General features: G+C 43.7%; 5 protein-coding genes and 3 non-coding genes across 16 annotated transcripts; all 8 read right to left on the reverse strand.

The window, feature by feature from the left end:
* Window positions 1-45,007: 45,007 nt before the first annotated feature.
* Window positions 45,008-48,339, reverse strand: LOC121574397 (homeobox protein Nkx-6.1-like). 2 transcript variants are annotated; one of them, XM_041887022.2, is made up of 3 exons: window positions 47,306-48,339; window positions 46,764-46,936; window positions 45,008-46,056 (listed from the first exon to the last, which is right to left on the reverse strand). In XM_041887022.2, exons 1-3 carry the CDS (start codon window positions 47,850-47,852, stop codon window positions 45,811-45,813), a joined length of 966 nt encoding a protein of 321 aa, XP_041742956.1. In that variant the 5' UTR covers window positions 47,853-48,339; the 3' UTR covers window positions 45,008-45,810. The 2 variants fall into 2 exon arrangements, with proteins under 2 accessions (XP_041742956.1, XP_041742955.1); XM_041887021.2 differs by having other exon boundaries at window positions 46,764-46,957.
* Window positions 48,340-55,023: 6,684 nt separating this feature from the next.
* On the reverse strand, window positions 55,024-58,126 carry LOC121573866 (60S ribosomal protein L17). The gene is made up of 7 exons (XM_041886226.1): window positions 58,074-58,126; window positions 57,557-57,606; window positions 57,091-57,131; window positions 56,659-56,793; window positions 56,126-56,224; window positions 55,488-55,679; window positions 55,024-55,103 (listed from the first exon to the last, which is right to left on the reverse strand). The coding sequence occupies exons 2-7, from the start codon at window positions 57,594-57,596 to the stop codon at window positions 55,056-55,058; spliced, it is 555 nt and encodes a 184-aa protein (XP_041742160.1). The 5' UTR covers window positions 57,597-57,606; window positions 58,074-58,126; the 3' UTR covers window positions 55,024-55,055.
* Window positions 55,201-55,270, reverse strand: LOC121574567. Its single transcript, XR_006002233.1, has one exon. It is a non-coding gene; the product is annotated as a small nucleolar RNA SNORD58 (small nucleolar RNA).
* On the reverse strand, window positions 56,332-56,401 carry LOC121574566. The gene has a single exon (XR_006002232.1). It is a non-coding gene; the product is annotated as a small nucleolar RNA SNORD58 (small nucleolar RNA).
* LOC121574568 lies at window positions 57,363-57,432 on the reverse strand. Its single transcript, XR_006002234.1, has one exon. It is a non-coding gene; the product is annotated as a small nucleolar RNA SNORD58 (small nucleolar RNA).
* A 5,812-nt stretch (window positions 58,127-63,938) lies between the features above and the next one.
* On the reverse strand, window positions 63,939-93,659 carry LOC121573865 (malignant fibrous histiocytoma-amplified sequence 1 homolog). 2 transcript variants are annotated; one of them, XM_041886224.2, is made up of 3 exons: window positions 90,061-93,659; window positions 65,624-65,963; window positions 63,939-64,545 (listed from the first exon to the last, which is right to left on the reverse strand). In XM_041886224.2, exons 1-2 carry the CDS (start codon window positions 92,951-92,953, stop codon window positions 65,833-65,835), a joined length of 3,024 nt encoding a protein of 1,007 aa, XP_041742158.2. In that variant the 5' UTR covers window positions 92,954-93,659; the 3' UTR covers window positions 63,939-64,545; window positions 65,624-65,832. The 2 variants fall into 2 exon arrangements, with proteins under 2 accessions (XP_041742158.2, XP_041742159.2); XM_041886225.2 differs by having other exon boundaries at window positions 63,939-64,567.
* Window positions 93,660-94,550: 891 nt separating this feature from the next.
* LOC121573864 (3'-5' exoribonuclease 1-like) lies at window positions 94,551-98,015 on the reverse strand. Of its 3 annotated transcripts, none has more exons than XM_041886220.2 (7): window positions 97,585-98,010; window positions 97,270-97,448; window positions 96,636-96,858; window positions 96,388-96,471; window positions 96,157-96,266; window positions 95,927-96,041; window positions 94,551-95,528 (listed from the first exon to the last, which is right to left on the reverse strand). In XM_041886220.2, the coding sequence occupies exons 1-7, from the start codon at window positions 97,660-97,662 to the stop codon at window positions 95,286-95,288; spliced, it is 1,032 nt and encodes a 343-aa protein (XP_041742154.1). In that variant the 5' UTR covers window positions 97,663-98,010; the 3' UTR covers window positions 94,551-95,285. The 3 variants fall into 3 exon arrangements, with proteins under 3 accessions (XP_041742154.1, XP_041742155.1, XP_041742156.1); XM_041886221.2 differs by lacking the exon at window positions 94,551-95,528 and adding an exon at window positions 95,535-95,792 and having other exon boundaries at window positions 97,585-98,015; XM_041886222.2 differs by lacking the exon at window positions 94,551-95,528 and adding an exon at window positions 95,535-95,632 and having other exon boundaries at window positions 97,585-98,012.
* An 8,755-nt stretch (window positions 98,016-106,770) lies between these two features.
* On the reverse strand, window positions 106,771-112,236 carry LOC121573863 (protein phosphatase 1 regulatory subunit 3B). Of its 5 annotated transcripts, none has more exons than XM_041886219.2 (3): window positions 111,914-112,236; window positions 111,087-111,167; window positions 106,771-107,756 (listed from the first exon to the last, which is right to left on the reverse strand). In XM_041886219.2, exon 3 carries the CDS (start codon window positions 107,714-107,716, stop codon window positions 106,865-106,867), a length of 852 nt encoding a protein of 283 aa, XP_041742153.1. In that variant the 5' UTR covers window positions 107,717-107,756; window positions 111,087-111,167; window positions 111,914-112,236; the 3' UTR covers window positions 106,771-106,864. The 5 variants fall into 5 exon arrangements, with proteins under 5 accessions (XP_041742153.1, XP_041742151.1, XP_041742150.1 ...); XM_041886217.2 differs by having other exon boundaries at window positions 106,771-107,765; XM_041886216.2 differs by lacking the exon at window positions 111,914-112,236 and adding an exon at window positions 111,463-111,692 and having other exon boundaries at window positions 106,771-107,765.
* Between the last annotated feature and the right edge of the window lie 31,943 nt (window positions 112,237-144,179).

Raw genomic sequence — 144,179 nt, forward strand, 5'->3', positions numbered from 1 at the left:
AAGTCAACTTTCTTTGTTTTCTGGGTGTTTTTCATTTTGCTGCAGCTGTGGTCACTGTAAAGTTTATTGAGTTCTAACTTGACAGTTGTGGACACACTTTGAGACGGCACAGGGCTTTTTCTCTTGAAACTAAGCAAAGAGTCATTGTAACACTCAGTGAGTGGAGGTGGTGTGGCCATATTTAAACAGCTGTGGGTCAACACAGACTCCACTCTGAGGAATATGCACTGTCATCTCCAGTATGTAACCATTGCCTGAAACACCAACCCGCTTTTCTTGACTTTGAAAAAGCAAGTAAACCCTCATTTCACTCTCTTTTGTCTGAGGATTATATTTGGTCCATGTTTTAAATGGCCCTGGGTTGAATGATTCGGTGTTCACCATTATAACCTTTTAGAGTTACAACTGGAGAATGTAATGTTGCCCTGCCGCCGTTCAGGAAAGACTAGCTCTTGTCTGTGACTGCTGGCCATTCCACAGAATTGATTAGCCTGAAGCTGTATTATTGATAAATGGCAGGGGCATTTAAGACATTCATATAAAATGAAACACTGTAAAATGAAAGTAATCAAGCATATTTGATTGTCAGTGGTAGATAATGTGATATACTGATGTACTAGGATGTCATAAGGTGCTGATGCTTGCACACTAATGCAGAAATGCTTGTTGTGCACAGCCAATAAGCTACCATCAGGGTTAAGATACAAATGGGTTGTTAAGATACAGATGGTTGACAGCATATGCTTTAGGATAGGGTTTCAGCATGGGAATCTAGTTCATCATCAGGCTCAGTTGAAGTCATGTATTCTGCCTTTCCAGGCCACATCACAAACAGGTCACCACGAGCCTGTCCTCCCCAATGAAGGTGCCACCAACCTCCTGTGGTGTGTGTGTGTGTGTGTGTGTGTGTGTGTGTGTGTGCGTGTGCGTGTTAGACAGAGAAAGTCTATGCGGCACAAAATTCTTGAGTCGAGCCAATGGGCAGATCAATACTTCTTTAGCACAACCACACAAAACGAAAGCACTTTTAAGGACTGAGACGACTGCTCTGCCACTGCAATCTGCATCGAAGGCAAGATTGACTGTTCCTATGTGGGTAATCAATGAGGGTAGGAGTTGGGATGTAATGATTAACTCTATATTGGGGTTCCTTAGGCTGCCCTGAGGATGACTGGGACACTAATAATGCTATAGGAAGACACACAATCCATAAACAAGAGGCTCTCTTTAAGAGATTAGAAGATACTATTGATATGTTTCCTCATTATATGTGCCTCATGTATGGGCATAGGTGGTCCACTCTTTATGTACTTGTTACAAGATTATGAATTCACACCACACAGTGGTGCCGATGCATGCTATATCAAATCAAATCAACGTGTATTGGTCACGTACACTGATTTGCAGGTGTTATGGCAGGTGCAGCGAAATGCTTGTTACTAGTTCCATCAGTAAAATGTCTAGCAAATACAAATACACCAATAATGAAAACAAATCTAAACAAGAAATCAAGAAATAACAATCCAAGTAGATATATTAGAGTTTCAAGTTTTAATGTCACGTGAAAAGGAGGGAAACCTGTTTCAGACTTCCAGAGATTTGAGACTGGGACAGAGGTTCACCTTCCAGCAGGACAATGACCCTAAGCATACTGCTAAAGCAACACACGAGTGGCTTAAGGGGAAACATTTAAATGTCTTGGAATGGCCTAGTCAAAGCCCAGACCTCAATCCAATTGAGAATATGTGGTATGACTTAAAGATTGCTGTACACCAGCGGAACCCATACAACTTGAAGGAGCTGGAGCAGTTTTGCCTTGAAGAATGGGCAAAAATCCCAGTGGCTAGATGTGCCAAGCTTATAATAATAATAATAATAATAATATGCCATTTAGCAGACGCTTTTATCCAAAGCGACTTACAGTCATGCGTGCATACATTTTTGTGTATGGGTGGTCCCGGGGATCAAACCCACTACCTTGGCGTTACAAGCGCCGTGCTCTACCAGCTGAGCTACAGAGGACCACTTATAGAGACATACCCCAAAAGACTTGCAGCTGTAATTGCTGCAAAAGGTGGCTCTTCAAAGTATTGACTTTGGGGGGGTGAATAGTTCTGCACACTCAAGTTTTCTGTTTTTTAGTCTTATTTCTTGTTTGTTTCACCCCAAAAAATATTTTGCATCTTCAAAGTGGTAGGCATGTTGTGTAAATCAGATGATACAAACCCCCCAAAAATCAATTTTAATTCCAGGTTGTAAGGCAACAAAATAGGAAAAATGCCAAGGGGGGTGAATACTTTCGCAAGCCACTGTACATGGGGTATTAGTCTCAAGGTGCAGGGCTGAGTACTGGGCAGGTAGCCGGCTAGTGATGGCCGTTCAACAGTCTGATGGCCTGGTGATAGCCTGGTGATAGAAGCTGTTTCTCAGTCTCTCGTAGTATATACTACGCTATATGGCAGTATCATCATGTTAATGATAGTCCAGTTCCTAACAATGCAAATATGCAGATATTAGGCAATAGTGTCTCTGAATCGGCTAATCTGACAATCAACAGGTATTTATGGCTTTGTTTGTTCTGAGTCTCTCGTCAGATCATCTGCAGCATTAATTTGCTGCTGGCCTTCTGTTGACAAAAGCAAACTGATGACAGTCAAAGAGACACAGCATGCAGCCATGTCAGGGAGAAACCCCAGTGTTGACCCTGGCCAGATGTGATTTACGGCTTGGCTGGCTACCAGTAGTGGTAGCCATGATGGATTATTGTAATGACCAACTCAACGACCTCTTTTTCATGTTTAAATGGCAATACATTTGACCAGGAAGAGGGCAATTTAACAACGTGAGGTTGAAGAAGGAAACTATCCTGTTTGAGGTACAAATCAAACATGTCATTAACGATGCACTGGTTGGAGTTTTGCTGACATGTAGCCAAGGGAAGGATTGTTCAAGCAGACTCAGTTTAACTTTTCAGGTAGAGGGTTGTGGTAAATGGTTTAGCTGGGACGATAAATCGAAAGTTGTCGATACCTACTGGACCAACCATTTCTTTGACTGATATAAAAACGATAAGTAGCCTTTACTAGAGGAATGTGAAGTTTGAAATGAAATACATCTGCTAATATGGGCTATTGGTAATGGGACAATTGAAAGTCACAACATTCAAAGTGGTAGTAGTAGTTTTAAGGGTAATATAAAAAAGTTACTGGTGCACACTAATGTTATAAACTTATCGTTCCATTAATCATTATCGTGATAATTCAGTCAATTTATCGTGAGCTCTAGTAAATGCTAAGATATACCTCTGACATTTGAACTGAATAAAGAGATTCCTTCAGTGCCTGTTGAACCTTTAACATTCTAATGACTATGGCTATGTTTATCCATGTGTGTCTGGATTTGTGTATCTGTCTGTTGTAATATATTTAGACAGCATCTCAAACAACACACCAACTACACTGACACATTTCTCTGAGAAAATTCCACTAGAGTCTATGGCCAGTTGCCCCTCTAGTTAGTGAGATGTTGAGCCTTGTAAGACTCTGATAAGGCTATCATAATGGTGAGAAGCAATGCAGTTGGTGTCAGTGGAGAGACTGGTAGTCAATATATCCAGCGTTCTACGCCACAGGTCTCCGTCTGCCTTATCTAGCCTCTCTCTCTCACACAAGTGATTCAGTGTCCAAATCTAATCCTGCCAGCCAGAGCAATCATCATCATCACATTTATCATGAGAAACGTTGTCAATGATGTCTGGTTCCCATGCATTCAGAACTGAAATGAGTGAAACAACTTTAGATGCCCATAATCCATCAGCTCCCAGGTCGAAGTACTCCAACACATTGCTAATCATATTCTTAAGATAGAACTATTCGTTCATTAGCTAATTTCCTTATCTTTCAAACCTATTGTGATGATCTAATATGATTATGATAGAATATGTTCACCTTGGCTCCTCAACCCCATTACTGAGAATAACAACCAGGCAACGGATGCAAGAGTAGCTTTGAAGAGTAGGAAGACAGTATGACAAGGAAAGGTAGCTAGCGAGACTGGTTCATCTTTTTGGAGATAGCCAGAGCTCCCGGGCTGAGGCAAACAGTCTATAACAGCATGTAAATGAAGTAGCCTGTGCCAACAAGCCACTACTTTCTCTCTATCATGAATAAATATTAGTGGTTCTCACTCTCCCTCCAGATTGTGGGTGCTTTTTCTCCTCACAACGCCATTTTGGTGTCACATTCCATGTTGCTTCCTGTTGCTACACTGAGCGTCTTTATTAAAACAGTGGAAAAATGGGAACGGTAGGGCTGTCCTGTTATCAAACAGCAAGTTGGATGGTAAACACAAAGTCATTAACCTCCGACCTCGCTCGATCACAAGCCGGGGGATGTTGATCTCCTCATCCCACTGTTTGGAAAGGAGATTCCCAGGAGCTTTGGGAGGTGTCAGGAAAAGATGGGCTCGAAATGGGCTTGCTTTACAGCGATACTGACAGTTGTTAACCTGTATAAATCTCTGTTCATGTTTGTAATGTGCTCCAGAGAGAGTCCTTTCAGAGAAAATACAATGTATCACCTATATCCACAGGGAAAAGAGCAGGAAATGGAAAGAAAATTAAGGGGGAAACAAGAATATATTTGGTTAATCATGATGACAGTTTCCCAATTACTATTGAGATCAAATGGAGAGAGAAGTCATGGGAGTCATGGTAATGTATCGCTCACATATGGTAAGACAGGAGAGTGAGGCGGGCGACAACCTAATGAAACTCAGAGCACTGTGTGGGGCCATGGCTAAACAGGCTAGCGCCGTTTGAGGAGTTGATTTGAGCTGATGACAGAGTGTCTCTGGTGACAGACTGCTGTCTACTTGGCAGTGATCTTTAAATGGTTTCTCTGTCAGGGGGAATGGAGGGGATAAACTGCACTCTCCAATCCCCTGACCCATTTAGGGAGCAGATGAAAAGGCGGACGGAAAGGCAATGCATGTTTCTCCTCTTTTATTCAGAGCCAGCCAGCTGATAAACAAAACAGCTAATATCCAGTGCATTTTTGACAGCCACTTTTCACCTGCCACTCCACATAAAGAGACAAGCAGCTCCAAAACTCTCACATGGCTTTTTTCTCTATCACTGTTACTCACATGCTAGCCTTCCAAACTCTCTTTCTCGCTCTCTTTCTCTCTCTCTCTAAAATGCTCTCTGCATCTCCCTCTCTCTCTGCAACTCTCGCTCTCACCTTCTCTCTCTCTCTTTGATGGCACAGTGACAAAAGATTAATCCAACTCAGCTGCTGAAAATAATAATTGCATTATGGGAACAGTAATCATTATTAAGAACATTATTAAATATGTCTGCGTCTATTGACTCGGGCCTGTGTGATTAATATATTTGTTTAGTCAATAGTTTAACGGAAATTATGTCATTAATTAAGGATGGTGGTGTCAGAGGACTGCTGGGAGAGAATGAAAGAACAAGGCCCTCCTCTGGTTCACATGACAGATGTGAGACGACCGATCAGCAGTTTGGGGAATTCCTCAGTCCCAGAATTAATCTCTCTCTATCTCTTGTTCTTTAACGCCCTTTTATTCTCTCTTTCTCTCACACACATACTCTCTCTCTCATTCTCTCTCTCTCGTTTTCTCTCTCTCGTTTTCTCTCTCTCTCGTTCTCTCCCTAGCTTGTTCACTCTCTCTCTATCTTTCTCTCTCTCTCTGAGTAATGTACAATGTCCCTGGTCCCTGGTTCCTGGTTCCTGGCTCTTGTTCCTCATTCATCCTATGTGATTAAAAGGTCTTGTTAATCTGATAGAAGCATGCTGCTCTGCTCTTGTTAAAACAATGGAATAAGTCAAATCTTTGAGCTGGTGAAATAGTGCAGCTCAAGTAATAATAATAATAATAATAATATGCCATTTAGCAGACGCTTTTATCCAAAGCGACTTACAGTCATGCGTGCATAAATTTTTTTGTGTATGGGTGGTCCCGGGGATCGAACCCAATTGGTGAAATAGAGCTGTTGTGGTGCTCTTAACAAGAGAGAACAGAAAATAATCCAAACTAAAACTGTATTGTCAACTACAGATGTAAGATCTTAATTTGATAACTATTTTGTTGCTGAGAATATATATGGTTATAATAACAGTATTGCACTTCTCATGTGGCCTACTTTTGGCCAGCTAATAGCCTAAACACCAATCAAGCAACATTTTGGACTAAACGTTCAAATCCTGTTGCTGCAGGATTATTTTGCTGTGACAATACAGGTCTAATTAAGATTGATCCTGCATCTGTACCTGCTTCATGTTTCATTGTTAAATTGGTAGATTGGAGTCACACTTTATTTGGATAGTCTGGATAGTCCCATATAGATGATCTACAGATGGTCATACTATCAACAAACTAGCTGTTGATAATCAACTGCTTGCTAAGGTTACGGTTAGGGTTAGGGTTAGTTTTAGAATGAGGGTTAGGGTTATGGTTATGGTTAGGGTTAGGGCTAGGGTTAGGGTAAGGGTTAAGTTTAGGGTTAGGATAAGGGTTAAGATTAGGGGTAGGGTTAGGGTTAGTAGATAGTTAGTTGAAATGTTACTGATACTCTGTAGATAGTCTGTAGAGCATCTACAAGATGGACTATCCAAATAAAGAGTTACCTATTGGTCTTAATCTAATCGATCTCAAACAGGTGTTATCCTACATTATTTACACTCTCTCACCTCATATCTTACCACATCTCCTCTCTCTCTCGCTCTCTCTAACTCCCCTCTCTCTTTCTCTCTATCGCTCTCGCTCTCTCTCTCTAACTCTCCTCTCGCTCTTTCTCTCTCTAACTCCCCTCTCTCTTTCTCTCTCTCGCTCTCGCGCTCTCTCTCTAACTCTCCTCTCTCTTTCTCTCTCTCTCTCTAACTCTCCTCTTTCTCTTTCTCTCGATCTAACTCTCCTCTGTCTCTTTCGCTCTCTCTCTAACTCTCCTCTCTCTCTTTCTCTCTCTCTAACTCTCCTCTTTCTCTTTCTCTCGATCTAACTCTCCTCTGTCTCTTTCTCTCTCTCTCTCTCCTCTCTATCTTTCTCTCTCTCTCTCTCATCTCTATCTTTCTCTCTCTAACTCTCCTCTTTCTCTTTCTCTCTATCTAACTCTCCTCTGTCTCTTTCTCTCTCTCTCTAACTCTCCTCTCTCTCTTTCTCTCTCTCTAACTCTCCTCTTTCTCTTTCTCTCTCTCTAACTCTCCTCTCTCTCTCTCTCTCTCTGAGGGATTGTGCGGTCAGTCTGTGGTCTCACTGGGAGGTCAGGGGTCGCCCACAGTCCCTTGTCAAGCCTCCCCGAAGTAATTTCCATTTTAATGTCACACTTCTAATCTATCAAAGATGTGATGTACACGACACAAAGGGTTTAAGTGCTCTTCATAAATCACAGGGCCCCTGTGCTTTCACCTGGGTAATCGGCAGAATGACCCCCCATATCTCACTATCTGTTGTCCCTGGTGCAGTAACACGACTCGGCTAGGCCACAACTGACTGCCTCCGAGGCAGTGGAAGTGTGTGGGGATATCTCACTATCCAAACACCATTCAGTTACACCCCTGTGGTAGAGGATACTGTATAAGACACATTTTAGCCCTCTGGATTTACTGTCCCGAGGATTATTCATATGGCCCATAATGTGTTGTTGATGTCTTTCTTAATATAATTTATGCAATTTTTTAAAAGTAAATAATCATTAGCTATTTTCTAGAGCAAATAATCATTATCTCTTTAATGACTTTACATTGGGATTAAGACATCCCCTATCCTGGGGGATTCCATCCAGAGAGGTTGTTATGTGGGTTATATGGACCGCGGTCAGGCTGAGCTGCCGCGCACGCCACATAGTGCACTCCACACCTGCAGCCCATGTCTGGTGACCGGGTGACTGAATGTCTGGCGCTCGACGCACCATCATTTTCCCCCATCATAGCGTCGCGAGAGAGAGCAAGGGGGGGGGGGTAAAGAAATCTGCAGAGCAACCTTTGCGTGGAATGTTGATATTTCACAAACAAAATGATGTTTTCAACATTGTGAGATGGGTGGTGGTTCCAGTGGCTGCCCTTCCCTCGTGCCTGATGCAGGTTATTAATGCGCTCCAGTAACTGTTAATTTCACTTTGGAGAAGTGATTTATGGCTAGACGGAAAGGAGAGGCATAATCTAATTGAGAACAGAATGGATGTTTCTCACACAGTCACGCCTGCACCCTCCAGATGGGCCACCATGATTAATGCATAATGAGCAAATAATCCATTAAATTAATAAAAACTATTATTCAACCACTCGCCTCTCTTCATGGGAGAAAATAATAAATACAAATAGGAATGGAAGTGTTTTTGTCATTTTCTTCTGAATAATACATTCTCTCTTTTTTTTTGACACTTCAGAGAAGATCAGTAGGACAGTCAATGGAGAGGAGCGGCGTAATCAATCTGAGATTGGCTCGTCTGTCTGTACGCTTGGTTAATAAAACAAAAAGGAGGTGCTGGACCATTAATGTCTTCATCTAAATATTTGCATGTCTCTAACCACAAGACGGAGAGAGAACCATGTCAACATATGGAAATGGAAGCACTATCAGAAGCAGCCAAACAAGAACTCAAAGTCAAATTAAATTAGCAGGTGCTGAAATGCTTCATCATCCATGACTTTGGTGGACGTTTTTCTCCTTGGCAGTGTGAAACTGGCTGTCAAATAGACACAGCAATCACTGATTCTCAAGGAATCTGACAAGAAATCTTGTTTTATGAGGCTTTGAGATGGATAAAATGGGATGAAGGAAGCAAAGGAGTAGTGGATGTGGGTCAGACCACCTGACCCTCTCCTCTCCCCTCTATGTTGCTCTCTCTCCCTCTCCCTCTCCCTCTCCCTCTCCCTCTCCCTCTCCCTCTCCCTCTCCCTCTCCCTCTCCCTCACCCTCTCCCTCCTGTTTCACTTAGAAATATGAATGTTGTGTGAAAAGGGAACATGCTAAAAGGAGTGGACCCTTCATCGATTTACAAAACCATAACATTTTCATTTTAAAATAGCCGCCGCTTATCTGTCAAAATGATCCATAATACTAAATGCTGACACCTTTCTAGAGAATATCCTGTATAAATTTTATCATAAGGATCCATCTTTCTGCATTATAACACACCAAAGACATACAGATGTAGGATCTTAATGTGAGCCAGTAGGAAAATAATCCTGCAGCAACAGGAAATGTGAATAATTATGTGGATTATAATGAATAGATATTTTTGAAGGGGTTAATACATTTTTCGTTAAAGGCAAATCAAGTTTGAAATTTCATAGTGTAAATGACAAACTTTAGAATCCTTTTTTAAAACTCAAATACAGTACAAGTTTGCATTTCCTGCTGTGCAACAAAAGAGTGATTTGTTTACTATTTTTTATTTTATTTTATTTATTTATTTCGGGGTTTTTTAGGGGGTAGATCAGCTTTAATATTTCAGAGAGATTGTAACTTCCATCAATGTAATTGTCTGCAACACTTCCAATCCCCCATATGTTTTTTTCTCTCACAAATATATATATATATACATATATATATACATACATATATACATACACATACACATATACACATACATACACACACATATATATACATACATCATTCATCATTATTTTCCAACCCCACCACCCCTTCCCCAATTGGAGTAAACTAGTGAACAACAACGCTTAGGCCTCTACTTCCAGCCCATACATGCTATATACATTTTATGGACACAGTCAATTTTACAATAATTATATTTTGTTTGTTTTTACTCCTGAACTTCCACCGATCATTTTCATGATGTCCATCTGGTTTGCTTCTATATGCCAAAGTTTTCTAACTATGCTCTTTCTAACTATGCTCTTTCACAAAAGCTCTCAATCTATAACCTATATACTTATTATGGACACAGTATGCTTTACATAATTGTTGTTATTAGTCCCATCCTTCAGCTCCATTCAACACCTCCCATCAATCTCTTAACACCATCCGTATTGGATTTCTATTTGCCATATATTTTTCAACTGTACTGTGATGTTTTACAAAAGTTCTGAACCTTTCTATTTTCATTGTTTCTACAGATCGTAAATTGAAAATAAACATTTTTGCTAAAAGTATTATTATATTATTGATCGATTGACTATGACTTTTCAGATCACCCAGTAGTGCTATCTGCAGGGTTAGCTCAAGGTAAATATTGCAATCCTTTAGCCATTCCTGGACCTGTGTCCAAAAACAAGCTACAAATGGACAGTACCAAAACAAAGGATCTAATGATTCTGTCTCTTCGCAGCAAAATCTGCAGAGCTGGGAAGATTGTATCCCCCATATAAATAACATTATATTGGTAGCAAGAATTTTATATAATAGTTTAAATTGAAAAATTCTAAGTTTTGGAATCCGGCGTCGTTTTGCGTATCAATTCATTAACACGATGCCATGGAATCGGTACATCACAAATCTCTTCCCAACTATTTTGCAATCTATATGGGACGGCTGTCAATCCTTTGGTCCTTAAATGAAACTGGTGTACTTTTTTATTTATCACAATTTTCTTTAACCAATTATATTCTTTAATGCAGGGCCGACAAACAAGTTCCTTACTTTTTCCCCCTTCCACTTTCCTTTTCCATTTTTGCGGTAATGCTGCAATTATTTGGTTAACATTTTGGGTAGAGCAGACATTTCTATATGTTTTTGTTAGCTGCATGTGCAACATAACTCCACCAGTCCTACCGATAATATCATTTACGAAGATTATACCTTTTTTAAACATTTTTTCAAAAAAAAAAGGGGTTTTGTTTATTAGTATATTTGAGTTTAACCACAATATTTGTTGCATTATTTGTTCTGTCGTTTCTGGAGGATTAAATTGTTTTAGAAATAGTGATATTTGGGAGATTATTTCCTTTTCAAATAACTTAAAGTGAGAGGTTGTAATCTGAATAAAGGGAAAAAAGGCCATTCTTGAACATTGGGTGAGACAATCTTACTAATTTGCTAGAGAACCTGTTCGGATTTAAGTATAACTTTTGTATGACTGAAGCTTTTAGTGATAGGTCTAATGCTTTAATATTTAATAACTTCTGTTTACCATTATTTGATTTATGCCTCAGCATTGAAAGGGGACATTGGATCACTAGAGTTGTTGTATGGGGATAAACATGTCTCATTGGTAATGAAGTGTGGGTTGAATCTGGAGGGGCTGAGAAAGTCTCTTTGTGCTATTACATAACACTATTTATTTGCTTAGCAGGACTCTTACCCATTCTGACCTGCATAGCTTACATTTCATACATAACCCATTTATACAGCTGCAGCTGAGCACCTTAGGGGGGCCACAGAGCTGGATACAGATATAGGATTTTAATTTGATCACTCTTTAGTTGCTGAGAATTTTTCTACACCGCAGGAAATTCAAACTTGTAGTGTATTCAAGGTTTAAAAAGGCTTCTAAAGTTTGTAGTTTCCACTTTAAAATGTCAGACTTTATTTGCCCTAATGAAAAATTTATAAACTCCTACAAAAAACATCCATTCATTATAATCCACATAATAATTCAAATTTCCTGTTGCTGCAGGATTATCTTCCTTCTGTAGCAAACTGGCTCAAATTAAGATCCTACATCTGTACTCACTACCATTTGCTGACTGAGTGTGTGTACTGTACATATCTACAGTACATGGTTCAAACCCACACTTTACATCATGTTAGAAGTGACCCATATTCAGTACCAGTCAAACGTTTGGACACACCTACTCATTCAAGGGTTTTTCTTTATTTTTACAATTTTCTACATTGTAGAATAATAGTGAAGACATCAAAACTATGAAATAACACATATGAAATCATGTAGTAACCAAAAAAGTGTTAAACAAATCAACAAATATTTTATATTTGAGATTCTTCAAATAGCCAACCTTTTCCTTGATGACAGCTTTGCACACTCTTGGCATTCTCTCAACAAGCTTCACCTGGAATACTTTTCCAACAGTCTTGAAGGAGTTCCCACATATGCTGAGCACTTATTGGCTGCTTTTCCTTCACTCTCCGGTCCGACTCATCCCAAACAATCTCAATTGGGTTGAGGTCGGGGGATTGTTGAGGTCAGGTCATCTGATGCAGCACTCCATCACTCTCCTTCTTGGTAAAATAGCCCTTACACAGCCTGGAGGTGTGTTGGGTCATTGTCCTGTTGAAAAACAAATGATAGTCCCACTAAGCCCAAACCAGATGGGATGGTGTATCGCTGCAGAATGCTGTGGTAGCCATGCTGGTTAAGTGTGCGTTGAATTCTAAATAAATCACAGACAGTGTCCCCAGCAAAGCACCCCCACAGCATAACACCTCCTCCTCCATGCTTTACGGTGGGAAATACACATGCGGAGATCATCCGCTCACCCACATCGCATCTCACAAAGACACGGCGGTTGGAACCAAAAATCTCCAATTTGGACTCCAGACCAAAGGACAAATTTCCACCGGTCTAATGTCCATTGCTTGTGTTTCTTGGCCCAAGCAGGTCTCTTCTTCTTACTGGTGCCCTTTAGTAGTGGTTTCTTTGCTGCAATTCGACCATGAAGGCCTGATTCTGTTACGCAGAGTGGAACAGTGGAACCCAAGAGCAGACTCAGTAGGCCTCCTGTAGCTCAGTTGGTAGAGCATGGCGCTTGCAACGCCAGGGTTGTGGGTTCGATTTCCACGGGGGGCCAATATGAAAAAAAAATATGCACTCACTAACTGTAAGTCGCTCTGGATAAGAGCATCTGCTAAATGACTAAAATGTAATGAGGAGACTGGGATGAAGTAACCAAGGTATTTATTGAGACACAGGGGGGAGTTGGAGTGCAGGTCAGGGGAAACTGCTGGAAACCAGGTGCTGCGGCTGGAGCGAGGGGGGTTGAGACAGGGTGAGCAGGTCCTGAGGGGAATCCAAGGGAGTAGTAGAGTGGGGAATCTAGGACAGAGTAGCAGGATGATGAGGCGTGGGACTGGAGACAGGGACTCGAGTCAGAGCGGGCAGAACTGTAGCGGAAAGGAAAACAGGCACAACAGGATAACAGGATCTGAATAGTAACAAACGGCTAGAACCGTAGACTGACTGAGCAGAGATTAAGATCTGGAAGTGGCAGGACTGAGTATTTGTAGAAGTCTTGATTATGGAACATGTTGCAGCTGGTGGGGATCTGCTCTGACTCCAGCACACCTGTCTCCGCCCACACAATCACAGAGAGAGAGAGAGTACTGGGGGAGTGGCGGCAGGTCAAGAAGACACAGGATGAGCAGTAGAGGGCATTGCAGGAGCAGATGTGACAGTACCCCCCCTCTATGGGTGCCACCTGCCCGACCAGGATTATCTGGGTGTGAGGTATAGAAATCCCGCAAGAGGGAGGGGTCCAGAATGTGACGGCGGGGCACCCAGCAGCGCTCCTCAGGCCCGTATCCCTCCCAGTCCACCAGGTACTGCCAGCCACGACCCTGACGGCGCACGTCCAGAAGCCGCTGGACGGTATTGGCAGGATGGTCGTTGAGGGGGTGGAGGAACTGCTGCAGGATGAGACAGGGGACTGGAGCAGACAGGTTTAATCAGGGATACGTGGAAGGTAGGATGGATCCTGAGAGAGGCTGGGAGTTTCAGGCGCACCGCAGAGCGTTTAGTGACACGGTCAATTTCAAAGGGACCAATGAATCGGGGGGAAAGTTTCTTCAATGGCAGGTCCTTCGATGAGGGCCATACCTTTTGACCCGGGGTGTAGACTGGAGCTGAGGCCCGGCGACGGTTGGCTTGGGACTGGGTCCTGTCGGAGGCACGAAGAAGGTCAACCCGGGCCTTCCTCCAGGTACCGTGACAATGGTGCAGATGGTCCTGGACAGAGGGAACCGCAACCTCAACCTCTTGGGCGGGGAACAAGGGGGGTTGGTAACCCAGAGCACACTCGAAAGGTGACATACCTGACGAGGCGTTGGTGAGGGTGTTGTGGGCATATTCAACCCAGCGTAGCTGAGCGCTCCAGGAGGAAGGGTTAGCAGAAGTCACGCAGCGTAGGGCAGTCTCCATCTCTTGGTTGGCCCGTTCGGTCTGGCCGTTGGTCTGGGGGTGATATCCAGAAGAAAGACTGACATTGATACCAAGAGCTGAACAGAAGGATCTCCATACCTGGGAGGTAAACTGGGGTCCTCTGTCGGAAACTATGTCAGTGGGGATGCCATGCAGACGAAAAACATGGGATACTAACAGGTCCGCAGTCTCCCTGGAGGACGGGAACTTGGAGAGTGAATGAAGTGAGCCATTTTGGAAAACCTGTCAATAATGGTGAGGATGACGGAGTTACCGTTAGATGGGGTAAGGCCAGTGACGAAGTCCAGAGCTATGTGTGACCAGGGGCAACTGGGTATGGGAAGAGGGCAGAGCAGACCGGAAGTGGGTTTAGTGGAGGTTTTGTTCCGGGCACAAACCGAACATGCTGAGACAAACTCCCGGACATCTCTCTCCATGGTGGGCCACCAAAAGCGCTGATGCAGGAAGGCGATGGTCCGGTTCATACCAGGGTTACAGGTGAGGTGGGTAGAATGGCCCACTGAAGAACATCAGAGCGAACACAATCTGGGACAAACAGAGCATTACTAGGACCGTTACCCGGGTCAGGCTGGTTCTGCTGAGCCTGGCGGATACGGGACTTGGCAACGATGCAGGTGGATGGCACAATGGCTTCTGGCTCGGTACCCGTGTTGTCGGTGGTGAACTGGCGAGAGAGGGCATCAGGCTTGGTATTCTTCGAACCGGGGCGATATGTGAGTGTGAAATTGAATCTACCAAAGAACAAGGCCCACCTGGCTTGCCAGGAGTTCAGATGTTTGGTGGTCTGCATGTAGGACAGGTTTTAATGGTCAGTCCACACGATGAAGGGGGTTACAGAGCCCTCCAGCCAGTGACGCCATTCCTCCAGAGCCAACTTAACTGCCAGGAGTTCCCGGTTTCCAATGTCAAAATTCCTCTCTGCAGGTGAGAGCTTACGGGAAAATGATGCACATGGCTGGACCTTCTGATCATAGGGGGAACGTTGAGACAGAACAGCACCTACCCCGGTGTCAGAGGCGTCCACCTCCACGATGAACTGGAGTTCTGGGTCGGGCTGAGTAAGGACCGGAGCGGAGGTGAAGCGACGCTTGAGTTCCAGGAATGCTGCCTCTGCCGCAGGAGTCCAGTGGAACGGAGTGGAGGTGGAGGTGAGAGTGGTGAGAGGTGCTGCCAGACAGCTGTAGTGGCGGATGAAACGTCTGTAAAAATTTGCAAACCCCAGGAAACACTGTAGCTGCTTCAGGTTGGAGGGCGCAGGCCACTCTGTTTGTGCCATGAACTTGGAGGGGTCCATACATAACTGTCCCTGTGCAATAATATAACCCAGGAAAGACACTGTGGCAGCATGGAACTCACATTTTTCAGCTTTAACAAAAAGCTTATTCTCCAACAGCCGTTGAAGAACTTGGCGAATGTGTTGCTGGTGAGCCTCAGGGTCCTTGGAAAAGATCAGGATGTCATCTAAATAGACAAAAACTAAGCGTCCAATCACATCCTTCAGCACGTCATTGACTAGGTTCTGGAAAACAGCAGGGGCGTTAGTAAGACCAAAAGGCATGACCAAATACTAAAAGTGACCAAGTGGTGTGTTGAACGCAGTCTTCCACTCGTCCCCCTCTCTTATGCGGACAAGGTGGTAGGCATTCCGGAGGTCGAGTTTGGTAAACACCGTGGCACCATGGAGGGGGGCAAAAGCAGAGCTGATGAGTGGCAAGGGGTACTTGTTCTTAACAGTGATATTATTCAGCCCACGGAAGTCTATACACGGCCTCAGTGACCCATCCTTCTTCTTCACAAAGAAAAACCCAGCATCCACCAGGGAGGAAGATGGCTTGATAAGTCCTGCAGCCAGAGAATCCTGGATGTACCTCTCCATAGCCTCTTGCTCAGGACGAGAGAGGTTAAACAACTGGCTACTGGGGAGAGGAGCTCCAGGCTGGAGGTCAATGGCGCAGTCATATGGCAGATGAAGCGGCAGCGACAGGGCGTGGTGCTTGCTGAACACAGGAGCTAGATCGTGATACTCGGGAGGAACTGATGACAGGTCCGGAGGTTCTGGAATGAACTGGGGAACAGACAAGGCAGGGGGAAGGGAAGAATGTAAACAATTAGAGTGACAAAATGAACTTCAAGTGGTTACCTTTCCGGCAGTCCAGTCAATCTGTGGGTTGTGTAGCTTTAACCATGGATGACCAAGAACCAGGGGAGAGTAAGGATAGTCGGTTATGTGGAAACTGATATTTTCCTGGTGAATTCCAGAGAGACGCAGGATGACCGGGACGGTTCTCTCACAGACACGGGTGAGGAGCTGTCCATTGAGAGCGTTGGTGTCACGATCGTCAACTGAAGACACGGACCAAGGCGCAGCGTGATAAGCGTACATACTTTAATTGTACTTACACGAACAAAAACAACAAACAAACGATACGTGAAGTCCTAGGTTATACACAACAAACCAAACGGAACAAGATCCCACAAAGACTAGTGCAAAACAGGCTGCCTAAATATGGTCCCCAATCAGAGACAACGAGCTACAGCTGCCTCTGATTGGGAACCACCCCGGCCAACATAGATCAAAACGATCTAGAACGAAAACATAGAAAAACGAAACATAGAAAAATCCACACCCTGGCTCAACATTTAAGAGTCCCCAGAGCCAGGGCGTGACAGTTGGCATCAAGGGGTGAATCGAGTGGGACAGTGTCCAGGCCCAACTGGGTAATGACACCTCGGTCCAGGAAGCTCTGGTTTGCGCCTGAATCGATGAGAGCAGACAGAGGAAAAGCCTGGCTCTGCCACACAAGGTTGCCTTCAAGCAGGGGTCTGGGGGAAGATGGGCAGGCGATTTGGCTCAACAGTATATCCCCCACTACTGCCGAGCCCCCCTCTTTTGCTGGACGCAGGGAACAAGTGGAGACAAAGTGACCAACCTGGCCACAGTATGGGCATCTCCTAGCACCGATTCGTCATTGCCTCTCCTCTGGAGAGAGACGGGCCCGGCAGAGTCTTATGGGTTCAGGATCTGGACGAGCCTGGGGATGGGATGCAGTCGGAGAAGGAGGACAAGGCACTGAAGCAGATGTTATGGGATATGCAACCCTACCTACCCTCTCCCTCCGACGCTCCCGGAGACGGTTGTCGATGCGGATAGCGAGAGAGATGAGTTCATCAAGTCCATCAGGCTCATCCCTGGACACCAACTTGTCCTTGAGGGTCTCAGTGAGCGGAGGAGAAGGACTTGGAACTGGTTGTGAGCTCTGGGCGAAGGGTCGGCCCTGTAGGTCAGACAGGCTCTGTGAAATCTCCTTGATGTGCTCCAGAAGGGTCTTCAGGGCTTGGTCAAGTTGCTCGAGCAGGGTGCCTTGGCCGACGAGGGTTTGGTGGAGAGTAGCTGAGTCTGCTGGGTTAATCTCTTAGGCCAGATCGTACTGTTACGCGGAGTGGAACAGGGGAACCCAAGAGCAGACTCAGACGAGGAGATTGGGATGAAGTAACCAAGGTATTTATTGAGACACAGGGGTGAGATGGAGTGCAGGTCAGGGGAAACTGCTGGAAACCAGGTGCAGAGGCTGCGGCTGTAGCGAGGGGGGTTGAGACAGGGTGAGCAGGTCCGGAGGGGAATCCAAGGGAGTAGTAGAGTGGGGAATCCAGGACAGAGTAGCAGGATGACGAGACGTGGGACTGGAGACAGGGACCAGAGTCAGAGTCAGAGCGGGCAGAACTGTAGCGGAGAGGAAAACAGTATCAGGCAAGGAAAACAGGCACAACAGGATAACAGGATCTGAATAGTAACAAACGGCTAGAACCGTAGACTGACTGAGCAGAGATTACGATCTGGCAGTGTGCAAGTGGCAGGACTGAGTATTTGTTGAGGTCTTGATTATGGAACAGGTTGCAGCTGTTGGGGATCTGCTCTGACTCCAGCACACCTGTCTCCGCCCACACAATCACACACACACACAGAGAGAGAGAGAGGGAGAGAGAGAGTACTGGGGAAGTGGCGGCAGGTCAAGGAGACACAGGATGAGCAGTAGAGGGCGTTGCAGGAGCAGATGTGACAGATTCACACAGTCTCCTCTGAACAGTTGATGTTGAGATGTGTCTGTTACTTGAACTCTGTGAAGCATTTATTTGGCCTGCAATTTCTGAGGCTGGTAACTCCAATGAACTTATCCTCTGCAGCAGAGGTAACTCTGGGTCTTCCTTTCCTGTGGTGGTCCTCATGAGAGCCAGTTTCATCATAGCACTTGATGGTTTTTGCGACATCACTTTAAGAAACTTTCAAAGTTCTTGACATTTTCCGTATTGACTTAAAGTAATGATGGACTGTCGTTTCTCTTTGCTTATTTGAGCTGTTCTTGCCATAGTATGGACTTTGATCCCCTGCTGATTTTGTACGTTTGCCCACTGACAAAGACATGATCAGTCTATAATTTTAATGGTAGGTTTATTTAAACAGTGAGAGACAGAATAACAACAACAAAATCCAGAAAAACGCATGTCAAAAATCTTATAAATTGATTTGCATTTTAATGAGGGAAATAAGTATTTGACCCCTCTGCAAAACATGACTTAGTACTTGGTGGCAAAACCCTTGTTGGCAATCACAGAGGTCAGACGTTTTTTGTAGTTGGCCACCAGGTTTGCACACATCTCAGGAGGGATTTTGTCCCACTCCTCTTTGCAGATCTTCTCCAAGTCATTAAGGTTTCGAGGCTGACGTTTGGCAACTCGAACCTTCAGCTCCTCTCCACAGATTTTCTATGGGATTAAGGTCTGGAGACTGGCTAGGCCACTCCAGAACCTTAATGTGCTTCTTCTTGAGCCACTCCTTTGTTGCCTTGGCCGTGTGTTTTGGGTAATTGTCATGCTGGAATACCCATCCACGACCCATTTTCAATGCCCTGGCTGAGGGAAGGAGGTTCGCACCCAAGATTTGACGGTGCATGGCCCCGTCCATCGTCCCTTTGATGCGGTGAAGTTGTCCTGTCCCCTTAGCAGAAAAACACCCCAAAGCATAATGTTTCCACCTCCATGTTTGACGGTGGGGATGGTGTTCTTGGGGTCATAGGCAGCATTCCTCCTCCTCCAAACATGGCGAGTTGAGTTGATGCCAAAGAGCTCGATTTTGGTCTCATCTGACCACAACACTTCCACCCAGTTCTCCTCTGAATCATTCAGACTTCAGACGGGCCTGTATATGTGCTTTCTTGAGCAGGGGGACCTTGCGGGCGCTGCAGGATTTCAGTCCTTCACGGTGTAGTGTGGTACCAATTGTTTTCTTGGTGACTATGGTCCCAGCTGCCTTGAGATCATTGACAAGATCCTCCCGTGTAGTTCTGGGCTGATTCCTCACCGTTCTCATGATCATTGCAACTTCACGAAGTGAGATCTTGCATGGAGCCCCAGGCCGAGGGAGATTGACAGTTCTTTTGTGTTTCTTCCAATTTGCGAATAATCGCACCAACTGTTGTCAGATTCTCACCGAGCTGTTTGGCGATGGTCTTGTAGCCCATTCCAGCCTTGTGTAGGTCTACAATCTTGTCCCTGACATCCTTGGAGAGCTCTTTGGTCTTGGCCATGGTGGAGAGTTTGGAATCTGATTGATTGATTGCTTCTGTGGACAGGTGTCTTTTATACAGGTAACAAAATGAGATTAGGAGCACTCCCTTTAAGAGTGTGCTCCTAATCTCAGCTCGTTACCTGTATAAAAGACACCTGGGAGCCAGAAATCTTTCGATTGAGAGGGGGTCAAATACTTATTTCCCTCATTAAAATGAAAATCAATTTATAACATTTTTGACATGCGTTTTTCTGGATTTTGTTGTTGTTATTCTATCTCTCACTGTTCAAGTAAACCTACCATTAAAATGATAGACTGATCATTTATTTGTCAGTGGGCAAACGTACAAAATCAGCAGGGGATCAAATACTTTTTTCCCTCACTGTAGGGCTATCTTCTGTATACCTTGTCACAACACAATTGATTGGCTCAAACGCATTAAGAAGGAAAGAAATTCCACAAATTAACTTTTAAGAAGGCACACCTGTTAATTGAAATGCATTCCAGGTGACTATCTCATGAAGCTGGTTGAGAGAATACCAAGAGTGTGCAAAGCTGTCATCAAGGCAAAGTGTGGCTATTTGAAGATTCTCAAATATAAAATATATTTTGATTTGTTTAACACTTGTTTGGTTACTACATGATTCCATATGTGTTATTTCATAGTTTTGATGTCTTCACTATTATTCTACAATGTAGAAAATAGTAAAAATAAAGAAAAACCCTTGAATGAGTAGGTGTGTCCAAACTTTTGACTGGTAGTGTACATAAAGTAGCTTTTAATTTTATTGTCTACATTTATGTTTAACAACAGAATGTGTCACATTAACTATTGAGTATCATGTAAATTGTTCAATAGTTTTTTCTTCTCAAAAGAGGATCAAACATAACTTAAAATAAGATTCACTTTTTTTATTACATAAAATCATTCAAATATTGGTACAAGAAATATACATATATTTAGATTTCCAGGAAATTAAGTACATGATCCCTGGCCTCCATGAAATCCTGAGGTTATTTTCAAGTCATCGGATTCAGGTGAAAAGATATCCCAAGGGGGAGGAAAGATTTCAATTTACTTAGCGAGCAGCTCTGTGCTTCCCTCTCAATAAATACCTGATGATTGGATTGGACACACTTAAAGTCATTGGCTGTACACGAGAGAAACTGTGAGGTCACCAGTTTTTATAGACCCATTATAATGCCTGAGAGTGAACCGGTGAAGAAATTTCTCAGAACGTGGGAAGTATTGCTTTGTGGGAACTGCGGATTGCTTCACCTTAACAGGTCATTGTTAGATTAATTATCACACTGTGGGTCCAATGTATTGAACCAGCCCAAACACCTCCTCTCTGGTCTGGGCAGCTCTGATTGACCAATAGATAGATTGATTGCTCCATCTATACAGGTCCTAACTAGGCGGATGTTCCTCTGTGTTCTACATGTCACTGATTGGAAGCTTTGTGTATTTCTGTGGTACAAAAACCAATGAAACGTCTTTAATTCTCACGAGTCAGCGTGTCACAGATGTGGACCGTTCCAGGAGATCCATGTTGTTTGCAACATGGTTTGGAGTTATGATCTGTCTATTACAGTTTTTTACGATTGCTTACACACTAAAATTAAACTTTTCCCACAATTAGCAAAACCTTACACTCAAGGAGCAAAACACAAGGCTAGATTTGCTGTCACGGTTTCGGCCGAGGCTGCCTCTCTTCCTTGCTCGGGCAGGCTTCGGCGTTCGTCGTCTCCGGAATACTAGCTGCCACCGTTGTATGTTTCTATGTTCGTTTGTTCTGGTCTGGTATTGTACACCTGTTATCGTTTAGTGTCATTAGTGTCCTATAAGTTCTCGTTGTGTTTGTCAGGTGTTGTGTGTGATTGTTTTCCTGTCTGTTGATGTTCGACTGTTTGGGACAGACGCTAGTTTACCGTCGCACTGTTGTTCGTGCGTAGTCGGGTTTTGTATTTTACGCACTGTTGCGTATTGTTTACCTCCGGGTTAGTTTACCCGTGTATTTTTGTGCTTTGCCAGTAAAGTCAAGTTTGACTGAGCTCCTGTGTCCTGCACTTGATTCCACCACACCGTCGCATCAGAACCCTTGACAGAATCACACACCATTTCGAATGGAATCAGCAGGAGCCGCAGCAGCACAGGAGACGTTGGAAGACAGGGTCTGGGAGCAGAATGACCAGATCCTGCGGATGGGGTCCGCCCTGCAGGAGGTGATCACCACCCTCCAACGCTGGGAGACCCGAGGGACACTCCCAACGCCATCTTCCCTGCCCTCACCATCGGCAAGTCAGCCCATTCCCGCTCCGGAACCCAGAGGAGTTCGACTCTCGCTCCCGAGGGCCTACGATGGGACCGCTGCCGGGTGTCAGGGCTTCCTTCTCCAGGTGGAGCTTTACCTGGCCACCGTGCACCCGGCGCCCTCGGGACTCGAGAGCGTGTCCGCCCTGATCTCCCGCCTTTCCGGCAAGGCGTTAGAATGGGCCAACGCCGAGTGGAGGAGAATAGACGCTACCACCATCACGTATGCTGAGTTCTCCCGCCGCTTCAGGGCGGTGTTTGGACCATCCCCGGAGGGGAAAGCGGCGGGGAGCGTCTGTTCTGCCTCCGGCAGGGGAAGAGGAGTGCCCAGGAGTTCGCTTTGGAATTCCGTACTCTAGCGGCGGATGCAGGGTGGAATGAGCGGGCCCTCATCGATCACTACCGCTGTAGTCTACGTGAGGACGTCCGTAGGGAGCTGGCCTGTCGGGACACCAGCCTCTCGTTCGACCAGTTAGTCGACATGTCCATCAGGCTGGATACCCTGCTAGCTACCCGCGGACGTCCCAAGGGGGGTCCGTCCATTTCACCCTCCAGCGCCTCCGAGCCGTGCCCCATGGAGCTCGGGGGTGCTGGCGCTAGAGAGAGGAGGGGTCGGAGTACGAGGGGGTCCATCTCCTGCACCAACTGTGGTCGGGGAGGACACACCGCGGCTAGGTGCTGGGGATGGCCTCCTAGGGGAGAAGACGACAGGCCCCGCACTGGGGAGTCCTTCCAGGTGAGTAGGCGTCCCACTCACCCAGAGCTCTCTGTTGCACACTTCTGTATACCTGTGCGTTTTCCACAGGTAGCACCTCATTCCCAGCATAAGGCGCTGGTAGATTCAGGCGCGGCTGGGAATTTTGTTGATAAGAAATTTTGTTTAGCCTTAGGGATTCCCCTTCTCCCTGTTGACGTCCCCTTCCCCGTTCATGCCCTAGATAGCCGTCCGTTGGGTGCGGGCTTGATCAGGGAGGTCACGGCGCCACTTAGGATGTGTGCGCAGGGGGGTCATCAGGAGATGATCCAGCTATTTCTGATCGACTCGCCTGCGTATCCGGTGGTGCTGGGCATGCCCTGGTTGAGTACCCATAACCCGTCTATTTCGTGGCAGGAGAGGGCTCTGATGGAGTGGTCTGCCCAGTGTGTGGGTCGATGTTTAGGCGTTTCCGTAGGGGCTACCTCGGTGGAGAGTCCAAACCAGGTGCCCGCATTGCACGTTCCCCCTGAGTATGGGGATTTGGCTATTGTGTTCAGTAAGTCGAGGGCGACGCAGTTGCCTCCCCATAGGCAGGGAGATTGTGCGATAGACCTCCAGGCAGGAGCTGCGCTCCCACGGAGCCATGTGTATCCTCTGTCTCAGGAGGAGAAGAGAGCTATGGAGACTTACATAGACGAATCTCTGAGACAAGGATACATACGGCCCTCCACTTCCCCTGCGTCCTCGAGTTTCTTTTTTGTGAAGAAAAAGGATGGTGGGTTACGCCCGTGCATTGATTACCGTGGTCTCAATCAGATCACGGTGAAGTACAGTTATCCACTCCCGCTGATTGCGACCATGACGGAGTCATTGCACGGGGCGCGTTTCTTCACTAAATTAGATCTCAGGAGCGCGTACAACTTGGTGCGCATTAGGGGGGCGATGAATGGAAGACAGCCTTTAGTACCACCTCGGGCCATTACGAGTATCTTGTCATGCCATACGGGTTGATGAACGCTCCTTCAGTTTTCCAATCATTCGTGGATGAGATCTTCAGGGACATGCAGGGGCAGGGGGTGGTCGTGTACATAGATGACATTCTCGTGTACTCGTCTACCCGAGTCGAGCATGTGGCCCTGGTGCGCCGAGTGTTGCGGAGGCTGTTGGAGCACGACCTGTATGTCAAGGCAGAGAAGTGTCTGTTTTCCCAGGAGTCGGTCTCCTTTTTGGGTTATCAGTTGTCTGCGTCAGGGGTGAAGATGGAGGTAGACCGGGTGTCAGCCGTGCGTAATTGGCAAACCCCAACCACTGTGAAGGAGGTGCAGCAGTTTTTGGGGTTTGCGAATTACTACCGGAGGTTTATCCGGGGTTTTGGACAGGTGGCAGCTCCCATAACGTCTCTTTTGAAGGGGGGTCCGGTGCGTCTGCAGTGGTCAGCCGAGGCGGACAGGGCGTTTGGGAGGCTGAAGGACCTGTTTACCTCGGCTCCGGTGCTGGCGCATCCGGATCCCTCTTTACCATTTCAGGTAGAGGTGGACGCGTCAGAGGCCGGTATAGGAGCCGTGCTTTCGCAACGGTCCGGCACGCCACCTAAACTCCGCCCCTGTGCTTTTTATTCGAAGAAGCTCAGTCCGGCGGAGCGAAATTATGACGTAGGGGACAGGGAGCTGTTAGCCGTGGTACAGGCCCTAAAGGTGTGGAGGCACTGGCTTGAGGGGGCTCAACACCCTTTCCTCATTTTGACGGACCACCGTAACCTGGAGTACATCCGGGCAGCGAGGAGACTGAACCCTCGCCAGGCGCGGTGGAATATGTTTTTGACCCGGTTCACATTTAAAATCGCGTACATCCCTGGGTCACATAAACGGTAAGGCAGACGCACTGTCTCGGCGGTATGACACGGAGGAGAGGTCCGTGGAGCCCACTCCCATACTGCCGGAGTCTTGTCTGGTGGCACCGGTAGTGTGGGAGGTCGATGCTGAACTCGAGCGGGCGTTACGCACCAACCCTAGTCCACCTCAATGCCCGGAGGGTCGGAGGTACGTTCCGCTCGAGGTTCGGGATCGATTGATCTATTGGGCTCACACGTCACCCTCCTCTGGACACCCTGGTATCGGCCGGACAGTGCACTGCCTTAGTACTAAGTACTGGTGGCCCACGTTGGCGAGGGATGTGAGGGTTTATGTTTCCTCCTGCTCGGTGTGCGCCCAGTGTAAGGCGCCTAGACATCTGCCTAGGGGTAAGTTACTACCCCTGCCCGTTCCACAACGACCATGGTCTCACCTCTCGGTGGATTTCATCACTGACCTTCCTCCTTCACAGGGGAATACCACTATACTGGTCGTTGTGGACCGGTTTTCTAAGGCCTGTCGTTTGCTCCCTATGCCGGGCCTTCCTACTGCCCTGCAGACCGCCGAAGCGCTATTCACCCATGTGTTCCGGCACTACGGGGTACCCACAGATATTGTGTCTGATCGAGGTCCCCAATTTACCTCCAGAGTCTGGAGAGCCTTTATGGAGCGGTTGGGGGTCTCGGTGAGCCTCACCTCGGGTTACCACCCGGAGAGTAATGGGCAGGTGGAACGTGTGAACCAGGATGTGGGTAGGTTTCTTAGAACATACTGCCAGGACCGGCCGGAGGAGTGGGCAAGGTACGTGCCCTGGGCCGAAATGGCCCAGAATTCCCTACGCCATTCCTCCACTAACCTAACCCCTTTCCAATGTGTGTTAGGTTACCAGCCGGTTCTGGCACCTTGGCAGCAGAGCCAGATCGAGGCTCCTGCGGTGGATGAGTGGGTGCGGCGCTCGGAGGAGACATGGAACGCTGCACACGTCCACCTGCAGCGGGCCCTCCGTCGTCAAAAGGCGAGCGCCGATCTCCACCGCAGTGAGGGACCGGTGTACGCACCTGGTGATCGAGTCTGGCTCTCTACCAGAAACCTGCCCCTCCGCCTGCCCTGTCGGAAACTGGGTCGGCGGTTTGTAGGGCCATTTAAAGTCCTGAGAAGATTGAACGAGGTGTGTTACAGATTACAACTACCTGTTGAGTATAAAAGTATTAACCCCTCGTTCCATGTGTCTCTTCTCAGGCCGGTGGTAGCTGGCCCACTCCAAGAAAATGAGATCAGGGAGACTCCTCCGCCCCCATTGGACATCGAGGGGGCACCGGCGTACTCCGTGCGGTCCATCTTGGATTCGAGACGTCGGATGGGGGTCTCCAATATCTAGTGGAGTGGGAGGGGTACGGCCCGGAGGAACGGTGCTGGGTGCCGAGGAGAGACATTTTGGACCCGTCTCTCCTGACGGAATTCCATCGTGGTCACCCGACGCACCCTGCTCCGCGTCCTCCTGGTCGTCCCCGAGGCCGGAGTCGGCGCATGTCTGGAGCCGCGCGTCAAGGGGGGGGTACTGTCACGGTTTCGGCCGAGGCTGCCTCTCTTCCTTGCTCGGGCAGGCTTCGGCGTTCGTCGTCTCCGGAATACTAGCTGCCACCGTTGTATGTTTCTATGTTCGTTTGTTCTGGTCTGGTATTGTACACCTGTTATCGTTTAGTGTCATTAGTGTCCTATAAGTTCTCGTTGTGTTTGTCAGGTGTTGTGTGTGATTGTTTTCCTGTCTGTTGATGTTCGACTGTTTGGGACAGACGCTAGTTTACCGTCGCACTGTTGTTCGTGCGTAGTCGGGTTTTGTATTTTACGCACTGTTGCGTATTGTTTACCTCCGGGTTAGTTTACCCGTGTATTTTTGTGCTTTGCCAGTAAAGTCAAGTTTGACTGAGCTCCTGTGTCCTGCACTTGATTCCACCACACCGTCGCATCAGAACCCTTGACATTTGCACAACTGTAAGCACATTGTCAGCTTCACACTATTTGCAAAACATTACACACAGTGATTTGCAAAACACTAAACACACTTGTATACATCAGACACAGAAGTATATCATGATGTCACTTCCTTGCAATTCCAAAGCACTGACTGTCAAATTACCACACCTATGAGCCAATCTGTTAAACACAGCCATCAGGTGCACAAACACATGATTGCTAAATTGTAGACACACCAATCAGGTTTAAGCACTATAAAAATGCAGCAGGTAGGTTCACCTGCCTTCAACCAAAATGGAAGGAGTCAGAAGAAGAGTGAGGGTGAGAGGAGGAATACACAGAGGAGGAGGAGGAGAAGGAGGTAGAGGAAGAGGAAGAGGCAGAGGCCGAGCCAGAGGTCGAGGAAGACCTGAAGCAGGAGGAGAGCGTGCACAAAGAAGAAGAGGACCAAACTTATCAAATGACATTCGTGCAACACCAGTGGACCATGTTGTGAACCACGGATTGACGCTGAGGGAGGCTGGACTGAGAGTTCAGCCAAATCTTAGCAGTTATACAGTGGCATCTGTCATAAGGACTTTTCAACAGGAAAACAGGTAAAAGAAGATCTGTCTACAGTTACAGTAATCAGCCGCTTATTGTATGCACCATATCAGCACTTGTGATACCCCTTCCTGTGACATTGTACAGTAAGTTACATGTATTATTCTCTACATAGGATTGAGGGTCGGGAACGACAAGGAGGAAGGGGGCCCATATTCACACAAGAACAAGAGAGAGAGATAATAAACATGGTTTTGGCCAATAATGCTATCAGGCTCAGAGAACTACAAGCCAACATTATCGGTGACCATGCCATTTTCAATAATGTCCATCAGGTCTCTCAGTCAACACTGGCACGCATCCTGAAAAGACATCAGGTTCAAATGAAACAACTTTATCGAGTGCCTTTTGAGCGGAATTCAGAGAGGGTCAAACGGCTGCGGCATGAGTATGTGGAGGTTTGTATTGTTCACTTTAGCACTGTGATGTTGCATACTGCACACATTACTTTTTTACATTGACTGTATACTAGACCTATCCTGAACTACACAATCTTGTCTTTCACTGTATTTCAGAGAGTTTTGCAGATGGATGCTGAGGAAATCCTGCATGAATTCATATATATTGATGAGGCAGGGTTCAACCTCACAAAAGCAAGAAGGAGAGGCAGAAATATCATTGGCCACAGGGCTATAATCAATGTCCCAGGGCAACGTGGGGGTAACATCACCCTTTGCGCTGCCATTTCACAGCATGGGGTTCTCCTCCGTCATGCCAAAATGGGCCCTTACAACACATCTCACATTCTCGCATTTTTGGACCGATTGCACCACATCGTCACAGCAGGTAATGAAATGCACCAGATGCAATACACTGTCATCTGGGACAATGTGTCATTCCACCGCTCTGCTTTGGTCCAGAACTGGTTTCAACACCATCCACAGTTGACAGTACTATACCTTCCACCATACTCTCCGTTTCTAAACCCTATCGAAGAGTTTTTCTCTGCATGGCAGTGGAAGGTTTACGATCTCCAGCCCCAGGCTCAGGTACCCCTCATTCAGGCCATGGAGGACGCCTGTGACCAAGTCGACGCCGCAGCTGTGCAAGGATGGATTCGACATTCAAGACGGTTCTTCCCGCGTTGTCTTGCTAATGAGGATATTGCTTGTGATGTTGATGAAATTCTCTGGCCAGATCCAGCTAGGCGAAGAGATAATGTATAGTATGTTTACTGTAGTATTTTCTGTACAATATTGTCCGTTTTTTTTTTATATTTGTTGTTGTTGTTATTTACTGTAATTGTAACCTGTACTGGATACAGTATTTTACGTTTGTCTGTTGTTTGCTGAGCTAACAGTGTTATGCACACTACTGTAGTAGCATGAAAACTGGGACATGTTTTGTTGTGATTCTCCATGTTGACATGTTGACTGATTTGGGTATATGGAGAGAAATAAATGATTGTGTAGTGTTTGTATAGTTGCACTTTCTCTGTGTACTTCATTTACAGTACTCTAATCACTGAGAATTAGACTTGCTAAAAGTGTTTTAGGTTAGCAACAGCAGTGTGTAACTGGTTCAAAAAGATTGAAGTCATATGAAATGTGTGTGTTTCGTATGGTAACAAAATATTGTTTTTATGAAGTCGTGTATAGTTTTGACAAAAGTGTTCAATTTTGCAAATGATCTGAAGTGTTGTGCTACTTTGGTGTAGGGTTGTGCTAATTGTGTGTAGTGTTTTGACAAACCGGGCCCTGTTTTCAAAATTGTGCTTAAACAATTGAAAAAAACTGTAATCAATAAGTCAACAGCACCACTCCAGTAACTCTGGAAAGCTCATTCTACATTTAATTAATTAGTACTAATTACTTTGTGTCCCACTATATTGACCTCCTGTATTTTAAAAGAAAATAGAGGTAACTTGCGGTTAAATCAAGTGTGTGTGTATGCGTATATGTGTGTGTGCATGTGTGTGTGCATGTGTGTGTGCGTGTGTGTGTGTGCGTGCATGTGCGTGCGTGTGTGTATGCGTACGTGTGTGTGCATGTGTGTGTGTGTGTGTGTGTGTGTGTGTGCATGCGTGCATGCGTGCGTATGTGTTTGCCTGAGTCTTGGGTCATCTGGAAGGAAAATGGATTGATCTATAAGTAGGTAATTCTATAATGGTTTGCTTTAAGAATGTCTGGCTGGCCTGCTTCTCCCCTATGGCATTATCATTATAATTGTTGTATCATATTATAAATTCCTCATATGTCCTTAAGTTGGTATGGTAATCAAATTACCAATTTAAAAAATACAGCCCCTGCCTCATATACTTGCATTGTACTCTGTATTCCATGTGACTTGTACTTTATTTCTTACTAAATTCAGTAATTAAGTAGAAAGCTATAAAGCAGACCTCCATTAAACATGAATAAATATAAAATGATCTGTCCATTCAATGACGAGACGGGCTGAAACTAAAATTTACAGAGACCAATGTGCTGTGTTGTCTCTTTTTTCAATCGCATTCTAGATTTTTGGTTATTTCATTAAGATCTAAAGTTTATGAGACACTGTAACATTAATATTGACCTTACCTTGGCAGTACACAATACAATACAAGTTGTGCCATACATAACCCTTCCAATGACTTTCCCAGACAGTATAGATCTGTAGTAGGAGTGGGGGGCAGTCAGCTGTTGAGTCTGTGTTCTACGGGCCTGTGGCTGGTGGTGGGCAGAGAGCAGTGATCAAACCCCTCTTTAACATCTTACACCGCTGTGAGACAAATTGCGACAAACTGATATTTTTCCACTTTATAGGATTACAAAGGGGTCCCTGACGGGCGTCTCCATAGGCCAGAGACAGCAGCAGCAGCAGGGAGGGAGACACAGGCCGTTAATGAACAAAGAGGCTCAGGGAATTAGCTGCCAACCGCTGTCAGGGTCCCCTGTCCCCTCCCTACCAGGCCAGGCCAGGCCATATGGAGACACCTCAGGACAACTGACAACCTGTGATCCCTGTCAACCTGACGTGGTAAAGTAATTCTGGTAATAGCCTTATGTTCGAAATATATATTCTTAAGATATTAACTGGAGTAGTACAATTATTTCAATGTTGCCATAAAGATTTAGAGGAAGTAGTTAAGCTAGCATTGACATTTTTCACTGGTTTTGGCCTTTTTGAATTAATGAATTCGATAAATGAACAAGCACCTGTAAATTCGAGTCTAGATATTGAGTATAAATATCAAAAAAATATATCCTTTGTACTGTACTGTAAGGTTAGTGAGTGAGTAGGTCAACAGAGCATGGGTGTAATCACAAAACAGAACGTTTTGCAACTGTTTGGAGTAATGATTACACCCCAGGATTGAAACAGTGGCCTACTTTCTGCCACAGCCTTGAGAGACCTGCAGGGCCGTGCATGCCGGAGAACAGACAGGAGCTGTGTCTGTTCACTTGTTGTGTCTGCTAAGAGAGGCAAGACCCTGCCAGCTTGATTTATCACCTCACACACAGGAACAGTGCCTTTTATGGACCAGATCCTGCCTGGGAAAGTTAGTACACATGATAGAAAGTTGTCAGGTCCACGTAGATAGGCTGGGGGATAAGCTCTACAGGACAAGGCTCAAATTGTGCCTTGTTTTCCTGGTCAATTCACTCCCGGCAGGCTATAATGACATTTTCCCATGCTTGCCAAGGCCCTGGCGTTTGTTTAGCGATGTCGCAACTGGGTGTTAATGCCTCTTTAGTTATGTCACCCCAAGCAGCTGAGGAGGTGCAGGCAGCAGAAAAGAGGCATCTGTGTCTCTGTCTTTGCTCTGTGTCTGCTCTGGCTCTGCTTACCACTGGGTTCCATACAGAAGCCAAAGTATCTCTGGCTGGCTGCAACTCTAACTTCAACTCTATTTCTCTCTCAAACAGAGAAGATCATTCTGTAATGAAATCATACAGCATCGTGGAGGCTTAGTTTCTAGTTACAGTGCAGGATAAGTGACCACATCTTGCTACAGATCATCTGTTATGGTTTTGTAATCAATGATTCCAGAGATAGTGTAAAGACTAGAAAATATAAATCAGTAGATCCTCATTCCTCTCACACACGATGAGGTAAAAGCTGCCGGCCCCATTAACCTAGATACCCCAGAGAGTATGCTAAAAACCACAGCCAAGTCTAGTACTTTGTTTCTCTCTCTGTATATACAGAGAAACTGTTGCTATTGGCCTTTATTAATGAAGTCATTTCGGCTTGCAGTTGATTTCCGAAAATGCTAAGCCGGAACAAGTTCAATGATCTCTTTACTGGCCTACCCGCCCACACATAGACACACAAACAAACACACACACACACACACACCATACACTAAATGTATATGCGTAAAAATGTCAATTGTTTCCTCTACAATGTAAGCTTCTGTAACTGCAAGAGAAACATGACTTTTCCAACTTTCTCTGATCACTCTCCTTACAGATACAACTAGGACCACACAGAAAAGGAAACGTATCGATATTATAATCTGATTGTTCTTTGTTGTCTGTTGAAGCTTTGGTTACGATCTCTCTCGTCCCTGACCTCGCCATCTCCACGGAGTCATGTGCAGCTTGGTCCGACCTGCACTCCGACTAGTTTGGTTTATTGACTGACCCCAGACACAAGGCTGCACCTCCGCTGGGTTAAATGGGTTTTCATTTTTTTTGGCAGGCCAATGACTGAGGTGTTTTGTTGAAGCTCTTTAGAGTTTAACAGTTTGGGGCATCAATGTGTGTTTTATTGGCTCTCGTAAAATAAAACAAAATTAAATCAAATCTAAAGAACAACAGTCAGGAGAATGGCCCATGACAACAAACATACAGAGAAGCCATGGGGCTTACAGTAGGTGATGATATACAACAGGAATACATAGCTGCTGTTGATATACAGTCAATTCTGACTGTATCTACAATCCATACCTTAAACAACATAGTAGTGGATGATGCTTGTGTAACAATTGAATATTCACTTGACACCATTACCATCTTACAAAACATTTACATGTTTTACACATTACTCCATTTATATAAATGCGCACTACAGGCAGGTAGCCTAGTGGTTAAGAGCATCGAGCCAGTAACCGAAAGGTTGCTGGTTCGAATCCCCAAGACGACTAGGTGAAAAATCTGCTGATGTGCCCTTGAGCAAGGCACTTAACCCTAATTGCTCCTGTAAGTCGCTCTGGATAAGAGCGTCTGCTAAATGACTACAATGTATACTGAAACAATTCAAGTGCCTAACAGAGGAGTGGCTTTACCTGGGTACCATGAACCCTCTGGCCACAAACCACTTTGTCCATTCATTGGTTTGAGAGAAAACTGCCACTGCGACCACAGTGAGGGGTCATAGAAGCTCAGTGTCAGATGAGGTCATCACAAGTCCTCACAGAAAGAGCCTTTACTACGTCAGGCCAGATCCAAGGTCCACAGCACCAGTGATCTCACCCTGACCTCTGAGTGAGAGGGCCACACACACAGAGAGAGTGAGAGAGAGTGGTTGGTTTCCCAGGCAACTGGCACAGCTGAGTGTCCTCTGAGATACCTCCTTGGTTCCTCAGCGGTCTTTCTCTGACAGGCAGCCTGACAATAAATAACTCTATGAAAAATGAGGAGGGAGGGAGAGCACAATAACCTGCTGAACTTGAGAACCTCTTATCATTGATTATGGAAATGTCTCTCCCGGTGACCTGGGGTATTATGAGTCTTAAGTATTGATTAAATGCAACAGAGAAAATACTTTGGAAGTTAAATTAGAGTTTTATTCGATTAGACTCTCCCCGTCACCGCACGAAATCACCACTGAAATAAGGATTTCATTTTTGTGTATATACTATGTTGTCTTGAAAATGTAATGACCTCCTCAGAAATGTTCATGTCGGGTGACCTTGGGGCGGGTTGTTTGACCTTTGCCCTTTGACACTGGGGAGTGTCTGGAGCAGTGGTCATGAGGGGAGTCGCAGGGAGGAGAGCCAGGAGGTCAGGACCATGTACTTAAGTTCCCCTCTCTCCTTGGTCCGGCCTGATTTGGCATGGACAGACATCCTATGATTTGGCATTCAGATCAATAGATTCTCCCAGATTGACTTCATAAGTAGGTCATAAGAAGCATTTTAGATATTAGCGCTTGACAAAGTGAGGCTGTCTGGAGTTCATGCTCCTGCCTCTCACTTAAGCTCTCACCAGAGCAATAAACTCTGGGAAAAAATTGGTGAATCATCCACATTTACAATAAGTCGCCAAAAAATATAACATTAGGAAAATCGTCTCCACCCCTGGTTCAATAACATCATGGCGGTGTGTAGAGGCAATGGTTTCAATTCCATTTTCACCCTGAAAATACCAGTACTTGTCGGTATGACTTATTCACAGTAAAAGGGACTCTTAAAGGGGCACTCAGCAGTTGCTACTTCCATTTTCGATTTATAAATTAATGATATGTAGTGTACCCATTGATTCTTGAGGAATATACAGATGTAAGATCTTCATTTGAGCACTATTTTGTTGCTGAGAATTGTCTTACACAGCAGGAAATGCAAACTTAGTGTATTTGAGTTTTAAAAAGGCTTCTAAAGTTTGTCACTTTCAGACTTAATCTGCCCTAATGAAAACTTGATCAACCCCTACAAAAAATGTCCATTCATTATAACCAACATAATAATTCACATTTCCTGTTGTGCAGGATTATTTTCCTACTGTAGCAAACTGGCTCAAATTAAGATCCTACATCTGTAATTTACACTGAGTATACAAAAACATTAAGCTATGATCCCTTATTGATGTCACTTGTTAAATCCACTTAAATTAGTGTAGATGAAGGGGAGGAGACAGGGTAGCCCTTTCCTGCAGTAAATGACCAAAAGCACCCTCTTTGGCATCATGGGTGGAATGCTATTAATATTTTTCATAATTTCATAATTAATAAAAAATAATAATAATTGTAAACGATCAAAATCCGGTGTTTCTATGTCAAACACTTTTATTTCAGTCTTCTGTGATGTATATAAAGTGTAATATTGGGATGCAAACTCAGAAGTCTCCTTTTTCCCCTCCATTTTGTAAGCCCATAACCTTGTGTGTGAGATGTATACTTCTGTTTCAAAGTAGATTTGTTTAAGACTACCAATAATCACTTTGTGTGACCCTGATTTAGCCCACTGTAGTAAAAGGTTAAAGACAGAGTTTTAAGCCTTGGGACAATTGGGACATGGATTGTGTATGTGTGCCATTCAGGTGGTGAATGGGAAAGACAAAATATTTACAGTAAGTGCCTTTGAATGGGGTATGGTAGTAGGTGCCAGGCTCACCGGTTTGTGTCAAGAACTGCAACGCTGCTGGGTTTTTCACACTCAACAGTTTCCTGTGTGTATCAAGAATGGTCCACCACCCAAAGGACATCCAGCCAACTTGACACAACTGTGGGAAGCATTGGAGTCAACATGGCCAGCATCCCTGTGGAACGTTTTCGACACCTTGTAGAGTCCATGCCCCGACTTATTAAGGCTGTTCTGAGGGCAAAAGGAGGGAGACAACTCAATTTTAGGAAGGTGTTGCTAATGTTTGGTATAATCAGTGTATAAATGCCTTATGATCTTAGTTCAACTGTTGTACCCCATCAGAACCCAAAATATAAGCTTGTTTTACTCCAATGTTTATAAACTAAGTAAATGTAAACAAACACTATATAGCCTCAAATTATGGTTAAAACCATAATTTTTAAATCATGGATGGTCAGTCCTTGCATCCATAGCTCTGTCTATGAATTTGAGAGTGGTTACATTTCTCCAGCCCCATCCCTCAACGTTTTACCGAAACAGGGGCTGGGAGTCACGTTGTTATTGGTTCTACTGCTGATTGCCGCTTTAAAGATGTTGGACCAATAATACTTTGGGGACAGAGAGAATTGTAGAAAATTTGTTTTTAAATCACTATTTTCAAAATGCAGTTATCCATGCAGAAGCGGCAACCTTGGGACTACATACAAATTACTAAAATGAGCCATCCTTTAAAACCAACCAAATGCATCTTGAATGGGAATCTCTTATTCCCCCAAAAACATCACTGCACACCGTAAAGCAGCATCAGATGTGAGAATAATATTTCTGCGGCTACAGGGGATGTTCACCGTTTCTTCATTTTTCTTCCGGGCCTAATATTTAATGCTGTTTCCCCCAAACACACCGACAGTCACAATGAAAACGCTGTCATTGGCCACGTGTCACAGTGACACCGCGGTCGCTATTGAGTGAGCCGTCTACATTAATGGAGTGACGGGCCTGAGCAGAGACACCCCCTGAAACACATTTAGGTAATATGGCGGGGCAGTTCCCTGTTTATCATGTGATGCATTCGCCGGGATGGGAAAGGAGGCTGACGACGGCGGTGCCACGGCCGGGAGGGAGGCACATTATTATAATTCACATGCTGCATTTGTCAAAACACAAGATCTGTATAGAAGCTAATGATCCGCATTAAATTAATGACTCCATAAAAAATACAAATCCACCACTCACACAGCTATGACAGGATCTTGTGACTTTGATCAACCGTTAAATGACAGATAATCAGATAATCCCGCCCACCAACACCCCCCAAGATAAATGTACTATTAAAGTCAAAATTCTGGATATTGAATGAGAAACTTGCTTATGTCTCTATAAGTCAGAGATCACATGCACTGGGAAGCTGTTCTGGGTTACATACAATGATCTTAGAATAACCAGTGGCGATTTTAACATGAAAATATTGGTGGGGCAAACTCAATCAACAAGGGTCATGATATGCATCAAAACAGGCAGCACATTTAATGCACTAATAACCAATCCCAGAAATTAGTTTTGAGCCACACACACAAACATTATAACATTTCGGTTATGATCAGTTTATGGCTATTTTCCATATCTTTAGCTCTTATTGCACAGAAGACCACGGTAGTCGAGCATACTTGTATAGAGTAAACTAGCTAGTAATCGGTCTATGTAGCTCTGTTGGTAGAGCATGGCGCTTGCAACGCCAGGGTTGTGGGTTCGTTTCCCACGGGGGACCAGTATGAAAATGTATGCACTCACTAACTGTAAGTCGCTCTGGATAAGAGCGTCTGCTAAATGACTAAAGTGTAAATGTACAATATTGCGACACTGCGTGAGTCTGCCTGCCTGTTACAAAGGGCCCGGTTAACAATATGCAACGTTTGTAACGCTATTTCCTCGCTTAAACTATTACACAGTTACAGTTCCATAAAACATATTTATAACTAACCCTTCTTCTATATGTGGTTCCATGGGTATTACACTTTGCCATCAAACAACAATAATACATGTAGCCTATAGGATATTATAGCTAGCCTGGAAATAACAGCTAGCCTGGATATTATAGCTAGCCTACCTCAAAACAGATGTTAGCCACTGCTCCATGAACCACTCAACTTGAATCTTCTTTTCCAGCTTGCTTTATGTTAATGGTTGGCCATGTTTTAAAGTGTAGGTGGCTAATGAGCACTGAGACGTTTTATCTCTACATTTCCTTCATACTGCTAAGTTTGAAAATGATTTGCTAGGAGATAGCTAAGCTAGTCGACATGTTTCATCTAGCTAAGCTACCTAGTTTGAAGACTTGGTAACAGTGCATGGTAAACAACTAGCTAGCTATGAAGTTGATACATCAGTCCAATCAAAGTTACCGGGCATAAGACATTGATTTATCTGTGGCCAATGACAATGAGCCTTCTTGGCGGGCACTTCTACTGTAAATCAATAGAACACTTAAGATGGGCTTTTGCTGGCTAGCTCTCCCAGCAGGTGCTGCGGTGACGTCGTGTCCCCATGAGTGACAGCACCCTGAGCCAATCACGCGCAACCAGAGAAGATCAACAATGCCTATGCTCTGCAATTTCTCTGTCTGCTCCTCCTCCAAAGAAAACACCAAGCAAGGCTGAAATAGCTGATTTCTTAAATAAAATGTAATCGTTTGCTAAACTGATATGATATATTGTTGTGACATGAGATAACAGAGTTGCATGCAAATCTCCTGGATATTGGTGTGGCTATGCCTTACCTGCCCCACGTGACGCATCGCCTCTAAGAATAACATATTAAATCACTGAAACTCTATCACCAATTGGAGCACAGTTACTGGGCTGGGTCATGCCATTTCATAGTTTAACTGAGCATCAATCATTATGTACATGAAACAAGAGCAGTCTTTTAACAGCATTGTGTGACCATTACAACAGAAAGCCAGAAGGTAAAAGTTCCCCCACCTGGGCTCCTCCAACAGATGTAACAACTTAGCTAATACTCCTATAACACCTCCGATTAATAACTCCAAACTGGGAACTCTACACATAAGCATTTCACTGATTCAACCTACACCAACCAGTGGACACTTTCACTCCCTTCCTTCCCTCTCTACACCTAGATACTATACACTCCATAAGCCCATCAGTACATGAAAGGTATCCAGCACCACACTGCTGCTTTAATTCCATTAATTAAGGGCATAACACATTCTGAATGCACTTTATCACCTTTTTGCTGCCTCCTTAATTAATTATCCCATTACACTTTGTGGTGGCAATAACTCCACCTTGGTGAGTGAGGGCTATGCATCCAACGTCAGGGATCCAGCCCCAAATGAATGTATAATCAGGCTTTGATTTCTATGGCAGACTCGGCTAAGGCCTCCTCAGACAGCCACGGCACAATCTATTAATTCACCGCCATTTTCCTAAGTGTTTGCACCCCACCATGACCCTGCCACTTTATCTGCTGTTTTTTATTTTCAGAGTGCATGCTGTCCATATGTTCCTCTAATAGTTGCTATAATTCTTGAGCAATAGGGGCTAGTGTTTTATTGGTCCTGAGTAAAAAACGAAGAGGGGAAGAATGCATTTTAATAAAACCCCTTAGCAATACACTAATGGGCGGGCACTGATGTATTTGCATAGAGATGAATTACACTGGGCTGGCTTGACGTGACTTTTAAAATATGATTGAGGAGGTTATTATTGCTGGACTATGATAAGTGTTAACAGGTTATTTTAGCCCGGCTAGTGCTAATAAAATTCAGAACAAAAGACTCGGGTGATGAGGGCAGGTTTTTTTCGCAGCCAGAGTCTACTGAAGGTGTTCATTTTGTCATTACTTAGCCCAGCTTTACCCCTGCCCTCATTCCCCTATTCCAAAGCAGGAGAAATGACACAAAGTCTTTAACCAAGCAGCGAGCTTCTTCGCAGAGCTCTTTGAACAAGGCCATAACCAACTTTAGCCTCCTCATCAATCACAACAGTTTATGTCCCTTTTTTTAACAAGAAAAAACATTGATAAGAACAGTGGGAAAAAACATAAGCTCAGGGACAGAACAGTCTGAGAATGAGTTATTACTAGTACACCTACACACTGTGTTGTAATCTGACTGAGTAAGGATTAGCTTTAAAGCTAGAATCCTTAGTTGCTTGCTACATCCATTTTTGGACTTATAAATTAATTATATATACCCATTGATTCTTGTACCCCTGCACATTGACTCGGTACCGTTAGTCTCCTTATTGTTATTTTATTGTTTTACTATTTTATTTTTTGCTAATCTGTCTTACTTTTTAACTCTGCATTGTTGGGAAAGGGCTCGTAAGTAAGCAGTAAAGTCTACAACTGTTGTATTTGGCGCATGTGGCAAATACAATTTTATTTGATTAGAAATGCCTTATTAGCTCAGTTCAACTGTCTTGCCCTATCAGAACCCAAAATATAAGCTTGTTTTGCTCTAATGTTTGTAAACAATGTAAATTTATATATATATATATATATATATATATATATATATATATATAGTCTCAAAACATGGTTAAAACTATCATTTTGATATCATGGATGGTCAGTCTTTGCCTCCATAGCTCTGTCTATGAATTTGAGAGTGTTTACATTTCTCCAGGCCCATCCCTCAGCTTTTTACCAAAACTGAGTCGGGGTGTCCGCTTTGTTATTGTTTCAATTAAGGATCCTAGCTTTAAGCACGGTTATCATGTTTACTTACAAATCTCTATTTGTGCAACTACATCTGTTCATAGGCCAGTATAAGAGCGGTGGCATTGACAGGAGAAGAGAGGTGAGACATCATAAGAGGAGATTATCTCAGAATAAATACTTGAGAAAACATCCCACCCAGGGTGTCTTCCTCAGACACAGAGTCAGGGGACAGTCAGGGGACATGGACACAACACTACAAAGGCCACAAAGGCTAAGGACTGTAGATGTTATCTGATCGATCAAATATACATACACACACACACCACACACACACCAGGTGAAGGCACCTGCCACCTGCATAAACCCTCATCTACCATGGGATTGAGTTAATCATCAACATAAGTTGCCATTTATTTGCTCAAGCAGACAGAGCAATTAACATTGACTTTATTTCCAGGCTCTATGGGCCACTGATTACTACGCTCACTGAGCAGTGTAACACTGCAAGAATGAATAAGCTACATTCTTATGGAACGAGGTGCAATCAGGGCTCTAGGCCACACAATGGTTTTATTCAAGCATAAATGTAAAGAAACGGGGGAGAGATGATAACATAAAGAGGAGAATGTGTCTCTAATGTGAACACTGTGAAAAGCCCCTGTTTTGGTCCTCTCTGACAGTCGGTTACTATGTGGCCGGATAGATTTGTATAATGGGGGCTCCCAAGACGCTCCTTATCACAAGCCTCCAAACGGGAGAGGAGAGATAAGGCTGAGTTGAGTGGGATCCACAGCCTCCTGTGACACATGTCCTTGTGTGCAATCTCTTGTAGAACATGGTCAAGATAGCCGGGTAAGGCTAACACATTAGTCGCACCACTAAACAGCATATTATTTAATGGGGATTCAACAGACAGGGATATGAAAACAGAGTTAAAACCATAAACTGTGTTGTATATTTTGGGTATTATGATGAATCCATTTTTTTTTTTTACCTCAATGACAGCTTCCCAGAACCATGCAGTTAGTCATCCTGCCATTACATCGCTCCAAGCTAAATGTTTTGAGGACAAAATCCCACAAATTCACTGTCTGGTATAACAATAATACTACTGTATTTAACAATGTACATTGAGGCAAGGGCTGAGGCATAGTGAGACTGTATAGGTGAGCCTGTACAAATGCCTTGTTTAGAAGCAGGGCATTTATTTCTCTACTAATGAACCTCTCCTCCAGGATGTGTTTGATGGGGGAAGCTGGAGACCCAGTAGCATCTGGCAGCTGTAGCAGGACAGCCGTGGTTGGCAGAGTGGTGTAGGTGAGTGTTGTCAGAGAGCAGGCTTGCAGGCAGGCTGGCAGAGCAGTAAGTCGGCAGATGCTGCTGCCAGTCCCTGGGGAAAATGACTTATGTTCACCACACCTGGAACCCACAGAACCAGTGTTCTCCATACATTGAACCCACTGAAGCAGTGTTCACCACACCTGGAATCCACAGAAGCAGTGTTCTCCAACCTGGAACCCACAGAATGAGTGTTCTCCACACCTGGAACCCACAGAACCAGTGTTCTCTGGTGCATCAACAACTCATATTTTCCCCCAGATAAATGTGCTAGAAATCACATCTTGTAAAAATCTCACAATAATAAAATCACCAATGTCAGAATATTGTGGAGAAACACTTATTCTTCCGCCAGTTTTATGGAGACATTAAGTTGAGGCCTCATCGTGCCAAAATAAAAATCATGTCCAGTGATAACCACTTTGGTTGCTGCTTTTCAGCGTAACTAAATGTTTGTAATCAAACATGCACTCTTTAGTCTGCATTTCATTTCTCATTAAAAATCCATTTGAGGAGGTGGACAGGACAAAGCCCATTTTGAGTGCTTTTTGTGCTGACTGATATTATAGCACAGGCAACAAAAAGTAATTGAAAAGCAGCAGCAGCTAAGAATGACAAGTAGCACACACTGCACTGACCCATGTGGCAGTGTGAGATGCCAGGTATATAGAGGAGCTATCTCCCCAATGCAATGACATGACATTGCCATACCACATCCCCCATCTAAAATACTTCCATTGAGTGTGGCCACTGCAGAAGGCCTTGCTACTCAATTTAATAATAATGGAGTAGCTAGTCATCTTAACCACTATTCACTCTGGTCACCAGCTTGCTGGTCTCATGAGCTCAATCTCAGGTTGCATGGTCCTCGTGCATCACACTTTGGGTTGGAGGTAGTTTCCCCTAATAGGATGCCTTTAAGGAACTCACAGTTTTGTGCTAGAAAAATTCATTTTCACTGCCAGTATGAACAGAATAAGTGAATAAGAGCACAGTGATGGGAGCAATGGGAGGAATTGAGTAAAAAGGATAAAAGTCCAACATTGGCTTTTGCAAACAAAAAAAGTTTTATATGGTCTGTATTTTACTCCAGTACATATAGAAAATGCATACCATTTATATAGGGATAGGCTACAAACATGAAGATCAGTAGTAGGACTATTGGCCAAATCTTTAAAAATTGCCAAATGTTAAGGCATCTCACTTGAACAGGGTTTCCTCTAAATAGCACAGTCACAAAAGTCAAAATTCGTTATATATACACTACCGTTCAAAAGTTTGGGGTCACTTAGAAATGTCCTTGTTTTCCATGAAAACATACATGAAATGAGTTTGAATAGGAAATACAGCAAAATGCATAGGAAATGTAGTCATTGACAAGGTTAGAAATAATGATTTTTAATTGAAATAATAATTGTGTCCTTCAAACTTCGCTTTCGTCAAAGAATCCTCCATTTGCAGCAATTACAGCCTTGCAGACCTTTGGCATTCTAGTTGTCAATTTGTTGAGGTAATCTGAAGAGATTTCACCCCATCCTTCCTGAAGCACCTCCCACAAGTTGGATTGGCTTGATGGGCACTTCTTACGTATCATATGGTCAAGCTGCTCCCACAACAGCTCAATAGGGTTGAGATCCGGTGACTGTGCTGGCCACTCCATTATAGACAGAATACCAGCTGACTGCTTCTTCCCTAAATAGTTCTTGCATAGTTTGGAGCTGTGCTTTGGGTCATTGTCCTGTTGTAGGAGGAAATTGGCTCCAATCAAGCACTGTCCACAGGTTATGGCATGGCATTGCAAAATGGAGTGATAGCCTTCCTTCTTCAAGATCCCTTTTACCCTGTACACATCTCCCACCTTACCACCACCAAAGCACCCCCAGACCATCACATTGCCTCCACCATGGTTGATAGATGGCATCAAGCACTCCTCCAGCATCTTTTCATTTGGTCTGCGTCTCACAAATGTTCTTCTTTGTGATCCGAACACTTCAAACTTCGATTCGTCTGTCCATAACACTTTCTTCCAATCTTCCTCTGTCCAGTGTCTGTGTTCTTTTGCCCATCTTAATCTTTTCTTTTTATTGGCCAGTCTGAGATATGGCTTTTTCTTTGCAACTCTGTCTAGAAGGTCAGCATCCCGCAGTCGCCTCTTCACTGTTGACGTTGAGACTGGTGTTTTGCGGGTACTATTTAATGAAGCTGCCAGTTGAGGACCTGTGAGGCATCTGTTTCTCAAACTAGACACGCTAATGTATTTGTCCTCTGGCTCAGTTGTGCACCGGGGCCTCCCACTCCTCTTTCTATTCTGGTTAGAGCCAGTTTGCGTTGTTCTGTGAAGGGAGTAGTACACAGCGTTGTACGAGATCTTCAGTTTCTTGGCAATTTCTCGCATGGAATAGCCTTCATTTCTCAGAACAAGAATAGACTGACGAGTTGCAGAAGAAAGTTATTTGTTTCTGGCCATTTTGAGCCTGTAATCGAACCCACAATTGCTGATGCTCCAGATACTCAACTAGTCTCAAGAAGGCCAGTTTTATTGATTCTTTAATCAGCACAACAGTTTTCAGCTGTGCTAACATAATTGCAAAAGGGTTTTCTAATGATCAATTAGCCTTTTAAAATGATAAACTTGGATTAGCAAACACAACATGCCATTGGAACACAGGACTGATGGTTGCTGATAATGGGCCTCTGTACGCCTATGTAGATATTACATTAAAAATCAGCCGTTTCCAGCTACAATAGCCACTTACAACATTAACAATGTCTACACTGTATTTCTGATCAATTTGATGTTATTGTAACTGACAAAAAAATTGCTTTTCTTTCGAAAACAAGGAAATTTCTAAGTGACCCCAAACTTTTGAATGGTAGTGTATATATAAATGTATATATATATATATAAAACCTGAAGAAGAGGCGCATGCGTGACACTGCAACATGAGGGTTGGAACTACTGCATTCCTGTTATGCCCTAGTGCTGTTTATAAATGGCATCAAATATACACAGGAGTTCAATTCTAAAATATGTTCTAAAATATGCCACAATCATATTTCTCGTTTGTCGGCTTTTGTTTTTCATCACTGCACACTACTTGTATCAATCAACATAGTGTTACAAATGTGGTGGCAGTGTAGTTTGGCTTACCAAGTTGTCACTCTGTCCACTTTCTCTTGAAGATGTAGCACAACTAACTGCAGGATTTCAATACATTAATTTTGATCTGCCATTTTGCTTCAAGTAGCCTATTAGGAATACCAAGAGATTACACAAATAGCAGCCTCTACTGACGCGCATAGGCCTACCTTTCAAGTCTACAAACCTTTTACTGCGTGACTGCCCTCAGTAGTGTTTCATCCATAAGATACAGGTCCTTCTGTCTGGTAGCAGATATTACATCGGAGCAACTAACAATTTATGCATTCGAAATCATATCTAACTAACTGAGAGATCGTTGTATTCTTTCAGTTTCCTGAACTGACATTTTTTCTCTCAAAATTGTCATTGTATATATGTAGGCCTGCTATTAGGCCTACTATATTACAAATGTACAATACAATTGAGATTACATTTAGAAATTAGCATTTGTCTCTAGACCTATCATAAAGACTACATTTTGATGACACTATTCACAGACTCTGCTCAATAAAGTCTTAAATCCAGCATTTACCAACAGTGAGTCTCCCATTCTTGGTGAATGCTGCATCTTCGATCCACATCTGATCAATTAAATATTTACTAGAACTGGGTGTAGATCGGTTGAGCGATTTCCAATTTTAAAAGAACATGGTGATGTAATCATGCGAATCTGTAGACGCACAGACACCGCAGAGTGAATTTTCTAGATTCCTTGCCAGATAAATTAATTATGAACTTTTCAAGCCATGTTTTATCGGTGACTGTTGAAACATATTCTGCCCATCGACTATATCTTCACCCCATCGCACAAGAAACAATTTCAGCCAGATACACAATTATAATTCATTAATATCGACGTCATGCGATGCTGTGAATGCAAGTCAATAGGCCACTAGTCAGACCCTCTGTGGGCAAGGCTTACTTATTCGATTCGAAATTCAAAAATCTATTTTGTGATTCAGTAATCTAGGGAAAGAGGGCAGAATATTTTTTATAAAAGCACTGGCGAGTGGATACTATTATTGTTTTATTATAAATAATAATCATTATAAATAATAATCATTATTATTATTATTATTATTATCATTGCTTGGTTACAGGCAACAATAGATGTTCCTATATCATCGCATGTCTTGGAAGGAATAGTGGCATAAGGTAATCATCATCAATAATAATCATAATTATCATCATCATCATAATCACAATTCATACATATGAAATGTTTACATAAACAAATAGAAAACCACTTTACGTCGCCCTGCTAAGAAAGATAACCCCTAAATTAAGATTAATAATAACCATAATATCTCCAAATATAATATATTTATATATTAATATTATACATTCAGATGTCTTTCGTTAATGTACACAAATAGAAATTGATAGGTAGATAAAATAAAACGAAATTCAATACTTGAGCCTCCCCCTATGCTTCTTCCTTTATGTGCTCCATTAGGTGATTCCTGCCATTTAATTGTTTTATGTATATCCAGAGTAAAGCAACGTTAATTTTACCTTTTATTAAATAAAAGTGCATTACATATAAACCCGCGATACACATTTTTGCAGGATTCAATCACTGTTACAAACTTTAAACATTATATAAATTAAGTAAAGTGTGAGGGGAAACCATTTTACCATTAGAGAAACACACAATATGCATTTATTTTACAGATGTACTTCAATTGCGTCACAACCAGTATTATTTACACTTAAAATATGTGGCTAATTTCATTTCAATTTATATACAAAAAAAAAAGATTATTATAGTCCACAGACCCAATAGGGTTGCCTGTTAAGCTTGTTCTGATATTTTTTTGGAGGCCATAATGATTGAAAATTGGGCCCTATAAACAGGTGGATCTTATTACTTCACTATGAAATGCAATGTATATGTCAAGTTTCAAAAACTAAACCAAACATGAAAATATAGGCTATGCTTTTTGCAATTGACAAAGCTGTAACGATGTCAGACGTCAGAACAACTAAGAGGAAGAGACTCAGCAGTGCTTTCTATACAAAAAAAGTTTTTTACACATAAATATTCACAGTAATAGCATTCCTGTTGAATACAACTCAAGTTTCTATTTACATGTAAGTAACATCTTAATGATCAAACTTCTATAAATTGCGTCCATGTTTTGGCCACTGTTCCAGACTTCACAATTGCGTCTATTCCTTTGATCTGACGCGTCCTCCGTCCTCTTGCAAACTTATTCATTTAAAATTTGGGATGAAAAAAGGGACATAACCTGCACCAGTTCCACGATGAAATGTTGCATCAAAAGTATTTTTTCACCGTGTCTGTCTACGAACTGTCATTTTCTGATGTATTAATAAGGAGTGAGAAGTTTGGTTTGTGTTTTTCCAGTAATTGTGTTATTTTCTCGTCGTCTGAGTTAGGGTCCAACGGCTTGTTATAATCATCATCATCGTCTTCATTCTCCGAGGCCCCGTTCAGCCTCTCGGTCTCCGAATCCTGCTTCTTCTTTGCCGAAGCCATCTCAGCCGCGTGGCGTTTTCTCCATTTTGTTCTTCGGTTTTGAAACCACACCTAAAAGGTTAATATTCGTTGATTACATGCAATCAACAAATAATATGATTACTCATTACTCTATTGCAAAGATATTGATTAACAACCAGACATTATTTATGTAGCCTTGGCCTACAAACACTGCTAATATGCCAAATGAAAAGGGCATACGCATAGGTAACGTGAAGTCAACACATAATAATAGGTTATATTTCATTCTAATCATACATTCAGAAAAATTGATTTTTCTAAAGAGAAAATATAGGTTTAATTTTCTTCCTTCCATGTTGTTGGCAAATATGCTGCTGTGCAAAACGTTGCTACCATTATTTCCACATTTACATTACATTAATTAACAAATTGTTTGGTTAAATTATAGTGTAATGTATTATTAATTTATTAGATATACATACTAATATTTTAGAAATATTTATAGTTGTGAATAGGACAACAATTTTTGGGGTAATGATCTTTAAATATGTATTATTAAATGCAATAGACAGTAATTTAGATTAGTTTGACCACTGTTATTCGACTCAAAGTGTAGGCTATATATATCAATTTATAAATAATGAAACGAAGGACAAAACATTAGTCTAAAATGCATGAGGCACTTTAATGGAAAACGTGAGAAAATGTCTAATTGAGTAGAAGAGGCTATGCTACTTATTAAACAAGATTATGCATCTTATTGGACTTTATAAAGATTATTTCAGAATATGTCTTACCTTCACTTGGCTCTCTGTCATTCCCAACGAGTAGGCCAGTCGTGCTCGCTCTGGTCCAGCCAGATATTTCGTTTGTTCGAAAGTCTTTTCTAGGGCAAATATTTGCTGTCCAGAGAAGGTGGGACGTGTATGCTTTCTTTTTCCGTCTTTGTCGAGCAGTATAGAATTTTGATCTGAAAATGTAAAACATAAAGCTTCTAATCCATTAAACGAAATGTAGCCTATTGTTATGTATTGATAGAATATGCCAATATTAGGCTATTAACATTTATTTGATGTTGGGATGGGCCTACTGTTAGGCTATTCTCAAATAATATCACAATCAACTTAATTTGAGCTGTTATAAAATAAGCCTTTGTTAGTCCATTACAATGCACATTGCAGCTAGACATTCAAGTCAGATCTGTTTCAGTTTATAGAATGAAATATCATAGGCTACTGTGGAATTATTAATAACCCCTTCAGCCTATAGGCCTACATCATGCATCAAAATACGTTAAATTGAAGTTCAGATAGCTCAAAAACGTGGACTAGTTACTTACGTGGTGAACATGCGAATCTGGCGTCTCTCCAATGTGGGCTTTGCATGACTCCTGGCCAGAATATCGGGGTCCTGCCTGGAAGGTCTGTCAAGGGCTTGGGGTAGCGAGCCACTGCCACAGCACTGGGGCTGAAGTAGAGTCCAGAGGGTTGCGGGGGGCTCAAGCTACTGAAGCGGGGCAGTCCGGACAAGATGCCGGCAGAAGAGGACGCAGCAACGGCAGCAGCAGCTCCTGGGGCAAGGACCGAAGGACGACTGAGGATGTCGTTTATTCCATGAGGTGTGCCTAGCGCACTGCATTGATGGAGCGATCCGAGAGATGACATTCCGGAGGATGTTTTGATCCCCGGTGAGGACATCGGGATGCCACCGGGGTTTGGAGAGGTGGCAATAGGTGAGGTAGAAGAGTCCGGACCCGTGGAAGATAAAGGGTAGGCTGGGTAGAGTGGGGTCTTCATCTCCGTCATGCTATGCAGAGCCGCTAAAGGTGCGGTGCTTAGGAGGAAAGCGCTCTGTCGGGACCCGTCCATCTGCCCCACGGCTAACATAACCGAGAATAGGTAAATGTGATGGTTTTGTCAAAAAATATCCTCAATGCTCACAGTCTCAAGTCGCCTAATAATGCAAAGTTTTGCTCATAGACAAACAGGCAAAACAATACACGTTTCCTTTGGGGTAGGCCAATATTAGCCCAACTCTTCAAAATGTGCACGCCTGAAAAATTGTCTGTCTAAAATGAAAATGTCCTCTTTTAAAACGAAACCATGGAAAAATGAAATCCCAGATTAATTTCGCCGAGATTCAAAAGCCATTATTACAGGGATTACTCCGCTTCTTCAACCTTGCAAATCTTGAGGATAAAGTCGTTCAAATAGGATGAATTTCCGAAGTTGCCTCGCTGACTTGGGCAGACTGCTTTAGAGAAGTTGATATTGTTGAATGTTTGAAATCTATTGATAAAAAGCCACCCTTCCTTTCCGATGCATAAGACGATCTTTGAGATAATAAAACATTATCATCACTTTCCGATGTCTTTTGCGCAAAAGTAAAAACTTTGAGAGTAAACAGAAAGTAGATGGTGTTTTTGTTGCGATTGGGTAATCCGACGATGACGTAGCCAGTGTGTCAAGTGAAAGAGCCAACAGGATTTAGGAGTGTGTCCTCATTGGCTCTCCATCATAGCTTTGATTTGCACATTAAAATAGTTGCAATGCGACCCGCTATTAAACACAAAAGGAACCGAATCAATCCAAAATCTATTTTTTTAGATAAAGGGACATCTGCATGTGCTCATCATGTGACATAGGCTACTAGATCCAAATATAGCTTATCTATCCATATCCATTCATATGAATTGTAGGCTAAAGAGGCTGTATAGCTAGCTGATTGAGATATGCATTTAGCCATGTATCTAAATATATGGCACAGCATTAAGCCATAGTTAGACCTAAATATGGCTAATACTCCATGATCTATTATCCGTTCAACAAGGCCAAATAGTAGGCCTGACGTTGTCGTTTATGTCCTCCTGGATGAAAATGTAGCGCGCACGTGTGTGATTTTGTAGCATAATTAGATCAATATTGAGAACACAAGACTTTCACTATTCGAATATACATACATATGAGTTCTTTTTGTCTCTGTATCACATCCTCAACAGAATTGTACATTTCTTTATTGGGATATTTTTTCAAAGGCAATATAATCATCAAATGCTTATTGGTAACGGTCTGGTATTGATTTTAATTCCAGCATAGCCTATGCCCAGACAGCCTATACCTATCAATTGAGTGACAAAATCGTTAAATAAATTGGCTATTGAAGACTTAAGTCTTTAACAACGGATGTCAATATTCTTCTGCATTGGAAAAAAAGTTATATGTATCATCACTGTTTCAGTAGGTCTAGGCTACATTGCACGCTATTCCTAAACTAGAACGACTCAAGGATTGCAAGACACCAGTGACACCCTGTGGTAGACTCTAATACTGCAGTTAATGTAACGCTGCATTTCACCAATATTTTCTAGCAATTACATTACATTTTCTCAAATCTAGACCTCTACTGATTATACATATTTGTTTCTTCTTAGGGATGGATCGAAATGTACAGAATGGTTACCTGGAGGAAAATGGGGGTGGGTCATGCTTTTTCAATTTCAGTCAAGGGGAGGGTTTAATATTTTTTTATCTAGTCCAGTGGAGAGTCATGTAATTTGTACTTGATGACATTTCAATATTTCTAATTTTTAGAATTAGTTGCTTATTAGGCTATATATAGCGATGTGATCTCAATCAAATCATCCATAGCCTATATAGGCTACAAAGTGCATGCTCGGAGAAGCACAGAGCAAAGTAATATTTGTAAAATAGCTGCTGGGATGGTGTAAATAAAACTAGGCTGCATTACACACTGCAATGGATATTCCAACCCTGAGCCCCAGACTGCTCTGTTCTTGCTGATCAAAAACGTTGCCTAACCAACGGCTGTGCTGTGTAGGCATACCGTGACAGTTCAGGAGTAAAGTAAAGGCTTCTTCCGAAAACGGTGCGCTGGCAGATAGCCCCTTCAAACTCAACTCTGAACATCGAAGCCAGTTCCACTGCGTTTTTCCATTGTTCCCCTCTAATCAGGGACAGATTTAGGTGGTTGCAATTAATTATCAGGTAGAACAGAAAACCTGCAGGTTCCGGACCTTAGAGTTAAATACCCCTGCTATAGCCTATGTTCAGTTCAGTTTGAGAAGGAGAGCGCGAAGATGGGAAGGAGGACCGGCGGTCAACTTTGATAGTTTGCTACTATAATTAATTTGATAAAAAATCATATGTGTCTTGCCCATGATGTATTTATCAGAGTTATTGACCTCACAGTAAGCCAGATTCGAGTAACTTACATTGTGGTTCTGAAACTTGAAGCAGCAGCCTCGGCACAATCAATCGGAGATTGACAGCTCATGGTGCTGAAATTAGGTACATTTGAATAGGCATAATTCATTTAAACAGTCTTCATTTTAATTAGACTTTACTAACAACAAGAGGGCTTTGTGTTGGAGCCTATTTCTTCCTATTTAAGAAATAAGAGGTAGGCCTACCTGTTTGAAAGACGAAGTTAAGACTATAGGCGGCTATATGCATAGATTTGTCAGTCAATTTCTCCACCCTCCGAGTCAGTTAAGGGCTATTAGGTTATATCCAACAATCGAATTGAGGGGGTATGAAAGGGTTTGTATGCCATAGCCCTACCTATTATTAAAGGAAATGGCAAAAATATATAAAGTGATCTATAACATGTCCGCAATGCTTTATGCTTGCTGTAAAATACCCGGGAAAGACGTGACTCATATATACAGTGCATTCGGAAAGTATTCAGATCCCTTCCCTTTTCCACATTTTGTTAAGTTACAGCCTTATTCTAAAATTAAATAAATTACATTTTTTCCCCTCATCAATCTACACACAATTCCCCATAAATGTAAAAAAAAATGTAATAATTACAAAGTGAAAACAGGTTTTTAGAAATTTTAGCAAATGTATTACAAATAAAAAAACAGAAATACCTTATTTACCTAAGTATTCAGACCCTTTGCTATGAGACTGGAAATTGAGCTCAGGTGCATCCTATTTGTATTGATCATCCTTCTACAACTTGATTGGAGTCTACCTGTAGTAAATTCAATTGATTGGACATGAATTGGAAAGGCACACACATCTATATAAGGTCCCACAGTTGACAGTGCATGTCAGAGCAAAAAGCAAGCCATGAGGTCGAAGGAATTGTCCGTAGGGCTCCAAGACAGGATTGTGTTGAGGTACAGATCTGGAGAAGGGTACCAAAAAATGTCTGCAGCATTGAAGGTCCCCAAGAACACAGTGGCCTCCATCATTCTTAAATGGAAGAAGTTTGGAACCAACCAAGACTCTTCCTAGAGCTGGCCGCCTGGCCAAGCTGAGCAATCGGGGGAGAAGGGCCTTGGTCAGGGAGATGACCAAGAACTCTGACAGAGCTCCTCTGTAGAGATGGTAGAACCTTCCAGAAGGACAACCATCTCTGCAGCACTCCACCAACAGGCCTTTATGGTAGTGGCCAGACAGAAGCCACTCCTCAGTAAAAGGCACATGACAGCCCTCTTGGAGTTTGCCAAAAGGCACCTAAAAGACTCTTAGACCATGAGAAACAAGATTCTCTGGTCTGATGAAACCAAGATTGAACTATTTGGCCTGAATGCCAAGCGTCACGTCTGGAGGAAACCTGGATGTTTTTCAGCGGCAGGAACTGGGAGACTAGTCAGGTTCGAGAGAAAGATGAACGGAGCAAAGTACAGAGAGATCCTTGATGAAAACCTGCTCCAGAGCGCTTAGGACCTCAAACTGGGGCAAAGGTTCACCTTCCAACAGGACAACGACCCTAAGCACACAGCCAATACAACACAGGAGTGGCTTCGGGACAAGTCTCTGAATGTCCTTGAGTGGCCCAGCCAGAGCCCGGACTTGAACCCGATCGAACATCTCTGAAGAGACCTGAAAATAGCTGTGCAGCGACACTCCCCATTCAACCTAAAAGATCTTGAGAGGATCCGCACAGAAGAATGGGAGAAACTCCCCAAATACAGGTGTGACGAGCTTGTAGGGTCATACCCAAGAAGACTCCAGGCTGTAATCGCTGCAAAAGGTGCTTCAACAAAGTACTGAGTAAAGGGTCTGAATACTTTCAGAAATGTCTAAAAAAACTTTATCATTATGGGGTTGTGTGTGTAGATTGATGAGGGAATAAAAACAATTTAATCCAGTTTAGAATAAGGCTGTAAAGTAACAATGAGGAAAAAGTCAAGGGGTCTGAATACTCTCCAAATGCACTGTATATTGTTTTGTTTCTTTGACATTCAGAGGCTGAGCTACAACCTTATATAGTTTAGGAGACCAAAAATGGATTTTGCTTGGGAATTAATCTAATTATGTCAAATCAAATCAAATTTTATTGGTCACATGCACCGAATACAACAGGTGCAGACATTACAGTGAAATGCTTACTTACAGGCCTTAACCAACAGTGCATTTATTTTTAACAAAAAAAGTAAAAAATTAAACAAAAAAAGTGTTGAGAAAAAAAGAGCAGAAGTAAAATAAAGTGACAGTAGGGAGGCTATATATACAGGGGGGTACCGTTGCAGAGTCAATGTGCGGGGGCACCGGCTAGTTGAGGTAATATGTACATGTGGGTAGAGTTAAAGTGACTATGCATAAATAATTAACAGAGTAGCAGCAGCGTAAAAAGGATGGGGTGGGGGGGCAGTACAAATAGTCCGGGTAGCCATGATTAGCTGTTCAGGAGTCTTATGGCTTGGGGGTAGAAGCTGTTGAGAAGTCTTTTGGACCTAGACTTGGCACTCCGGTACCGCTTGCCGTGCGGTAGCAGAGAGTACAGTCTATGACTAGGGTGGCTGGAGTCTTTGACCATTTTGAGGGCCTTCCTCTGACACCGCCTGGTATAGAGGTCCTGGATGGCAGGAAGCTTGGCCCCAGTGATGTACTGGGCCGTACGCACTACCCTCTGTAGTGCCTTGCGGTCGGAGGCCAAGCAGTTGCCATACCAGGCGGTGATGCAACCAGTCAGGATGCTCTCGATGGTGCAGCTGTAGAATTTCTTGACTATCAATTGATTAAGCAATTCACTTTCTGTACAATAGATGTTTAAAGTCAGACAGCTTTTGGGGAAACACTTGTGACCTTCTCTTGTGGGGTTAAGCAACGGAAGAAGAGTAGCCAGCAGTTTAAGCGTAATTTTTTTTTTGCGCCCATAGTCCTACTCTGTATGGGGTGGAAATGTATGCCTAACTTTTGAAAGTAGCCTACAATGCTCAGATTCCTAATGAAGTCTCAGATTTAATTATTTGCAAACAGGGACAGTTTCGTTGCAAACAAGACACACTGATTTGGTATTAGAGAAATATGATAAGATTAACAATATGATAATTATCCTGTAATTTGTGTGGTATAAAAAAATATTCTGCTAATATGTTAAATTACGTAGAATTGCATGACATTATTAAAAAAAGGCTCTTTTTTTATCGGACCTGCAAACACGATGATAGCTTCATGCAATGCTTTTACTATAAAGGAGTTCTTTCCACCCCTACTCTTGTCCACCGTGGTCTGCGAACCCACAACATTCAGGCCGGCAGCCCTGTGCGCTGTAAAAATTCCTGTGTTGCCATCAAATGTTTACAGGACGAAGAAAAGTTCCTGAAACTGCATATCTAAGGCTGGTGATCTGTCCCAACAAGTGAGGGTAAACTGTAGGCATGTTATTAGCTATCCACTTCATGTTTAATTATAATCTGGGATATAGGGGAGGATAAGCTGCTCCATTTGCACGTTGCGCAGCGTAACGGTTTGTACTGTATGACACGTTCCCCTAAAATATTCGTTATTGGACAGGGGTATATTCATTCCGCCGATTCTGTTGGAAAAAGCTTCTTAAGCGGAAGCGAACGGGGAGGGACTTACTTGAATTTGTCCAATAATTTGCAAAACGATACGTTTGGACTAATAATTAGGTCTACAGCCCATACTGAGGTACAGTTGCGCCGTTTGGTGGGTGTGGCTTGAATCAATGAATGACGTATTTAAAGGGCAGCGGTCATGAAGACGCTGACAGGCACCGTTCCCCAACCAACAACCCCTTCCCGTTTTTCAACTGGTCGTTCAGAACAGCATCGTTTCCGTTTAATTGAACGTCGCACAATGTTTTTTCGTACTGGAAGCAGACCAGAACTCCGTGCTCAGATTTCAGAGGCCAGTATGAAAATGTATACACTCAAATGTATGTAAGTCGCTCTGGATAAGAGCGTCTGCTAAAATGACCAATATATATATATTAAAAAAAAGTAGGCTACCCCTGCCCTCTGTTGGCGCCTTGACTAGGCAATTTGTAACTAGCATTCAACTACCCATTACAGATTAGTGGACATTTACATTTTAGTCATTATCCAGAGTGATTTACAGTTAGTGAGTGCATATATTTTCATACTGGCCCCCCGTGGGAATCGAATCCACAACCCTGGCGTTGCAAGCACCATGCTCTACCAACTGAGCTACACGGGGCCCTGCATTGAAAACTAATTTGAGACCAAATGCATTCATGTTACTCAGGTGACTTTATTCGAATAGGAGTACTAAAATGTTGCCATGATAATCCTGTAGAGGCCTACATCCTGTGTAGGGCTCAAATCTGGACATTGGCACCACCAAGTGGAGATATTTCCAAGTCCAATTAATTGTCTGTTCATGTGCATGGCCCTGGTCAAAAGCTTTGGGGGGGGTTCCTGAAATCCTCAGACAACATGGCACATATGCCTATTATGGACTCCATCCCTGCCATTTTTAGATATCCGTCTGCCCCTCCTATGAATAAGACAGCATTAGTCACTAGTGCCAAGTGCTTGATTTCACCATGTACATACATGCTGTGATTGTAATAGATTTTAAAAAATGGCTTAATCTCTCTTAAGGCTGCAATATTTTCAGGTCTGCGTGTGACATTTCAGTAAGTAAAAACCTGCAACTTTGAACAGCATTGCCACTAAGCTACATGACTGTCCATTTATTATGTGGGTTGGTTTGGAACCCTTTGCCTTGATATGGAATATTGGATTAAAACATTTTACATGAGCAGTAGGGAATTTCCAAATACAATTGAAGTAATGAACCGTGAGACTTTCAGTTTTGGTAAGAATGGTTCCATTTTATTTACATTTACTCCCGTGCCATGAGTTTCTGCTTCTTCAGCTTCTTCTGAGAAACCTGCAGGACAAAGAATGTCATCAGACCAACATATACCATACCAATTCTGATAATACCCACATAGGGACAGAATGACAGACATAAGTGCAAATGTGTGGTTGCTCAGCCTCATTCATGTTTATTTTCATGGGTAATCCAAAGGTGTCCTAAGAAAGTCATCATTGCAACCATTTCATACAGGAATGTATAAAAAAAACGTAAGGGTAAGGTCTGATTAGACTTCCCGATTTATGATGCCAGAAGGACAGTAAACCATTTTGATCCCATCTACAGAGCTCTTGTTCCTTCTAAATCACGCTGCTTTTACATGGGAAATATGTGGAAGAGTAAATATCAGAAAGACACTAAGCAGATTCTGTTTAAAAGGCTTTGGCACATGTGTACCTTTTTCTTAGTGGCGACCTCCTCCTCTGGTTTGGGAACAATCTGCTCCTTCTCTGTGAGGATCATCTCAATGTGGCATGGCGAGCTCATGTAGGGGTTGATGCGACCGTGGGCACGGTATGTGCGTCTGCGCATCTTGGGGGCCTTGTTCACTTGGATGTGCTCGATCACCAGGGAGTCTACATCCAGACCCTGTCAGAACAGAGAAAAGACCAAACTGGTCAGCAAGCATCATGACTCCGTTCCAAGATCATTTTCATGGTTAACGGTCATTGCAATCATGAATTGTGTGCGTTACACAGCTTGAACCCAAATAAAATAAATCCCAAACATGCAGTCTTTGCTACAAGCTTGATAGCATCATACTTTTCACCCATCTCTCCACTAGGGTTAGGAAATGCCAGGGACTTCACGATACGATATTATCACTATACTTAGGTGCCGATACGACATGTATATTGCGATTCTATATGTATTGAGATTGAATACTGATTTTATTGAGATTCCACGGTCCAAACACATTGCTCACCATATGGTCTGCTGCAGAGGGACAAGAGAAAGCCATAAAAAAAATTCACTACTCTCCACTACAGGCATGCCACAATAAAACACAGGCCTAGCAAATAAACCAACATTACCTTAAGCTCAGCGTTGCTCTCAGCGTTCTTCAGCATGTGGAGAAGGAACTCTGCACTCTTCTTGGGCCAGCGTCCCTGTGTCCAGTCAAACTGCTTGGCCTGCAGAGGAATGGTTGTCAGTTGTGCATACCAGACTGGGCCAGAAGAAATACCCCCATTTCTGGTCCACATTGGGACATATTAAGGTAGACAAGTGCAAATGTGTGGTTGCTCAGCCTCGTTCGTGTTTCTTTTCATGGGTAATCCAAAGGTGTCCTAAGAAAGTCATCACTGCAACCATTTCATTCAGGCACATTAAAAAAACATGACTAAGTGCAAGGTCTGATAATACCTTTTCACAATTTCTGATGGCAGAAATATTGTAAGCCATTTTGTACCAGTCTCCAAAGCACACTTTTTTTGTAACTTCAAATTCCACTACTTTTACATGGGAAATATAGGAAAGAGTTCAAATTCTCATGAAGATACCAAGCAGAGTCCCCTATAGGCATTTCAATAGATGCTAGGGCAACTATAACTGATGTGGAGCTCACCTGGGCACACCTGCCGACACCCCCATTGTAGCGGCGGAAGGGAACACACTGGTGTTTGACGGTAACATCCTTCAGGTACTTGGTGGCCTTCCGGATGTGCATGCCTTTGATGGCCTGAGCTGTCTCACGGGTGTTCTGATGGGAAACCAACAAACCCATCAATATATTGTAGTAGCTACATATATAAATAACATGTTATAACGTTTGGTCCAATAGCCATAGATGCAAAATTGCTCAGTTATTTGTTAGATATTGTCACATTTGATTCCAAAGGTCTCCAATGTTGTCATCATAGCAAAGCATCACACCTTTAAGTCTGTACCCATTTATATCTACAAATATTGACCAACTCCCACATTGATTGAACTACAGTAGACAACAGGACTGAAATCAACTTCTCATGTCACTCAGTTTGAAAAGACAACACCATACCTTGAAGTGGACCCGGAGATTAGAGCCCCTCGACTTGCATGCTGCAGGAAAAAGTACAGCAATAATCAGTGAGGTCACAAGACAAAAGTATGGTGATTAAACAATGGTAAGTCCCCGTAGCTCAGTTGGTAGAGCATGGCGCTTGCAACGCCAGGGTTGTGGGTTCGTTTCCCACGGGGGGGCAGTTTGAAAATGTATGCACTCACTAACTGTAAGTCGCTCTGGATAAGAACGTCTGCTAAATGACTAAAATGTAAGTAAATGTACATGCGGTTGCTCAGCCTCATTCATATTTATTTTCATGGGTAATCCAAAGGTGTCCTAAGAAAGTCATCATTACAACCATTGCATATAGGCACGTATAACTTAAAATATCCTGCTGCCAGAAGGATAGTACCTAGCATGCATTAGCGACCTAGCCAATGAAAGAAGCCAGGGAGACAATCACCCCCCGGTAGCTACTCACACTTAGTCGGGTTCTCAGGGTCGAGCGAATAGCGGACCATTTTCAGAGATCTGTAAAATATAAAGTGGTTTGTTAGTTTGTAACACACCGGTGCCCTAATCGGCGAACACGTCAGTGGGTTGTTTGAGAAAATAAGTCCGACATCTTGGAGGATGCGCTACGTGTTAGTTAGCTCACGTTAACCGAAGTTTATGGTTTAGTAACAACCCAATACGAGTAAATCACATAACTACTACATCAATACGACACTGCATTTCTATAAATATTAATTCGTAGGACATGTTTTTTGTTGTTAGCAATGCTAAAAATGGCTGGAAACCGGCGTGCTACATGGGGTCAAGAAAATCACCAATATGACAATATTTTCGTCAAAATATCCACCGATCCACGCATAACGGCCGACGTTTCTTAGTAGTAGTTGGAATACATGTAAGTTAAACATTTAAAGAGTCAGGATGCCATAGATATTGAAGAGATTACATTTATTTTCGGACCCATTTCTAGTCTGTTCACTTACTTTCTCAGGCCGCGGAAGGGAAGAGGTAGAGAAGAGCATTCTGGGAGTAGAAGTCGTGAATGTCGTCTCGCGAGATTTTATGAAATTTCAACGGTTCTTTTGTGTAAATTCTGACAAGCATATATTCCAATGGAAAGAACAATATTAATACTGATTGAACACACACATTTCTGTAACTACCTTCATATGTATCATATAAGATCATACATCCTTATGTGTTTGTACAGTTTTTTTTGGGACCACTCATCTCCACTACAAATGATAAGGTGTGCTGCAGGTCTTATCACTAGAGGGGCTAATCATTCACATGTTTGTCAGCTATAAGTCTCTCATTTCCAGGTGCTGTTATCTGGGCAAATACTCAACATGGGACCAGCTGTGACATCACTGATCTACAAAATAGCTCCTTGTTATCAGAGAACTAATGCAGATTGTCAGGTAGATCCATGATCATGTTTTTTTTCTGGACTGTATCGATTGCTTGTATGTGTTCTCCATATAGAAGAGGCATGTTATTGATATTTATACTTGGGATATGGCTTTTCAACAGGAAAAGTTCAAAAATCCCTGGAGGACTTCTTTAACCCAAATATCTGTATCAAGTAAAAAAAAATATATATACTGTATATATATATACATACTTTTTTTTATGTCACATGCATACAAGTACAGTGAAATGCCTTTCTTGCAAGCTCCAAACCCAGCTATCAATATCAATGAAGCACTAAAACTAACATACAGTAGAACAAAAACACACAAGAAATAGAAATAAGAACATGAAACAGTAAGAAGCTTTATACAGGGTCAGTTCCAATACCATATTTACAATGTGCAGGGATAGAAGTAGATACTGTATGTACAGTATAGTGGTAAGGTGACTCGGCATCAGAATATACAGTGCCTTCAGAAACTAGTCACACCCCTTGACCCAACATTTTGTTGTGTTACAGCCTGAATTTATAATTGATTACATTTTAGATTTGGTGTCACTGGCCTGCACACAATATCAAAGTGGAATTATGTTTTTAGACATTTTTACAAATGAAAAGCTGAAATGTCTTGAGTCAATTAGTATTCAACCCCTTTGTTATGGCAAGCCTAAATAAGTTCAGTAATAAAAATTTGCTTAACAAGTCACAATAAGTTGCATGGACACACTGTATGCAATAATAGTGGTTAACATGACTTTTGAATGACTACCTCATCTCTGTACCCCACATATACAATTACAGTGCCTTCGGAAAGTATTCAGACTCTTGACTTTTTCCACATTGTTACGTTACAGCCTTATTCTAAAATTGATTAAATTGACAAAGCAAAAAGAGGTTTTTCGAAATCGTTTACATTTACATAAGTATTCAGACCCTTTACTCAGTACTTTGTTGAAGCACCTTTGGCAGCGAGAACAGCATCGAGTCGTCTTGGGTATGACACTACAAGCTCTGCACACCTGTATTTGGGGAGTTGCTCCCATTCTTCTCTGCAGATCTTCTCAAGTTCTGTCAGGTTGGATGGGGAGCGTTGCTGCACAGCTATTTTCAGGTCTCTCCAGAGATGTTCGATCAGGTTCAAGTCGGGCTCTGGCTGGGCCACTCAAGGACATTCAGAGACTTGTCCCGAAGCCAAATCAAGGATCTCTATGTACTTTGCTCCATTCCCTGCCGCTGAAAAACATCCCCACAGCATGATGCTGCCACCACCATGCTCCACCATAGGGATGGTCCCAGGTTTCCTCCAGACGTGACGTTTGGCATTCAGGCCAAATAGTTCAATCTTGGTTTCATCAGACCAGAGAATCTTGTTTCTCATGGTCTGAGAGTCTTTAGGTGCCTTTTGGCAAACTCCAAGCGGGCTGTCATGTGCCATTTACTGAGGAGTGGCTTCCATCTGGCCACTCTACCATAAAGGCCTGATTGGTGGAGTGATACAGAGATGGTTGTCCTTCTGGAAGTTTCTCCCATCTCCACAGAGGAACTCTAGAGCTCTATCAGAGTGACCATCGGGTTCTTGGTAATCTCCGTGACCAAGGCCCTTCTCCCCCGATTGCTCAGATTGGCCGGGCGGCCAGCTCTAGGAAGAGTCTTGGTGGTTCCAAACTTCTTCCATTTAAGAATGATGGAGGCCACTGTGTTCTTGGGGACCTTCAATGCTGCAGAAATGTTTTGGTACCCTTCCCCAGATCTGTGCCTCGACACAATCCTGTCTCAGAGCTCTACGGACAATTCCTTCGACCTCATGGCTTGCTTTTTGCTCTGACATGCACTGTCAACTGTGGGACCTTATATAGATGTGTGTGCCTTTCCAAATCATGTCCAATCAATTGAATTTACCACAGGTGGACTCCAATCAAGTTGTAGAAGGACGATCAATGGAAATAGGATGCACCTGAGCTCAATTTCCAGTCTCATAGCAAAGGGTCTGAATACTTATATAAATAAGGTACATTTACATTTACATTTACGTCATTTAGCAGACGCTCTTATCCAGAGCGACTTACAAATTGGTGCATTCACCTTATAGCCAGTGGGATAACCACTTTACAATGTTTTTTTTTTTTTTATTTGTAAAAAAAAAATTGGGGGGGGGGTGGGTTGGGGTAAGGGAGGGGTAGAAGGATTACTTTATCCTATCCCAGGTATTCCTTAAAGAGGTGGGGTTTCAAATGTCTCCGGAAGGTGGTGAGTGACTCCGCTGTCCTGGCGTCGTGAGGTATTTCTGTTTAAATTTTTTAATACATTTGTTAAAATAAAATAAAAACTGTTTTCTCTTTTTCAGTATGGGGTATTGTGTGTAGATTGCTGGGGATTTGTATTTATTTCATCAATTTTAGAATAAGGCTGTAACGTAACAAAATGTGGAAAAAGTCAAGGGGTCTGAATACTTTCTGAAGGCACTGTATCTGTAAGGTCCCTCAGTCGGGCAGTGAATTTCAAACACAGATTCAACCACAAAGACCAGTTATTAATTATACTTTGGATGGTGTATCAATACACCCAGTCACTACAAAGATACATGCGTCCTTCTTAACTCAGTTGCCGGAGAGGAAGGAAACCACTCATGGATTTCACCATGAGGCCAATGGTGACTTTAAAACAGTTACAGAGTTTAATGGCTGTGATAGGAGAAAACTGAGGATGAATCAACAACACTGTAGTTACTCTGCAATACTAACCTAAATGACAGAGTGAAAAGAAGGAAGCCTGTACAGAGTAAAACATATGCCAAAACATGCATCCTGTTTACAATAAGGCACTAAAGTAAAACTGCAAAACATGTGGCAAAGAAATTAACTTTATGTCCTGAATACAAAGCATTATGTTAGGGGAAAATCCAACACAACACATCACTGAATACCACTCTTCATATTTTCAAGCATGGTGGTGGCTGCACCATGTTATGGGTATGCTTGTCATCGTCAAGGTCATTTTTTTTATATATAAAAAGAAACAGAATAGAGCTAAGCACAGGCAAAATCCTAGAGGAAAACCTGGATCAGTGTGCTTTCCAACAGACATTGGAAACAGAAAAACATTGCCTAGTCCGACGAATCCCGGTTCCTGTTGTGTCATGCTGATGGCAGTCAGGATTTGGCGTAAGCAGCATGAGTCCATGGCCCCATCCTGCCTGGTGTCAACAGTACAGGCTGGTGGCAGTGGTGCAATGGTGTGGGGAATGATACCAATTGAGCAACGTTTGAACGCCACACCTTGTAGAATCCCCCCCCCCCCGAAGAATTCAGGCTGTTCTGGAGGCATAGGGTCCGACACGGTACTAGATGGGTGTACCTAATAAACTTGCCACTGAGTGTATATCCTGATGCCTAATCACTTTACCACTGCCTACATGTACATATCTACCTCAATTACCACATATCCCTGCACATTGATATGGTGTTGGTACTCCTATATACTGTAGCTTCATTCTTGTGCGTTTTGTTTCTCATGTTTTTGTTTCTTTTCTTATTTAACTCTGCATCATTGGGAAATAGCTTGTAAGTAAGCATTTCACTAAGGTCTACACCTGTTGTATTCGGCGCGTGACAAATACAATTTGATTTGATTTAATGTGTAGTTGGCAGAACCAGGGTAAGAGCTTCCATTCAAAGACAGAAGGTAGAGAAACTGGCCTCTCGACTCTCATCAATAAGTAGTAGAATTGAAAAAGACACAACAATATGGTAATATTAAAACCAGTAGTTTGTTTATTTGTATTTGGTGCTTTTTATGTTGTGTTGGGAGATGGTTTGACCAGCTACATATAAAATTGTATGTACACTCTCACATTGGCCAAGTGAGCCATGTACAACGTTGCACTGTAAATAATGTTGAGAGAGGGTGGTGATACTTGTGTCGACATACAAAAATAAAGATATTACATACAAAAGGTGTATTAACTTTTTTCTTCCATATTTTAAACATATTGCAGACCTATTGCAGTATCTCCCCATAGCAGTGAAAAAACATCTTGAAATAAATTCCTCTTCCAACATGACCACAGATAGTCTTAAGAAGACTTCAAACTCAACACCTGCAGACATCTTCTTTTTCTGTTTCCTTTAGAGAACATGATTATCTTTTATTTACATACAATGATAATTTTTTGACAAGTCTAAAGAGAAACCGAGTACCTTTCTTACTGAAGTTGAAATGGCATATCACTTATACATCACACCATGGTTTGGTCAGGATATGTTAAAATTAAACATCTTTACAAATCCAGCTGAACTGGAATTTCCTTGGCATAAAGGCAGTCCACTGATCTTACATAATACACTCAACAAAAATATAAAATGCAACATGTAAAGTGTTGGTCCAATGTTTCATGAGCTGAAATAAAAGATGCCAGAAATTTTCCATATGCACAAAAAATGTATTTCTCTCAAATTTGGTGCACTAATTTGTTCACATCCCTGTTAGTGAGCATTTCTCCTTTGTCAAGATAATCCATCCACCTGACAGGTGTGGCATATCAATAAGCTGATTAAACAGCATGATAATTACACACGTGCATCTTGTGCTGGGGACAATAAAAGGCCACTCTAAAATGTGCAGTTTTGTCACAAAACACAATGCCACAGATGTCTCAAGTTGAGGGAGCGTGCAATTGGCATGCTGACTGCAGGAATGTCCACCAGAGCTGTTGCAAGAGAATAATGTTAATTTCTCTAAAATAAGCCACCTCCAACGTCATTTTAGAGAATTTGTCCAACCGGCCTTACAACCGCAGACAACGTATATGGCGTTGTGTGGACGAGCAGTTTGTTGATGTCAACGTTGTGAACAGAGTGCCCCATGGTGGCGGTGGGTTTATGGTATGGGCAGGCATAAGCTACAGACAATGAACACAATTGTATTTTATCGATGGCAATTTTAATGACGAGTGACGAGATCCTGAGGCCCATTGTTGTGCCATTCATCTGCTGCCATCAGCTCACGTTTCAGCATGATAATGCGCAGCTCCATGTCACAAGGATCTGTACACAATTCCTAGAAGTTGAAAATGTCCCAGTTCTTCCATGGCCTGCATACTCACCAGACATGTCACCCATTGAGCAGGTTTGGGATGCTCTGAATCGATGTGTACGACAGTGTTCCAGTTCCCGCCAATATCCAGCAACTTCGCACAGCCATTGAAGAGGAGTGGGACAACATTCCACAGGCCACAATCAACAGCCTGATCAACTCTATGCGAAGGAGATGTCATGCTGCATGAGGCAAATGGTGGTCACACCAGATACTGACTGGTTTTATGATCCACGCACTTACTTTTTTTGGGGGGTATCTGTGATGCATATCTGTATTCCCAGTCATTTGAAATCCATAGATTAGGGCCTAATGAATTTATTTCAATTGACTGATTTCCTTATATGAACTGTAACTCAGTAAAATCTTTGAAATTGGTGCATGTTGCGTTTATATTTTTGTTCAGTATATGTCTGTAATAATATGTAAGATCTGTCCATTTGCAAGCTAAAGCAAAGGATAAGGTCTGTACATGGGTAACGTGTGTTCAGGAGTGTGGTTAATGTATTTGGATATACAAGACATTATTTGGTTTACAAACAGCATGATAACGTAGGAGGTTCAGTCAGTTCTCTTTCCTACGTTCATCAATCACAGCCTTGACATGTGAACAGGATAAGCAGCATTACAGGAAGTTAGAATGGGTAGCAGTCCAGCCAAGAGGTTTCCAACATTTCATGACACCACTAAGTAGTAAAGAGAGAAACCAGTCCAAGTCTTTGCCCACTGATAGCATGGATAGGTTAATTTCCTGTGTTTGGTCTTAGACAGGTTGTAGGCAGAGGTTTGTCAGAGTTCTGGAGGGCATTATAGAGTAGGCCAGTTGGAAAATACACTGCTTGTTGATGGCTTGCATGGGTCTTAAAAACAACCCAGGTTTGCTTTCAGCCAAAGTCCTTTAATACCGTCTTTGTCACCATGGTGAGGCAGTGTAGGAACAGCTGGATAACCTAAAAAAGAAAAGATAAAAAACTAGGAGAATATTAGAAACTCTTACTTCTAATTAGATACTTTGTCATAGGTAGTACATCTTCACTAGCAGACACTGTCATTCAAAGCTGTAAGGTACAGTTGAAGTTGGAAGTTTACATACACCTTAGACAAATACATTTAAACTCAGTTTTTCACAATTCCTGACATTTAATCCTATAAAAAATTCCCTGTCTTAGGTCAGTTAGGATCACCACTTTATTTTAAGAATGTGAAATGTCAGAATAATAGTAGAACGAATGATTTATTTAAGCTTTTATTTATTTCATCACATTCCCAGTGGGTCAGAAGTTTACATACACTCAATTAGTATTTGGTAGCATTGCCTTTAAATTGTTTAACTTGGGTCAAACGTTTCGGGTAGCCTTCCACAAGCTTCCCACAATAAGTTGGGTGAATTTTGGCCCATTCCTCCTGACAGAGCTGGTGTAACTGAGTCAGGTTTGTAGGCCTCCTTGCTCGCACACACTTTTTCAGTTCTGCCCACACATTTTCTATAGGATTGAGGTTAGGGCTTTGTGATGGCCAAATACCTTGACTTTGTTGTCCTTAAGCCATTTTGCCACAACTTTGGAAGTATGCTTGGGGTCATTGTCCATTTGGAAGACCCATTTGCGACCAAGCTTTAACTTCCTGACTGATGTCTTGAGATGTTGCTTCAATATATCCACATAATTTTCCTTCCTCATGATGCCATCTATTTTGTGAAGCGCACCAGTCCCTCCTGCAGCAAAGCACCCCCACAGCATGATGCTGCCACCCCCGTTCTTTACGGTTGGGATGGTGTTCTTCGGCTTGCAAGCACCCCCCTTTTAACTCCAAATATAACGATGGTCATTATGGGCAAGACATTTGTGGAGTGGTTGAAAAACAAGTTTTAATGACTCCAACCTAAGTGTATGTAAACTTCTGACTTCAACTGTATATTCAATTACATTTACACAGTACATAGACACCTCTAAGCATCCAACCCTCTAGTTACCAACCTATGACCCTTTAGAGAGGGCCAAACCTGCATTAATATTTCAGGATACTTACAGTTATCTGCTCTGCTCCATCCAGCTGACAGTGCGTATCTCTGTGACCTTGCATGGCTATGTGTCCAGTCAGGCTGCTGCCTGGGTGGGTTGAGGAGATTCAGAGGGACAGCTGGGGTGTGGGGTTCAGACTCAGGTGTTGACTAGAGAGGAAGGCAGCGTGAGGGTACAGTCAGACAGGACAGGACACTAGAGGCCAGGCAGCAGGGCTCATTTGAGACAGGGGCTGACCATGGTGGGCGTAGGGGGGTAAACCAGTGCCACGTTGACCCGCTCCGAACCGTTCTTTGGGCAGATGATCTCAGTCAGCCCCTCGGGGCGCGGCTGGCTTAGCAGCTCACCTGAGAGAGCGAGAGCGAGGGCGGGGGGGTGGGGGGGGCAGAGAGGGGAGTGAGAGTTAGTTTATATATAATACTTCATTTTCCAATCGACTGAGAGATCATTTATCCAATGATATAAGGATATGGTGGATTTTGTACAGGACCCCAAGTCAATGTTTTGTTCTTTATTTGTCCCCTAGATGGCGATTTGACTGCATTACCACTGATTGCCAGAGCCGCTACAGAGCAAAATGAGCACAGTAACCTTATGCTCAATTCCCTAGAGACCGCTGGAGTGGAGGACTCCATCTTTAGGCTTAATAACTACAGATCGACTCATATTGAAAGGGTTTGTCCTCATCAGCAAAATCACAAGGCACTGGCAGGTTGTTGGGGAATGTGTGTGTAAGTGAGAGAAAGAGCTTATGTGTGTGTTAATCATACAATTTTCTGTACTCAAGACCGTTTCCTGACTACCAGCACAGAACAGGCAGACACCTCAGCAGTAGAGTTACTTCAGAAAGTATTCTCACACCTTTACTTTTTCCAAATGTTGTTGTGTTACAGCCTGAATTTATTATTTATTAAAATCAAGATTGTGTCACTGATCTACACACAATACCCCATGATGTCAAAGTGGAATTTTGTTTGTAAAACATTTTACAAATTAATAAAAAATTAAAAGCTGAAATGTCTTGAGTCAATAAGTATTCAACTCCTTTGTTATGGCAAGACTAAATAAGTTCAGGAATAAAACATTTGCTTTACAAATCACATAATAAGTTCCATGGACTCATTCTGTGTTAATGACTACCCCATCTCTGTACCCCACACATACAATTATCTGTAATGTCCCTCAATCGAGTAGTGGATTTCAAGCACAGATTCAACCACAAAGATCAGTAGATGTGTAAAGAAATTAAATAATAATAATAATAAGCAGACTCTGATCCCTTAAAGCATGGTGACATTATTAATTAGGCCTTGGCTGGTGTATCAATACACCCAGTCACTACAAAGATACCGGCGTCCTCCCTAACTCAGTTTCCGGAGAGGAAGGAAACTGCTCAGGGATTTCACCATGAGGCCAACGCTGATTTTAATAGAAAAATGAGAATGGACCAACAACATTGTAGTTACTCCACAATACTAACCTAAATGACTGAGTGAAAAAAAAGGAAGTTTGTACAGAATAATTTTTTTCCAGAACATGCATCCTGGTTTAATTTTTTATTTTTTATCCTGTTTGCAACAAGTAATACTGCAAAAAGTGTGGCAAAGTGTACCTTTTGTCCGGAATACAAATTATTATGTTTGGGGCAAACACAACACATCACTGAGTACCACTCTTCATATTTTTAAGCATAGATGTGACTGCATCATGTTATGGGTATGCTCATCATCGGCAAGGGAGATCCCCCCTGTCCTTGGAATACAGCTAAGCACAGAAGAAAACCTGGTTCAGTCTGCTTTCCAACAGACACTGGGAGACAAATTCACCTTTCAGCAGGATAACAACCTAAACAAGGCCAAATCTACACTGAAGTTGCTTACGAAGATGACATTGAATGTTCCTGAGTGGCCTAGTTACAGTTTTGAATTAAATCGGATTGAAAATCTATGGCAAAACTTGAAAATTGCTTTCTAGCAATGATCAACAACCAACTTGACAGAGCTTGAAGAATTTTATAAAGCCTAAATGGGCAACTATTGTACAATCCAGGTGTGCAAAGCTCTTAGAGACTTACCCAGAAAGACTCACAGCTATAATCGCTGCCAAAAGGTGTTTCTAACATGTATTGTCTCAGGGAGGTGAATCCTTATCTATCTAAATTTATTTTTTAAATAAAATGTTAGAATTTGTCATCCACTTTGACATTACATAGTATTTTGTGTAGATCGTTGACCAAAAGTTACAATTCAATCCATTTTAATCCCACTTTGTAACAACAAAATGTGGAAAAAGTAAAGGGGTGTGAACACTTTCAGAAGGAACTGCAAGTCACATGCTCTGGCCTTCCAATTATGGGAAAAACTAAAACACTAGTCTGTCTCACTAACAGGCTGTAGCCCTACAAACAGCGTGTTGTGTGAATGTCCAGAAAAACATGCCTAGCCTTCATTCCCTATCAAGGACCACTTCATATCTAACGAGCAACATGTCAAACAGGCTTCAGTTGTTGGTACCTAGATTTACTAATCTTCTTGATAACTAACAATTATTACACATATACCTTAAGTAGTTTTGTTTGAATTGAGGGATCTCAGGGATTGACATTCAAGTCTGAAAGGCACACTTGCCCATCGGGCAAACTAGGAGTATTTTTAGGTTGCCCGAAGATTATGATAACTTGCCCGAAAATATAAATGTGCTATTTACACACAGAAGTGCCATATATTGCCTGCTTTTCACCTACACAGGGGAGGAACCAGAAAGATCAGAACTGGAATTCTTCGTATTTTGGTTGTTATCAGTAAAGAAAATTAGAGCAGGCTCAACTTGCCATACTGCCATGAATGCCATAAAATTGTCCGTCTTTCACTTAAACAATGGGGAGGAACCAGAGAGATCAGTTTTAGACTACTGGAGTTCTTTGCAGTTTAGTTGTTTTCACTGTGTTTTTTTCCACTATGTTTTTTTGCAATCTCAGAGCAGGCTCAACTTGCGCGACTGCTCAGTTCACTTGGCCCAGGCAATAGGGCAACCCTGAAAGCCCTCTTCCCTCCATTTCAGAACAACAGCAGGACCAGAGCAGGTGCAGCATGACTGAACATCCCAATTCCTTCATCCTCTGCTGCATCCTTAGTGGAAGGAAACAAGTTCTAAAAGTAGTCCTGAGTGGCACAGCCAGGGTTCCTCCAAATGCTGTCAGCCAGTCCTCAACTAAAAGGGTATGGGATGTTGTGCGGGAGTTTGTTTGTGATGCTGGGTATTGGTCCGATTGAGGCAGGCAGAAACAATGGGTTGTTACATCATCCGTCACTCAATAACATTACGTTCATCCCGCCTGGCTGCCTCCACCTCTGACAGTAATGCAGTGCAGCACTTGACGACACCCATCAGATGGAGCACATACTAAAGCCACTCACTGTCTGTACAGACATTCTGACCACACACTGCTACTGTAACCAACTGGATCATGTACTCACATAGTGTTTTGAAGGCAATGAGACAACAGTAGTTAAATCCCTTCAGTAATACTATGTCAATACATCTATCATTATGCAAGGGTTTTATTATAACATCTCTGTTGCATGCTGGAAAGGTACACCCAATCAATATTTTATAGAAAGAGAGAGAGAAAGAGAGAAAGAGAGAGGGTACAAAACAGAGCACAGGGAGAGAGAGACAGAACATTGCATGCTACTTTTGCCGTGCAAGCTATACTCCCCTGTACCATGTTCAGAGCTCACATGTTTTTTATGGTTAAGCTATGGGAATGGATTAGGCCTCGATGTTAAACCCTTTTCCTTGGCTAAATACTGCTGCACCCCTCTTGTTTTGAGCAAATCCTAATTGGTACTAAAAACCTATTTGTTAGGCATCTGCCTAGAGAGCTCACTAATATTGTATTGACCCATCACCATGAGGATCTGGGCTTATCTGCTACAGACACAGATTGACCTGGATTCACTATCTGAAACCTCATATCCTCCTGACCTGCTGGATCAACAGAATGTAGCTCCAGTACTGTCTCCTCGGCTGTCTGTGTGACTATGTCTGAGTGTCACCATGCTGTAAAACTAGAACCCTCGTAGCAACCCTATCAGAAAGGTAATGTGGATAGTTAGTTACCAAGGATATGGCTAGTTACCATGGTTGATATTTGCTCTGGTCTTTGTACATCTAATTCATTTCAAGCGGTGTCCATTTCTTTTTCTGTCTTTTTCCATTTGTCCTGGTCCTGAAAGAACTGAGTTCACACTTATTTTATTCCCTACACTCAACAACATAGTTTACACTGAGTGCACCCCCTTTTGCCCTCAGAACAGCCTCAATTCGTCGGGGCATGGACTCTACACAGGGTCTTTCCACAGGGATGCTGGCCCATGTTGACTTCAATGCTTCCCACAGTTGTGTCAAGTTGGCTGGATGTCCTTTGGGTGGTGGACTATTCTTGATACACACAGGAAACAGTTGAGCGCGAAAAACCCAGCAGCGTTGCAGTTCTTGACACACTCAAACCGGTGCCTGTCATGGTATTTCTTGTCCTGGTAAATAGGTGTGATTCTTACAGTATTTTGCTTGTAGTGTTGCTGTACACTGCAATACAGTCAGAATGTATAACATTACAGTTTGCTATTCAGGACGTCCTGACATGATGTATTAGTGGTTCCTTCCTGAGAATGTTGCTGGCACCAGATCTCTCTGTGTGGAAACAGGGGGGAGGGAGTCTGTTACAGGAAGCAGCACAGATGCTGAATCACACAGGCAGTTATCTCTGCCTCTCCCTCCATCTGGGTCAGAGAGAGTCAGACTGAGAACACTAGTCTCACCTTCATCACTGCTGACTGGGTGTAAGCTAGTAACGCAGTATGCAGACGGGACAGGGGAATCAGTTGACCCTGACATCAGGTACTAGGAATGTGCAATTCATCTCAACTCCCAACTCCTCCTCCTCACTGAAACATCATCAGCAGGCAGGTAGGATAATGAGCCTGTACATTCCTGTCCTGCTGGGCTTGATCTGCCAGGCCCTCCATTTCTGCTTTTTCTCTATTTTATTCTCCAGAGAGCTCTACCGCTGCCGCCATAAAAGGAAAACTGATATTTCTCCAGAATTGCTATAAAAAGAGCCCTTTCCCTGTCTCCAAGAAAGTCCCAGTACGATGCTGAACATGTTTGGAAAAACACAGGAGTTTAGCCGAGAACGTCTACGTCTGATCCTTTCACAATGGACTCCAAAGGCCTCAGTCCCTTCCATTCCACTTCCCCTTCTTTTGTTTCCCGACTTTAGGCAGTATGGTCGGAGAGGGAGAGGGGCGAAGAGGGGTTGGGGGTCGGAGGTAGGAGAGTGCTCATTTCAAAGAACGCTATTGACAATGATCGATGACAATACACGCACAGAGAGGGATGGAGAGGAGGGACATGTGAACACACACAAAAAGGGCCTTGTTTCTGAGGGTGTCTGGCTGAATTACTTTCACTTTCATATGTCTTTCTCTGTACAGGTTGTTTCTGTAGGAAGATCAGATGTGTCACTTATGGTCAGCCCCCATCCCTGCAAAGGGAATGGCCCCCAGCATCCAATCAACAGACTGATTTTACAGGCCTTGTCCCACCTCCTCCATTCCTTCACAACATCATCATTTCCCCAAGTTTCAATCATCATCGCCTGCTTTACACACTAATTTCCTCTTACTCATCTCATCCATAGGTTACATCATTATCCAATAAAAAGGAGGGGTTCCCTCCCTCTTTTCACACTTCTTTTCACAGCCGCACTTCTCTCCACAATGGTAGCTGAGAACTCAAAATCACACTAGGGTTTGAAACAGACTCACATATTTAAAGGAGCTCTTGATAAGATCGATACAAAGTTATTCACAGGGAAATTACTTGTCAGCTGTTCATTGGCAGTTCCTTTGTCAGTAGCTGCCAATGCCATGACAAAGCTGGCAGTGTACCCAGGTCAGGCCTAAAGCAAACAGGGCTGCCAGCTAGCTGCCTTCTGCCCTGTCACTCCACACTCCATCTGAATGAGGGGAGAGATGAGAACTTTTTACAGCTAACTCAACAGCCATGGATGAAATAAACTACATAAAAAAGAAGTTCACACGGAGAACAAACACACTGAGCATGTCACAGCCATATTCATAATCACCTTTAGGCCTAAGCAGGGCAGAAGAGGAGGGATTGGACGAAGAACAAAATATTATAATACTGAAATCTGCTTAGGTCAGAGCAAAGGGATTTCAGGAACCAATTCCACAGTTTAATCCCCAACCCCATGGATAATGGTCCTCGTGATCACATCTACACATGTCCCAGGCAGCCCCACCCATCTACTGCAGCATTACATGTACATGCCATAAGAGTAAACTGATCAATTATTATGCTCTTAGGGCATGTCCACACAAAGGAGAACATAACCACATTACATACTACACACCCCTACCAACCTCTGCCTGCCTACACAGCCTGCAGCCCCCTCTCCCAACTGTCTGTCTGTCTGTCTGTCTGTGTGTGTGTGTGGTGGGGGGGGACATGTTTAACTATACTTGTGAGGACAAGAAGTCCCCACAAAAATAGTAAATAAACCAAACATTCGGCCAACTGGGGACATTTTGACGGTCCACACAAGGAAAAAGGCTATTTAAGAATTATAATTTTTAAAGTATCAACGCATAGCGACTCGAAGGATTCATTTTTTATTTTTTACTCTAGTCTGCGCTCAACTCTGTGGAGGAGTTGAGGTACTTGGCAAAGCACACAATAGCCACACAATGGGAAGGGCTGTGTGTGTGAGAGAACCCCTACTGCCCAATCATCATAAGCATGCACACTCACACATCTACACACACACCAGCTCCTGTGCATTAATAGTCACACAGGACTGACTGCAGTTTTCTGTTGAAACAGCCTGAATAAAACAGCCTGAATAATCTGACAGGGAATCGACATGCATACGGGATTCTCCACGTCCTGTGTATTTTTGAAAATATATGAACTACAGATATATAAGCCTGTGTTTAGAAAGGCTGCCCAATTCTGACTTTTTTCCACTAATTGGTCTTTTGACCAATCACATCGGATCTTTTCACATCAGAGCTTTTTCAGAGCTGATCTGATTGGTCAAAATACCAATAAGTGAGGGAAAAAATAACATGGGTGCGGCCCATCAGGAAGTCCAGGATCCAGTTGTACAGCATAGGGCCTAAAGATTTTCAGGGTGATTTATCAGGACAGACAAGACTAGCCTGTATCTCAACAACCTCAAATCAGTTCATAAGAGCCCCTTTCACTTCTTCAGGTGGAGTGTCCTCTGTCCTGCAGTTCAACAGGCCCACACATGTCCCTCATCAGCAGCCTACCATTTGACACGTTCACAGAGAAGTGAGGAAAAGCAGAGCTCAGGTTGCCTGTACATAGTCAGATCAGTTCAGGTTATTCCTGTAAAGTAGATAGTGTGACTCGTACAGTTAGATCAGGAACTCAGGATGTTTAAATACTAGAGTGTTGTTGAGACAGTGACCTTTGAGTTTCTAGTAAACAGATCAGACATCTTGGACAGTAGAGAAGACACAGCGCTCGGGTTGCCACCAGTCAGGGAAGCACCCATGCAGCAGTGCCTGGTGTGGGCAGTGAGTGAGCAGTGAGCGAGAGGGATGCATTGGGCAGAGGGCACAGGCAGATGCTCTGAGATCACAACCAGAGGCCAGCAGCTCGGTCAGAGGATTAGCACCACAGTGGGTTAAACATCAGTAAGGCCAAGCATGTCACATGAAGCACCCGGGCCACACTAGTCACGATCAACACACATGGCCAGAGAAAAGTGAACACACACTCTGCCCACGCTGTACTGGACTGTACTGGTGAGAAGGTCCAGGACCAGGCCCAGACAGAATGTCTTAATGAAAACCACAGCCCCCTAATTATTCTTTCTACTTTGCATAACACACATTTTGATCACCAGGGTCATTACCTTACACGTACTGTATAATGAGGGTTTTAGATCACTAAACGCCCTGTTCTGTTCCTAGCCTGTCTGTGACACAACGTCTGGTGTGGAGCGTACATGTTGGTCTGGGTAGCCTCAGCCAAGACCTACTCTGTCTCTGCTAACAATTCTGCAATCTGATTGGCTTTGGGTGTTGGGACTCGCTTTCCTTGGCCGGCAAACGTAACACCGAAGATTTCCAGTTTTAGTTGCTGTGTCAAATTGGACCGCCACCTCAAAGAGCTCATCATTCGTCTGATGAGGTAACTGACTATATTTGTTTATGAACAATGCACAGCGCCAGAAAGTGGGCGGGAGAATTACACATCAGAGTTTCCTTCTTAGGCTAGTCTAGATCAGTACTTACTAATTCTTTAGTCCAAAGAAAGGCAATATTGACCAAATCATAAACCTTACTCCTATCAGTGAAACTGAGTGTTGCAGACAGGCTCCTATCATAGCCAGGGTAGGCAATGAGCTGGGGTTGATATCAAATTAATAAAAAAAAGAACTACTTCACTCTTCTATCCATCTGATGGCTACAGAAGAACTACTAGAAGAACATTATATTTTCCCTTGTACATTGCATTTGTATGTGCTCAGAGACAGCTGCTGCTCATCTGCTCGGACAGTGGTGCGTGTACACATGCACATCTGCTGCAGGGCCAGATGTTAACATCTGCTGCATAATGAGATGATCACCCTGCTGCAGCACAGCAGGCAGAGCAGCCCCAATGCTCTCCTCTCACTGAAGCTGTCCAATCACATTAAATCAGCCCACTCACCCTGATGGGTCTGGCTGATAAGGATGACATAAGCCCCCAAATTACCATCATGTTCATTTTGGACTGAGACAATCCTGGGGCTTTTCTAAAGGAATGCTAATTAAGCAATAAGGTCCAAGGGGGTGTGGTATGTGGCCAATATACCACAGCTAAAGGCTGTTCTTATGCACGACACAAAGCGTGCCTGGATACAGCCCTATGACCAATATACCACAAACACCCAAGGTGCCTTATTGCTATTATAAACTGGTTACCAATGTAATTACAACAGTAAAAATACATGTTTTGTCAAACCTGTGGTATACTGTCTCATATACCACGGCTGTCAGCCAAATCAGCATTCAGGGCTCGAACCACCCAGTTTATAATATACAGTAATGCACTTTTGGATATCTGTTTAAACACTGGGTGCTGTATATCGGCTTGTAGCATGGTCAGAACCGCAAACAACAAAATGACTAAACATGGGTTTAACGTTGCCAACTGGTGACTGTATCGTGCAGGCAAATACACCATGTGACGTGACTATCAAATATGCCTCAGTCTGCCCCAGAGAAATGGGAGAACGAGCGAGAGAAAGAGAGAGAGATTCCCTCTCCTAAATTAATGCAATGATTGTCCACTCGAGCAGAAAAGCACATTTTCCCGGTGTTTAAAAATGTGTTGCATAAACTCTGTAAAAATAAAGTCGCACACTATATATAAGCTCCCAGTAAACCACCAGCGTTTCGGCATCAATGTGCCTTCTTCAGGGTAATATCATGAATGCTCACATTCAAATGTAGCCTATATCAAAATATTGCAAATGAACGCAGTCCAGTATCCTCTAAAACATCAGCTAGAGCATTGGATACACATTAATGACATGTTAATATGGCAAAACATGAAAGAAACCATATATACACTATATATACAAAAGTATGTGGACACCCCTTCAAATTAGTGGATTCGGCTATTTCAGCCACACCCGTTGCTGACAGGTGTATAAAATCGAGCACACAACCATGCAATCTCCGTAGACAAACATTGGCAGTAGATTGGCCTTACTGAAGAGCTCAGTGACTTTCAACGTAGCACCGTCATAAGATGCCACCTTTCCAACAAGTCAGTTCGTCAAATTTCTGCCCTGCTAGAGCTGCCCCGGTCAACTGTAAGTGCTGTTATTGTGATGTGGAAACGTCTAGGAGCAACAACGGCTGAGCCGCGAAGTGGTAGGCCACACAAGCTCACAGAACGGGACCGCCAAGTGCTGAAACACGTAGTGTGTAAAAATTGTCTGTCCTCGGTTGCAACACTCACTACCGATTTCCAAACTGACTCCGGAAGCAACGTCAGCACAAGAACTGTTCGTCGGAAGCTTCATGAAATGGGTTTCCATGGCCAAGCAGCTGCACACATGCCTAAGATTACCATGCGCAATGCCAAGCGTTGGCTGGAGTGGTGTAAAGCTTGCCACCATTGGACTCTGGAGCAGTGGAAACGCGTTCTCTAGAGTGATGAATCACGCTTCACCATCTGACATTCTGACAGATGAATCTGGGTTTGGCGGATGCCAGGAGAACGCCACCTGCCCCAATGCATAGTGCCAACTGTAAAGTTTGGTGGAGGAGGAATAATTGCCTGGGGCTGTTTTTCATGGTTCGGGCTAGGTCCCTTTGTTCCAGTGAAGGGAAATCTTAACAATACAGCATACAATGACATTCTAGACGATTCTGTGCTTCCAACAGTTTGGGAAAGGCCCTTTCCTGTTTCAGCATGACAATGCCCCCATGCACAAAGTGAGGTCCATACAGAAATGGTTTGTCGAGATCGGTGTAGAAGAACTTGACTGGCCTGCACAGAGCCCTGAGCTCAACCCCATCGAACACCTTTGGGATGAATTGGAACGCAGATTGCGAGCCAGGCCTAATCGCCCAACTTCACTAATGCTCGTGGCTGAATGGAAGCAAGTCCCCGCAGCAATGTTCCAACATCTAGTGGAAAGCCTTCCCAGAAGAGTGGAGGCTGTTATAGCAGCAAAGGGGGGACCAACTCCATATTAATGCCTATGATTTTGGAATGAGATGTTCGACAAGCAGGTGTCCACATACTTTTGGTCATGTACTGTATATCCACCAATTGTGAAAATAAACCCAAAGTAGAACCAACAACAGAGGAGCTCATAAAACAGAAGGGCTCCTAAAATAGCTGTCCATTCCTTGGGGGGTTACCACTCCAGGGGATCATTGTCCGAAGGGGGCTTGAACAGGCTGTGGATGGAATGCTGCTGAACAGCCCTGTGTATTAATTAGCAGCTAACAGTAGTAGCTAAGTTATTATGGTCATTAAAACAGACAGCCTGCTCATCTCTGCAATGCAGCCCATCCCCTACCACATAAACAACCCACATACTATAAATATATACAGTGGGGAAAAAAAGTATTTAGTCAGCCACCAATTGTGCAAGTTCTCCCACTTAAAAAGATGAGAGGCCTGTAATTTTCATCATAGGTACACGTCAACTATGACATACAAATTGAGAAAAAAAATCCAGAAAATCACATTGTAGGATTTTTTATGAATTTATTTGCAAATTATGGTGGAAAATAAGTATTTGGTCACCTACAAACAAGCAAGATTTCTGGCTCTCACAGACCTGTAACTTCTTCTTTAAGAGGCTCCTCTGTCCTCCACTCGTTACCTGTATTAATGGCACCTGTTTGAACTTGTTATCAGTATAAAAGACACCTGTCCACAACCTCAAACAGTCACACTCCAAACTCCACTATGGCCAAGACCAAAGAGCTGTCAAAGGACACCAGAAACAAAATTGTAGACCTGCACCAGTCTGGGAAGACTGAATCTGCAATAGGTAAGCAGCTTGGTTTGAAGAAATCAACTGTGGGAGCAATTATTAGGAAATGGAAGACATACAAGACCACTGATAATCTCCCTCGATCTGGGGCTCCACGCAAGATCTCACCCCGTGGGGTCAAAATGATCACAAGAATGGTGAGCAAAAATCCCAGAACCACACAGGGGGATCTAGTGAATGACCTGCAGAGAGCTGGGACCAAAGTAACAAAGCCTACCATCAGTAACACACTACGCCGCCAGGGACTCAAATCCTGCAGTGCCAGACGTGTCCCCCTGCTTAAGCCAGTACATGTCCAGGCCCGTCTGAAGTTTGCTAGAGTGCATTTGGATGATCCAGAAGAGGATTGGGAGAATGTCATATGGTCAGATGAAACCAAAATATAACTTTTTGGTAAAAACTCAACTCGTCGTGTTTGGAGGACAAAGAACGCTGAGTTGCATCCAAAGAACACCATACCTACTGTGAAGCATGGGGGTGGAAACATCATGCTTTGGGGGTGGAAACATCATGCTTTGGGGCTGTTTTTCTGCAAAGGGACCAGGACGACTGATCCGTGTAAAGGAAAGAATGAATGGGGCCATGTATCGTGAGATTTTGAGTGAAAACCTCCGTCCATCAGCAAGGGCATTGAAGATGAAACGTGGCTGGGTCTTTCAGCATGACAATGATCCCAAACACACCGCCCGGGCAACGAAGGAGTGGCTTCGTAAGAAGCATTTCAATGTCCTGGAGTGGCCTAGCGAGTCTCCAGATCTCAACCCCATAGAAAATCTTTGGAGGGAGTTGAAAGTCTGTGTTGCCCAGCGACAGCCCCAAAACATCACTGCTCTAGAGATCTGCATGAAGGAATGGGCCAAAATACCAGCAACAGTGTGTGAAAACCTTGTGAAGACTTACAGAAAACGTTTGACCTGTGTCATTGCCAACAAAGGGTATATAACAAAGTATTGAGAAACTTTTGTTATTGACCAAATACTTATTTTCCACCATACTTTGCAAATAAATTCATAAAAAATCCTACAATGTGATTTTCTGGATTTCTTTTTCTCATTTTGTCTGTCATAGTTGACGTGTACCTATGATGAAAATTACAGGCCTCTCTCATCTTTTTAAGTGGGAGAACTTGCACAATTGGTGGCTGACTAAATACTTTTTTCCCCACTGTACACTCACTGGTTGGGTTTAAAGTGGATTCATTTATCATTCCTCATGCAGAGCTGAGTAATAGACAGCAGGGCTGCGCTCAGTACAAAAAAACGTAGTGGAACGTTCAATTCAACGGAAACGGTGCTGTTCTGAACGACCAGTTGAAAAATGGGGAGGGGTTAGGGAACGCTGTCAGCACGGCCGCTACCCTTTAAATATGTCACTCATCGCTTCAAGCCACACCCACCAAACGCAGCAAACATACCTCAAAGTCTGTTCAAGAATGTTGAAGAACGTTTTGGGGAAATGCACCCCAGGCAAGGCAATCTGCCAGGAACTGATCTGAGTACAGCTTCCTTCTCCTTCTTCCTCCCTACAGCTGTACGTCCTCAACCTTATCCTTGACACCACATCCTCAAACTCGAGGATCTCAGCGGCTCTGCCTACCCAAGCCAAGATGGAGGAAAACACAATCTGATCTTGAAATCTTTAGTCTTCACTGTGACACTGCTTTACTTGACTTATTGGCCTGGCAGACCAGGAACAACACAAGTTATACAGCTGAATAATATTCAAAAGGAGCAATTCAGGTCAAGTGTGCATGCTCCATCTGGGACTGTCTGACCAACGGTCCATTTCCACTATTGCTATCAGCTCCAGACCTCTGACCACGTCAAAGGAGTGTGCTCTGAACGGAAGGAAAGCCTGAACGTGCAGAGCTATAAATGGGAGTGCCCCAATTTCATTTCCAGACACCATTTCCCTTTCAAGGTAGACAATGGCCTGCTAAATTTTAGGCTTTGTTCATTTCATATTCAGTCAACACATTCAGGATTTTGACTGATGCTAGTGGGCAAAGGGGGAAACCTATGTTGAAACGGATTTGATATAATTCAACCAGGCTTCCAGAACCCATAGATTATGAATACAGCAACACCACTATCTTTGCACAGGGTTGTGGATGAAAATAACTCTGCAAGGAATGCTGGATTCACTAGACAATCTATTGACAAGCAGCTAGAAACTGTGACAGTGCCTCTGTGGTAACAACGCGAGCGTTCAGTAGCTGCGGTGGCAGGACGAGCATTTAGCAGCGGTGTCGCTGTGGTTCAAGGCCAGTGTTTAGTACAGACGTGGTTTCAAACTCCAGCCAACCTCTTGGCTGTAAACTATAACAGTCCACTCCAGACCATTTTCAGCCCAGCAGATGAGTATTCCATAAGTGGGAGGAATACTCAGCAACCACAGCAACATAGCAAGTAAGTTAAGTTGTTATTTTGTATTCTTATTTTTTAAGCAATTAATCTTGACAGACTAAGTCAAGAAACACAAATCTAGACTTTTATAGCAAAACATTTCATGAGTCAAGATAGAAAGAAAGATAATATTACAATATACTGTATAATCCTTACAACAGTATTGAGTTTGATACAGTAGATAGAAAATTGCATCATATGTCTCCACCCACCCCATTGGTGTACTGCCCATGTGATGAGGTCAGGCTCCCAGGTGACCATTGACTTCATTGCCTCTATGGTCCTACAGACAGAATAGAAGCTGTGAACACATCCCACCCCCACTGTCTCCGTCACGTCTGAGAGATAATGCTGCAGACAGGCTTACTGCTCTCAACTACAGGCCAGGGCAACCAACCGGGAGCATAACAGGAATGACATCCTCTTTGAGAGATTACTAGGCTGCGTTGAGGACAGATTTCATACAGCAAAAAAAAAAACGAGTAGATAATATGAAAAACAACATTTAGAGCAGACCAAACCATCCAAAGCCCGCAGAGACCTACAGCAACTCCCAGAACTAATTTAGCTCACTGGTGTCTCATCTACCTAAGCCGTGTCATTCAGTGTTCGTGTGTGGTTGCACTCAGCCAGATATTTAGCTCCTAGCTATAGCATGAATGAGATAGATTTTACAGGTAGAAAAGAAAAACATTTCAGCATGAGCTGTACAGGAAGATATAATCTTAGTAGGTAGACCTATACAGCCTTATTTAACTCTATGTAAGGTCATCAGAGGGCCATACTTACTGCGAGATGTCCATAAGACCATTAACCATGTGATGGCTACAAAACAAAACAGCCTAATCTTCTTTCATGTCAACAGCTCATTCACGTCACACACAGACATACACAAACACGACAGAGAAAAAGACAACTAACTGTACTGAACAGACAAAGACAACTCAGAAGGTCACAGCAGCACATCAGTACGAGGGGCAATATGAGCTCTACCATTTTCACTTCCAGGCTTGTCCCGAGCCAGGAAACTCAAGACATCTGAACCTCTCCATTATAACAGAGCCTCCCCCAGGTTTTCTGGCGCTAATATGATGGCTACAGGTAACTGCCAAAATAATGGAAACACAAGTAAATGAGGGATACAAAGTATATTGAAAGCAGGTGCTTCCACACCGGTGTGGTTCCTGAGTTAATTAAGCAATTAACATCCCATCATGCTTAGGGTCATGTATAAAAATGCTGGGCAGGCCATTATTTTGGCAATTATTTTGGCTACAATGGCTATGCCCCCATAGGATGACAATGCCCCCATCCACAGGGCATGAGTGGTCCCTGAATAGTTTGATGAGTATGAAAACAATGTAAACCATATGCCATGGCCTTCTCAGTTACCAGATCTCAACCCAATTGAACGCATGGGAGATTCTGGAACGGCGCCTGAGACAGCGTTTTCCACCATCATCAACAAAAAAACAAATGAAGGAATTTCTCGTGGAAGAATGGTGTCGCATCTCTCCAATAGAGTTCCAGACACTTGTAGAATCTATGCCAAGGTGCATTGAAGCTGTTCTGGCCCGTGGTGGCCCAACGCCCTATTAAAGACACTATGTTGGTGATTCAGAGGGGTTGGGTTAAATGCGGAAGACACATTTCAGTTGAATGCATTCAGTTGTAGAACTGACTAGGTATCCCTTTACCTTTCCTTTATTTTGGCAACCTGTATCTCCCTGCCTCAACAGTTAGATATTACCACTAAACAGTAATGCAGGCCCTTCAGCACCATACCAAGTTAGTATTAAATCAATACACTTCACTTCATGTGTATTTGTAGTCTAGTCTGTGCCTCTCAGATCTCCAGTCAATTAAACTTTCCCGAAAACAGCTCAACTTTGGTTGTGAGATTCTGGCTCATTCTGCCAGAGTTCCTTGTGCTTGGCAGTTACTGTGAGGCAACAATCATCACCAGCCTTGAGTCTCAGTCTCCTTCTGACCCTGCAATCAGTCCTTGGCCAGAGTGTCTGAGCTGTGTCATTTCCCAGCACTTCCACCAGCAGAATGTTTTTATTGGCAAAACTCTCATAGTCATAACCGGCCGGGAAGTCCCAGCTCAAGGGCTGCAAGAGACTGACAGACAGGATTTAAACTTTTGCCTCATTAAGACTCTCTGTATTGCCAATTCATGTAATCAATTAAGCTACTGGTACTGACAGCTACATCTCAAGATTTCTAAAGGTGGTTTGCTCAATTTACAAACAATAAAACGTAGCCGATCCTGATATCTTCTCTGTGATTCCTGTGACAGGTATAAATGTTGTGGCTTGTCTTACTTTCTCTTCAGTTACCCTTTGAGGCCTTTGGTTATATTGGCAACACACACCCACAGTCTTCTCTGGCTCCTGGGGTAAAGCACACCAACTTATCTTAAGTTGGCCTAAACTTTTAAAGGATATTCCCTAGGGGATGTACGAAACCTGTAAGTCCAATTAAAATGTCTGCCATGTGGTGAGAAAACAATACACGACGATTGTATGACTGATCTATGCTCCTAGATGGAAGGAAGAGGATAGACTAAGACTGTAATAACTAAACTGAAAGTGTCGTTACTGGGCAGGCAGCATCAAGTCTTTCAGCCAATCGCATCTCTTTCATAATACAATAGAGTGCTGCAATTAAACAGGAAAAACGGTCTAACTATTATACCTCTAAAGGTGTGGGTGGAGGAGGCTGTGAGGGTACACTCTAAACAGCTTGAGGGTAAATGAGGTGATTCATCAAATAGCTTTTGTGTTTGTTTCTGTGTGTGTACGTGTGTGACTGTATCTATGTGACTATGCGTGTGTTTTCTGTGATTATCTAACCATCTCAACTTTGCCTTCTTGGCCAGTCACCTGCAGGACCCTTATCACTAGTGGCCTAATCCTATCAAACCTCCTAACTGGATTAGGGGGGCTTGCCCAGAGGTGGTGAGTCAAACTGGGATTGAGGATTCAACCAGAGAGGGAAAGTGCTCAAAGATTCACCTGGATTCCCTGGATCTCTGCCCCTCAACTGTAGGCTATACTTCAACCTGGTATCCAAAAAGTCAAAAAGGTATTTCTATGGACATAAATCTGATTTAAAAAGAGTAGATCTACCCAAAAGGCCAACCTCTTACATATCCTCCTTTGAAGTTGCACCTTTTTTTGAAAAGCAAAAGTGATATGTAAGAAAATACACCATGGTATGCAAATGAAATGCATCTATGTTGGTTAGAATCTTGGGATGTAATTGCACCATGTATGCTAAGTAGTTCACAGGTTGTCAAGCTGATAGGGGGGTGGGCCAGATATATTTATTGTACCATTACTGTACAGCTATTCTCAGAGTAAGCAGTAGGCCAGGCAGTGAGCAGGTTTTGGTACTGTACTGGAAAAGGGCAGACCGTGGGCGACCAGCCAGCGATCAGACTCTGGTTTCTCACACGTCTCCCACTCAGGGTCGACTGACGGCAGCTCGGATATCTGCACACACACACACTTTGATCTGCTCGGTTTTTCAGAAACATATACTGTACCTCCAGCAAAGCCACAGGGCATGTCCTCAGCAGGGTTTCCGTTATTTTGTTGTTGTTGAAAAGCCGATAAATAAAACTTCCACCAGCCAATTGTCCGGGAGAATAAAAAAATTCCCATTGCGAAATAATGCTTTTTTTGCCTATTCATTGATGGAAATACGTACATTTGACCGGTCTTGCTTATCGGTCTATGGGTTAATTTGCATAATTGAGTGGAATTAAATTGCTGCGTGTATATTCGTTATGCATCTTATTTATCACACATGCACGCATAAAGACACAGCGCCTTTGAGCGGAAAATCTGTCAGACAGCGTTTTTATAAGACCAATCATTGCGCAACAATTCTAAAAATGCAATCGTGTGTTAAACATAGTTTTGATGGCCACGATTAAAAAGAGCTACTATTTTCAGGCCTATTTCTCAACCGGTAGAATAACTTAAGCACGCTTCCCATTCAAATGCAAAGGCAGGCTTCATCAGTAACCTATTTCTCTCATGTACTTTGACACCAGTGTTTTCCTACTAATTGTATTATGAAACGAACTTTTGCGCGTAGCCTACGGCCTTGTGAGCATTGCTGCGCTTATAATGTGAAGAACTAATAGTTTATCAACATTTTAAGCTAAACGTTCTGATCTGTTGCATGAGACTCATTGCTTTTTAAGTTATTTTTATGTAGCCGAGGCCTACTGGTTGTATGAATTTAGGATCTATCGTCCCACAACTGTCCCAGAGTCAGTCTGGAATAGGCTATTTCTTTCTCGACAAGCTGGCCAATAGAATAGGTAAACTTTTCTACAATGGGGGAATAGTAGATTGACCTAGGCTAGTGATTTTGCTGTTCATTACTGGTCTTGTTGGCTGAGGAAAAGTAAATGTGGCCAGTTATGCTCACATCTTCAAAGTGCGCATCAGAATTCGGTAAGAAGGGCGCACTTTGTTGCATCCTCGACTTGCATGTTCTGTTAAAATGAATGACCATAATCTAAAATGTGATTTCTGTCATTCTGAGCACCGTGGGTGGACGCCCTAATCAGTTACGCACCCAGCACATGTGGGTCCGGTAAATTTCTCAAATGTCTGGTAAATTAAAATGCTGCTGGTCAAATGTCCAGCCGCCACATTTTCATAATGGACACCCTGGTCCTCAGGTTAACCCCATGTGGACTCTGTACTCGACACCAGCATCACATTAATGACCCTGAATGATGCAACAGGGTGATGACTTAACAAAACAGGTCTAGGGGACCCTATACACAAACTGGCCCAATGTTGGGTCTGAAGCTGAACCTTTTCGTATCAGTCTGTCTGTAGGCCTACATGATACCCAGTTCAAAACACAGCAAAAGTGTTGAGCTCAAGGTATGCAATGGGACCTAAATATCCACTGTTCCAATAACCTACAAACATAAATAGCACCAGTGACCAAATCTACATCTGGTCTTACACAGGAGTTGCTCACCTGAAAGAACTCACCAAATGACCTTTGAATACAAGTAGGACTGTTTTCCTCCATGAAAACCCCTAGGAGGAGGTCAATGACAATTCTACCAAAACTAGGGCTATTTGAAAAGTATATTTGTGTGGTCAGGAGTGAGTGGGCAGTTCTCGTTTAAGACAAACCTTTGTGACTAAACCCTGTGGAATGTGGAGGATCACATCCTTTCGGTTTACACCAAGTGTCATTAACTGTCAGATCAGCAGAAGGCAATGAACCAATCTGGATGTGTGTGGAAGTAATTAACAGCACATTACTAATTACATTTAAGTCATTTAGCAGACGCTCTTATCCAGAGCAACTTACAGTAGTGAGTGCATACATTTTCGTACTGGTCCCCTGTGAGAATCGAACCCACAATCCTGGCGTTGCAAGCACCATGCTCTACCAACGAAGCTACACGAGACCACTATTCACTCACGACCATCATTCTGTAATTTAACACATGCATTCACACAGTCACAAGCACAAACAGACTCTCTCTCGCTTACACAACAAACATATGTTGACACACACACACCATAAGGTTGGAGAGGTTGCTTCGTGTAGGTGGAAAAGTGGTCTGCATAGCTGAGACTTTTTACAGATTTTCCCAGCCGTACAGAGGCAGATCAGGTCATGAATAGAAATGGGAATGCATGCCTTTGTTTGATTCAGAGATTTTAGCAGGAAACAGATATGAGGAAAACATTATTGCGATGGAGGTCTTCTCTCTAGATCCCACAGAAGAATGAGTGTATTCAAGAGTCCACCATGTTTAGTCAAACAGAGAGAGAGGAGCCCTAACAGTGAATCAACAAGTAGCAGCAGCCAAAAATATGTCTATATTAGGACAGATGAAAAGCTGTGCAGCTAAATGGAGGACAAACACAGGTTGTGGAAAAGGTAGTACATTTTCATTATGGGGACAAAGCAGGGGCAAAGGGACAAACATCACATTCCAAAGGAACTGAAATCACCAGACAGCATGCAGGAGAGAAATCTATAGCAGCAACCATTGAGTTGCTCCAATAAACAGGGCACAGTCCATGGTGATAGACAGGTGCAGCTGAGAGCCAGTCACCTGCAAAAGTACTACTTGAGTCACTGTTTGCTTCTGCTTAACCTGGCCTTGACACACACACCATGGGAACGGTGGTGGGGGTGGGGCATTCCAAGTGCTTCAGGGAGCTGCCAAACAGACGAGCACATCCTGTCGCAACGCAAGGCCAGGATAAATCCCTCATTTGACTCGCTCTAGGATAACACTCAAAGGAGGATGTTACCACCATAGAATTAGGAATTAGAATACTACAATGGACAACTCTATGGTTACCACCTATACCAGGGCTTAGGACCTCAATGAAAACAAACTCCCTTGTAAAACCGAGGGAGGAGCCGTGAGGGAACGGTCTTCATTCAGGATACATTGATTACATTTACATTTACATCATTTAGCAGGCGCTCTTATCCAGAGCGACTTACAAATTGGTGCATTCAACTTATGATAGCCAGTGGGACAACCACCTTTCCCCCCTTTTTTTTTAATGGGGGGTGGGGGAAGAAGGTTTACTTTATACTATTCCAGGTATTCCTTAAACAGGTAGGGTTTCAAGTGTCTCCGGAAGGTGGTCAGTGACTCCGCTGTCCTGGCGTCGTGGGGGAGCTTGTTCCACCATTGGGGTGCCAGAGCAGCGAATAGCTTTGACTGGGCTGAGCAGGAACTGTGCTTCCGTAGAGGTAGGGGAGCTAGCAGGCCAGAGGTGGATGAACGTAGTGCCCTCGTTTGGGTGTAGGGTCTGATCAGAGCCTGAAGGTAAGGAGGTGCCGTTCCCCTCACAGCTCCGTAGGCAAGCACCATGGTCTTGTAGTAGATGCGAGCCTCAACTGGAAGCCAGTGGAGTGTGCGGAGGAGCGGGGTGACATGAGAATCCTATGCCAACATTCTAAATGAATGCCAACATTGTAAGGTTTGAAGACAATCTATACCCTTTTTCCAATCAATTAATGTCACATATTTGAAGCTCTGTCCACCCTTCCAGTTGTCCAAGTTCAGATATTGGCTAGTCTAAATTAAGAAGCTTACAGCTGGTGAGGGTCGGGAGTAGGCTACAGCGCACAGGGCTAACGTTCCATTCCTTGAATTCCAATCACTAACCTGCAACACATTACATCCCCCACTCCATCAACAAAACATTCACCTCCCTTCCTTCCTTCTCACACCCCATTCACTGGGGCAAAGTCTCCCAAGAATCCAGATTGACAGTTGACACAGTTCCTAAGTAAATTGCAATGATAAACTGAGAAGGCCCTGGTCTGGATGGAAGTGGACACAGAGAGGAAGTAGGGGAAGTTGCAGTTGTACTGTACAAGAATAAACAGTCATCTTTATGAGAGATCAGATGCCATTACATCGCTGCCTCACAAAAATGTGTTGCAGACAAAGAGGAGGAAATGCTTTGACCCTTCCAAATAAATGGCAGGGTTGTTTTTCTCTGGTCCAGAAACGAAAGAAACAGTTTTCTTTTCAGCTCAAGCCAAACCATCGGCGTATGACAGCACATCTAGCCTTGCTTCATTAGCCAAGCAGAAAGACTAGCTTGTTGTGAAGTAACTCACTCCTATCTAGCAGAAATTACAATGACGCATGCCATGAAATGTGCTACATTTACATGAGCACAAAGCCGTCACCATCTAGTTACTACGCAGTTAAAAATCAACTGTTTAGTACACCAAAACAGTTGACAATCACCTTGCTAAACTTAATGTCTACACTGAGTATATCAAATATTTGGAACACCTTCCTAATATTGAGTTGCCCCCGCTTTTTGACTCTACAAGGTGTCGAAAGCATTCCACAGGGATGCTGGCCCATGTTGACTCCAATGCTTCCCACAGTTGTGTCAAGTTAGCTGGATGTCCTTTGGGTGGTGGACCATTCTTGATACACACAGGAAACTGTTGAGCATGAAAAACAGCGTTGCAGTTCTTGTCACAAACCGGCACCTGGCACCTATGTTACCGGCTTTGGTTTTTCCATTTTATATTTGCAGGTTGTGGGGCGCACCGATTGGTGTCACCTCGTTAGTCAGTCATCTGGTTAGAGGGAAGGTGTTTCACCTGTGATGGCCCAGTGCTACAGTTGTCTTGAGAGACGGACGGTTAAAACATTTAGTTGGCACTCCCTATTTTCATTTCTAGACAAACCTTTATCTGATTTAATTTTGCTCCAACTTTTTGGTTTGCTTCCTGTCTATAAGTTTGGTGTGGGTTTTTCTTTTGTTTGCCTTTCCTTGGGCAAATTTAATGGGCGCTCATGGTGGGTGCCTTTTAGGTTCCAGTTGTTGTTGCTAGTCAACTTTCAGTGGACACCCCCATGAGTGTCTTTGAGAACCCCTCCTAAAACCCCACCTGTTTGGTTTTGGTTGTTGGTCAGTGACTCTTCGTTAGATCCCTCTTCTGTTTGAGCGACATTTTTGGTTTTCTTGCTGGGGAACGTAACATATACTACCATACCCCGTTCAAAGGCACTTAAATCTTTTGTCTTGCCCCTTCACCTTCTGACTGGCACACATACACAATCCGTGTCAAGGCTTAAAAATCCTTCTTTAACCAGTCTCCTCCCCTGATTGAAGTGGATTTAACAGGTGACATCAATAAGGGATCTTAGCTTTCATCTGGATTCACCTGGTCAGTATGTCATGGAACGAGCAGGGGTTCTTAATGTTTTGTATACTTTGTATATGTTGTGACTTGTGAAATGTGGCAAACTACAAGGGCATACAACACAGTGTGTTTGTATGTATTTTCCTCCCATGTCTCCTCTTCTAGTTACAGTATATGACATCTAGTCTATCTGCCAGAGAACTGCCTTACTTTGATCTACCGGCCAGTGTATGTGCCTAGTTAAGCTCCAGAGTATTAGTATAGCAGGCGCTGGTCTGTGTCCCGGCTCCCAAGCCAGCCAGACTGACGGTTGCTCCGGAAGCCCAGGCATGCCAGTGGAAGAGCTCTGAAAAAGCACTGCCTCGTGCCTAATGATTCTAACCAGCAACACCGCAGACGTGAACTAATCCACCAAGACCGCCAAAGTACTCCCTGGGTCAGAGAGAACGAGAGGGAGCGAGCGAGAGGGGAATGAGGGGAGCGGAGCATGAAAAGTATGTGGGGAGCTGACACAGGGAGAAATAAAACGAGGGCCAGGGAATGGGGTAGATACAGCTACCCATCCAGCTGGCAGAAACCCAGCTGTCATTCTCTTGCCTGCTCAATTCAGGGCCACACCTAAATTACAAGATCTCACAAGATACAAACACAAGATCTGCAGCATGAAAAGTCCCATTTAAAACACAATTTAAAATGGAAAGACATTTTAAAAAGAGATTATCTCAGAGTCTGGCAGACTTTCTGTCATAACATAGGGGCAGGTAAAGGAGTAGGTACTCTATTCACACACAAAAGAGTGCACACTGAGAAGGTAATACGATGACATCACAGCAAAATTATCTCATACTAGTAATGAGACAATGTACACTTGTTCCCTGTGAAAGCATAAATAGGGAAACATTTACATTTACGTCATTTAGCAGACACTCTTATCCAGAGCGACTTACAGTTAGTGAGTGCATACATTTTTCATACTGGCACCCCGTGGGAATCGAACCCACAACCCTGGCGTTACAAGCGCCATGCTCTACCAACTGAGCTATAGGAGGGAAACCTTTACTGATTTTGCCATATGTGCGTACACACACCTACGGATGTCAGGATGGCATTGTTTATATCATAACAAAGAGCTGACTATGGGCTCGCTCGTGCTGTATGATCTATTGTACTCTAGTCACATTCAAAGAAAATAAAGGCAGTTGCATTGCCATGGCAACCCTCAGTCTACACCACCATGTCAGAACTTGTCCATGATCTCAGCAGGAGGCCCAGAACAGACAGATACGAGGCCAATTTGTGTCTCTGAGGTGGGGCTTGGAACCAACAGAGCCCCCCCAATTCAGCTGAGCTAATGTCACCACCAGCCGCACCGTGGTCTTTGTGTAGCCTCCATCCCCACTGACTGACTTATCTTCAACCTAATGAGTCATCTTCTCACCCACAGCAATACACCCCTATTTCTATTGAATATAGAACAAGGGAAATGCATGAATGTACAGTATGGTTTTCACTTTCTCATTTAAAGCTCGAAAGATTGTTTTTAGACATTTATAATAGGACGGAACATGTTATTGTTGTTATTAGCGGTTAATTATTCAGTTTCAGCCATTAAAATCTATAAAATGTCCCCTCCATGAGATATTTCCATAATGCCTTGATGATTCTAAACCACTGGTAGAGGGGGTGGCGGGGAAAGAGAAGGGACAGCATATTTACCTGGGAAGGTGTGTGGGTTGGGTGACCCTCTCTTGAGGCACTTGGAACACAGAACATGAACAGTGTAGTAGAGTCCGGGCCACTCCTGCAGAAGGACATTCAGCTCCTCAACCAGTGGGATTATCGCTTGCCAAGCAGTCCAGATATTTGGCAGGGAGGCATGGCTGGCTATGGACAGTGACTCGGCCTGCAGCCTGCCTCGAGCCGGCCGGTAGCTGACCACCACAGGCACTTTACCACGATAGGCAAAGATCTGGTGCCTCCCGTCTGACCTCTGAACCACATGGCTGTTGATCTGCACACTGTAGCGTGCAAACAGTCCAGGAGGGAAGAGAAAGGGGAAGCTGTATTCAATCTGCAGCTGCTCTAAAGAGAAGAACTGACTAGCAGCCACTGAGCTGCTGTTCACCCAGGCCTCGGCATGGGGCTCCTCATTGCTGACATAGCTGGGGAACTTGTACCAGACGGTGGCCCCGTTCAGAGGCTTGCTGCGGGCCTTGTTGATGCAGTAGCACACCCCCATCTTCTCCAGCAGCTCCATGATGAGGTGGAGGTCCTGCTGGGTTTGGATGAGAGGTCTCAGGAGCAGCCGGATGACGTTGGAAGGCAGGAGGCCGTGGCTGAGGAAGCCCTCCACATGGTGCTGTAGATGGGTAGCCCTGAGGTTTTCTCCCTTCTCCCCATCTATAACCACACTGGCCCTCCTCTTGTCCCCCCTCTCACCGTCCGACAGTAGCCTCTCCAGCAACGTGGACTCATCCCTCTGGAAGAAGACGTTGAGGATGGCGATGAAGCGTGGCAGGTTGTGGAAGACGTACTCCTTTAGTGTCAGACTGTCCTCGAAGTAGAGTAGCTTCCCACTCTCGTGCAGGTACGACAGGGCACTCTGCAGGCGGTCCTCCGTGAGCCCAGCCTGGAGGCCCAAACGGGCCGAGTCCCACCACGAGAGCCACAGGTCCTGGGGCTTAAAGTGCAGCTCCTCCAGCATCTGCCAGGACTTGGGCAGCACGCGGTGGAGGTTGGGGAAGATGTCGCGGTGGTCAGCCACTGACATGAGCTTCTCCTTCAGCCTCTGGATATTTATCTGGCTCTCCATGCAGCTGACACACAGGACAGGGGACAGGATCTGTAGCCTGTGGTTTAGCATGTACTGCAGCTGGGCTTTCTTCCGTCTCAGGTTCTTGTCTGTGACGCCGTAGAAGAGGATGTGAGGGCTGGAGGTGCGGACGTTGTAGCCCTGCTCCAGGGCCTGGTCCACCTGCTGGGCAAGGCTCCGGAGGCAATGGGTGTCCCACTTCTCCTGCAGGGCAATCTGTCTGTGGATATCCAGGCTCTTCCCCTCCACCTCTATGTCTCCACACAGGTCTGTGTGCGTGCCCACCATGCAGACCACAGCATGGGGCACTTTGGCACTGAGGAGATGGAGGAAGTAACCCACGTGGGCGTAAAAGTTATTGGGTGAGTATGTTTTCAGATTCACAACGAGGATGTACAGAGCACCGGGTGAGAGAAAAAAAGGTTTGATGAGGTCATAGTTTGGCTTCCCTGACAGGTCATACACTAAAAATGTAAGACTGCGATCGGCGTCCGCTACCCAGTTAGTCACATCAACCCCTTTGTTTCCCTGAGCAGAGTTGGCATCCTGCTGCTCACTCACCACACTCTGCCTGAGCAGTGTTTTTCCAGCGTTTTTCATTCCCATCAGGACCAGTTTTAACCTGGGTTTCACAGCCAGCTGGGAATGTGCGAGTTCCTTTTGATAAGCACCGATGTAGGGGATCCCCTTCATACAGACCTCATAGGGAGGCTGAATGAGCGGGTTATCCTTCACTTTCCAAATGTTTACCTTGGAGAGTTTTCCAAAGTTATCTGGAAGTATGGCTATTTGGTTACCCTGTAAAACAAGCTCTTCCAATCTATCTAGCTCCACAATGGAGTCGGGCAGATAAGTAATCTTATTATTGTCTAACCAGAGGTTAGCCAGCCTACGCAGCTGGCCTATCTCCTCTGGGACAAAAGACAGTTTATTTCTGCTCAGGTAAAGCTCTTCTAGTCCTGTGATGTTTAGGATAACCTGGGGAAACTCCTCAAGCTCATTAGAGGATAGATTGACCATTTTAAGTCTCTGCAGGTTGCCAAAGGAATAAGGCAGAGCTGCGAGGTTGTTACTGTCTAGCATCAGGCTCTCTAGGTTGTGCAGGTGACAGAACGTGTCCGGTAACGTGGAGATGTGAATGCTGCTGAGCCACAGGATCTTGATGGACTGCAGCTTAATGATGTCCCCTGGTAGACACGCAAACTTATTCCCTGAGCAGTCGAGCTCCTCCAGGTCACTTAGGGCAAGAATCTCCAGGGGAAACTGGTTCAGCTTGTTGTGATCGGCATCCAGAGTACGGAGCCTCTTGAGCTGTGAGAAGGACCTGGGGAAATCACATATGTCATTGAAGCTTATGTCCAGCTCCTCTAAGTACTGCAGTGCCCCAATCTGTGACGGCAGGTACTGGATGTTGTTGTGACTGATGCAGAGTTTTTTCAGCCCCTTCAGCAGGCCTATATCCTCAGAGAAGTGGCCCAAGCAGTTGTGGCTCATGTCCAGTTCCACAAGCCGACCCAGTTCAAACACCACAAAAGGAACTGTGATAAATTTGTTCCTGCGGAGGATAAGGCTACGCAGGTTTGTAAGGCTTGCCCCCAATCCTTCTGGTAGCTCATACAGCGAGTTATTGCCCAGATTGAGTACCTCTATCTCGCTTATATTTTCAGGTAGAATGATCTTCTCCCTGTTTTTGGAGCAGAGGGTGAGCTGTCGCAGGTTGCTTCGCAGCTTCCTAGAGCGGAGAGCAGCATCTCTCCACAATTTAGCCGTTTTGAGATTGTTCTCCTTGTCCTCCATGGTTTTGCAGACCGACACCTCCTCCTTGTTTTCATTGGGAGGAATAATCAATTATCCTGGCAACATGTTGGTCTAGGTGCCCTTGTTTAATCGATTAGTGTTCTTATCATGAACAATCCAAACAGAGAAAACGACAGTAATTCCATTTCGAGCAAGAACAAGAAAACATCATGCTTTTCAATCGTATCAGGACGGCTGGACCTAGCCAGCAGTGTTTCACGCATCTTTATCTACGGCCGCGGACCGCACAAGGAACAGTGAAACCTACCGCTATTTCAAGTCAATTTTAAAACCCAGGCGGTTGGGCTGGCCCCGCCAGCACATTCTCCAGTATGTTGGCATCCAAGCGCGTCCCATTATCTAAAAAACAATGAATGAAATCAAACAGCGGGCAAAGTCTCTCCTCCTTGTGCCTCGCTCATCTCTCTGCCTGTGTTCTCTCGTAAACTACAGTCCTTGCTGCTCAAGGGGGAGTGAAACAGTAGCAACGCCTAGATTACACTGCGTCAGATTTTTAGCCACCTTGGTTTAGTTCTCGATTGACTGCCCATGATGACAAGCTATTATTATTGCTAGGCAATAACATTTATAAGATTAAATAAAGGAATATGATGTCTGTTTTATCTAGAGCGAGACAGAAGTGTTTTCTGTTTTGATTAGATAAATCGATTTTTACAGCTATTTTCGCCACCCATTGATGAGTTGAGAAAGTAAAATGTATTATTCTATATTACATTCATTTTTCAATAATTATTCTGGTCAGATGGGATATAAAATGATTTTATAAGAAATAAAGACCAAATAGCATATAGAATTTAGTTTCAGCAATGCTATTTCGATCAAGCACCAGATGTAATGTTATTGCGGAAGATAAAAAGATCCCCCTGCGAAAAGGTTATTTTCAGTAGCAGACATTGAAACTTAGATGGTGTAAACAAAACACGTACCACTTTCTCATGGTATTCTCTTGATGGGAAACAGTACGTGTTCTTTGTACGCGTTATCTGCTTTGTCTCCATCTAATGGCTATGATTTGAATGCACAGGGTTTGGCAAAACCATTACGTCACCATATCATATTGTATTGTGTGTTGAAATCATAGACTTATCGCTTATGGTAGTAATTTGATTGGTTTTGTACATAACAAAAATGAAAAATATTTTCTCTTGAACCTGACGCCATGAAGCACAGACGTGTTAGAAATGTTAGGAGTTGTACCATATGTACATTTAAATATTAAATGCAAATGGTATGCTAGTGTGTATTACAATTGTCCTTATTCATCGGTCAGCATCCAAGTTCAAATCGATTATAAACTGCAGCACAACAAAAACAGGACAGACAATACATGTCTAGGACTGTCCAAGCCCTTTCAACTCTACTGCCCCCAGAAAGTGAAGAAAGCAGGCTTAAAAATAAACGTCACCTACTACTAACTCCTATTAACCAGAACTGGCAATAGTTCAGCAGCATAATAATCGGTATTTACATAATTACTGGTATCAGGAAATTAATAGAAAAATAGAAGTACATTTTAGTTGTTTAAAAAAAAAAAAAAATGTACTTGGTATGGTTTGTAACAAGGCAGTATAATTACTGGGGTTTAGAAATATTTATTAGTATTAAAAAAAATGGTTTAAGACAATAGCTAAATAGTTCATACATTGTTTGCATGTGAACTTGTGCAAAATTGTATCCTGTAAATGTAAATCACAAAGTATATGCATTGCTTACACCAAACTTAAAGCTGACATATCCTCAATTGTCTTGAACTGGTTTTAAAGGCCTTGTGTGCTCTGTAAAAAATAAATAAAAGACTCAAGTCAGGCCTCTAACAGACAGTCAATTACATTTGGCTGCTTTACACAGGCAGCCCAAATCAGATATTTTGCCCAATTATTGGCAAAAGATCTGATCTGATTGGTCAAATGGTTAATTAGTGGCAAAAGATCCAAAGTGGGCTGCCTGTATAAACACAGCCTGAGGGTTAGCAGCAGGTTGTTTTTGTTTTCAGACAATATGAAAGACGAACCAAATTAAAAATCATTCGTTAAAGAAAATCCTTAGCAGACAATGTCTTAGTCCTACTGTAAAAATCTACAGAGGCTGTCAAAAGGCAGCAACAAAATTAGCATTGTGGTAAGTGGCACAACTAGTCCAATTAAACAACTGTATCCACACAGTCCCACAATTTGGGACAAAAAAAACGGACTCTTAGATTGAGTGGGAAAAGTGCTATGATTTTTAAGCCATGGGGGTAAAACAGACATGGGATGCCTGCTTGAAGGCCTCAATGCAGAAGTCTCAGAGCCAGGGGATGCGGAGCCGAGGGCTAGTCTCTGCTGCGGGGGGTATGTGGGGGTGGTGCTCCTTCCAAAGGGGCAGAGCTGGGCACAGTCCGCAGATGTCCTTCGTGCATGCGCTCGTTGACGCGCAGTTGGCAGCCGTCTTGCAGCATGCGCAGCGCAACCCGGGCGATGTTGCGCGAGTCATCCAGGCCAGAGTGAGGGCGGCCCTCGTATTGAAGTCCCAGCTTCTCCAGCATGCTGCTCAGCTTGGTCTGGGTACGAGGGACCTGTGGAAAAGGGAATATTAATGCTGCTCAGCTTGGTCTGGGTACGAGGGACCTGTGGAAAAGGGAAGATTAATGCTGCTCAGTTTGGTCTGGGTACGAGGGACCTGTGGAAAAGGGAAGATTAATGCTGCTCAGCTTGGTCTGGGTGCGAGGGACCTGTGGAAAAGGGAAGATTCTAATGCTGCTCAGCTTGGTCTGGGTGCGAGGGACCTGTGGAAAAGGGAAGATTCTAATGCTGCTCAGCTTGGTCTGGGTGCGAGGGACCTGTGGAAAAGGGAAGATTCTATTCTACTCTCTCGATTGCTTTCTACTCAACATACTGTATCTAACGAATGTCTTACATGCTTCTACATTAAGAGAGATATTTCAGCTAATTTCATATCATAAAAAAAACAAACCTTATAGAAGTTCCCGTATAATTTTTTGATGTTGATCCACTTCTTTGCAAACTGTGGATATCTGAGCCGATTTAAACGGCACTGGGTGTTCATGAACTTGCTCATGTCCCAAGATCTGTGGATATAACAAAAGCACATAGTTGTATACTAATGAGAACACTTAATATCTTGCTAGCGTTATCATTAGTATACCAAAGCAGTGTTAGTACCCTCTGCGCACACTGACGTACCCGTCTGTAAGAATGGTGTATTTGTATTTTGTGCCAAGCTCTTTCTCCCGAAGCCAAAGCACCACCCGCTTAAGGACATCAGGGAACGTGTCTGCTTCATCCACCATTTTCTGGGCCGAAAAAAAAGCAGTTAGAAACTCTTATATGAACGTTACATTGTGTGAAGTATTTTGAATCATACTATTCAAGTCCTTCAAGATAGTTCAGTCAACGTCTATGCCTGTGTCTCACCTGTGTTATCCCTGTCAACTTTATGCAGAACTCTGACAGCTGTGTGTTGACTTCTGGTCTGACATATTCCTGAAAGGTGTCCTCCTACAAGTAAATCCAGTGTCATTCATGATACCAAAAGATGTGTGTATTATTTGCATCAACAACTAATGTGAAATCAAAGGTCCATACATCTATGACCTGTATGATCGTACACACAAGCCTTAAAATGCATTGATTCTAACAATGTCCCCTCCTCGCCCACTCACAATCTCTAAGGTGTGCGTGTTGAGCAGGACCATTGGGAACTCAATGATTTCATGAGTGAAGTCAGCGGGGTTGTCCTGTTCACATGTTGCCTCAAAGTCCACCACGCAGATGTAGTCATAGTAGGTATCCGTGGCTTCACCCTCTGTCACAGACTGCATCAGCGACAGCTTCTGTTTCTTGTAGTAGTTCTTCAACCGCTTCTTCATTACATCCTTCACACCTCTACACACACACACACACACACACACACACACACAGACAGACAGACAGACAGACAGACAGGCACACAATTGGAATCATGGGACATATTCAGTGGAATGGATCTTCTTCAGTGGCATGTCAAGCAGCTCTGGGATTTCCTAACACAGAGATCCTGGGGTATATTCATGAAGCCGATTCTGTTGCAAAACTTTTCTTAAAACGGAAGCAAACGGAACGGGGAGGGACTTACCTGATTTTGTCCAATAGAAAGTCTCGATTTAGTTTGGACTAATGATTACACCCCTGATCTCCAATGGATTATGATTGTAGCCATCTCCTGCTGAAACACTACACTAGCTACAGGGTTGTAACGTGGTATGTGATTACATACAGCACAATTCCTTAGCTACTGAAACAAGTGTTCCTACATACCTTGTGTCAAGCTTCAACTCTGCCAGTTTGGCCCGAAGCTCATCCTTGTTCATGCGATTGATATGTCCATTTGCAAGAGCAATCTCTTTGTAAACAGGATCACTGAACTCGCCATGAGTAGGAGATGCTTGAGGGACGGGTTCACCGATGTTACTACAAACTCTGACTCTGCTGCAAGACTTTGACATATAGAAAGGAATATACAGTTAACGTTAGTCACATATCAGTAGGTAGCTTCCTAGCTAGTTTAAAATATCCCTGGCTTCCATTTCTACTCCAATCCAGCAAGCTAGCTAGTTAGCAGTAGCTACTAACCTTGTCATCTTCCTCGGGTTTAGAGGACAATTTCACATTGCCACCCTTGTCTTGAATATTCTCCTTATATTCCTCCATTCTTCAGAGATTGGTTGAATCAATCCTTTCTGTAAACTGGGTGGGGGAAAGGTTAGCTTGCTACTTGCTAGCTAACTGGTAGGATGTGTTGTTGGCAGACAATCCTCCTGTTCTTGACTGTTTCCGCGCTTTCTTCCCGCGTGTCAGTGCTCTACTACGCGCTTGAATGTTATATCCGAAGTGTGTCGCCGATCAACGTTACATGATATTAGAAAAACACTTTTATTCATGTTTTTCCAATTTTATTCCAACAAGACACCTTTTTACAGATATATTTGGATAGCTAACAAGCAAGCAACATTTTAATATTGTGTGAAAAATAAACAAACATTTCCGGTTGCAGTTCCGATGTGGTGATAATGATGATTTGTCGACGGCACAGATGGTTTGTGTACATAGCAGGTTAGGATAATTAACGTGGCAGGTTCGGAAAATGAGGTTAAGGTTAGGGAAAGGGTTAGGCTAATACTTGTTGTCAACAACTGTTGTCCCCGACGCGACCACTAGATGGCGCTGTAGGCCTACTCCATCTAGACACAAGGGTAGAACAACAGGTAGTGCTGAATCCAGACCTTAACCCCTTTCTCTCCAATATTCTCCTAATTCGGAGATATTTGGATGACTCATGGAATTCCATGTCTATCTAAACTATATGAATGAGCACCTCCATTTCACCATTAACTACAGTTGAAGTCGGAAGTTTACATACACCTAAACCAAATACATTTAAACTCGTTAAATACGTTTTTCACAATTCCTGACATTTAATCATAGTAAAAATCCCCTGTCTTATGTCAGTTAGGATCCCCACTTTATTTTAAGAATGTGAAATGTCAGAATAATAGTAGAGAGAATTATTTCTTTCAGCTTTTATTTCTTTCATCACATTCCCAGTGGGTCAGAAGTTTACATACACAATTAGTATTTGGTAGCATTGCCTTTAAATTGTTTAACTTGGGTCAAACGTTTCGGGTAGCCTTCCACAAGCTTCCCACAATAAGTTGGGTGAATTTTGGCCCATTCCTCCTGACATAGCTGGTGTAACTGAGTCAGGTTTGTAGGCCTCCTTGCTCGCACACGCTTTTTCAGTTCTGCCCACACATTTTCTATAGGATTGAGGTCAGGACTTTGTGATGGCCACTCCAATACCTTGACTTCGTTGTCCTTAAGCCATTTTGCCACAACTTTGGAAGTATGCTTGGGGTCATTGTCCATTTGGAAGACCCATTTGCGACCAAGCTTTAACTTCCTGACTGATGTCTTCAGATGTTGCTTCAATATATCCACATCATTTTCCATCCTCATGATGCCATCTATTTTGTGAAGTGTACCAGTCCTGTACCAGTCCTGCAGCAAAGCACCCCCACAGCATGATGCTGCCACCCCCGTGTTTCACGGTTGGGATGGTGTTCTTCGGCTTGCAAGCCACCCCCTTTTTCCTCCAAACATAACGATGGTCATTATGGCCAAACAGTTCTATTTTTGTTTCATCAGACCAGAGGACATTTCTCCAAAAAGTACAATCTTTGTCCCCATGTGCAGTTGCAAACCGTAGTCTGGCTTTTTTATGGCGGTTTTTGAGTAGTGGCTTCTTCCTTGCTGAGCAGCCTTTCAGGTTATGTCGATATAGGACTTCTTTTACTGTGGGTATAGATACTTTTGTACCTGTTTCCTCCAGCATCTTCACAAGGTCCTTTGCTGTTGTTCTGGGATTGATTTGCACTTTTCACACCAATGTATGTTCATCTCTAGGAGACAGAACGCGTCTCCTTCCTGAGCGGTACGACGGTTGCGTGATCCCATGGTGCTTATACTTGCGTACTATTGTTCGTACAGATGAACGTGGTACCTTCAGACATTTGGAAATTGCTCCCAAGGATGAACCAGACTTGTGGAGGTCTACAAGTTTTTTTCGGAGGTCTTGGCTGATTTCTTTTGATTTTCCCATGATGTCAAGCAAAGAGGCACTGAGTTTGAAGGTAGGCCTTGAAATACATCCACAGGTACACCTCCAATTGACTCAAATGATGTCAATTAGTCTATCAGAAGCTTCTAAAGCCATCATTTTCTGGAATTTTCCAAGCTGTTTAAAGGCACAGTCAACTTAGTGTATGTAAACTTCTGACCCACTGGAATTGTGATACAGTGAATTATAAGTGAAATAATCTGTCTGTAAACAATTGTTGGAAAAATGACTTGTGTCATGCACAAAGTAGATGTCCTAACCAACTTGCCAAAACTATAGTTTGTTAACAAGACATTTGTGGAGTGGTTGAAAAATGAGTTTTAATGACTCCAACCTAAGTGTATGTAAACTTCTGACTTCAACTGTATGTACATAGTCAATGGAAGGCTGAGATGGGACTGGAACACTAATCCGTTTTCTTGATGTGATGGTTATTAAGGACAAAACCTTATTCTCTACAGATCTCTATAGGAAACCTACGGACAGGAACCACCCTCCTTAGACATGACAGCTTTCATCCACGTCCACTTATTAAACGTCTCCCTGTAAATCAATTCAGCTGCATCAGAAGAATATGCAGCTCTGATGCTTCTTACCAGAAACAGACCAAGGACCTCACACAAAGGTTTAAGGAAAGGGGGTACAAAGACAATTGGGCAAAACATGCCAATGATCGTTTTGAAGGGCTAACACAGTTGGAAAGCCTTCAACCAAAAGTTAAGGAAAAAGCAGAACATGTCCCCTCATGCTTCACCCAATACTCACCATTGGGGAAAGCATTTAAGGACATTATCAGGAAGCACTGGTACATTATTGCTACTGACCCACAATTGAAACCGATCTTTAAATATCCCCTATGTACAGTATGGTCTTTAAAAGATCCCCAAATGTGAGAGCCATTGTGGTCAAATCTTATTATCCACCAGAGAAAAGGGAAACTTGCTTGGACAAGGTTCTGGAGGGTAATTACAAACGTGGCCAATGTGCTCAATGCAGTTTCACTACAAATGTGACTCATTTACCCACCCCGCACAGGACAAAGATTCAAGATCAAAGGCCTGATTACCTGCATGTCCACCAATGCTGTTTACATGTTGAAATGTCCCTGTGGTCTGTCTTACATAGGGAAAACTCGTAGAAGCCTTAAGACCCGGATCAGTGAGCACCGCAGCAATATACAGACAGGTGAGACAAAAAATCTGTTTGCTGTTCACTTTGTACAAGCTGGACATCCTATTAGTTCTCTGCGATACATTGGAATATAAATGGTCAAGATGTCACGCAGGGGAGGGGACATTGAGAGGAAACTTTTTCAAAGGGAATCTTTCAGGATCCACAGGCTCAACACGCTGTCTCCTCTTGGCCTTAACTAGGAGTTTGATTTAAAACCGCTTTTATAGTTTAAAAATGACCAAATTATTTTGTTTTTGTCCTAATTGAATATTGTGTGTATATATATTACTGTAAATATTGATCACATTCCTTGTGTATGATCATATATTTTGATACATTGAATGTTAATATTGTGAACCCGTGTTATATATTTTTACCTCCTGTTTCAGGAAGTGATGTCACTGAGTACTGCCCCTATATATAGGACCTTCGCCCCCACCTGGGATATGGATGCCTGATGAAGACCTAAGGGTCGAAACGTTGTTATAAATCAAATCACCTGGGAAAATGGGCAGCAGTGTGTGGCGTTTTTCCTTTCCATAAGTTTGCGGAAAGTACCTGGATGTGTCTCTGTTATTCAGCTTCTGTATAGAAAAGTAAACAAACCATCTGTGGCTACAAATCATCAGTATCATAACACCGGTTAAAGTTTACACCTAAAATATATTAGCGACAGCGACACCTGCTGACACGGAAGAGCATTACACCAGTAAATTGACTACTAAGCTCCTATTTTTAGCTATAAGAAAGTAACACAAGCAATCAATCTTAATTACAACTAGTGTGAAGCTACATTAATGGTCACAGCACAACTCATGCATAAATACCGGTGCTTACACTGTGTATGGAAAGTTGATATAACAGTGGTACGTGAATTATTCTAAAATGAAATTAATTGAATAACTTCACATAATTGTAAGTGAGGGTTTCACATACATACATTAATCTAAAGATTATGATTCTGGATTTCATAAATGAGAATTGGGCTAAACGTGAGGCTTAGTCCTTATGTTCAAGCAGCTGGCCGTAAGGGTTACTAGGTGTTCAAGCTGGGGTTGTGATGTCTATTTGTAAAATATAGTGTATCTTCAAATAAAAGGACACTCCATAACTGGGTCCCCCAGATTCAACGGGTTTGTGAGACACAAGAGCCTTGCATAACCATGCTCTTTTACACTGTAGTGTGTACACCAAATGTTTGCTTGTATAAATCTGAAACAGAAGAATTTGGAATTGGGAGGCGTGTTAATAAAGGGGCAATGAAATGTATATGTATGAGTTTCATGTCAGGTCATGCTGCCAAGGGAAATGCACACTCTCAATGTGGAATCTTGTCCTTTCTCAAAAATTGAAATGACCTAAATCACGTGACGTGCTCAACTGAGAACGTGCCTTCGAGAAACACACACAAAGGTAGGTAGTCATTACTGCCCAGAATCCACCCAGTCTAGTCTCACTTACAGTAGTTGAGCAACATAACTGAGGGTGTTTGTGATGAGTTGTGTCTGTGTTGTTGACTCAACGTCATGTCATGTCATGCCAAGGGAAATTCACACTAATTGTAGAGCCCTTTTTCTTAGTAAAGTTTGTCATCACTTAAATGCGCTGAATGGTCAATACGACATCTGCATTTGCCGTTCAGCATTTACGGTGATACGGCCTCTGCAGAAGTCAGGGCATTCATACTTCTTGCGCTTCGCGGAGCAGCGTAGAGCTGCTCAAGTTGTGAAGTTATCAAGTTGTGAAGGAGATGGTCGGTCTACATGGGATCAGACACAGCAGCCTTCCAGTGTCAGTAATGCTTACTTTTGCATGTAGCTATAATAATAGTAATGTTCATTTGGTTAAAAGTCATTCAGAAGTCATGGAAAATGTTTATAAACCCCTAACAGTGAATAATCAGGTCTCTATAGCATAATGTTATTTGTGAATTTCGGTGAACATAGTCTAATGGACCGACTTGGAAAAAGACAGCTCCTGCACTTCTTTCATTTGAGGGTTATCCTGTGAAGCAGGTTTGAGGGGTTAGCGAGGTAACTTTGGTCAACAGTTTTTGTCTTTGTATTTATTATGGATCCCCATTAGCTGCTGCCAAGGCAATTTTAGAAACATTACAATACATTCATAACAGATTTCACAACACACTAAGTGTGTGCCCTTGGGCCCCTACTCCACTACCACATATCTACAACACAAAATCCATGTGTACGTGTGTGTATAGTGCATATGTTATCATGTGTGTGTATGCATGTGTCTGTGCCTATGTTTGTGTTGCTTCACAGTCCCTGCTGTTCCATAAGGTGTATTGTTATCTGATGTGGAATAAAGTTCCATGTAGTCATGGCTCTATGTAGTACTGTGCACCTCCCATAGTCTGTCCTGTGAAGAGACCTCTCATGGCATGTCTTGTGGGGTATGCTTGGTTGTCTGAGCTGTGTGCTAGTCGTTTAAACAGACAGCTCAGTGCTTTCAACATGTCAATACCTCTCACATATACAAGTAGTGATGAAGTTAATCTCTCCTCCACTTTTAGCCAGGATAGATTGACATGCATATTATTAATGTTTGCTCTCTGTGTACATCCAAGGGCCAGCCGTGCTGCCCTGTTCTGAGCCAATTGCAATTTTCCTAAGTCCCTCTTTGTGGCACCTGACCATACGACTGAACAGTAGTCCAGGTGCGACAAAACTAGAGCCTGTAGGACCTGCCTTGTTGATAGTGCTGTTAAGAAGGTAGTGCAGCGCTTTAGTATGGACAGACTTCTCCCCATCTTAGCTACTGTTGTATTAAGTCTGAGTTCAACTCGGGATAACCGGTCATACGAAAGTGGCTTACATTTTAGACAGACAGGCCTTTACAACTGCTGTATTAGCGGACCAATTCAGCCTTCTGCAGCAGGGAGAAATGTCATGACATTCTTCTGGGAATTGCCAGGGACCTCACAATACGATATGACGATACTTAGGTGCCGATACGATATGTATTGCGATTCTCACGATTCTATACAGTGAGGGAAAAAAGTATTTGATCCCCTGCTGATTTTGTACATTTGCCCACTGACAAAGACAAGATCAGTCTATAATTTTAATGGTAGGTTTATTTGAACAGTGAGCGACAGAATAACAACAAAAAAATCCAAAAAAACGCACGTCAAAAATGCTATAAATTGATTTGCATTTTATTGAGAGAAATAAGTATTTGACCCCTCTGCAAAACATGACTTAGTACTTGGTGGCAAAACCCTTGTTGGCAATCGACTTCAACTGTATGTATATACATACACACACATACACATATATATATATATATATACACATACAAAAGTATGGACACACCTACTCATTCCATGTGTTTGACATTTAATTCGCTACGTTCCAGCCATTATTATGAGCCGTCCTCCCCTCAGCAGCGTCCACTGGTGGTATCACTAATTTCTGATCAACAGGACCCAGCAGGTCCAAGTGAACAAGACCCTGTCTGAGCCCAAGGTCATTAAGGTGCCCCCCAAGGCTGAGAGTTCACCCATCCTGTTCACACTTTCCTCTGCACAAAGCAGAGACACCATCGAGGCCTGTTGCCAGCTTGCGTAGACTCGTGGCCTATAAAGGGTTAAATTCTAACTTGGGGTCACAGCAATCAATAACAATGGTGATGAGCATGTTAACACACTTGGCAGAGAAGTAATGTCAGTCAAACTTTATGTAGTAGTCATTAAATTAATTTGCCATTGTCTTTTTGTCTGTTGTGTAAAGTGGTTTTCTGGTGGGAGTCATATTAGTGATGGATGTTATTGTTAACCCTTGAATACTGTTCATTCTAAGCTGGTTTGCAGCTCAATGCTACAGGAGTAATTATATTGAGCCAAACAAATTTGATTGTCAACATCTGATGCTAGTCAAATAGATTTATTGGTAAATTTAAAAAAACGGTAGGCTGTTTGCTGCCCAATTATACAAGAGTAATTATAATTATCCTTATTAACAAAACATTTGTCATTATCAGAACATAGCCGAGCAGACGTCATAAGGAGTTGTAGGCCTAATCATTCAGATTTATTGGCAATAAATTATAAACTGGTAGACTAATAACTGACGTCAAAATTACTTTTATTTTCATATTAAGGCTATAAGTGAGGTGTTTGTGTGTTTTGTTAACATTCAAAATGGTACAGTATGATTTGCTATCAAGATTAGAGTGGCTTTTAGATCTCCCAGTCTTGTTTCACACAGTCGGGAACTGACCAATAAAATCGTGTTAAGAAACGAAAAAAACACGCTCAATCAAAACCGTCTGACCAGTTACAGAGTGCTGATATAATGCCTATCGCTGTTGATCCACCCACTTATGTCGACATGCCCACTTCCAGACACTCCACATATGCAGTTACCCATACTTGTAGCCATGTGCGACATGCATGCGCAGTTACAAGCCTGCTAAAGTTAGCGGCAGGCGGACAAGCAATATCCACCGTCGTAGTACGGAAGAAGCCTGAGCTGGAATGTGAAGCTAACTGAAGCTGGTTAGCTTTAGAAAGCCCTGAGTATCATTTACCGAGTCGTAATCAAAAGGCTTGTTTTATAATCACCCACACTAATAATACCACCTCTGTACTGAAGAGGAGTTTCTGTACTTCAAAGAGGAGTTTAAACAAACAAAAATATTATTGATCTCAACATTTATTTCACATTTTCAGAATCAATGAAATACAGCATCTCTTAAAACATTATACTTCATTTCTCTGACCTACAAAATCCATCCTAATACTTGTTTTTTTTTAAACATATCCAATGACTTATTTACATTAAGCAGCATAGTGAACACAGTAAAACATTTCAATAGCCACTGAAAAAAATATGAGCAGACAGAAATGTACATTTCTAAAGGTGAATCCAAAATAAATTCCTGCCATTCCCACCCCTTTAAATATGGAAGGAATTAAACACACACACACACACCAGAATGAATTTAGTACAAACGTATGGTGCAAATCCTGAAGTGACTTAAAAGGCCCCATTTCAATTTTGAGGTCTATTATGTAACAGAACTCAACATAAAGAACTCAATAAATGTGATGTGAGAGGACATGGACTTCGTTCCCAAATATATTTGTTAAAAATCACTGGAAGTTTTACATCCATAATTAGAAACACTGTTCTTCCAATTATTCAAACATGTATACGTTATGTGCATCTCACAGATCATCATAACAGTGAAAATATGTAGTTTAACTAGATCAGGAATTCCATCTACACTGAGCAATTCCTTTCTTCTCTTTCATGAGATACAGTTGTTTTGCATAATCTCTTGTTTTGCTGCTTTTTTGTGTAAAAAAATATATTTAATTCATATTCAATAGGCTATATTTATATTATGTAGTGTTACCAGTTAGTGTAATTTTCCTGTTGAGTCAACAATGGCTCATCTCAACACATAGATCAGTTACAAAAGATAGATATTAATTACGTTTTTCTCTTGGTCCAGTAAACATCTACACTGAGTAATTCCTGTTTATTAAACCGGTCATGCGATCAGTAAATGTCACATCTGAGAATTCAAGTTAATCATCCACAGAGAGTATATAGCCACCATCCAAAAACCTTAATATCCTTATAACACCCACTTCCTTTTTCTTATTGCTTTTGTTCTGAGCATGGCAAGACTGGCCTCCTGTTGAGTGAATTTGAAAAGAAATGGAACATTCTCACACCTGCTCTGGAACAGCCCTTTGAAAAAAAAAAAAACTTTAAAAGGATACTTCGGGATTTTGGCAATGAGGCCCTTTATCTACTTCCCCAGAGCCATTTTTATATCTCTGTGTCCAGTATGAAGGAAGTTAGAGGCAGTTTTGCGAGCCAATGCTAACTAGCATTAGCACAGTGACAAAGTCTCTGGGTATCTGCTAGCACGCATAGACTTCCAGTCTTGCGCTAATGCTAGTTAGCAATTGTGCTAGCGCTAGTTAGCAACTTCCTTCAAACAGCACGCAAAGACAAACGGTATCCACGAGTTCATCCGACTCTCATTGCCAAAATCCCGAAGTGTCCTATTAAGGATTACTTTTTTTCAGTAGTAAGGTCGAATCTCCTCATATTCTGCATATCTTGGCCACTCTGGGAAGATCCCATGGGAGCACCTGGGACTACCATAATGATCGAAGTGAATTCCCAAATTAAAGGAGTGTATCTGCTGGTTACTGCTGAAGCTGCCCTGGCAATCCCTCTTCAGAGCAGACCGGATAATCCTGTAGTTCTGGCCCTGGTTGCTGTCCCAGTATGTCTGGCCGTTGACTTCATAGCAGATGGCAAACTCTACCTTCTCGTGTGGTATCAGTGCAGCTGGCAGGGAAACCTCGAAGGAGAAGGTGTCACGGTCTGAGCCTGTGTAGGTGTCCTTCACATACTGGCACTCCAAGTCGGTGTAGCTTTTCCAGGTGTCAAAGGTCAAACGCACCTTTAGAGACTTCTCGAAGGACAGGTTTTTGACCTTCACAGTTCCAGCCAGTGACCTCTTTTTCAACACGCAGTTTTCCAAGCAGACAAGCTCAGTCTCCAGACGCTGGCGGAAGAGCAGGTAGTCAGAGGAGGGCTGGGTGAAATCCAGCACCAGTCTGTCGTCCTCATCTGTTAACTTGAGCGCAGCGCTGAACAGCTCTGTGATGTTGAGTGGGATGTCAATGGCATCGTCGAACAGGGAATAGACCTTCACCTTGGTGAGGGCCAGGCCCTTGTGGTCGGCAAAGGACACTCGCCTTTTGGGTTTCCCATTCTCCTCATGAAGAGCACCCTCCTCTGATTCAATCTGCTTAGGAGGAGCAGAGGGTTTGAACCTCAGGCAAGGGTTCAGACAGGGTCGTAGTGGTTTCAGTGATTTTGGGGTCCTGTAGCAGAAGTCGTCGTTTGACAGGTAGAGCGGCATGGCAAATTCAATCAGCCTGGTGGACTTGTGAGGAAAAAGGCTGAATACACTAAGGGAAGAAGAAAAAAAAGATACCAGAAAGTTGTGGTGAAACACTGGTCATTTGACAAGATGCTTCAAATAATGTTTGCCAGAAAGAAAATTATCTAGTGAAATGCATACAGTATTCTTGCTGAATTTTCACACAAAACATTGTGCAACAGTAGGCTACATGTGTGGTCACAGAGGAAACATAGCATATTTGACTTTCATTAAAGGAAATGGCCTATTTCAGCTGATAGAGATGTTGCGAGTTATGTACAGCCAACACATGCATCTGGTTGTCTGTTGTATAAGATCACTGTTTAACTTCACAAAAGGTATTCTCTAACCTACTTGTTCAAGGTGTATCATGCAATAATTTGAAAAAGGGAAGGTGATCATGTATAGCCTTCTGAAATGCTGTTTTCGTATTTTTCTCAAATGCTAAATTAGTTTGATGTCTCCATAATATCTACATTTCATATATTTGACCCATTTTATTGGCTAGCCTTGTCTTGAGGTGTTGAGGCAGCAGCACTGTCATCTGTCCTCTGATATCTGACTAGGCAGCATACAGTGCATTCGGAAAGTATTCAGACCCCTTCACTTTTTCCACATTTTGGACTTGGAGTCCACCTATGGTAAATTCAAATAATTGGACATGATTTGTTAAGGCACACACCTGTCTATATAAAAAGGTCCCACAGTTGACAGTGCATGTCAAGAGCAAAAACCAAGCCATAAGGTCGAATGAATTGTCCGTAGAGCGCTGAGACAGGATTGTGTCGAGGCACAGATCTGGGGAAGGGTACCAAAACATTTCTGCAGCATTGAAGGTCCCCAAGAACACAGTGGCCTCCATCATTCTTAAATGGAAGAAGTTTGGAACCACCAAGACTCTTCCTAGAGCTGGCCGCCCGGCCAAACTAAGCAATTGGGGGAGAAGGGCCTTGGTCAGCGAGGTGACCAAGAACCCGACGGTCACTCAGACAGAGCTCCAGAGTTCCTCTGTGGGGATGGGAGAATCATCCAGAACAACAATCTCTGCAGCACTCCACCAATCAGGCTTTTATGGTAGAGTGCCCAGACGGAAGCCACTCCTCAGTAAAAGGCACATGACAGCCCGCTTGGAGTTTGCAAAAAGGCACCTAAAGGACTCTCAGATCATGAGAAACAAGATTCTCTAGATCATGAGAAACAAGATTCTCTGGTCTGAATGCCAAGCGTCATGTCTGGAGGAAACCAGGCACCGCTCATCACCTGGCCAATACTATCACTACAGTGAAGCATGGTGGTGGCAGCATCATGCTGTGGGGATGTTTTTCAGTGGCAGGGACACTAGTCAGGATCAAGGGAAAGATGAACCGAGCAAAGTAGAGAGAGATCCTTGATGAAAACCTGCTCCAGAGCGCTCAGGACCTCAGACTGGGGCGAAGATTCACCTTCCAACAGGACAACGACCCTAAGCACACATCCAAGACAACGCAGGAGTGGCTTCGGGACAAGTCTCTGAATGTCCTTGAGTGGCCTGCCAGAGCCCGGACTTGAACCAGATCTAACATCTCTGGAGAGACATGAAAATAGCTGTGCAGCGACGCTGGAGAGCTTGAGGGGATCTCCAGAGAAGAATGGGAGGAACTCCCCAAATACAGGTGTGCCAAGATTCTAGCGTCATACCCAAAAAGACTTGAGGCTGTAATTGCTGCCAAAGGTGCTTAATCAAAGTACTGAGTAAAGGGTCTGAATACTTATGTAAATGTGATATTTCAGTTTACCTTTTTATACATTTGTTAAATTTTCTAAAAACCTGTTTTGCTTTGTCATTATGGGGTATTGTGTGTAGATTGAAGAGGGGGGAAAAAACATTTAATCCATTTTAGAATAAGGCTGTAACGTAACAAAATGTGGAAAAAGTGAAGGGGTCTGAATACTTTCCAAATGCACTGTAGTTCCTGTCAACTTTGCAGAGGCCATATGGTTGTTTTTGTCAGACTACTTGGCGTTGTTTAGTATGCCTACTTTGTCTGTATAATTATTGCTGATCGGTCGTTATGTCGTGATCCAAGCCCGTGCTTGCTTGCTATTATTATTTATTCTCGCCTACCCACGTTTACCAAGCGACAGGTCATTAGAAAATAAAATGACAAATGTAGATAGTTTAAGTGTCGGGAAAGAATAGTTTTGCTCCTCTCCAAAGTGAAATAATCTATGTGGCAAGAGAATTAGCCTAACATTTCAATCTGTGTTTGGAATAAATGAAAGCAGTAGTAGCCAGCCATGCATTAGGCTACTTATTAGCCTATTTTGTTGATAATTGAATAGGACTTAGTAAGTAAATCATGTGCATGTTCATCTGTCGGGGTCGTTTACCTTCGAACAATGTGTGTGAATGAGTGAAGGAACATAACGATGCGCTCTGAGTGATAGCGCAATAATGCGCACTTGAGGTATAGGCTCTACCAGCGTTTACTGCGCACTTCTGGGTTTTCCAATCACAAGTAAATCCGATTACGAGTATCAAATGTGATAAAATGGATAGGAGTATGAGGAGATCGGCACACCCCTAGTGTTCACTTAGACTACGCAGAAGAACATTGTAGCAAATTCAGAGGGCAGACTGACATGGACTCAATCCCAGGTCTCTTTGCATGTCAGTGACAGAGCCAAGAGAGTTTCTTCATTTGGTTGTGCTCATAACGCACCATGGCCATTAGAAGAGTATGCCTATAGTCTTAAATTGCAGGGGGAAAGTTGGTGTGTGTATGCAGTGACAAACCTCGCCTCCAAAACGCCACAGTCCTTGACTCACAGCATTTTCATTTACATTTTAGTCATTTAGCAGACGCTCTTATCCAGAGCGACTTACAGTTAGTGAGTGTATACATTTTTCATACTGGCCCCACGTGGGAAACGAACCCACAACCCTGGCGTTGCAAGCGCCATGCTCTACCAACAGAGCTACAGGGGACTCGCCCTTACCCACTGTCCTGTCTGCTCTGGTGAGTGTGTTTGTGTGTGTGAGAGATTTCGTCTCCAAAGGACCACATTCATTTACTACTTTGGATAAGCTGGGTCTCTGTAATGCACTGTAATATTAGCGTCCACTTGAACCATTTTGGAAATCACCCAGTTTTCCTAACCGCACCAATATTTCAATTTTCATTTTTCAAACTACAAGGTAAATTATAACATTGGGAAAACTATATAAAAATCTCAATTTTTCATGGTAGAAGAATTAGAAATGTAAACATTTTAAATCAGTATCTACTTGTAGATGTAGCAATCGAAACATACTAATATTCTATTTGAACGATTATATTCTATAATTGGATTGATAAATTACACGCACCCTTGGACGTTACACTGTTGTTCAATGCGATGTTGTACGTGCCATACCCAAAATGAAAATGGCTGCTGTGGCTTCTGCTACCTAGCATGAGGACGAAAAGGGCAGTTTTATTAAAAACTAGTAGCTAGTATTTCAATCTTCTCGATTTGATAGCGTCAGTGTGTTCCGACCTGTGGGGTTCTTCAGATTTACCTACTGCTGAATACACACAGGTCTGACCTATTCTGGCTAGTCCATTCATAGAACGCAAGACTAGCGCGTTGTACAGGGCTGGCTGTATGCCCCCTTGGGTTCTCGAGAGCTATTAGGTTACAGTTTTAAAGGCCATTTTTACTTTCCAAATTTTACACTACTAAACTTTAACCACTTTACTTACATGAATTTCAGAACAGTAATGTTACAGATATGGCCATTATTCCAGGGGTGTATTCATTCCGCCGATTCGGTTGAAAAACGTTTATTAAACGAAAGTAAACGTAACGAAGCTGGGACGGGCCTATATGAATTTGTCCAATAGAAATTCGAGTTTTGCTCTGTTTGCTTCTTAAACGGTTTCCGTAATGAAAATACCGCTGGTTTCAGCTTCTTTGAATTTTTAACAAAAACCGTGAACCAATATATTAGTTATTTAGCAGACGCTCTTATTCAGAGCGACTTACAGTTAGTGAGTGCATACATTTTCATACTGGCCCCCCGTGGGAATCGAACCCACAACCCTGGCGTTGCAAACGCCATGTTCTACCAACTAGGCTAGGTTACTAACCACTGCAAACTGGCTTACAACCCCACAAAAGTGATACTTTTATTCAGTCAAGAAACAAGCTTACCTTGTGCAGTTTGTTTGAAATATTTGCAATGAATTCAGGTAGAATGAAGTGATAGGCTACGACTACCAGTCAGAAATCACCATTGCACTGTCCTCAGCGGTGAAAGCTCCTCTTTCTTGTCGTTTATATGTAGGCTACAATGTAGGCATAGCTATCACTTTTGCTGCAATGTTACTCTACAATTGCTACAAATCAATAACCTGTCGCAACTTCACAAACTGTATCCCGTTTCAGTCATGCCACCGGCTCGTTACTTTAAACCCCATACTGGGTTCACACCGTACATAAATAAATAAAATACATGCTGGTTTCACGTGAACATGTACCTGTAGCCAATCACAGTGGGCGGTGAAGGAACGCTCGGTGAATAATGGGGCGCGTTCGAGCCAGTGGGTTTTGTTGAACGACTGTGATACGGTCAGTTCTGGTGACTTTTTCAAGAGACATTCTACTCCAAAATGAATGAAAATAAAATTATGCTGACATCTAAATATAATTTCCCCCTCTAGAACTAAGCCCAATAACATATTGGTCCATATTATCAGATTATGCTGTTTTGCAATTAGCATTATCACCTGTAGCCCAACTGATGCAGCATAGTCAGTAGTGAAGGGGGGAAAAATCGATACAGTTACATATTACATTTACATGTACATTTTCGACATTTAGCAGACGCACTTCTCCAGAGCGACTTACATATCGCAATATTATTTTGGACGATATTATATCAATACTTTGACTCCGCAAGTATTGATTTGTAAAAATAGGTAGTGTTAGCTCACGCTAGTCGCTTGTGCCTTTGCCAGGAGTCCGGTATTTTTTTTTTTTTTAAATAGTCAGCCAACATGTTTTCAGCTCTTTTATTTCCATGAATGATCAAAACTCATTTTCACATGTCTCTCTGCAGCAGACATATAGTGAGCAATATGTTTGGAACATCAAAACGCAGTATCTAATCGCAATACATATAGAATCTGTCACGTATACGCAGGGAGTCAGGAAGCAGGTGCAGAAGGAGAGTTTAATGACAATTATGAAAGGCAAATGAACATAACAGGAAATGCGTACTGAACATGAACACAAACCAATACTGCCTGATGACTGAGGCTACTGAGGGCTAAATAATGGGAAGGTAATCAAGGTGATGATGAAGTCCAGGTGTGCATAATGATAGTTGCCAGAACCGGTGGTTAGTAGACCGACGACGTCGAGCGCTGGAGAGGGGGAGCGGGAGTAGGCGTGACAGAATCGAGAGAATCGCAATACATATTGTATCGGCACCTAAGTATGAGATAATATCGTATCGTGAGGTCCCTAGCAATTTCCAGCCCTAATAATCAGTGGCTATAAATAAAAATGCTGAAGCAGAGGTTTGCCCATCTGCATTTACCCCATTGGGCTAGTCATTACCTAGTCCTAGATCACAAACACTAAACTTTATTGTGTTGTTAGTTAGCAATATATGACTTGATTGTCACCATAAAACCTGTATTAAACACTTTAAACCTGTTAAACCTGATCTGTGTTACATTGGGTGTGTTTGAGCAGTAAGGCTAGGCGAAAAGTAGATGGAAAGTCAAGGAGTGAAGTTGGGGGAGGTGCATTTGCGACAGCCGAGAGTCGGACACTGTTGTGGTTTACCTACAGCAAGGCTCTGTGCAACATGGCAGTGTTACCATTGTTTATAAAAGTTTTTCTTTGTAATGTCCTAATAAACATGTCTCCAACCCCCATATCACACAATCACAATCTGTAAATATACACTGAGTGTATAAAACATTAAGAATACCTTCCTAATATTGAGTTGCACCCCCCCTTTTGCCCTCAGAACAGCCTCAATTTGTCGGGGCCTGGACTCTACAAGGTGTCGAAAGCATTCAACAGGGATGTTGGCCCATGTTGACGCCAATGCTTCCCACAGTTGTGTCAAGTTGGCTGGATGTCCTTTGGGTGGTGGACCATTCTTGATACACACGGGAAACTGTTGAGAGTGAAACACCCAGCAGCATTGCAGTTCTTGACACAAACCGGTGAGCCTGACACCTACTACCATATCCCTTTCAACCAATCATTAGGGTGTTTTTGTTTGATCCACGCAAACGTGACCAAAGAAGTGACTGAAACAGGAACCAACTTTGGCATTCATGTATACATACAGTGGATATGTACAAATTAAAGTGATATTTGAGGCTCTCTCTCACCAATGGCAAACGTGCGTAAAGATGGCAGAATTCAGATATGATGTCATTGTTTTAGCACTATCCACTGAGTTTTAAAAATACGGCGCACACTATGGTTCAATGTGCCAAGGAATCTACTTTTTCATTTTTTCAAATTGCTGGTGTCTTGAAGCTAAAACTTGGATCATGTGTACTCTGCTAATTACCATACAAAAAAAAGAGTAACAGAGAGCAATGTACAATACGGCAAACTTAGGAAAACAAGGAATTTGTGGTAAGTACATGGGGGCCGCCATCTTTATGCACCTCCACTACTGATAGTAAAATGTACACACATATATTTACAGTTTGTGAGTGTGTGATATGGATGTTGGAGACATGTTTATTTTGACAATACAAAGAAAAACTTTTATAAACAATGTAAAAACTGCCATGTTGCACTGAGCCTTGCTGTTGGAAAACCACATCAGTGTCCCACTTTCGTCTGTAACGGATGCAACTCCCTGACTTCACTCCTGCAGTCGGTTGCTTCAGCCTTACTACTCAAACAAGCCCATTGTCACCAAGCCCTTGCAGAGAAACTACATGATTAAAATCCCATCACTTCATTGGTGTGACATCATATAGGGGGAGGAGCAAGCTTCAAACAGGAAGCTCACCCCGCAAAGCACACGGTAAGATCAGTGACATGTTTTGATGTTAAGGTTATAAAACTGTCATAACTAATGCACTGTGCCAAATTGTGATGTAAATGTGCATATTATGTACTGGTACATCAAAATAAAAAATAAAAGTTGACAATATTATGTTTACATTTTCTAATTCAGTAATTTTTGTTGTTGTCCCGCTTTACCAACCATAGCTAGTTAAAGTAGAACAGTATTATAGGGTTTTCCGATGGAGGAAAGAGATCCAGTTTACATCAGGACCCCCTGTACTTAGGTTAGGCAGGGCTCTGGTTCTTGTAGTACTGTTATCCTGTTTAATTTACATATATTCCAATACAATGGCACCAAACAGAACAATAGTAGGGTGAATTCAGAAAAGTGGTACACTTTTTGCATTTCTGTCTTCTGTAACCTCTTTCAATATCTATCCTACATATAAATCCAACACATGATAATATAACAACAAAGCGTGAATTGAATTGTAATTGGGGTACAATTAGGACTATAATAATGGTGTCCGAGTTTATCTAACCTGCTGTCCCAGTTTACCAAAAGCAAACTGAAAACATGGTTTTGGCTCAGTGTACACAAATGGGTGTACCATGCCTCCTGTATGATATCAACATTTGTCCTTTTTGTGTGATTAGGATTTCAGAAATGTATCATGTGTTGGGCTAATATGTTGGATATATATCGAAAGAGGTTACAGAAGAGAGATATGTATAAAGTGTCCCACTTTTTTCTGAATTCAGCCTACAGATCCACTGTTTACATATGAATTAGGCCAAAGTTGGTTCCTTTTTCACTCCAGCTTTGATCACATTCGCATTGGTCAAACAAAAGCACCTTACTGATTGGTTGACAAATAGTGCCTCCCACTAGCCAGGCGATGGCTGCATGGTGCAGCCGGTGAGAAGCAACTGCAGCGACTTAATCAAAATCACATGTACGTTCATGCAGTCGACATGTAGACAGAAGTCTGACATTTTTATCTCCATAATGGAACAGACTTTGAAAGGCGTTGGTCACCGAAGTAGCAAAATTGAGCCGCTCGAACGCGCCCATTTAGCCCGGTGTCCCTTATGCTCTCAAAGTAAATGGCGAGCAATATTGCCAAGCAATGTTGCTGGCAACAGAGTGGGGTATGATACACCTGGACCAATGATGAGCATTGAGCACATGGACATGGATAATAGATTTCATCTGAACCATATATTAACTTAAAACTAAATTTTCCCATTTATTTACTCATCTCCTATAGCTTGTTGTTGCCTGTTGACTGCCACATCTGTACTGGAATTTATTAACTAACATACAAGCAAAAAATAGGTTTTGCCCCTGCCCTTGACATCCACTCAACCTACTGCCAGTCAAGTCAGTGTCAAAGCAGGCATAAGGATAACTAGATTTAGAAAACGTTTTACTTCTCAATTCTAAGCTATGAAGTGTAAATGGTTTTCATCAAGCTAACCAGCTAGTTAAACGTACAAAAAACAATCTAAAATGAAAAACGAAATGTAAAGTCTACATGGCTAGCTAGCTTGTCTACATGGCGAATTAGCCTGTTTGTCCCATTGACTTGGTATGTGTTGCGGTTAGCATGCTAACCTTGGACACAGTATGTATGTATTAACATATTATGATATATTACACAACGGGTGGGTCTAATCCTGAATGCTGATTGGTTAAAACCGCATTCCAGCCGGTGTCTATTCCACAAGTTACCACTGACTAAATCTATGATGTTAAATGCCTATTTACTCTGTTCCATATGACTGCACAATCCACTGTCTCATCAGCCCCAGCCAGGCAATTTATAAACTTGATCTCCACTATAAAAAGCATCTAGACATTATCTCACATTTCTTTTAGATTAACATTTAGTTTTCAACAGTGGAGATTTGGATAAACCTTGCTGTCTGTCTCTCCGACATTTGCAACATTGTTTCAATATTCATATTCGATCTACAGCTGTCCCATAGTAATGTTGACTGTGTAGGTGTCGGGATGAGACAGGCAGGCAGCTTTTCTCAGCCAGTCAAAAATAATATATACAAATAACTATTAATAGAAAACAGATAAAACAAAACGAAGTGCAGCTAGTTTGCTGTCTTTCCAGCTTCAGTTTTAAGTGATTGTGTTAGCTGTGTTGTTGGCTAGCTCCTATGAACAACAGTGTCCTGACGAGAGAGCACATTTTCTACGCCAGGCGAAATTTCGAATCGTTAGCTCGTTGTTATGGATGTATCCACATAAATGTCACTAGAAAACAGCTTAAACAAACGCAAATGCAGCTACTTTGCTGTTATTCTGGCTGCACTGTTTGACGTGACTGTAAGTTAGCCGTAGTTGGCTAGCTAACAAGCAAGGGATAAGAACGTTGCCAGCCAGTATGGCAATGGAACATTTAGAACAAATGACTTGGTCGCATCCATAGATACAGAACAATAAGATTGAATGACTGGGTCGTGTCTCTGGCAACCGAACCGATAGAATGAACGACCAGCCGGCTTGGGTAGCAACCCTAGATTTGTGTTGGGACTATATCTTGTGGAAGGATGAAATAGTATGGATAAATTCATCAAAACAATGAACGAATGTACATATTTTTAATGAAAATATGTAAATGTATATGTTGGTAACCCGTTGTCTGCAAACTGAAGCTGGCCCTTTAGAAAGCCCAAGTCAGTCTTACTTTTTCACACTATTAGAACCCTTTTAGTCTAAATTGTAAAAACTGCTTCCAGCACATAATTTTTCCCGCAACTGCATTAAGAAATGTTGTGCAATGACTGGGCATGCATATTTCCCTTGCTGCGCTCGCAATTTCAAATCGCCTGGAGAGATTAATGTTATTTTCTTGCATAGAATGCAACAAGCTGACCAATTTAAATCGGTAAACTATTCTACTAGGGCTAGTCTTATTTTGCTGTTGGCTGAGGAAAATGTAATGTGGACAACAATTATTTGTGTGATATTGTTGTAGGCAAAATTCGCATAGCCTTTGGTACTGGGGCTCTTGCCTGAATACTCAAATTGAATTCTTCTGCTGCTCTATATATGGGTTAGCTGACAACGTCACGAAAACAATGTGCACGCTTCAATGGGGCAGAAGTCCATGAGTTGTTGTGATTCTGGATAGCCGGCTAGCTACCAACAATGACAAGAAACTGCCATGTGGGGAATCATAAGTGACTCGTTTCAGCTAGTTTCATATTGTTCTTGTCTTGTTTTGAGGTGTTTTGACTGATTTCATGTCAATGGTAATATGGCTAAAATTCACTAGCTAGCTAACCAACAACTGTAGCAATGTATTTGAGGGACAAAGAGTGCTAATTGTGCAAATGTATTTATGTTTTCAAAAAAAATTGTAGACAAAATACAGTTTACATGTTGTCAACAATCTAAGCCAACCCTGTCTGTTTTGCCACATAGTTGTGCACGCATCGGTTTTGTTGCTAAATAACCAGTCTATGTTCGCTACTGTCACGATCGTTGAGAGACGTGTCAGACTAAGGTGCAGCGTGAAAAGCATACATGTTTATTAACTCAATAAACATACAAGAAACAACGTAACGTGAAGTCCTCAGGCTATACACATACAAGCCTAAACGGAACAAGATCCCACAACTAAGGTAGGCAACATGGCTACCTAAGTATGATCCCCAATCAGAGACAACGAGCAACAGCTGCCTCTGATTGGGAATCACACCCGGCCAAACATAGAAATACAACCTAGATCTACAACATAGAAATACACTAACATAGATCTCAACAGAAAACTCACACCCTGACCCAACCAACAAGAGTTCTCTCGATTAGGGCGTGACAGTACCCCCCTCCAAAGGTGCGTACTCCGGCTGCACCAACCTGACTCCTTAGGAGAGGGTCCGGGTGGGCATTCAGCCTCGGAGGCGGATCCGGCTCCGGGCGTGACGACCTCTCCCTCTCTGCCTCCCCGTTGCGCCCCTGGTCTGGTCTGGACCTCGGCGCGATGCTTCCCCTCTCCTTCCTCCCACGATGCACCAAGCCCTGTCTGGACCCTGGTGTGGGAGACCCCGAACCTGGAGAGGGGCTGACGTCTGGGCCTGGATCGGCAATCCTCCCGCGATGCACCAAGCCCTGTCTGGACCCTGGTGTGGGAGGCCCCGACCCTGCAGAGGGTCTGGATCTGGAGTGGAGCCGCTGACCGGAGCAGGACTGGGCACCGGTGGAGCGGACTGCTCTGGCTCCGGAGTGGATCCGCTGACCGGAGCTGGACTAGGCACCGGTGGAGCGGACTGCTCTGGCTCCGGAGTGGAACCGCTGACCGGAGCTGGACTGGGCACCGGTGGAGCGGACTGCTCTGGCTCCGGAGTGGAGCCACTGACCGGAGCTGGACTGGGCAACGGTGGAGCAGACTGCTCTGACTCCGGAGTGGAGCAGCTGACCGCACGGGCCGTGCCGGACTGGGAACACACACCACTGGCTTGGTGCGAGGAGCAGGCACGGGCCAGGCCAGACTGGGGACACGCACCACTGGTCTGGTGCGAGGAGCAGGAACGGGCCGGGCCGGACTGGAGACACGCACCACAGGTCTGGTGCGAGGAGCAGGAACGGGGTGTACCGGGCTGGCGACACGCACCACTGGTTTAGCGCGAGGAGCAGGTTCGGGCCGTACCGGACTGGGAACACGCACCACTGGCTTGGTGCAGGGAGCAGGTACGGGGCGTACCGGGCTAGCGACACGCACCACTGGTTTGGTGCGGGGAGCAGGTATGGGCCGTACCGGACTGGAGACACGCACCACTGGTTTGGTGCGTAGAGCAGGTACAGGCCGTACCAGGCTGGAGACATGCACCACTGGTTTGGTGCGAGGAGTAGGCACGGGCCGTGCCGGACTGGATACACACACCACTGGTTTGGTGCGAGGAGCAGGCACGAGCTAGGCCGGACTGGGGACACGCACCACTGGTTTGGTGCGGGGAGCAGGTACGGGCCATACCGGACTGGGAGCACGCACCACTATCTTTGTGCGAAGCGCAGGCATGGGCCGTGCCGGACTGGATACACGCACCACTGGTTTGGTGCGGGGAGCAGGTACGGGGCGTACCGGGCTGGCGACAGGCACCACTGGTTTGGTGCGAGGAGCAGGTACGGGCCGTACCGGGATGTGGAGGCGCACTGGAGGTCTGGAGCGTAGAGCTGGCACAACCCGTCCTGGCTGGATGCCCACTTTCGCACGGCACGTGCGGGTGCTGGCACAGGACACACTGGGCTGTGAACATGCACTGGCGACACAGTGCGTAGGACTGGCGTAGGATATACTGGACCGTGGAGGCACACTGGAGACCAGGAACGTTGAGCCGGCACAACCCGTCCTGGCTGGATGCCCACTTTCGCACGACACGTGCGGGGCGCTGGCACAGGACGCACTGGGCTGTGAATGCGCACTGGCGACACAGTGCGTATCTCCGCATACCTAGGTTCCTCAATGAACACACGCTCCTTTTGTTTCCTGACCAGCTCCTCTCTCCGTGCCTCCACTATTTCCTTCTCCCTTTGAGCCTCCTGTAGCACCTCCCTCTGAACGGATAACTCCTGCTCCCTCTGAGCTAACAGCCCCCGTAACGTGGTGGCCTCCTCTCTCAGACTGCTCCAGTCCTTCTCTCTCTCTCTCTCGCCAATCCTCCTCCAGTGAGGACTCCTCCGGGAGTCCCCACGAGTTAGGGAACAGAACCTCATCGTCATCCTCCGACTCCTCCATGTAAAACTGTTCCCATTCCTGTTCCCATGGTCGTAGGGACTCCAACTGGAACCCCACCGGATGCAGTGGTCGGGGCTCTTCTCTCTCGATCCCCGACCACCCCTCTAGCCGGTCTTCCTCAGCGGTTGGTCCCGTTGGCGTCGTCGTTGATCCTCTCTTGCCAGGGCCAGTACCTTCGCCCAGGGTCCTTTATCGGCTACACTCTCCTTCATCGCTTCCCGATAACGGACGGCCTCCTCCTCAGTAATCCTCCCCCAACCGAGGAGGACATCTAGTAAGGTTACCTCCTGTTGAGTCCCAGGCGTTTGCTCCTTCTGGGCACGCTGCTTGGTCCGTTGGTGGTGGGATCTTCTGTCAAGATCGTTGAGAGACGGGTCAGACCAAGGTGCAGCGTGAAAAGCGTACATGTTTATTAACTCAATAAACATACAACAAAACAAGAAACAACGTAACGTGAAGTCCTCAGGCTATACACATACAAGCCTAAACGGAACAAGATCCCACAACTAAGGTAGGCAACATGGCTACCTAAGTATGATCCCCAATCAGAGACAACGAGCGACAGCTGCCTCTGATTGGGAATCACACCCGGCCAAACATAGAAATACAACCTAGATCTACAACATAGAAATACACTAACATAGATCTCAACTGAAAACTCACACCCTGACCCAACCAACAAGAGTTCTCTCGATCAGGGCGTGACAGCTACATACTTCAGTCTGAGACTTGCCGCCTTCAAAACAACTGGAAACTCGGGAATCGAAATTCTCTGACTTCCGACATCAGTGCGTTCAAGACAAATGGGAACTCAGAAAAAAAACTAGCTCTGACTGGGAAAAATTGTTTAACAGTCATCCAACTCAGAATTCCAAGCTGGAAACTCGGCATCTTTCTAGAGCTCTGACCTGAAGATCACTGACGTCATGATTTGACCTCGTTTTGAGTTCCCAGTTGTCTTGAAAGCACCAACTGCCATCATTGGACTTCAGGAGGAACCAGGCTGGGCACCCCCCATCCTCATCAATGGGGCCACTGCGGAGACGAGGAACTGAAATGGTCAAACCACACAGACATCGTGGTGAAGAATGCACAACAGCGACTCTTTAACCTCAGGAGACTGAAAAATTGTGGCCTGTCCCTGAGGGCCCTCACGGTGTTCTACAGGAGCACCATCGAGAGCATACAGTCGTGCTGCATCACAGCCTGGTACGGCAACTCCACCGCCCCTGACTGCAAGGCACTACATTGGGTGCAAACTGCCTACCTTCTAGGACACCTACAACACCATGTTTCTACCTTCTAGGACACCTACAACACCATGTTTCGCAGGAAGGCCAAGAAGATCATCAGGGACCTCAGCCACCCAAGCCACGGCCCGTTCTCCCCCCTTCCATCACTCAGACGTGGGCAGTACAGGAGCATCATGGCTAAAACTAACAGACTGGCCAATAGTGTCTACCCCCAGACAATCAGGCTGCTGAATAGCCACCACTACCTGCTCCCCCTGTCCCCCTCCTGCCCCTCCCTCCCCCTCAACGAACAATTACACTGCCCACACCCCAATGGACATTTATATTGATCATTGTCACAGTTGTAAGCATGTACAGTGGGGAAAAAAAGTATTTAGTCAGCCACCAATTGTGCAAGTTCTCCCACTTAAAAAGATGAGAGAGGCCTGTCATTTTCATCATAGGTACACGTCAACTATGACAGACAAAATTAGAAAAAAAAATCCAGAAAATCACATTGTAGGATTTTTAATGAATGTATTTGCAAATTATGGTGGAAAATAAGTATTTGGTCACCTACAAACAAGCAAGATTTCTGGCTCTCACATACCTGTAACTTCTTCTTTAAGAGGATCCTCTGTCCTCCACTCGTTACCTGTATTAAATGGCACCTGTTTGAACTTGTTATCAGTATAAAAGACACCTGTCCACAACCTCAAACAGTCACACTCCAAACTCCACTATGGCCAAGACCAAAGAGCTGTCAAAGGACACCAGAAACAAAATTGTAGACCTGCACCAGGCTGGGAAGACTGAATCTGCAATAGGTAAGCAGCTTGGTTTGAAGAAATCAACTGTGGGAGCAATTATTAGGAAATGGAAGACATACAAGACCACTGATAATCTCCCTCGATCTGGGGCTCCACGCAAGATCTCACCCGTGGGGTCAAAATTATCACAAGAACGGTGAGCAAAAATCCCAGAACCACACGGGGGGACCTAGTGAATGACCTGCAGAGAGCTGGGACCAAAGTAACAAAGCCTTCCATCAGTAACACACTACGCCGCCAGGGACTCAAATCCTGCAGTGCCAGACGTGTCCCCCTGCTTAAGCCAGTACATGTCCAGGCCCGTCTGCAGTTTGCTAGAGTGCATTTGGATGATCCAGAAGAGGATTGGGAGAATGTCATATGGTCAGATGAAACCAAAATATAACTTTTTGGTAAAAACTCAACTCGTCGTGTTTGGAGGACAAAGAATGCTGAGTTGCATCCAAAGAACACCATACCTACTGTGAAGCATGGGGGTGGAAACATCATGCTTTGGGGCTGTTTTTCTGCAAAGGGACCAGGACGACTGATCTGTGTAAAGGAAAGAATGAATGGGGCCATGTATCGTGAGATTTTGAGTGAAAACCTCCTTCCATCAGCAAGGGCATTGAAGATAAAACGTGGCTGGGTCTTTCAGCATGACAATGATCCCAAACACACCGCCCGGGTAACGAAGGAGTGGCTTCGTAAGAAGCATTTCAAGGTCCTGGAGTGGCCTAGCCAGTCTCCAGATCTCAACCCCATAGAAAATCTTTGGTCTGTGAAAGTCTGTGTTGCCCAGCGACAGCCCCAAAACATCACTGCTCTAGAGGAGATCTGCATGGAGGAATGGGCCAAAATACCAGCAACAGTGTGTGAAAACCTTGTGAAGACTTACAGAAAACGTTTGACCTGTGTCATTGCCAACAAAGGGTATATAACAAAGTATTGAGAAACTTTTGTTATTGACCAAATACTTATTTTCCACCATAATTTGCAAATAAATTCATTAAAAATCCTACAATGTGATTCTCTGGATATTTTTTTCTCAATTTGTCTGTCATAGTTGACGTGTACCTATGATGAAAATTACAGGCCTCTCTCATCTTTTTAAGTGGGAGAACTTGCACAATTGGTGGCTGACTAAATACTTTTTCCCCCCACTGTATACACTATATTATTATTATTATAATTATATATATTTTTTCATTCACACCTGCACTGTTGGAGCTCGGAGCTTAAGTATTTCACTGTACACTGCAACTACATCTGTGACCTGTGCATGTGACTAAATACAAATCTAATCTAACCTTTGTTGTGATGTCAAAATGAGGGTTGTTGTAGCCTACAAAGCAAAGTGATCAGCGATTGGATAATATCTAACCAATCAGAGGATCAAAGCCAATGAATTTTCAAAATGCTGCTTTACCCATGTGTGTTCTGGCTCCTGCCCAACCCATCGGTTTCTGTGACCAATCAGGGCCTGGTTTCCCGATAGCGATGGAATTTAGGCTTATGAGTGTTTTAATAATGCATCTTTCCTACTGCCGAAGATGTAACATGCATTTCCCAAAACATCATGCAGAGAGAACGGTCGCTAAGTGCGTTGTTGGAGCATGTGTCCATACTGATAGGATCGAAAGAAAGTGAGCGCTGCTCTCGGATCAGCTTTCAACATTAAAACCTTACCATAACATTATAATTATTTCACAATACTGATTACGGATCAGGTCCTAGAGAGATATTACCACCTATGGCAGCAAATATTGAGGCAACTTATTCTAATGCTTATCCAATAAAAATGCACTAAATCATGGATTTGGCACATCATTGCGCACATGTTAGGCTACACATTATGAAATATATTGAGACAAATTACAGACAGTAGCCTACAAGTTGAAGATCAAAATAAAATACATTACATGTATTTCAATATGATTGAAATAGGCCTATAGTCTACTATTTATATTTTAATGCAGTCATCTCGGTCATTTGAATCATATTTTTATACGTTGCTTGTTTGTATCAATTGCAAAGACATTGGCAACTTTGTATTTGGTAGTCACAGAGACGGATAAACCATGTGATTCTATATTTAATGGAGCTCTTCTGTGTATAAAGTGACGAAGGAGGGCAAAAAGCATCGAGCAATGCACTTAGCTGTTCTATGTGTCGTCTGAGGCATGCGTTAGATTACAAGCTTTTTCAAGTGCAACGTTAATAACTATGGTTTTGGGAAACAGCTCGGAGATTTAAAAATGCTCCTACGAAGATTCTAATGATAAACTTAACCTTTTTAGAAACCGGGCCCTGAACAGTTAGAATGTGTTTGCGTTCTAGAAATTGTCAGGGAGGTACTCAGATCAAGACTCATTGCGGTGAAGAAACGAATATCCGTGGGCGTGTCGCAGGGTTTGGCCGAAGCAAGGAGTTTGAGTAGCCAGGCAACCGATTGAACCCCTGGATTGAGAAGATCACTTTTGTCAAGTTGGTTGACCATCGTTGGTCACCGCCTTTCAAAGTGTGTTGTATTATGGGGATAGAAATTGTCTGACTAGCGCCATCATGGCGACTGATTGAAATTTACAGAAATCATGTGATCAAAGGTCATGGAGTTTCGACTGCAGTCGACTCCAATTTTCTGCAGTTCCTCCTCACCAGCTGCAACTTGCAGCTATCGCCTGCATTGTGGGAGGCTCTATTGTCAACCAATCATGATGGTGTTTTTGTTTGACCCACACAAACGTGACCAAAGACGTGACTGAAACAGGAACCAACTTTATGTAGGATATACAGTGGATAGCCTATGTCCAAATGAATGTGATATTTGAGGCTCTCAGTAATTGATTGTAAAATTAACAAACAGGATTTCAATTTGTGAGTGTATGATATGGGGCAGGAAGCCATATTTATTTCAACATTATAAAGACAAACTTTTATAAACAATGGCAACACTATCATGTTGATCTGAGCCTTGCTGTTGGAAAACTATATGTAACATTTGTGTCCAACTTTCAGCAGTCGCAGATGCGCCTCCCCTGACTTCACTCCTCGACTTTCGTCTACAGTCGGTTGCTTTCGCCTTACCACTCAAACGCGCCCATCACCTTTAGGTCCTAGGAGGCTCGAGTTCCCTTGCTCATGCAGGGCGATGCAACAACCAGTGGGCAAATTCCTGTGGGTTCACGCTGAGTTCATTGCAGATAAAAGTGTCCCAGTTGTCCACAAAGTCAGCTGGAGTTACCGGGCTCGTTTGAGTGGTAAGGCTGAAGAAATCGACTGTAGCTGAAGCCAAGGAGTGTAGTCAGGGGAGGTGCATCTGCGACAGCCGAAAGTTGGATACTAATGTGGTTTTACAATGGCAGGACTCAGATCAACATGGCAGTGTTGTCATTGTTTATAAAGGTTGTCCTTAATTCTGTCGAAATAAGCATTAACATTTTAGTCAACTCTTGTCCAGAGTGACTTACAGGAGCAATTAGTGTGAAATGCCTTGCACAACAGATTTTTCACCTAGTCGGCTCAGGGATTCAAACCAGCAAACTTTCAGTTGATGGCCCAGCGCTTTAAAACGCTAGGCTACATGCCTCCAACCCCCATATCACACACTCACAAACTGAAGTCAAATGTGTGTACATTGTACATCAATTAGTGAGAGCGAGTCTAAAATATCACATTCATTTGTATATATCCACTGTATACATGAATGGCGGCAAAGTTGGTTCCTGTTTCAGTCATGTCTTTGTTCACGTTTGTGTAGGGCAAACAAATACACCCTAATTATTGGTTGACAATAGAACCACCCACAAGTTGGGTGAAGAGCAAATGCAGACTCTTAGTCGACTGCAGTCAAAACGTCATGACATTTGATCACATGATTTATGTAATGTTCATGCAGTCGATATGCAGGGGGGGTGCAACTCAATATTAGGAAGGTGTTCCTAATGTCTGGTATAATCAGTGTATATGAGCGCAGGAAAATAGATCATAGAAAAGAAAAAGACATGTTTATAACTGATCATTGATAATCGATCACATGGTGCAAGAATGAATGCAATTAATTGATTATTGAATGTTTTGATGGACAGAGCTTTGTAGAACCAAAACATACACAGACTCTGCTCAACAAACTCTAACTCCGTTTGGGGTGCTGCCTGGGTGCTGCACTTCGCGAACGGTATTGTCACCCTCAAGGCAATCAAGTAATGCATTCCGCCAAGATCACGTTCACAATCTTGTCTAGTTGTAGCCACAACTAGACCTTGTTTCAAATGTATGAAGAAATATTCTTGTTTATATGCTTAGCAATCAACAAATGTACATTGTTTAAAGCACACTTTTACGTGTCTCATTCACAAATGATAGCTCCAATAAGCCCTTTTATGGTGAACGACATGTGAACGAGAAGCTTGTAGAATCATGACTCTTTTGAGTTCTATATCGTGGAGCTCCGCCCCATAGGGGAGCTCTGCTCCTATTGGTTTACCCACTGCCCTAAGGCAGCATCAGCCTGAGACAAAATATGCACACACCTGCAGCCAATAGGAGTACAGGTGTCCCTATAAGAGGGGATGCCTCCCCTCAATCAGCCTCCCTTTATCTTCAGCGACTGGACTAGACTGAAGAAGCCAAGAAGAGACGAAGAGAAGAAGAGAAGACTCAGGACGAGAACGCCGTCGAAATTCCAGTCATCGACGTCGTCCTAAAAGGAGATTTTCCACCCCCAAAAGCTCTTTTCAGAGCTCAATGCAGATGCTCCTCCATGGCGGCCGGCGACTCCCACGACTTATGTTTCGTGTGTCTAGGGTCCCAGCATGCCAAAGAGGGCGTCTGCAGTCCCCCTAACTGCGCCTCCTGCGCCCTCCTTTCTACAAAGGAGAGGAAGCAGCGTTGGGCGTTTTTTAGGGAGGATATCCTCCTAGAGGACGTGCTGTCGATACTAGCCTCTGCTTCAGAGGCATCATCCGACGGCGCAGACTCAGGGGATGATGGGGACTATGAGGAGGAGGCTGACATTCCAATGGAACAGTCAGACCCCGTCCCTCATACATTCAAGCCCCCCTTTCCTTTGGTTAGAGAGAGGGCTTGTAGTTCCTATGGTGATGACGACACGGGCTCTGAGAAGTCAGAAGCCCTGTCCTTCACCACAGCGTCTCTGAGAACGGACTTTCCGGGTCTCATTGAGAGAGCTGCTAGACGGCTGGAAATACCGCTGCCCCCTATTCCCTCCGCACCGGAGGTTGACTTAATGGAGGGCGGCCCCTATTCCAGGCCAAGAAGAGCGGCAGAGCCTTTAGCTCCTGCCATGCCTTCATTGGCAAAATACGTCGAGGGCTCATGGGAGGCACCTTTAGCGGCACGTTCGCCGGCTAAAACGTACCTCCCATTCACTAGAGTGGAGGGAAGGTTCCAGGGCCAAGCTAAGGGAATCCCCAGGTTAGAGAGCGCCATGGCGGCGTATCTCGTACCGGGTTCGAGTCCCTGGCCCTCTTCCAAGAAAGCCACGTTGCCATCTCAGAAGGACCGTCTCACAGCACAGCTGTTAGAGAAGTCCTTCAATTTGGGAGCCCAAGCTGTAGCAGCAGCTAACAACATTGCCCTCTTGGCAGCCGCTCTGTCCCGTTTAACCACGGGTAAGACAGAGCTGGAGCCAGAGGAGGTGGAGGAGGCGTCTAGAATTTCTGGCGCCATCCTACACCTAACACAGGCATCGGCCGTCTGCTCGGGGAGGTCCATGGCCACCTCGGTGGTCGCGGAGTGACACCTCTGGTTGTCACTGACAACCATGAAGGAAGCAGACAGAACGTCCCTGTTGAACGCCCCCCTCTCTGACGACGGGCTCTTTGGAGTCGCCGTCAAAGAGGCGACTGAGAGGTTTTCCAAACTGGACGATGAAAAGAAGCAGCTGGCCAGACACCTGCCACTGGCAGGGAGGTTAGGCCCTGCACCGTCTGGTAAACCATCCACTTCCGCCCCCCAGAGTAGACAAGGATCTACAGCGAGGCGGCGTATCCGGCGCCAGTCGGCGGCCACAGGAGGCAGGAGAGCGGGCCCAGCCCCCCCAGCAGCCACGGTGGCCCCATTGCAGCCGGCGAGGGAGGTGGTGAGAGCGCCGACCTGGGCCCCTAAGGGAGGCCACAAGAGGAGGCGCACATGAAGGGATGCGGGGGAGCGAATGGAGGACACGCCATCCTTGAACGTGACCACTGTTCCCCCCCACCCTTCGGTTGAAGGGATGGGTGATGATGTAAATGCTTTTGTTGATGTGTTTAATAAAGAGTTGGCTCCACCTGACTTTGTCAAAAAAGAGCCCCTTTTCCATAATACGTCCGAGAGCGTTCAAATCTCACCCTCTCTCCCTTACCACTCTAAGCGCCGTTCAGCCCACCAAGGGTGCGTTGCTGAACAGGCATTCAGAGTAGGTTCACATAACACTTCAGGTATAAGAAGTGCTTCACATAGCAGACGGCAGTCTCTGTCAGACTCTGACATGATGACGCAGTCGCTATTTGGGGATGGCGCACTATCACAGACTAAGGTCTCTGTTAGTACGACCCAGACCCATGCTGCGTTCAAGGAGGGCCCGATTACCACGGTCACGAAGGTGCCCAGTGTATCGGCGCCCCACTTTCTGAACGCGCCAAGGCTCACCACACTGAGTGTAGTTCAGCCCACCAGAGGTGCAGAGCTGAACGCACACAGGAGGTGAAAGGAGGAAAAATACCTAGACGCCATCTTGGTTTATCTCAAAGAGACCTCACATTACAGACTCCAAGGAGTACTGTAGTGAGTGCCTCTCATAGCAGGCTGCAGTCTCAGTCAGGAGACATGATGACGCAGCCGCTATTTGGGGATGGTGCACTATCGCAGACTAAGGTCTCGGTTAGTGCGATTCAGACCCATGCTGCGTTCACGGAGGGCCCGATTACCACGGTCACGAAGGTGCCCAGTGTATCGGCGCCCCCACTTTCCTTTGAACGCGCTAATACTCACCACACTGAGCGTGACTCAACCCACCAGAGGTGCAGAGTTGAACACACACAGAAGGTGAAGGGTAAGACGGTATCAAGGCGCCGCCTTGTGTTACCTCATAGAGACCTCATATTACAGACTTCGAGGAGTATTGTAGTGAGTGGCTCTAATAGCGGATTGCAGTCACCTACGATGACGCAATCGCTTGCTGGGGATGGTGCCCTGTCGCAGGCTGTGGCCTCGGTCAGTGCAATTCAGACCCGCGCTGCGTTCACGGAGGGCAGGAATACGATGGTTACGGGTTTAACTGACGTTTCTTCCCCCCCTTTTGGTTCAGAACGCACTAATGTTTCCTCTCCCTTTCTTGGGAGGCCCGCCTTGGGCTGTTCCACCACCTCAGTGTTGGGGAACAGCGGCGGCAAGGGCCATAGAGGAATACAGGTCCTTCCTACTGAATGTACCACAGCTTTGCGCTCGGCCGCTTTCTCTGTATTGCTGGCAGTGGCAGCGAAGCTGCACCCTCTCACGCTGGCTACAACAGACGTTGCAGAAGGGTTATGCTCTCCAATTCCATCGGACTCCACCCCCATTCAGGGGAGTGGTGGAGACGGTGATGAAAACGCCCGAAAAAGTGGCCGCTCTGGTTTCAGAGATTACGGAACTTTTGGCAAAGGAGGCGGTCACAGTGGTTCCCCAGGAGCAAAGGAACAAGGGGCTATATTCGCCCTACTTCCTAGTGCCAAAAAAGACGGGGGGAATGAGGCCAATATTGGATTTACGCATTCTCAACGAGCGTAACCAAACGGCCCTTTCGAATGCTAACGACAAAACGTCTGCTGGAATGTGTCCAGAAAGGAGACTTTTGTACGAGCATAGACCTAAAGGACGCGTACTTTCATGTGCCGGTACAGCCGCGTCACAGGAGGTTTCTGCGATTCGCCTTTCAAGGGGTGGCGTACGAATACACGAGGATGCCATTCGGGTACGCCCTGGCACCTCGCACGTTTTCCAAGTGTGTGGAGGCGGCATTGGAACCGTTGCGTCGTCAGGGAATACGGCTACTAGCCTACCTAGACGACCTACTGGTTCTCGCCCCGTCAGCAGAGCTGGCGATCACTCACACAACACAGACAGTGATTCATCTCACACGTCTGGGGTTCACTGTGAATTGGAAAAAGAGCACGCCCTGGCCCAGTCATCAGATTGTCTACCTGGGGATACAGCTAGACACTGTAATGATGAGGGCTCGAATTTCGGACCCCCGAAGGGTAGCCTTGTTGCTAGCCCTGAGGAAGTGTCGTCAGAATCACACGGTGACGGCGCTGTCGATCATGTCACTCTTGGGTCTCATGTCGTCAGCCTACTCTGTGGTTCCGCTGGGACTCCTGCACATGCGCAGGATGCAGCGATGGTTCGCCCAACTGAGACTAGACCCGTTGCGTCAACGTCATCGGTTGGTGGTGGTTCCCCTCTCGCTCAGCGCAGATCTGAACTATTGGAGAAACCCGCGCGTTCTCACGCACGGAGTCCCGATAGGCAAAGTGTTCTCTTACATCCCAGTGTTCACAGATGCGTCTCTGACGGGATGGGGAGGGACATGTCAGACCCAAGCGATAGGAGGTGTGTGGCCTCCTTCGAGTCGCCACATCAACCTCTTGGAGTTGGAAACGGTTCGACTGGTTTTGACCCACTTCGCGTCTACCCTTCGGGGTCGCGATGTGCTGGTCTGGTCAGACAACCGGACCACAGTAGCCCACATAAATCGCCAGGGAGGAGTCAGGTCTCCTGCTCTCCATCGGGCGGCAGAGGAATTGTGGCTGTGGGCTCACGAGCACCTTCGCTCATTGAGAGCAGCACACATTCCGGGCTACTTGAATGTAGGAGCAGACCTCATGTCAAGAGGGGGTCCTCGAGACGACGAGTGGTGTCTGCATCCGGACATTGTTCTCCAAATTTGGGAACAGTTCGGGAGAGCCGAGGTGGATCTATTCGCGTCACGTGTGAACGCGCAATGTCCCCTATGGTTCTCTCTAAGGGAACAGGAAGAACCGCCACTAGGAAGAGAAGCCTTTGCGCATCACCCGTGGCCGAGAGTTCTTCTGTATGCATTCCCTCCGCTGTCCTGCATTCTCCCACTGTTAGCCAGGGTGAGATCAGGAGGGCTGTCAGTGATACTGGTAGCCCCCAATCGCCCAGGGGCTCCTTGGTTTGCGGAGATGAGTCAGATGTTGATTGCGCCACCTTGGCCAATTCCACATCGACGGGACGCGTTGTCTCAGGCGGGGGGCACGATAGGGCGGTTGCCCATAATCGGCCAACCACTGAAGGCCTGGCTGCTGAGAGGGACAGGCTAGAGCGCCGTGGGTTATCTGATGCGGTGATCAGGACCATACAGGGTTCACGTGCCAGTTCCACTTCTAAGATGTACGCCAGTAGATGGAACGTGTTTTCACAATGGTGTGTCACACAAGGTGTAGACCCCATGAGCTGTCAGGTTGAGAGTATTCTCTCTTCCCTACAGCTTATGTTTGACAAGCAGCGATCGCCCGCCACCATTAAGGTGTTTGCAGCGGCGATTTCAGCTTGTCATGAGGGGTTTGGCAGAGACAATGTCTTTAGCCACCCTCTAGTGAAACGTTTCCTATTAGGAACGTGGCGGCTTAGGCCAACACCTAGAGCCACGCTTCCTCAGTGGGATTTGGCTTTGGTACTCGAAGCGCTATGTAAGTCGCCGTTCGAGCCATTGAATCAAATACCCCTCAAGATGCTGTCTTTGAAGACAGCGCTGTTGCTCGCTTTGACTACGGCTAAGCGTGTTAGTGATTTGTGTGCTCTTTCGGCGAGACCCGACTGCCTGGCCATTAATGGCGATCTGAGCAGAGCGGTGTTACGTCCTAACCCGGCATTTGTGCCGAAGGTTATTAGGAGTTCATATAGATCACAGACCGTGGAGCTGTGGGCTTTTTCTCCTCCTCCTCATAGAGAGAGGAGTGAAGAAAGGCTCCATCGCCTGTGCCCAGTACGCGCCTTGGCGTGTTACGTTGAGCGCACAGCAGCGATTAGGTCATCGCCACAGCTGTTTGTGTGTCATGGTGCGGCTGCACTAGGTAGACCACTTTCGAAACAGCGTCTGTCTCATTGGCTCTGTGAGAGCATTGAGACATCTTATGAGGCAGCAGGGCGACAGTTGCCTCAGGGTATCAGAGCTCACTCCACTCGTGGAGTAGCAGCTTCTACTGCCCTTTTCAGAGGAACAGGGGTAGAGGATATATGTAGAGCGGCGTCATGGTCAACACCGTCTCCATTTATCCGTTTCTATCTCTTGGATATGTCTTCTAACTCTTTGGCTCAGTCTGTACTCAGCGTGGCTGAAGGGAGACTTTGAGCTAGGAGGAGAGGAATGCAGGACTGTGGAGACAGGGTCTCTATCAGGTCCGCTTCCGATAGAAGGACATATTTTTGGCATGACTCCTGACTGACAGGTTCAGTACAGTAGAGGTCATGTATTGATCTGCCCACCAGTGTTTCACTGGAGTGAGGCGGGATGATGAGGGATAATAGTAGTAACCGGGGTTACGATACTGTTAGACCGGTCATGACAATTGGACGGAATGTGATGTCATCTATCTGCTTGTTCAGATTAGTATGAATCATGTTCTGGGATCTGCCCACTAATCTCTGGGGTCCATTGATTGAGTAAGGCGGCCTACCGTGTACACAATGTAGAGTGACACTTTGTGTCATTCCATTAGTGGTCGGTAGTATTGTAACAGGATACTGAGGTACCATCTATCTGCTAGTTCAGATTAGTATGGCCTGTATTCTGGTGATCTGCCCACTAGTCATTGGTGTTCCCATTGGACTAGGTGGGGCGGGTCTTTAACCGATGACGTGGTATATTGTGACGCCTGTATGGGTACAGTGGTTACAGTACTGCGGGAATTGGTTGCAGCCATTGCTAGGCCTGACCTTTTCATTTTGATGGGAAGTGTTGGGCTCGGCAGGGAGTACATTTTGGAGCGCTACGCTCCGCCTTAAACCAATAGGAGCAGAGCTCCCCTATGGGGCGGAGCTCCACGATATAGAACGATTAGTTACCGGAGTGTAACTCCAGTTCTATGAGTGGAGCGGAGCCCCATAGGACTTAAGGCCCTGCCGACCCTCTCTAGTCTCGCTGAAGATAAATATCTCAGGAGGCTGATTGAGGGGAGGCATCCCCTCTTATAGGGACACCTGTACTCCTATTGGCTGCAGGTGTGTGTATAATTTTGTCTCAGGCTGATGCTGCCTTAGGGCAGTGGGTAAACCAATAGGAGCAGAGCTCCCCTATGGGGCTCCGCTCCACTCATAGAACTGGAGTTACACTCCGGTAACTAATCGTTTTCAGTTCATCGTTCGCCGATAGGGGGGTCCTGCGTGCTCTGGGCATTACTGACACAAATGAACAAAATAGGTTGAAAGATTTGTTCTTTTGACAGAACGAGTCGAAAAGACCTGAGTCAGTAAAAAGAGCCAAACTTCCCATCACTACTTTCAAATTTGTTGCATTATGAGGATAAAAAATTCAGACTTGACCCTACATGTCGACTGTATGAACTTTACAAAAACCATGTGGTCATAGGTCATGCAGTTTTTGGTGAAGTGGCCTTCAAGTTCTTGCAGTTGCCTCTCATCAACTGCACCATGCAGCCATCACCTGGCTAGATGCTATGAAAGTCCTCCATACTTCCTGGATCATGTTCCATACTGTTTTTCAATGGGATTCAAGATTATATAATCAAATTAATTAAAACGCGGTTATTTAAGATATATGTAAAATTATATTCGTATTCGTGGATTAATTTACTTCCACCCAATGCTTTTTATAAAGGTTTTTGATTACGAAAAAGAAAGCACGATCGAAAACGTTCATGAAAGGCATCAGGTACAAGTAAATTAATCCACGAATGCAAATACAATTTTACATATCTTAAATGACCACGTTTTCATGAATTTGATTATATAATCTTGAATCGCATTCAAAAACAGTATGGAATATGCTCCAGGAAGTAGGAGGGACTTTCATAGCGTAGTGGGAGGCACTATTTGTCAACAAATTATTAGGGAGTTTTTGGTTGACCCATGCGAACGAGACCAAAGACGTGACTGAAACAGGAACCAACTTTGCTACGATTCTAAAGCTACAGGGTATACAAATGAAAGTGATATTTGAGACCTCTCTCTCTAACCAATTAATTGTACACATTATGTTTCAGTTTGATAGTGTGTGATATGTGGGTAGAGAAAAGTTTTGAGAATGAAAAATGTTTATAAACAATAGCAGTTAATTTGACACTGCCATGTTGATCTGAGCCTTGCTGTTGGAAAACCACTGCAGTGTCTGACTTCGGCTGTTGCAGATGCACCTCCCCCGCCTTCACTCGTTGACTTTCACCTAGTGTGCTTGTTCTGATTAATTATGTTTCTGAAGAACAGAAGAAAATGCATGAATTGGGAATTCCGAAGTAACATGCTTTGAACTTTGGTGTAGGGCGCCTGTTAAAGGAATCATCTCTGGGGTCTATGGAAGAAGAGGTTGAATACCTCAAGAAGAGAATCCAATGTGTGGTTGGTGTCCGTCGCCTGACCCGCATGGTGAATGGAGAAAACGAAGAAAGTCTATCGGTTCTATTGTTTTTTGATAAAGAGCACTTCCTTACACATGTGATGCTAGGTTACTGGGAAGAATGGCGCCGGAAGAGATGGCTGCCGTTTTACGGGCTCCTAACCAATTGTGCTATTTTGTGTGTTTTTACACGTTGTTTGTAACTTATTTTGTACATAACGTTTCTGCCACCGTCTTTTATGACCGAAATGAGCTTCTGGATATCAGAACAGCGATTACTCACCTCGAACTGAACTAAGATTTTGTCTTTAACGAGTCAGATGCAAAGGATTTACTCCAGATACCTGACCAGGCCCAAATCCCCGTCATTCGCATGAAGAGATGACGCCAATACAGGGACGCAGGTCCGGGTGCCTTGTGAGAATTCGTCGGCGAGTGGGTAACCCGCCTCTACCATCCGTCCTATTGGCCAACGTGCAATCATTGGAGAATAAACTGGATGAGCTCCGTTCAAGACAATCCTACCAACGGGACATTAAAAACTGTAATATCTTATGTTTCACCGAATCGTGGCTGAACTACGACATGGATAATATACAGTTGGCTGGTTTTTCCGTGCATCGGCAAGACAGAAAAGCTGGCTCCGGTAAGACAAGGGGTGGCGGTCTGTGTCTATTTGTCAATAACAGCTGGTGCGCGAAATCAAATATTAAGGAAGTCTCAAGGTTTTGCTCGCCTGATGTAGAGTATCTCATGATAAACTGTAGACCACACTATTTACCAAGAAAGTTTTCATCTATATTTTTCGTAGCTGTCTTTTTACCACCACAAACCGATGCTGGCACTAAGACCACACTCAACGAGCTGTATAAAGCCATAAGCAAACAAGAAAATGCTCATCCAGAGGCGGCCGGGGACTTAAATGCAGTGAAACTTAAATCCGTTTTACCTAATTTCTACCAGCATGTTACATGTGCAACAAGAGGGAAAAAAACTCTAGACTACTTTTACTCCACACACAGAGACGCGTACAAAGCTCTCCCTCGCCCTCCATTTGGCAAATCTGACCATAATTATATCCTCCTGATTCCTGCTTACAAGCAAAAACTAAAGCAGGAAGTACAGTGACTCGCTCAATACGGAAGTGGTCAGATGACGCAGATGCTGAGCTACAGGACTGTTTTGCTAGCACAAACTGGAATATATTCCGGGATTCATCCGATGGCATTGAGGAGTATACCACATCAGTCATCGGCTTCATCAATAAGTGCATCGATGACGTTGTCCCCACAGAGGGACAAGCTAAAGGGTAGAGCTGCCGCTTTCAAGGAGCGGGACTCTAAACTGGACGTCTAAAAGAAATCCTGCTATGCCCTCAGACGAACCATCAAACAGGCAAATCGTAAATACAGGACTAAGATTGAATCCTACTACACAGGCTTCGACGCTCGTCGGATGTGGCAGGGCTTGCAAACTATTACGGACGACAAAGAGAAGCCCAGCCACGAGCTGCCCAGTGACACAAGCCTACCAGACTAGCTAAATGACTTCTATGCTCGCTTCGAGGCAAGCAACACTGAAGCATGCATGAGAGCACCAGCTGTTCAGGACGACTGTGTGATCACGCTCGCCGTAGCCGATGTGAGTAAGACCTTTAAACAGGTCAACATTCACAAGGCTGCAGGGCCAGACGGATTACCAGGACGTGTACTCCGAGCATGCGCGGACCAACGGGCAAGTGTCTTCACTGACATTTTCAACCTGTCCCTGGCCGAGTCTGTAATACTTACATTTCAAGCAGACCACCATAGTCCATGTGCCCAAGAACACTAAGGTAACCTGCCTAAATGACTACCGACCCGTAGCACTCACATCTGTAGCCATGAAGTGCTTTGAAAGGCTGGTCATGGCTCACATCAACACCATCATCCCAGAAACCCTAGACCCACTCCAATTCGCATACCGCCCCAACAGATCCACAGATGACGCAATCTCTATTGCACTCAACACTGCCCTTTCCCACCTGGACAAAAGGAACAGCTACGTGAGAATGCTGTTCATTGACTACAGCTCAGCGTTCAACACCATAGTGCCCTCAAAGCTCATCACTAAGCTAAGGACCCTGGGACTAAACACCTCCCTCTGCAACTGGATCCTGGAATTCCTGACGGGCCACCCCCAGGTGGTAAGGATAGGCAACAACACATCTGCCACGCTGATCCTCAACACGGGGGTCCCTCAGGGGTGTGTGCTTAGTCCCCTTCTGTACTCCCTGTTCACCTATGACTGTGTGGCCAAGCACGACTCCAACACCATCAATACATTTGCAGGCGACACAACGGTGGTAGGCCTGATCCCCGACAACGATGAGAGCCTATAGGGAGGAGGTCAGAGACCTGGAAGTGTGGTGCCAGGACAACAACCTCTCCGTCAACGTGATCAAGACAAAGGAGATGATCGTGGACTGCAGGAAAAGGAGGGCCAAGCACGCCCCCATTCTCATTGACGGGGCTGTAGTGGAGCAGGTTGAGAGCTTCAAGTTCCTTGGTGTCCACATCACCAACAAACTATCATGGTCCAAACACACCAAGACAGTTGTGAAGAGGGCACACAACGCCTATTCCCCCTCAGGAGACTGCAAATATTTGGCATGGGTCCTCAGATCCTCAAAAAGTTATACAGCTGCACCATTGAGAGCATCCTGACTGGTTGCATCACTGCCTGGTATGGCAACTGCTCGGCCTCCGACCACAAGGCGCTACAGAGGGTAGTGCGTATGGCCCAGTACATCACTGGGGCCAAGCTTCCTGCCATCCAGGACCTCTATACTAGGCGGTGTCAGAGAAAGGCCCTAAAAATGGCCAAAGACTCCCTAGTCATAGACTGTTCTCTCTGCTACTTCACGGCAAGTGGTACCAGAGCGCCAAGTCTAGGTCCAATAGGCTTGTTAACAGCTTCTACCCCCAAGCCATAAGACTGCATAACAGCTGATCAAATGGCTACCCGGACTATTTGCATTTTTACGCTGCTGCTACTCGCTGTTTATTATCTATTATACATGCATAGTCACTTTACCCCTACTTACATGTATATATTACCTCAATTACCTCAACTAACCTGTACCCCCGAACATTTACTCGGTACCGGTACCCCCTATATATAGCCTCGTTATTGTTATTTTATTGTTGCTCTTTAATTTTTTACTTTAGTTTATTTAGTAAATATTTTTCTTAACTCTTATTTTTCTTAAAACTGCATTGTTTGTTAAGGGCTTGTAAGTAAGCATTTCACGGTAAGGTCTACACCTGTTGTATTCGGCGCATGTGACAAATACACATTTATTTGATTTGATTTATGTAAGGCAGGGTTTCCCAAACTCGGTCCTGGGGGGTAAACGTTTTGGTTTTTGCCCTAGCACTACACAGCTGATTCAAATGATCAAAGGGTGATGATGAGTTGGTTATTTACCAGTCGGCACCATGCGAAAAGCTGGCTATTTGGTGGCGCAAGTATTTAGGTATTTATTGGGATCACCAACTTTACAAAATTCAAACTTGCAATGCTTTTCTTTCATTATTTGTTTTTTTATGTATGAATACGATGGCACACTGTTCATTGTTGGCATTTCCTGCCTAAGTTTGCCCACTTTGTCAATGAAGTAATCATTAAAATAATTGGCAACATCAAATGGTTTTGTGATGAATAAGCCATCTGATTCGATGAAAGATGGAGTTGAATTTCATTTAAAGTACTCCAAAGTTTTTTTCCATCATTCTTTATATCATTGATCTTGGCTTCATAATACAGTTTCTTATTCTTTTTGTTGAGTTTAGTCACATAATTTCTCAATTTACAGTAAGTCAACCAGTCAGATGTGCAGCCACTCCTTTTGCCCAATCTCTTTCAACCATACAGTTTTTCAATTCCTCATCAATCCATGGAGCCTTAACAGTTCTAACAGCCAGGTTCCTAACAGGTGCATGTTTATCAATAATTGGAAGAAGCCATTTCATAAATTCATCAAGTGCAGCGTCTGGATGCTCCTTATTAATCACATGAGACCAACAAATATTTTTGACATCATCCACATCTTTTGTATGATCTCTTATACACTATTTTAGGCCCAGCTGTTGGAACTTTGGCTTTCCTGGATATAGCCACTATATTGTGATCACTGCATCCAGTGGGTACGGATACAGCTTTAGAACAAAGTTCTACAGTATTAGTAAAAATGTGATCAATACATGTGGATGATCTTGTTCCTGTAGTGTTTGTAAACACCCTGGTAGGTTGATTAATAACCTGAACCAGATTACAGGCACTGGTTACAGTAAGAAAGTGGGGACACTTCAGGCTCAGGTTTAAGTTTCACACATCCCCCATGTGTTACATATGCAGTACAAGCATTTGTCCCCAAACCACTACAATGCAGAAAGGTTTTGCCCATGTTGCAAATGTTTGAAGATAGGTACATTGAAGATAGGCGTATAGAAGGTTGGTGTTGCAACTGGTGGGGATCATGAACCTGAATTCCTGGAGTATCCTTAATGGTGAAGGAGATGGAGGTGGCAAAAGTCAGGGCGGTACATCGGATCTCCTATGCCAGGGATTGGCAGCTCAAGTCCTCGAGGGCCTGATTGGTTGATTATTTTGCCTCAATAATCAACTAATCATGATCTTCAGTTTAGAATGCAATTAGTTATTTTTTCAGCTGTGTTTGCTAGGGATGGGCGGGAAAGTGTGACACCACTCAGGCCCCAGAGGACTGGAGTTGCCCATCCCTGTCCTATGCTGAGGCGATTCAAATAATTGCGAGAACAAGTGACGCTGTAGTAGAAGATATGGTAGTGGAAGCGCCACAGCCCATTGAGAATGTGTGTTGCCAGTCAAGAGAACCAGATCTGATGTGTCTTAAAAAGGTGGATTTTGTGGCGTTTATTGCCACAGTTATAAACTGTACGGCACAAGTGACAAAGAAATGAAGGAAACTGGACATAATTGTGGCTGCGGCACAAAGGTTTCTGGGCTTGCAAGAGTTCACAGCGAAATACCTACAAGGGGTACTGGCATCGGAGTAGGGATAGGATTTGGGTTGTTTTTTTTACAGAAGAAATTTGAGTTTTTGTTTTGTTTTTGGTAGTCTTTATACACATTTGTCCCCCTCAAAATGTCCCCGTTATTGGTATCTTTTTGTTTTCATCCCACACAGTAGGTGGCGGCAATACACTTTTTTTTTAATGTAGCCTGCCAATAAAGCTCAAAGAAGAAGAAGTTGTCCCAGGTGAGGGCAAGGGGCAAGGCTTCGGGTCTGGAAGCATGCTTTCGACTGCACTTAGTCTTGCTTCGGTACTGCAGTTTAACTGATGTAGGGCCTAGAAAGATTCTTCCCATAGACGGCCACATAAAGAAGTCAGATTTGAAAACTCCTAATAAGACACTTTGGTCATCCCCTTTATGCCTAAAACATCCATTGAATTATTCACATAATTGTTGCTGTGGCCGATTTGTTTTTTTTCAACACTCACAGATATTAACAATTTAGATTCAGCCAATGTCTGCCATGTTTTTGGATGTCGTGATGATGTCATTGCTGCTCGGGCTTATTCTCGCGCTGCTCTGAGTGCTAGTGCGCAGGCGGAGTAGTCCAGTAAAACCGGAACTAGCAAGATGGCAGCAACCATGAATCGGAGTTTGCAACCATAAGTAGATTATGTTGAACGCAACGGTCAGCCATCTTGGATGCTGTATCCAGTTTTTTTATAGCTCAGTGGGTGAGGCAGGCATGGGAGGGAAGGACAACTGCGACTGCGCAATGACCCGTCTGAGCAAGGGAACACAGTGTGTTTGGAGCACTGAAACAACACTTAAGTGACTGCTAACCTGTGAGATGCAGAGATTCCTTTTTCACTCCTTTTTTTGTTCTACAGATCTATCACTCATAAGTGATGATGAACCCATAATGATTTCACCAGTCCCAATAAGATAAGGATAACTGTTTGTTAAATGGAAGAAAGAAAAAATTGTTATCCTCAAATCACCTTGTTTAACCTTCAGCCTCTAAAAATAGACCTGACATCCGACCTTAAAACTTGCTCTATTTTCCACACATGTTTACGTCAAATGTGAACTGTAAGGTAACTGGACACACATGATAGCCATGTACTTGCCATGCCATTTTTAGAGAGGGTGGTCTGATCAGTGAGTTGGATGGGGACAACTTATATGTGTTCTGTTCTGCATGGTGACATAGAATGTACTTATTGACCAATAGGAGGTCAGTATGGCCTCATCATATGTAGGTAATGGTTCTCTGGGTTCATGTCGTGTGGGCTGCACATGGGAATATAACCATAGACTTTTACTGCGGTCAGCTGTAATCTGAAGAACCTTGTCAGTCATTCAATTAATGTCTTTCAAAATGAAATAACTACCTTTTTAATTTAGTATTTTCAGTGCCAATTTCAGACATAGCTGGTGGTTTTCCATTAGGACTCTGGCCTCAATAGTTCAATAGTTGTGTAATTCAGACCCATAATGTATGAAAGTGAAAAGTGTCTCTATTCTTAAATATATGCAGCTCTTTGTCCCCTAAACATGCCACCTCCGTCCTTACCTTACACTGGTCCAGTCAGGTAGGTTTTTAGCTGGCACTATTCGATGAGCCTGTAATTTATCAGCAGGCTGGTGAAGTTATGTTTTTTGCTCTGTTTATTCCGTTTTACAAACAATTCACACACAATTAGATAACACAATATTTGTGTTGAAACGTATCTATAGCAGAACAGCAACGATCAAATGCTTAAATACATTTACTTGCATATCTTAGACCACCTTTTGCTAAACTTTAAATACAGATGTTATCAGGTGAATACAAAATTCACTGTTAAGAAATTCCGTTCACAGTAATATGACACATTGTTTTCATCAGAAGAGAAATGTGTGCTTGCTAAACATATCAATAATCTCGCAGACCAGTTTCATGGGCTTAGCAGCCTCAAATGCAGATAACTTGCCTACAAATTGGCACATCGAAACAACATCCCTGTCCCAGACAGTTGGTCAAACAATTGAAGGGTACGTGATGTTGAATAGAGATCTATTATATCTGAATGTACGAATACATTTAAGATATACAATATACCACACCCCAATCCATGAAATATACTTTGACCTACTAGCACCATCACCCATGGTCACAGGACACCAGCACCCACTTACCCCAAGGCGGCTCAACTTACCCTGTCCTTATGCTCAATTTATCCCATACCCGGGGTAAGTTGTGCCAACAGACCACTTTTTTTGGACAAGCTATGTTTTGAAAACTGTTATGTTTACATGAATTCTGATTATTTCCAGTGATACACAACATCCTGAAATGTAAGTAGATATCTTTGTTAGAAAGAATACAATATTTCCCTTGACGTAGTGATGCTAAATGTAATAAAATTGATCCACTTACCCCGCTCTCCCCTACAAGCAAATTTTGGATCTGTGTTGAAATGTATCTATAGCAGAACAGCAATGATCAAATGCTTAATTACATTTACAGAACTTCTGATCATTTTCTTGCCTTAGTACCTGACTTGCATATCTTAGTCCACCTTTTGCAAAACTTTAAATATAAATGCCATCAGTGAATAGAAATTAACAGTTAAGTTCACAGAATATAACACATGGTTTTCATCAAAAGAGAAATGTGTGCAATTGTGTTCACTGTTTCCAGCAATCAGTAAATACTACTGCATAAAATTATATATCACCCCACCAGTGTCATACCATGTACAATATATGGAAAGATCTAGGAAATGGGGACTGTCTAATTGTTATGATTTCTTACAATATTGCAGAGATGCAGAGAATGAAGTTGGATTACTTCTAAGTAACTTTGGGTTACTTAGAAGTTACTCCTAAGATCATCTTTGTAATTGTGACCTTCCATTATAGAGATTTGCTTTAGTGTGGATTGAGGCCTATAGATACAGCTGTATTCCTCCATTGTATTCACCTTTCCTTATTTATATTGTGGATAGTGTTTCTGTGCACCAACGAAAAGTATACAAAACAATGAGCAAACCAGCCTTTGTATTAAATACATGGAATTGGATTGTGATGATACTGATGAATGAATCCTGCAAATAATGTGCTTATTTTTTTATTGAATTTTCTATTAGCAATAATATTTGATTTGATGTGTATGAAATTGTTAGGTGAAATATGCATAAAAGGAGAGTAATTGGTCATAATTGTACTTCCAATTTTGACCATCATGATTTAGTGACTGTAAAGGAAAATGTGTTGATCTACTGGGATTTTTAAAAGACAAACTAACTGGACTCAAGAGATAAGTATGGTTGTATTAATCTTTTGGCAGTCAACCGTGTTCATTTGATGAATCTATTTGCAATTCTGACGGTCTAATATACACTGAGTGTACATTAGGAACACCTGCTCTTTCCGTGACATAGACCGACCAGGTGAATCCAGGGGAAAGCTATGATCCCTTATTGATGGACAAATGGTTCATGAAGCGACAGTACAGAATGTCACCTTTTATTTGAGAGTATATTCATACATTTCTGTTTTACCGTTTAGAAATTAAGGCACTTTATGTATATAGTGCACCTATTTGAAGGTGTCATAAGTATTTGGACAAATTCACCTATATTGTATTACATTTTGTCAACGTGTAGAATTTGGTCCCATATTCCAAGCACACAATGACTACATCAAGCTTGTGACTGTACACACTTGTTGGATGCATTTGCAGTTTGTTTTGGTTGTGTTTCGGATTATGTTGTGCCCAATAGAAATGAATGGTAAATAAAACAAAACAAACTGCAAATGCATCCAACAAGTTTGTAGGTGTCATAAGTATTTGGACAAATTCACTTATATTGTATTACATTTTGTCAACGTGTAGTATTTGGTCCCATATTCCAAGCACACAATGACTACATCAAGCTTGTGACTGTACACACTTGTTGGATGCATTTGCAGTTTGTTTTGGTTGTGTTTCGGATTATGTTGTGCCCAATAGAAATGAATGGTAAATAA

The sequence above is a fragment of the Coregonus clupeaformis genome, chromosome 9 (genome assembly GCF_020615455.1).
Source record: "Coregonus clupeaformis isolate EN_2021a chromosome 9, ASM2061545v1, whole genome shotgun sequence".
Taxonomy (NCBI): domain Eukaryota; kingdom Metazoa; phylum Chordata; class Actinopteri; order Salmoniformes; family Salmonidae; genus Coregonus; species Coregonus clupeaformis.

Excerpts from the sequence above, each read along its gene's own strand:
- LOC121574397 (XM_041887021.2), bottom strand. The coding sequence starts at position 47,852 with ATGTTAGCCGTGGGGCAGATGGACGGGTCCCGACAGAGCGCTTTCCTC. Across the intron at positions 46,958-47,305 it reads CAGATTCGCATGTTCACCAC|CTTTATGTTTTACATTTTCA; the intron begins GTAAGTAACTAG and ends ATGGATTAGAAG. Across the intron at positions 46,057-46,763 it reads TGACAGAGAGCCAAGTGAAG|GTGTGGTTTCAAAACCGAAG; the intron begins GTAAGACATATT and ends TTAACCTTTTAG.
- LOC121573866 (XM_041886226.1), bottom strand. The coding sequence starts at position 57,596 with ATGGTCCGCTATTCGCTCGACCCTGAGAACCCGACTAAGT. Across the intron at positions 56,794-57,090 it reads ATCTCCGGGTCCACTTCAAG|AACACCCGTGAGACAGCTCA; the intron begins GTATGGTGTTGT and ends GTTTCCCATCAG. Across the intron at positions 56,225-56,658 it reads GTGTCGGCAGGTGTGCCCAG|GCCAAGCAGTTTGACTGGAC; the intron begins GTGAGCTCCACA and ends ATTCCTCTGCAG.
- LOC121573865 (XM_041886224.2), bottom strand. The coding sequence starts at position 92,953 with ATGGAGGACAAGGAGAACAATCTCAAAACGGCTAAATTGTGGAGAGAT. Across the intron at positions 65,964-90,060 it reads CAACCCACACACCTTCCCAG|GTGAGCTGCTAAGCCAGCCG; the intron begins GTAAATATGCTG and ends TCGCTCTCTCAG.
- LOC121573864 (XM_041886220.2), bottom strand. The coding sequence starts at position 97,662 with ATGGAGGAATATAAGGAGAATATTCAAGACAAGGGTGGCAATGTGAAA. Across the intron at positions 97,449-97,584 it reads AACCCGAGGAAGATGACAAG|TCTTGCAGCAGAGTCAGAGT; the intron begins GTTAGTAGCTAC and ends TATATGTCAAAG. Across the intron at positions 96,472-96,635 it reads ACACGCACACCTTAGAGATT|GAGGACACCTTTCAGGAATA; the intron begins GTGAGTGGGCGA and ends ATTTACTTGTAG.
- LOC121573863 (XM_041886219.2), bottom strand. The coding sequence starts at position 107,716 with ATGCCGCTCTACCTGTCAAACGACGACTTCTGCTACAGGACCCCAAAA.